The following is a 144,179-nucleotide window of genomic DNA, read 5'->3' as shown; positions in this document are numbered from 1 at the left end:
AAAGTAAGGCCAGGCAGAACAACGTATAATGTTATATCATTGTATTGCTTCTCTTAGGAACCCTGTCTCACAGGCTTTCTACATCATTGGTAATAACCGCTTGGCAGCTTGAAACCATGTTAAGCTCTAGCTGTTGTTTGCTTCTATTGCCATCCTGTAGCAACTTAGTTATGTATAATAATCTAGAACTGAAAAAGCTTCTTGATAGAAATGCAGTTTAAAGGGTATTCATAATGCACCACCAAGAGTTTTCAGCAGAAGAATAAAAGCTTAGCATGTATCACTAATTAGCACCCAGGTGTGTGCAAACAACCAAAATCGCTGCTCCAAATGCAGGCTTTACTAGCCATTATAGGCCTATACTTCATGCAAACAGATGGTTGCTCGCACCCACTCCCAGGGACGTCATTTGGGGGTCGCCAGAGGTCGCAACTGCGACCTCTGGGTCCGTGGCCGCGACCTCTGTGGTCTAGCTTGCGACCGCTGTATTTTCCTTTTTTTCCGTATTTTTATTTCTTTTTTATGGAAGCTCAATCAGTGCAGAGGATGGGGAGCTTCACTGCTGGCTTGAAGTGCGTAACTGCATGCACCGCTACAGTGGCGCCAGCAGACCCAGACCCCTGCTGCCAGATTTCATTGACAGGGTGCAGACAATAATTGGCTGCTTCCGCACCCACCCCCCCCCTGCCCACCACCCGCTACAAAGCGTGGAGAGCGTTTTTGTTTTTACAGCTGTTTATCTCTCTGCTCCCGCCACCCGTACTCTGCTGGTGAGAGAGCTTTGCAGTTTGAGGTGTCAATAAAAGATCTGCTGCCTATTTTTGAAAAGAGAATGCCATTACAAGTAAGGCCCTCTTGATAGTTAAAGGAAAGTCCAAAGTTCGTTTTTAATATAAGACTATTAAGTCAAGTGAGGTAGTAATGATCGTGCTAAGCCCATTTGAAATTCTAATTCTTTACAGCAGAGCAGTGTTAAAATCATCTCTCTCTTTGAAAGCAACAGCAATTGACATTATAAGGATTAATGAAAAACGTCTAATCTATCACTCTTGATAAAGGTACACTCTGGATATTTGAATGATCACGGCAAAGGCAGGCTGCCCTTTCCTCATCATTGAAACGAAAAATGAAGAAAATAAATGCCTGTTCTCCCGCATGGTCGTTTTCCAGTTTCACAAAAGCTGTGCTTATCTACAAGTTGCCACTGAATGAGTAAACATTCCTGCCCTTCCGTGACCCTGCAACAATTAACACTCCTGAGAGGCGAGCTGTGAATCCTGGTGTGTGCACGGCTTATTAAGCTCCTGGAGTATGTAGCAAGTTAGATATTCACAGAAGGGTCATTTAAGCAGGCAGGGGGACGGACTTGCAATGAATATGTGTGCACATAATGTCCAGGCAGAGTGAGGACACACGGCATGCTGCAGCAGGGTCTCCCATGAAAATAGTCAGTGAGCCAACAGGACCTCCACCTATGCAGGACCGCACAACAGTGCACAGCTTCCAGCTTGGAGCACAGTCCCCCCCTTGCCATGCTGCCAAACTGCTCTCCCAGACACCCTCCATAGAAGACCTGCACCACTTACTGCAGGTGCAGTATCAGAGCCGCCAGGTGTGTGCCTTTGCCGCCCTTTCACATCATCTGTTCAGGGTTACCCATAGTCTTTTAACTGCTGCCTGCCCAGTGCCCATCTGGATGACTTTGAGTAAACAGCCACAGCGGCTGAGCGGCCCACCCCTGCCTGGCTGGAGCTATTCTTCCCCATGAAAAGTATTTCAATTTTAGGGCTTGTAAAGGAGGTTAAATTACAAGAACCAGGTGGACCAGAGGCTGCCAGGTGATGAGAGTAACAGTGTGTAATGCCACTCACTGCCATCATTAAAAAATAAAAGAATCCTTGCTTCAACAGCTCAGTGGGTTAAGCACCTGCAGCAGACATCATTGTCTGATCTACGATCACAGGTAAGGTTTTGAAATGAAATGAGTACCCAGTTATCCAGTCTATGTACTTCACAAGAGTAGATGGATGCCAACATCTATTCTCCATGCGGGAGACACTTCTGCAATCCTGTTTTTAGCTTTGCATTCTGGGAGTTGTAGTCTTGGATTGCCCTCATTATAAACCCAGGACTAAGCATCCCAGAATGTAAAGTTAAAAGCAGGACTTGACTAGTGTCCCCAGAATGGATACTTTTGTCTGTAGAACAGGCGACAGTGAGTTTTGTGAAAAAACGTGAGCAAATGTGTTTAGTTGGGTACGCTGCGGGCGTTGAGGGGGTTTTCAATAATATTAGTAAGTAGAAGGAATATGGGTAAATGCAGGGTGTCTTGGAATTAGAATGTCTAAGTGCAGCACATTGGCAATGATGGTTTAGAATTTTGGGGGCAATTGTTCCTTTCATCCAAAACGCGTGGGGTTCTTATTAAACGGTGCCAGAGCAGGTTTGCATGCTCGTAAGTATGCATGCTACAGGCAGTAAAGAATAGGAGTTCTCTTAGGGGAAGGGAGCGCAGAGGCCGGCTTCCCAATTGGATGGCTTTTGTTCTGGGTGGAAGGGTCGATGGGGGGATGGATGCTGGAGCGGAAGTGTAAATAGGGGCAAAGTGCAGGTTCACAGAGGCATGCTGCAAGCTTGTGTTTTCAGGTGTACGCTGTAACTATGTGGTCCTCATGATTAGGTAAGGGGGCCAGAGGCTTGTTGCGGCAATGGGTACCCTTGGAATGTTTGCCCGGTGGAGCGAGGCTGCTCGCTTTCCGTGGCTATGTGCTAATAATGGTTCAGCCCTCGCCAGAGGTTAATTCTGTGTGATCGGCGAATGTGCTTAGTGGAGCAGCTCAGCACTTGTTTGGGGGAGCACCGCCTGCTCTTTTGGGGAGTTGGTGATGAGGCACCCGCATCACCAGAGCTCCAGCAGGGCATAGGCTTCAGTAAGCTGGAAGCAAGGCTAAAAGAGAGAAGTAAATGGAGAAACAACAGATAGGATGGTGCTGTGCGAACAAGTTAATAGGCCTGCTGAGCGAAGTAGACTGTGTCAGAGGGGCAGAGAGTACTACATGTCTGTATGTGCACGGTTCGCGAGGGCAGGGCAGCACTTTGGAAAGTGATTGTTCCCTAATATTCACCAATCGCAGAATTTCTCACTTCTACATTTTCTACGATGGGTAGGTTACATCAAATAAGCGCGAGTTCTACAAATGACTGCCTGTTTGAAGTTGCCGTATTTTCATATGTGTTACATGATGATGGTTTCACTCACTCCAGAGTTAAATGGCTTTTTATGGCGCAACCAGCGGCTAGTTTATTCGTTTTCATTTGTATGTGGTGGCGTGATTTATTTGCATGTTTCAATTATAAAAGGCAAGCATTCGTGTTAGCGTATTCCTTCATTCATCCGTGTGTCCCTGCAATCTAGGGAGTAGTGTGCCCCCCCGTCGGTGCGGTGTTGCCTATCCAAAGGAATTTACCTGTGCTGTGCAATTTATTGTGGGTGTAGGGTAGCTTGCACTGGCCTTGCCCCAGCCGTGCATATACTCTCTCCTTCTGAGGGGACGCTTGCAGTAGGGCGGCCCATGCGGTGCATATATTCATCATGTTTTTAGTAAGGCTACGGGCCATAGGTTACGTATATGTTATTCATGGGAGAGATGTTTTCACTGGCTGTGCATATATTCTAGGCAAAATTGAACTAACCTGCCTGTGCTGAACATACATTTTGCATGTAAGATAACTTTGTACTGTCATTCACCATCCTATTATGCATGCAATCGAAGCTTGCACTAGTGCTGCCCATGCAGTAGGTATATTTTTGAATGGAGCAACCTTGCACTTGCCCTATGTGTGAGGTCTATAAATATTTTGCATATGAGGGGAGCTTGCACCGGCCTTGCCTTGGCTGCACATATATTATGCATGTGGGGGAAGGATCTGCCTCCACTAGCCCTCCCGGGATGTTGGTGCATTCTCTATATCAGGCAAACATGCTTTGGTCTGGTCCATGCTGTGCACACGTGTTCAAATCCTGCACAGCACTTAGCCTGCCCATCTTCTATTCATGTTCTTTATATGAAGGAAGCCTGCACACATACATGCCAACATTACGCAGGAGCTGGAAGGGAGATTCTCTCCGAGGAATCGAGAGAGTTGAATTTCCATATCTGAACGCATTGGGGTTTGAATTATTTCAGGAGGGAGGTAGTAAAAAATAGTAACATCTTTGCTAACAAAATCGGGAGTATGAAATGTCACAATACAGTGATATTGTAACCATATTTTTCTTAGTGTACTGAGGGATAATGCTTTATGATGGCACTTCCTGTGATGTCACGTGGGGGTGTGGTCAAATGACAGCACTTCCTGTGATGTCACTCTTGGGGGCGTGGCATTGTGATGTCACTTCCGCTACCCCTGGCATTTTGGTGAAATGACGTCCCTGCCCACTCCCTGCTCCACTTCATCATGCCCTCCTCCCGCATCACACCCCCCAAATAAATATTAAAATTGCACTTACCTTCTGATTCACACCCTGCCACCACTGCCTCTCTGAAACCCTAACTTCTGCCATCCCGATCGTTGTGCTTCATTATTCTACCCAGAACATCATCTGTCATTTCCATGCCAACCACCGTATTTGTAGTTTTTGCACGTTTGGTGTAAAAAAAAAAAAGCCTCACTCTCTTCACAGATAATTTTTACCCTCAAATTAGTAGCACCCTGGATGGTAAACCTGGGGTGCTAATGGCAATAATGGGTGCGGGCTGAACCAATGGGTATCAGGCCACTGCTTACAGTAATAGCCGTCATGTTGCCCCGGCCATCACGTAGGGCTGGTGGGCCGTTAGCAACCACTATGGCCGAGTGGTAATTATTGGCATATTACAAATGGTGGATCCAGTACTTCTGGGTGGTGAGGTGAGTACATTGGATTGGTCATGTGACCAAAAGCCTCTTTGGGGACTGCATTGTGGTTACATTTTTTTTAATCCTTCTATTGTTAGTATTTTTTTTAAAAATCCAACCTTGACTGTGGCAGTAAAATTTGTGGTAGCAGAATGGTTCCTTTGCAGTTTCTTTTCCACAGTAAAAAGAGTAAATTACTGGTTCACAATTTGACCTGGATAACAAGAATTCCCCTGAAGCGAGCATACATCTGATGGCCCTAAAGGTGCTGAGTATTCCAATGCTGCAATCAACTAACCCTTATCTAGTTCTCTCCATGGCTGAAAAGGTTGACTGATAATCCTTTTAACATGTATGACTCCATCATGTCTCTCAGTGAATTAACCAGCCATGGTGATGAATGCGAGGAGATATCACTGAAACCCAACAACTCTATGAATATACTTTTCCAGGAACATTGCTGGGATGGGCTGTGTAAAAGTCAATATGGATGTCATTTAGGGGTCTATAGGGGTCGAAGCTGTGACCCCTGATTGATCTCTTGTGACCCCTAGCATATCCCTTACAACCCTGAGCTCCATACTAGCCCATAGTCGTGATTTAACATTTTATGGACAGCGCCCGCGTCAGTGAGAGCACTGTCGGCAACTAGATGGATCGAGTCCAGATATACAGGTAATCATGATACTTTTAAGTATGTCGGACTAAATGTACTCTCAGATTATTGACACCAGGTCTTACACTCTAACAGGCGGCATATTCGAATAACTCGTCCATCGGGGGACAGTATATTTGGAACTTGAGAAATATAGAAGCATGTTCATACATTAATGGGTGAGCTATCCTCCTATTTTATTTGGTGATATTTTGATTTCGCAAACAGAGCTTTCAATTACTATGTTTCAGCCCTCGAACAATGAGATGCTTTATTCTATCTGACTTGCAGCAGACATCTTTATCAAGGAATATCTGCCGTGTGGTGTTATTTCCGATTGAACGGCTCCACAGCTCAGCTAGCATTTATTAATCTTCAAGAGAATCGGTGAGAAAGCACATAACCTTAACAGCAATTCACATATTTGACACTTTAATCAGCATGTGGACCGGGTTTTTGTTTATGACATTATTCGCTCTACATTCTATTAATCATTGGCACATGCCATTTGACTTACATCATCTACGTGTCTGCATGACTCACACCAAAGCAATTCATTATTGGTTCTTATTTAACACACAAACAGTTTATTAATTAGTCAGTTGTACCTTGGGATTATAAATTGTCACCTTGTATTTCTGTCCAAGCGCACCCAATGCCTGAAGATACAAGCCAATTGTATTTACCAATGGTGCTTCAAGTAATACTATAAGCATTGTTTATTAAGTTTTCTTTCTTCTGTTCGCTTCTGGCCTGCCCCTGTGTCTACAACACACTCCACCACTACTTGGGTATGTGATTTATAATTGTATTTATAATTTAATGTTTGTTATTCTTGTATATGTGAACACTTTCTTGGTTCCATTGTATTTTACTGTCTATTTTGACCTTTATGTCAGCCTTGAAAACGAGGTTTTGTCGAAACACGTGTCGGCTGACTCTTCTTGATTTCATAAATAAAATTTGGTTGTTGACCAAGCTTAGGACACTTTATATATTCATATTTGACAGCAACAATTATAATTTTTTCAATCAAACTTAGAAAGACTGCATAGTTTGCGTGCCATCTTTTCTTATAGAGTAACTACATTACCAGGCATTAGTGGGTATGCTTGGCTTTGACATCTGCAACGCAGCTCATTCCCATTATTAATGTGAGGTGTGCAGAGCACATGCACAGGCCCTCTACCCACTACAATTGTACAGCATGAGTCTGAGGCACACGCAATTCACCATGGCTAATTATTTATTGAGTCAAGAGGAAGACAGGGCAGCCCTTTTTGCCCCAAGAGGGAGCACCGACTATGTATAAAAAAAACTCCAGGAATTTCAGAAACATTACGACAATAATTTGTTAGATTAGAAAGACTCTCTCGTAAAGAAATCAACAAGTATTGGGAAATAGCTTCCCTTACGAACTATTTAGACAATTCCAAATTTCTGAGAGGATTAAGAATACTGATTTTTCCTAATTTTGTCAATGATGATGACAAAGATTTGGATGACCTATGGAAAGCCAATCTTCACCAGAGCTCTAAGAATATGATTGAACTCTTAATATCACATGCTAAATGAGAACACATTAGTGTGACACAACAGATCGACAAATTAAAAGAAGAGATCAGTAAGATGTCGAATCCTGAGGCCACAAAAAAAACTATGCATGAGATCCTAAGTGAATATCAAGATGACATCAAACTTCGTAAATGTCGTAAATTCTTTAGGGATGATAAGGATTATCGTGAGGACAGGGTGTACATGTTTCAAACTAAGTATGATGATGTTTCAATTAAATCTCCCTACAACAATCCAATTGCCTCACCAATCAGCTCTGATCCAGATTCAGAAGAAGAAGTCAGTGATTCAATAATTAATCCTCCAACAAGTAATACAGGTTTTTTACATCAGATACAAAAAGGGTGCCCAAAAGACTTTCAAAGAAGTCAGATTTCAAACAAATCCACTTTTTACTTCAATACCACTCACCGCATCATGAGCAAGAGGGGAGGAAGGAAGTACAGAAGAGGACACAAGACCAAGGGACATACTAACCCGATCCATCGCACGCAAGCAACAGGGCCGATAAACATTCTGAATTCAGTTCTAAATCTATCTAACAGAGTACTCACGCAAACTGAATTATCAGTCCTTAACAAAGGACTCTCTTATGCACCTACACCAGACACAGACTTCATAGAATTTCAGATTGATTTGTTCAAATTTGTACGGAAATTTAAATTGAAAAATTCTTTGCTACACAGGTCTGTAACTATTTCTCCACACCATCTCAACATCCTTCTAGTTTATATACTATGCAACAAATAGCATATACATGCACTTTACACTCACTCAACTCAGAGAGCCTCATTACAACTTCGGCGGTAGCCATGCCGCTATTAGCGGCATGGCTGCCGCCGGAATCAGGTCCAGGTGCGGGTTCCCGGAATTACGGGGCCATTCCAAGTTCGGAGGGCCCGGTAATTCCTCCCTCCAGGAACCCGGGCCGGACCTTCCCCATTCCCATTCAGCCCCCATAGGGCTGAATGGGAATGGGGGAGGGAGCTAATAATGGGCCAATTACGAGCATCCCATTGTTAGCTCCCTCTTGCCCTCGTGGGACCCGGTAACGACGTCTGGTTTTACCAGGCATCTCTACCGGGTCCCGCTAGGGGACCTCATAATGTGTCGGAACAGGTTTAACGGGTCCGCCTCCTTTAGCCCGTTAACCCGTTCCGCCAGGGTCGTAATGAGGCCCAGAGATTCTTGCCGATGAATCATCTATTTGTAGAGATTTAGGGGTACACGAAAGCATGCTCAAAGTACAGGAGCTCAAACCTAGATCAAGATTCACACCTAATTTAGGTACTGAGAATGTCATTGAGGCTTTTTACCAAGCCGTTACACGAGATATACATAAACACATGGACAAGAAGAAATTCAAGATCAGACATAAATTCTCCAATCTAACACAGGAAGAAATCACATCACTTAATCGACTAGCATCTGACCACTCCATTACTATCAAGGAAGCGGACAAAGTGGGCAAAGTAGTAGTGCTTAACACATCTGACTATTTAGATATGGCCAACAAGAATCTAGCCACTCCGAACTGTTATAGATGTCTAAGAACTAATCCCACTAAAGAAGTTGTAAAAAACATGTTGAGCATGATAAATGAGTGGTGACAGTTAGGTTATCTGACTGATGACGAAAAGAAATTCCTAAACATCACTGAACCAATTATGCCCACCATATATTTTCTGCCAAAGATTCATAAAACATTTGACAAAGTACCAGATGTCAGACCCATCATGAGTGGGATAGGGTGGGCTACTGAAGGTCTTTCTACATATTTAGACAATGCCTTCAAACAGTTTGTAACACAGATACCCTCATATATCAAGGATACAACCCACGTGCTTCAAATGCTTGAACAAATTCAGTGGCAGCCACATTACATATTGGCAACCCTTGATGTGTTCGCTTTGTACACGAGTATAGATAACACCTTAGCGGTTGCAACCTTAGATTTCACTTATCGTAATGTATCAGCCTCCGACCGGACTCTTATCACAATGTTGAAAATGTTTTTAAATTTTACAATCAACAATAATGTCTTCTTATTTAACAATCAATACTATGCCCAGGTTAAAGGCGTGGCCATGGGAGCTAAATATGCCCCTTCTTTGGCGAATCCTTTTATGGCACAAGTGGAAGAAAGTCATATCTTATACCATACGCATTACAAGTCCAATATTGTACTCTGGAAGAGATTTATAGATGATGTATTTATGATTTGGTCGGGGTCTATTTCAGATCTAGAGCAATTCCTTGCATACATTAACAACAATGCATTTGGAATACACTTCACAGAACAATTTAGCAGGGAACAGATAGATTTCCTTGACCTGAGAATTTATATAGAAGATGGCACAATTAACACTAAAACCTACCGTAAGCCATTAGAAGTCAATTCAACCCTTTTCTCCACGAGTTGTCATCGGTCATCCACCATACAGAACATCCCGATGGGCGAATTTTATAGGGCACGCAGAAACTGCAACAAAGATCAAGACTTTAACAAAGAGTGTGAACTCCTATCTAATAGGTTCTCACAAAGAGGATACTCCAAGGAGTGTATTAGGAAAAGTCTAGGCAGATACCACACCATGGACAGGGCTGAACTTTACAGTCCAAACAGCGCAAATCCAGTACACCAGGTACTGTTGACATTATCACCAAATTATCAAGAGACTCCAAATGTTTTTACAAATTAGTTCACAGGCATTGGGACATTCTGTTACTTGACAAGGATATCACACCCTTTCTGGCAAATAAACCAAGATTCATATATACCAGATCAGGAACAATTTGAGACAAAGTCAGTCCATCTTTTATTCAAATCCAAAATGATTCACCGAGTGAGAAGAATACATAGTTGGCTCCAACCAGAGGTTTTCATAAATGTGGCAATTGCTCCATGTGCAAATTTGCAGACACCAACATTATCAAATACACAGATGTCAATGCACACGAAATTCAGATCAGAGACTTTATTAACTACCGTACGACACATGTTGTTTATGCAATTAGACATATTTGTGCCAAAATAAATATTGGATCTACTATTAGACAACTTCGTATCAGGATACAAGAAAATCTGTCAAGCTTGGGCAGTCAAGGCCGTAAATTGCCACTTGCCATTCATTGGCAAACCTCGCACCAAACCGACAATAAAGATGATATTCGTTTTGCAGGATTGATGAAGGCTAAATTGGGGAAGAGAGGTGGTGACATTGTACTTAAACTTTCAGACAATGAGATGCATGTGTTCTTGTAACTATTGATTTCATATGGATCATGAGATATATGTGTCCTTGACAGTATTGTGGATCATATAATCTTTATAGTGTCCATCTATGTATGTCACGTGTACTATTCGTACATGTGACATTCTCCGCTAAGATTTTACTCAGAGTATTATTATTTTAGCGAGTTACTTTTTTCAACTACAATCAAGAACTTTGAATCAAATATATATTGAACTGTCATGAGATGAAGCTCTGCAGAAGGTCTTAAAATATTTCTGTAATAGAATAATATATGGTTTATCAGATGATCACATGTAACAACATTGTCTATGTGGAACATATTCATTGGTACACTAGGCATGGGCGTGCTTGTGCAGTGAACAATGTGAAAACCACTATATAATTATATTTCACAATCTATAGTGGATTGGTAAATTAGCCATTCAATATTTTATATTTACTTTATGACTCTCATTTGTTTCGTAGGGATCCGAACCCTATATACAGTTGACTCCGATATATTAACGTAGTTGTAGTTCCACACTATGCATGTGCAGTGCGGGGATGTCTTTTCTAATGCACATGTGCCGGAGGTCAGGGTCATTCACCGTGCACATACACAATAGCCATTGATCACGGACCAATGGGAAACCGCCTTGCTGTGAGCGGTCATGATTTAACATTTTACGGACAGCGCCGGGTTACCGGGAGCACTGTCGGCAACTAGAGGGATCGAGCCCAGATATACTGGTAATCATGATACTCTTAAGTAGATCGGACTTCTATCTTTAGAAATGTACTCTCAGATTATTGACACCAGGTCTCACACTCTAACAGGCGGCATATTCGAATCACTCGTCCATCGGGGGACAGTATATTTGGAACTTGAGAAATATACAAGCATGTTCATACATTAATGGGTGAGGATTCCTCCTATTTTATTTGGTGATATTTTGATTTCACAATCAGAGCTTTCAATTACTATGTTTCAGCCCTCGAACAATGAGATGCTTTATTCTATCTGACTTGCAGCAGACATCTTTATCAAGGAATATCTGCCGTGTGGTGTTATTTCCGATTGAACGGCTCCACAGCTCAGCTAGCATTTATTAATCTTCAAGAGAATACGTGAGAAAGCACATTACCTTAACAGCAATTCACATATTTGACACTTTAATCAGCATGTGGACCGGGTTTTTGTTAATGACATTATTCGCTCTACATTCTATTAATCATTGGCACATGCCATTTGACTTACATCACCTACGTGTCTGCATGACTCACACCAAAGCAATTCATTATTGGTTCTTATTTAACACCAAACAGTCTATTAATTAGTCAGTTGTACCTTGGGATTATAAGGTGTCACCTTGTATTTCTGTCCAAGCGCACCCAATGCCTGAAGATACAAGCCGATTGTATTTACCAATGGTGCTTCAAGTAATACTATAAGCATTGTTTATTAAGTTTTCTTTCTTCTGTTCGCTTCTGGCCTGCCCCTGTGTCTACAACACACTCCACCACTACTTGGGTATGTGATTTATAATTTTATTTATAATTTGATGTTTGTTGTTCTTGTATATGTGAACACTTTTTTGGTTCCATTGTATTATTCTGTCTATTTTGACCTTTATGTCAGCCTTGAGAACAACGTTTTGTCGAAACACGTGTCGGCTGACTCTTCTTGATATCATAAATAAACTTTTGTTGTTGACCAAGCTTGGGACACTTTATATATTCATATTTGACAGCAACAATTATAATTTTTTCAATCAAACTTAGAAAGAGCGCGTATTTTGTGTCATCTTTTCTTATGGAGTATCTACTTTACAAGGCATTAGTGGGTATACTTGGCTTTGACATCTGCAACGCAGCTCATTCCCATTATTAATGTGAGGTGTGCAGAGCACATGCACAGGCCCTCTACCCACTACAATTGTATTTGTAATAATCTTGCATGTTGGTACAGCGAGTCTACTCATTTCTTAATGTGGCATGACATTTTTACAGGGCATCTAAATTAAAGTAAGCATGATATGTTTTATTAACTGTCTAGACTGGCATTTAGATGCCGCCAGTCTAGTCATTTCTTAATGTGACATGACGTCTTTGCAAGGCATCAATGCTAAAGTAAGCATGATAAGTGTTATTACCTGTCAAGACTAGTATTTTGCTGCTAGACTAGTCATTTCTTACTGTGGCTTGACATTTTGTACTGGCATCTCTGATAAAGCAATCATGATAAGTGCTATCACTTGGTTAGATTGGCATTTTGGTGCTGCCAGTCTAGGTTTGTCATACTGTGGCATGGCATTTTTTGCTGTGCATCATCAAGGCCGCAGCAAACATGATAATTGATCAAATGTTTCTGGCCTACATTATGCAGCCAGTTCTGAGAGGCTTTCTTATGGTGGTATTGCATTTTTATTAGCAAAGCGGTAGGATAGCTCAGTGGGTGGAGCACTCACTGTTACCATCTGTGTGTGATGTGCAGGTCACAGGTTGAAATCCTGGCAAAGCCGAGTCAGCCTTTCATTCTTCTGAGGTTGATAAATGAGTACCAACTATGGTTGGGATGATAATTGTGTGGACATATGTGCTATGTACAGCATTTTGGTGCAAATGCTGTATAAATAACATATCATTAATTATAACATTAATGCTGCTGTGCACTGAAAGTGACTTTGATCTATTGGATTTTTGGATATGGTATTATCACAGTAAGTGGCAATGTAGGGGATCTCCTTTTCATGTAATGACAGTACCTGTCATGCACCTATAATTGGCATAATATGGAAGTAACTGGCCATACAATGCTGAAGTGGCATATCTATGGCAGTGCCTCAGTCTTTTGTCTTTGTGTTTTTATAGTTTATTAAAAAGTTCAACATGTTTTTAATCATAGTCTTCAAACCTCTTACTTCATTACAAATGGCAATACATTACTTCTTGTTCAATAAACATCCATGTTTTCCGATTTTTTACACAATTCCCAAGATATACAAGGATGCTGCTAAACCTCCAGGGAGACCTATTGTAGCTGCCATGAATAGTATTTTACAACCTCTTGGACAATATATAGATTTTTTCTGCAACCACTCATTCAAAAAACCAGCACGTACATAAAGGACACTACCCATTTTTTACAGATATTACACAAGGTGTCTTTCTACAAAGATTATATCATGTTTACTATAGATGTAAAAAGTTTCTATACATCAATTCCCCACACAGGGTCAAAAAGCAGTGGAATGGATACTCATGGATCCTCCTGATATTGGAGCCCACAAACCATTCATCTTGACACTTTTGAAATTTATAGCAGATAATTCCTATTTTGAATTCAAAAACAAATGCTACCATCATGTATCAGGAACAGCCATGGGTGCTTAAATGGCCCTTCTTACGCCAATTGCTTTATGCATAAATATGAAACAGACTATGGGCCTCATTACGAGTTTGGAGATAGCTATGCTGCTATTTGTGGCATGGCTGCCTCCAAACTCGGGTCCAGGTCCGGGTTCCTCAAATGAGAACTTATAGGGCCATTCCAACCATGGAGGACCCAGTAATTCCTCATTCTAGGATCCCGGACCCGGTACATCCCCATTCCCATTCAAGCCACCATAGGGCTCAATAGGAATGGAGAGGGAGCTAACAACGGGCCTGTTAATAACGGGCCCATTGTTGGATCCCTGGTGTCTCCTTGCGGGACCTGCTAACAGCGCCTGGTTTTAACAGGCGCCCATTGCGGGTCCCGCAAGGAGATCTCATAATAGGGCAATAAGAGGTTAACGGCGCCGGCACCATTCCTGGCGCCGTTAACCCCTTACCGCCCACCTCGTAATGAGTCCCTAAGTCTTAACACACATGCAATGGAAACACAAAATAAAATTATGGACAAGGTTTATAGATGACATTTTTGACATATGGGTAGGATCATCGGATGAACTAGCCAACTTCATCGACTATTTAAATGATATTGACCAAGAAATACAGTTCACATATGAGTCTTCCAATACAACAATTCACTTCCTGGTGCTTATTAAGAAGGATGAAGACAAGTTCCAAACAACATTGTACCGGAAACAAACAGATAGGAATAATTTACTTCATCGACATCGAGTTTTCATCAGCCGAGTCTGATCAAGAATCTCCCATTCAGTCAACTTTTATGGACCAAAAGAATTGTGAGCGATCCACTGGAATATCAAGAGCAATATCAAGATATTTGCAATACATTTTTGACTCGAAGATATACTGAACAAGATATAAACATTCAAGAAATGATTGCTTGCCGACGCGTGTGATTATCGAACGGAGGAACAGAGATTGTGACTGGGGATAACACCCTGTTATTACTACAGGCACAACAGTGCTAAGAATTGGTTACTTTCGATTTTGGCCCGGATTTGAAAAAGGCTCAGCGGAGCCGAAACATGTTATCACACAAGGGCTCCATTCTTCATGTATAACTGTGCTTTAAGAACAAATACACATTTATCTTGATGGCACTGAGTCCTGTACTTCTTTTTCTTGAATACTGTTTCAGGGACGGTTAGGCTTTCTTTGCTGTCCAGTTACAGTGACCCGCGACATCCCGGTTCACATCTTTAATGACCAACAAATCAACAGAAATTCCCACTCGATATTTTTCTGTTTCATTAATCCAAGGGATTGAAGGTGTCGCCCTGCAGAGCAACGGACTACAAAGCCACATTGTTTTCAATCAAGATATAAACATAGCGACAGAAAAAGTTGAGCGCCTTGATCGAGCGACATTGTTATCCACAGACAGACAAATCAAAAAAGCTCCATCACTAGTATATGTTTCTAAATATTCTCTTCAAAGTCACCAGGTAAAAATGGTCATTCAAAAAACCTGGTCTATATTAACAAGTGATACCAGAGTACAACATCTTTTTACAGAACCACCTACATTTGGGTACCAGCGCAGCAGAAATTTGCATGATGAACTGCTGTCAACTAGACCACCTTCAAAAGAAACTATCACACAAAGAACAGGAACATTTGCATGTTAACATTGCAGCAACTGTAACTCTGTTATCAAAGGCAACGTTGTGAACCACTCACATACAGGACAACAAATCAGACTCAGAAATTTTGCGACATGCGACAGCTTAAATATCATCTACCTTATAAAATGCCCATGTGGCCTACATCATGTAGGCAAATCAAAACACAAAGCTAAGACAAGATGAAATGAACATCGCTCATGTATTCGCAATGCAAACCTGAACTCAGCAGTGGCTAGGCACTGGATAGAAAAGAAACATAATTTGTCACAAATCAAATTTCAAATTCTTGAAGTTTTCCAAACAACTAACCCACATGAAGATATGGGCCTACAATTGGACAGAAGAGAAACCTTTTGGATTGACAAATTGGATTGCCCAGCAGGAATGAACGGAGATAAATTATGCATGTTATATTTAAGTGAACGTAATTCTCCGAATTATGAACAACCATGAGCACGATTATTTATTTTCTTATTCACTTTTGTACTTCATTTGAGTTTTTTGAAACAGTAAGCAAATTTTAGACTTTAGACTGGTAGTTGATTATTTTATGCAATTTTAATTCTTTATTTACTGTTTATTTTATCCTGTTACACATCTTTACTTAGCTTAAGTTTTTTGTAACTCAGAGCTAATCCTATACTGGTTGTGGATTACTCATTCTATTCATTTTTATTTTTATTTTTTATTTTTTCCCACACTGATTCATATAGGTTTTACATTGACCCGGTCACAGTGGTGAGCACGTGAGCAGTAATGCGCAATGATGTAACATCATATATCGTAAATTTCTCTATTATGTCACATCATCGATTTGGGGCAATTGCCCACTGTCTACAATGAGTAGACATATAGGTAATTAATTGTGATGTAAACGGTTGGATCATTAGCACACTTACAGTATGAGACACAATAGTGCACTTAAATTGCTTCTAATGTACCTAAAGTATCCATATGGTTTACGGCTCCTACATTGATATATTTAGAATTTAGCCAAATGAATTACATTAGCATGTTTTTTGGTGCAATTATCTTCAGCACCCACTGAGCGGTCCATCTATTAGGATCCCGAGCGAGTTTACGTACTCTGTTACACTTCAATTCGGTGAAGCTTCCACTGTGCCCTCCTGCATACCAACTCAGGGTTCCCATTATACTTTTTGTTGGCTCGTTTTGAGCACACTTAATTGACACGCTCTCAACCAATTAGGAAAACAGAAAGCATGCATACCACACTGGTTTATATCCCTATGAAATCCGCAATTTTATTCTTTAACCTTTTTTCATTTCATCATAAACTGTATTTTCACGATTTCCAGAAATTGTTTACACCTATTTATTCTTTCTTACATATTTACTAAGGGTTCCATCTCAATCTCGAGTAACTTTGGTCCTTGTTACAGTAGCATGTTGAATGGCTTCCATAACGTCCCGATCATTGCCTTCGGCATGATCGGTACATAAGGTGTCTGCAGTGAGCTCCGCTGTGCGGGCTCATGGCAGGACACCAATTGGTTGCTATAGCAGCAGCTAAAAGCAACTAACAGCGCAGGCGCCACTCATTCCTTGAGACGGCAGCCGTGCGAGTAACTCGGTAAATAAGAAGTAGCACATTTCACGTCTGCATTTCCCTGCAGAGCGTTTTCAGAAGTACTTTTCGACTGTAATCAGTCATACAGACCCATTAGCATCCCTTTGATTTAACAATGGAATTATTTACCTACCACTCCACAGATCGATTTGCCAACACGACATCACTCCATTGCAGTCTATCACTTCTTGTATAGCAGCACTGATCAGGAAGTAAGTACAGTACGCTTACATAGTTATTTCACAGATATGTTACCATCTTGTGCTATGTGACTAAAAAGACAGCTTTCAGATATATTTACCACTTCTGCAGGACTTCCTACTGTGAACTCTTTCAAGTTTCGCTTGAAATCTGCCTGCCTGAGGGATACAGGTATAATGAACAGCAGTTAGCTTTTTATTGACAACACAGACTGGTTATGATTCAGTAGTGAATGGTCCTCTTATTTTATTTATCTTTTTTCTTTTTTCTTTTTTCTATTTACCTTGCAACATCTACTGCAATGTTTTCCACACCCTCATGGTATGTACATTTTTGTAATATATTTATTTTTTGACATGATACTGCTGACAATATGGATGTTAATCTCAATTGCTATTTGAATTATCAACCATGCCGCTTTCATTGAATTGTTATTTTGATCACCTTTTATGGTAATGAATGTTAAATAGATTAATTCATATCAGAGTCCAGCCCTGATGAAGGGGAACACTATCCCCGAAATGCATTGTCAATGGCAATAAAAAAAACTCTCTACATTTGAATACATACCGAGAGAGACTGTGGTTTCTTCACTATTTTCTGAAGTATTTTTTGGAGTATTTTTTTATATTTAAGGACAACGCAACAACGTGAAATGATCACAATCAATGAATTACGACATGAATAACCCATATAGTTTCATTAACTTTGCAGAAGCTTAGACTACTTCATTATTAACAAACCATCATTCTCAGATGAGATTAAGAGTGAGCAGCAGTTTAGTTGGGTGTGGTTCACCCATCTTGTTTTCTTGACTGCATATCCTTTTGGCCTAGGTGTCTTTGGGCTCTACACAGCCTGCTCCTCAAAAATTTAAGGATTGTATACATACAAGAAATGCTAAAAGACGTTTAGAGTAATTAGAGATTTATTAAGAAATTGGTGGTGCCCACCTCATCCACATAATACATTACTTCAGACACAACATTCAAAAACAACCTTGCAGAAATTAATGTATTCAACGCCATACAATATAATACCATATACTATATTCCCCTCAGGGCCTCCCTTTCTAACCCCCAAGATTACATTTCCCACCTTTCCAACACATTCTTTCCTTTTCTACTTCATTATGTTGGACTAATCGAGAAAAACATTTTCCCCCAACTTTTTGCGTATCACTATTAAAATATTCACTCAAGCAATGGTCATTGAGATAGAGTATCCATACAAGAGCCCAGCTCACATGACGTCACTGTTTTAATCCTCTCTTTATGAACTTTCCCAACCACATTGTCCTCTGCCCTAGTGTTGCACTACAGCTGGTCAGCCAATGTTTTAGCATTTCTGCCACCACCATCTTTTACAGAGCCGACAATTTCTTTCTTGCTAAGGGATCCCTCTTATGGGACCCAACCTTTGTAGGAAGCATAGTAAGTTAAGATGAAAGCGCATATATATAACAATATTTCAGCCCTGCGAATCTCATCACAGAGGACTGTATCTCCTTCTATTTCCTCAGGAGTGTGGTTAGCTCCCTTTGTAGTTTATACAATGACATTCTCTGTATAGCTTTCTCCTTTTTACAATTTTCATTTTGTTGTACATCTTTACCAGGCTTTTCATCAATGTAAGGTTGTTTGAGTCCATTTCAGCACGGATCAGATCACAGGACTCCCCAACATTGCTCAATGCTTTTTCATACTGATTGCTTAAAGATACTTTCTAATCTTCAAATAGCAAACCCGATGGAGGAACCAATATTGCCTCGGCCTATGCTGTACTATTGAGTCTAACCCTGTCATATCATAATCCCATCAATGGCATATGAAGATAGCGCCCTTGTTAAGATGTGGTTGGTATCTAAAATAGTCTTGTCTGCTTCAGTACGTATTTGGTATTTTAAAATGTTTACGTTTATGTACTTTTTTCATGCCTGCAAGCCACTTCTGGTAATGTCACCAGAGTTAAAGAGGAACTGAGGCAATCCAGACAAATGGTCAAGTGACATCACTTCCTGTGATGTCATAAGGTCTGTGATGTCACTTCCGCTATCCCTGGTATATTGGTGAATCGACATCCCTGAAAGGCAACCAAAGCGGCCGTATTTCATTGGATGTTGTATATTAGATATTGAGACATGTTTGCTATTATGAATATTCATTTTAGAGTACAGATGTTCAAATTGTCACTCTAAGAATGAAAAATGCCCAGGTGTTAAGAATGATTAATTGTTATTTGTCCCCCAATCATATAAAAACAAATATTGATTTCAAATCTTAAGACAGGAATATCTGAAGGCCACCCACCTACCTAGGAGTAGTTTGTGTATGATTTTTATATGTGGGGATTTTACCTCCTTTTAGATATTGCCTTTTTCAATTTACTACACTATGTTTGGCATAATATCACCCATAGTTACGGACCTCCAGCATGACAGTGATGGTTTGCAATTGTTAAACTTTTTTAAGAATACGGCTGTGTTTGGTAAATGGGGGTCTTGTGTCCAATTAGCCAGCTAATTAAACATTTCTAGGAGATTGGAGCATTTTACTTGACTGCTTTTTCATTTCCATATCTCAAGTGAACAAAATTTCCAATGTCAATTTTATTTGATGCTCTGACAATACCCACATTAATGTAAAGCATTACTAACATCTAACTGATTGAGGAAGGTTATCCCCCGATCAGCAACTATCTCAAAGTCTCAGGCAGATCCGAGCATTTGTCTGCAAAGATTAAAATGGGGCAAAATGATGTGTTCAAATATATTCCTGATTTACTTAATTCCAATTAAGTTTGACTCCGAACCTGTTTTCCCAGTGATGTATATGCTTCCATTTTGGTTTCCTGAAGCTCTCTCCATACAGGTATCAGAAAAAGTGTCTCACCCTGAGTTGGAAAGTACTAATCGACCAGGCCTGGGATTAATTGTTATCCACAGCTTCCCTTGTAAATAGTAAATGATTGTGGACATTTGCTTCAAAAAGCCCTTTATTTACATGGTCTTTAGTCGACACCAATTATTTCTGAGATGAAAGATGCAGGACACATTTCTTTAAACTATTCACAAGCCTAAAGCCCAGAATGGGGACACTTTGTGGTCCTATTTTTGCTTCTACTGAGAATGCTGCTCATGTTCCTCTATAGTGTCTAGTTTCTGGCCTATCAAAGATAAGTTTAGCATTAAAATGCGATAAAAGTCCTGTACTGGATCGGGTCCCAGCAGACTTGTATAAAAATAATCCAGAAATATGGGCCCCCATATTTGGTAATACTTTTAACACTTTGTGTGCCATTCATCTTCCCACATATAAAAATTGGGAGAGAAATCACCCATATAGCTACTGTCTGATATCCCCTTTACATTGTTCTTTTAAGATTTTTACAAAAGACCTTTTAGCCTTTTAGCTACTAGGTTTTTGTAAAGGTGTAGGAACCTCTCATCAAGGCCTGAATCTATATTTAATCACAGTAAAATCATTGTATTGAAAAGGAAACACTATATGTAGCATTCATGTATTTGTCTACAGAATTCAAGTTGATTGAGCATAATTCATTCTGTTCCTATATATACCAATTAAGTATCCCATTGAGCATTCTGCCAGTTCCAGTTGCTTTGCATCAGGACAATTCCGCCACATTTCATTTGACATGAGAGGGTATGCTGACTCTTTTACGACTAGTTGCATAATGGTACAACTTTTATTTAACTTTTTTATTAATTCTTTGTATACCGTCCTCTGTCAAACTCATGCAAACACCCTTCAATTATGTAATATAAAGATGCATGTTTTAGCTCATGCAGACTGTTTGCTCCTCACACTTACTCCAAATGCACTCCAATTGCTGCTTGCCACATATACTAATAACATGTTGGAGAAAGGTTTATCTGTTAAAACTATTAAGTCTGCTTTTATGATTTTCTCTACCAAAAATGTCCCACATAATCATGTTTTCCACAAACGGGATGTGAGATTACCCCAAGTTAATGTTTTTGATTATCTAGATTTGAGATTTGTCCGGATTCTTTCAAATTTGGATCATCTTACCAAACAATCTTATTGGATAAAGAAAGCAATTAGGGCTACCTTCAACTATGTATGTAGTTTTAAGGCTCAACCTCCAGAATGTATGCCCAATATTTAGGAGGGCCAGGTCTGTTCGGTTGCTCACTGTGGCTCAGAAATCTCGGTTTTTGATGTGGAATTTTACACATAACCCAAATTATTTTATTGAACAATTATTCGCTTTGCCCTCGTCTTCTCCAAATTTTGCATGTCCCAGGGAATTGAGATGGAACACCAAAAAGACTGGGACAATGTAGTCCCCTTTTTAGCTAAACAAAGTTGAGTCCTCAATGCACTTACTTTTTTCCTGCCTTTTGTGTTTGGTTGAGAATAAGAAATTCTTGATTCCCGTACATCAGATATTTGGTTTTAGAAAATGTCAGACATTGTTGTGGTTTGTTTGTTTGTTTGTTTATTGATTTGTTGGGCGCACCAAACCCTCAGGTAACTGGGCGCAGCATGGCGTAAAGAATACTTGAAGCATGTTACATAGGATGAAGTTGCACAGTGATGTAGTTACAATAACATGATGGGTATACAAACTTGAAATTTGTTACATAAAATAGAATTACACGAGGAAGTACTTGTATAGGAATACAGGAAGATTGGGTGAGGTAAGTAGGATGATACATTAGAACAGTCTATACAGGTACATACATTTCAGATGGGACCGAGTAGTTCATGTGTCGTTGGAGCGCAACCAGTTCAGTGTGTTCCTCCTGAAGCTCAGGTATGATTGGTCAACTCTCAGTGCTAGGGCTAGGGCATTCCAGTCTTGGGCAGCTTTCACTGGGAAGCTGTTGCCTCCAGATTTTTTCAACTTGAATCTAGGTATTTCAAGGCAAAAGGTGTTGGTGGATCTGGTGGGGCGAGTGGATGTTCTCCTAACTATTGTTTCTGTTAGGTAGGGTGGTGCTATATTATTAAGGCATTTATAGGTCAAGGAGATAGTTTTGAGTTAAATAATATAATTGATCTTTAGCCAGTGGTGCTCCCTTCTGGTTTTGGAGATATGTTCTCTATTTAGGATGTTCAGAGCTGTTCTAATGGCATTATTTTGTAGGATGTGTACAGGATATACTTGTTGGCCCCTAAGTATAAGGCATTGCAGTAGTCCAATTTTGACATTATTAATGCGTTCACAAGGGTGATACAGCTTGTTTTGGATAAAAAGTACATGCAAGCTGTGATAGGTTTACAGGTGTAGGCTGTAGATGACACCATGGAATTTACCTGTTTTTTTAGGGTAAGGGTGGAGTCTAGGTAAAAACCTAATGCTTTAACTTCCTTGGCTACCTTGAGGATATGTCCATCTATATTGAAGGCGGAGTAGGAGGGAATACATTTTTTGAAGCTAGAGGTTGTGCCGAGGATCAGGATTTCTGTTTAGTCTTCATTCAGGCAGAGGCCATGGGATACCATCCATGCCCGAATGAGGAGGTATATTTTATTTACCAAGGCTGTATCGTTGTCATAATTGCCTGAAAGGGGAATGAGAATCTGGTGTCGTCCACGTAATTGGTGTAGGTGACACCCAGTCTGTCCAATTTGTGAAATAGGGGCTCAGTAAATATGTTATACATGGTTGGTGATACACAGGAGCCCTGTGGAACACTGCATGTAGTTTGGAGGGGGTCAGCAGATGCTGAGGGAGAGAAAACTCGCATTGTTCTGTTATCGAGGAAAGACTGAACCCATGCTATAGCACCCTCGGAGAAGTGAACCGCCGATGTAGGTGGTTATACAGTACTCCATGGTCTAATAGGTCAAAGGCCGCCGACAATTCCAAGAGGAGTAACATGGCAGTTTTCCCTTGGTCTTTGGGTTCATCAATTTGCGTTTTTAAGTCAAGAAGTGCTGTTTCCGTGCAGTGTTTACTTCTAAAGACGTATTGACGTGAGCCAAGAAGGTCGTTGGTTTCTAGGTATTTCTGAATTTGCAAGTATACAACTCTGTCAATGATTTTAAGGACAAAGGGGACCGTAGTAATGGGCCTATAATTGGTAGGAATTGAGAGGTCTAGAGTTTGCTTTTTGTACAAAGGTAGTACCCATGAATGTTTTAAATGACTTGGGACGGTGTAAGTTAGAAAAGAGGCATTGATCAATTTAGTAATGAAAGGTGCTAGCTCTCTTGCTGCATCTTTGATTATTTGGGCGGAGCAATTGTTACCCTGACAATTGAATGGTTTCAAGGAGAGAATTATTTTTTCTGTATCCAGGATAGAGACTTTAGTGAAAATGAACGGTTCAGGACTGCTAGTGGGCTCTATAGGGCTAGTAAGTTGAGTTGTGGTGTTTTTAGAGAGGTTTTTCTGTTGGCAATCTTTGCTTGAAGAGTGGATATTTTATTGTTTAGCGCATTCCGAATGCTTCTTTGTTAATTCCAGTTATCAGCGCTTAGTATCTGGTATTTATTACCTGGAAAGCTTTAGATAAAAGATCTTAACGTTTTCTGTCCCCTAGATTCTTTTTTCATTTTTATTGGTGCTTATGTTTTTCTTTTTTTTCTTCAAATTTGTTTTTAATGTACAGTCTTTTGTATCATTTCACTTGTTTATTTAATAGCCCAATATGGCTTTGGTCATTTGCGTACTCTGTTGTTTCTGTGGTTGATGCTGTCTAACTTTCATGGCTATAATGCCAAAATAGTGTTTCTCAAGAAGAAGAATAAATTGATCCGATGTGGGGAATTCTGCACTTGAGAATCGAAAATTAACACCTAAGGTTTCCCGGACCAAAAGGAGCAAATGATGGTCCTTACCCTTGTCAGTCAGGGAGGATATTGCTTGTCGCTCCATGCTATTTTTCCATTGGTTAGTTGAAGCGAATATCAGCGCAACATTGTCCATCAGCTGTGCTAAATGGAACATCAACTGGCTAAATTGCCTGTCTCTGTTGTACTTTACATTATCTGGGCCAATGTGACTCCAAAATGTTAATGTTTATATTTTTTTAAAGGGGCACTCTGTCCATAGCAAGTTAAATATATGCTCTGGCGGAGAACTTTAAAAGAGCCCTGGATTCTTTTTAAAATCCCAGCTGAAGCAGTGATATATTAAGTGTGCTATCATTTTTTTAAATTATGTTTGCTTTCTGATTTAGCAACGGAATTTAATTGCATTTCTCATGAGTGTTCAAAGTAAGAGTGACAGTTTTCTGTAGTGGTTCAGTGAAGGATTGTCAATGTACCGAACAGAGCCGAGGTGGATGGATATGTTATTTAGTAATGAGGCTTTTTGCTCACTCAAGAGGGTCGTTTGGTTTCTGGTAAGACTTGCCGTTGAACCAATCAAAATGTGGATTGTCACTCATTGCGTGCCAAAGGGCTGATAATGAGTACAGAAATGTGTTCGGCCTGCACAGTGTACATAAAATTAGCTGTGACTCCATCCTCCTGTTACTTAGAGGTGGGGTGACGTGATCCATCACAACTGTTTCCATTGCTTGGTGGATCCAGAAGAGAGTTTCTGCATCGGTTTGTGCCTAATGGCGCTGGAAAGGTGCATATTTTGTTGTCTATTATAGTAAATATATAGGTGGAAAAGCCCACCTTTATAATAACCTCTGACATTTCAGAATATCAACCGCCCTATTCTTCGCGGGAATGCATTCATGCCAATAAAATGGCCACCCAGCGCTGCGTAACTGCTAATACCAGTTCCCTTCTTTGCATGCCTCATGTCGACTATGCGCGACAACTACACAAGCATATACAAGAAAATACCATCAATACCATCAGCCAGCCTCACTGATTTAGTATATTTCTCCTACACTCAATCTATTCACATGAATTCCCAAAATGTTGCATTTAAAGCATAACAGTTTCTTCCTTTTTAATCAATGCCTTGATGACTCTGGCCAGTTTTCTTCCTTTTCATTCACCTTCCCTCGTCCCTGTCCCATATTCCTGCTAGAATAAAATTCAGACCTTTTCACGCTCCTGCATGTCACTGATGTACTCTGTGGGCCCTACTGAGTCAAGTTTTGGGAAAATGTCCTTTTAGTTTGGCCTCAAATAGGGAATAGATTGGGAAGTTTATGTTTCAAAACAATGTTTATTCAGATAATATCCATCAAATGGTACATGTTTATATGCAGTAGTAGTGAGTGTACATGAATACAACATTAAACGCCCTAAACATGATTTCGGAAAGGCTCACTAAAACAGAAACATATATAATAAAACACAATCTGGAAAAGGGTGCACATGAAACCTACAATCTCACAACATTCGATCAGCACATTTCTTGATATGATGCGTCAAGCTCGGGTAGATAAGTGGCCGCGCCAAAAAACACCACTGCATGCTCTGCTGTGCCACAGACAAAAATGCCTCCTGTGTTGATCCTGTACTAAACGATCAGAATAGTAGTCCAGTACATATTTTCCACATACTGATATATGCTGGACATATCAACAAGAAATACATTAGATCTTCTTTGGCTGTCTGTCAAGGTCGAACGCTGTTGTTGGTAAGGTTCTTCGAGCTTGCTTTAGTAAAGGCTAGAGGTTAGCAGGTTTCCAGGTGCATTTTAATATGCAAATATTTAGCAAAATAAAGTTTATGGCTATCTAATTAGCACTCATATCCATGGTACACTTATTCTGGTTTGGCTCTAAAGAGTGTGGACAGCCCTTATTAATACTATTGGAATAGTATATTTGTGATGGTGAAATATCTCAACATAGGAAGGCCTGGTTCACCCTGTATGTCGGTGCTGAGTTAGAAGTCTTACACAAAATAGAACAATTACAAGTTGATACCCAGATATAATTACACACAGGACATATTCATGTTATTCCTTTTTTTGCTATTAGGGCAAAGTCTTGTCCAGCTGTACTTAAAATGCACATTTTCTGGGTTTCATACTGTAACAAGTAGGTATGGACCACCATGAGACCTACACTGTAGTTATCCCAGGTAATTAGATTGCAACTGGTACAGTGGGCTCAGATTAAAGGATCTGCCAAAAATGGAGAGGTTTCAAATAGTGAGCAGGTAATTGCTCTTCATTATCTCCATACAATCTGGATAAAACGTTATTGACATAGACATTCCCTTGAATAAACTCACTATCAGAGGCTCAGTTTAGTTTTTGTTTGACAAGGAGGCCTAAAGCTCACACATGATATCTGCATATACAGGATCAACCCCCTCAAACTATCGGCTGACCGCATCACTCCTTCCAGAAAGCATTGAGGAAGAAAGTTCATGCATATTTGCCCCACCCTTCATTCTTTGAACTGTGGGGTCAGTCACAGAACATCTATCACCTAAGTGCCTTACCCAGCCTTACCCAGCCATTCAGCTCAGATAGGATTTTGGATTTTCACCATTAGGCCTCTAATGGAGATCTGTAAAGCTGCAGCGTGTCACGGATGCTTTGCGTCATTTTTCCTGTCTGTTTTTTTTTTCAATAGCAGCAATACAAAACAAAAAGAACGACCACACCAATTATTCCACACTGGTGTCCTGACGAATCCCTGTCCATTAAGTTCTTTATCGATATTTCCTTAAGACCGGAGCATGCTATTTTCTTCCTACTCCCACATACGAGTCAAGTACAAAGAGATGTTTCTTAATTCTTCATTTTTATTTGCTTATTTTCTTCGTAGTTTTCTTTGCATAGTATCAGTCTTGATTACCTGGGGTTGTGGTAGAGGTAGGACATGTTTGACAGTGCTGGCATTAATCTTTCAACAATTTCAAGCTGCCAGCAGGAACCAAGATATGTTCCTTTGTTCATGAGCTCAAATTGCAGAGCCGCGTGCGATGCTGTGCCACAGGGCTAGAGGAAAGCCACCAGTGCATCATTTGGGAACCTGTGAAGAAAATGGCTGGTGCAGACTCTCAAGACCTGTGCTACCTAGCTAGGCCAATAATAGCATAGAACACAGTGAATGCCCACCTAGAAGGTTGAAAGTATGGTGTTGTTGTTCTGGACCATCACATGGTCAAGTGGAACATGCAGGAAAAGGACATTGAGAATTTGGAATCTGAGCACACAAATGATGACTGACAGTGGCAGATTGTGTCATTGGCAATTCTTTATATCAGACTGTGGATACGGCTTTAGAAGGAAATATGTGTCAGCCATCTCCCATTCCCTTATCGAAACTGTCACAAATACATTGACTCAGAAGAATCCCAACGACATTACAAACCCAGGTAAAGAGTCAGAGTCTAACAAGAGCTTGTTGGGGTTGAGGACTGTGGGGAAAAAAATCCCCTTCCAAAAGGAAGCACCTCTAGCAGAATATATAAACTGCAGCTTTGGTTTTTCTCAGCCTGGTATACCCAGCGCTGCAGCGGTGCTGGGTTCATCAATGACGAAGCTGACGCAGGTGCTCACTTAACCCATGGGCCTTGAGGGAAGACACAAAAAGTCAAGGAGAATCAAGGTCCTGGTCACTGTACAGGATACAGATTCTCCTCCATTAATAGCTTGGGGGGAACTAATGATGGAAGTGATGCCCTCATTCTGGACTATAAACCCTTGATTGATCCACATGAGGGTACTTTTGGGCTGCAATTTGCTTTAGGGAAACCCAAGTTCCACCACGATTTAATAGTCCATCCTAAATCTCAGAGACAAGGTTCTGCACAGCCACCTGTGGACTATGCTGATGCTTTCCTGCATAATAGAATTTACTTTGCAGCTAGAAACAAGGTTAAGTAAGAATTCCCTAAATTCCCTCTCCCTGAGAAAGCTTCTGTCACCTCTTCTACAGGTCTTAAGGGAGCCACCTTTCTTTTTACCATGTATGGATGTGTTGTTACTACCGCTATTCCAAGGGTAATAAGGGACATTCAGAGATACATTTCAAAACACTTCTGGCACTTTGGTAAAAATTGTATATTTGTTGCAGGAGGCCAAGACGATAGGAACCTCCTTCATCCCAGAGGAAAATAGTAATTGGGCTGTTCTGTTTAGGAGATGCCTAGGGAAGTTTTACTTCAGATCAACCTTCACTGTGGGGCTTAGCAGAGTTTCAGGGGGCGTAGAATACTTGGCTTCCCCTCTTTGGTGATGAGTTTATGAAGAAACTTGACAAATACATGAACACCTTCACATCATTCCATAGGGCCCAGACTTCCCTACATATAATATTTAACCCCTGTGTCACTTTAAGGAATGCCGCAGCACAGATTATTTGACTGATCACAATGCACAGGTCTCAGGCCCTTCAGGACAGCTATAACTTGGATAGCAGCCTGCTCTCCTTCCTTCATCCCAGGTGATCATTTTTTCAGCAGATATCCCACAGCATCACTTCCACAGAATTTAGAGGTGCTAGAAGACAAGCAGGATTTAACTTGGGTAGGTGTCACTTACCATGCATCTCTGACTGGGCCTATAGAAGGCAGGTGACCTTTCTAATGAGTAATTGGTTGCTTGTTTCTCCAGACCCTGGTTTTCAGGTTGGAATGTATAACCACATCTATTTAACTAAATCCCAGGAAGACGTTTTTTTCTTCTCCAAAGGGAAACAGCATTTAATATCCCAAAAGGTAAAGACACTGCTCTTCAAAAAGGTGGTGGAGAAGACAGACAACAACACAGACATCTGTTTCTCAGCAACATGTTCTTGGGGAAAAGGACAGGGGTTATTGCCTGGTAATCAGCCTCAGGGACTTTAATGAGTTTGAGGTATAACGGCATTTCATACTTGAGCAATTGCCACTTTGAAAGATGTATTGAGGACAGGAGATTGGTTTGTGAGACTGCATCCCAAGGATGCCTATCTTAGTGTCCCAGTTTACAAATACCACATCTGCTTCCTCCAGTTCATTGGGGAGGGGATATATTACAAAATATCGGCCCTACTCTTGAGACTTTATTCTGCCCCATAGTGTTTCATGAAGGTTCTCAGGCTGGTGGCTGTTTTTTTCAAGTTAAGGCAAATAAGAATACTGATTTATGAAGATGACTTTCAGATAATGAGTGAACCATCCCAAGTCATTTAGGATCATGCTTAGTTTGAAATACCAATTCTGCAGACTCTGTTGTTTGCCCTAAACAGGCAGAAGTGGGATCTGATTCCTTCTCATTTCAGGGGCTTCTGATAAACTGCAGGTTCGCCTCTCTCAGCCTATCCCAAAGAAAATCAAGGCTGTCAAGGAGGAACTGAAAAGGGCTCATTGGCTATCAATGATTTCCCTCATAGAGATAGGACTACTCTCCCCTCAACCCAGGTGAAATGTTAAGGGTCAATAAAGGCCAAAGAATGAGGCTTTCTATCAAATTTCAGATTATTGAAGCTGAGATCCATTCTACTTTCAAAAGGGGTAAGAGAAGAGTTGCTCTGGTGGATAGTTCCAATAGAAGCATGTAATGGAAGAGCTACCTCTACTTCCTCCCTAAATTTCCAATCACAATCATATGTACATTTTCAGGACTGAGAAATCCGGTGTGGAGAAATGTTGACTGGGGGGCAATGTTCTACACAGGAGTTGTGCTGGCACATTAATTGTTTGAAAATGCTTGCCAGATTATTTGTTATCAGGTACTTTACAAACTGGCTATCCCACTGTTTTGTGTATTTGTTGAATGGAAACAGTATAGCAGACTGGCATAAGAGCAAGCTGGGGGACACGTTCTGATTTGTTAGCAGACGTGTCCAAGAACTTTATAAAAATGTTTCTCAGTACCACATTAAAATCTAGATGGAATACAATCCTGATTCTTTGAAATTGCTAGCCAATTGGTGCTCTCTGAAGTTAGCCGATCCAAGAGAGAGCTGGCTCCATCTATCTCTTTTTCTCAGACTTTAGAACCGATGGGGTCCCTTTCATCTTGCTGAACACTCAACTTCTGGCAGTTTTCAGTTGGAGTCTGCATCAATACTCCAGGGTGATAGACACATTTTTATACCTGGGGAACAGAACGAAAATGCATCCCCATCATTACACTATCCTTCGGCTGAATGGCAGGGCACTGCTCTGGTACTTGTAACACCATATTGGCTGGCATAGGCACATTGCTATGGGACTCAGATTCTTCTTTCTGTCTTCTGAGAGCTTTTGCTGTATCTGCTTCTTCAGCCGCATCCTATGGCACATTAAGAGTCCTTGCAGTTGCTGGCATGGATAATATCGAGTACTGTTGATTCCCCAAGATCATTAGGTTCCATGTAATAATGTCCTTGCAAACATGACTCCTCACAAAAATGTCACCGTTTTTTCCAGAGAGATTATTACATTGAATGTGCAGGGTGTGGGATGTATTGACCCACTTTTGCTCTGCTATTCTCCATCACTCTGTTATGATGGGGCCAGAAACAGCAAAATGGCCGCAAAACCTTTGTGCGCGCCAAAACCCCTGAAAATCGCGCTTTTCAACACACAAAAAGATGGCTGTCCAATCTGCCACGCATGGTGTCAGTGGTGTAACAGAGCTCTCACTACTGAAATGTGTCACTGGGCTCCATAACAATTGAAAGTGGAGTGCAGAAGGAAAAAGCAGTGTTTTGCTAAATGAAACTCATTATCTTGCTTTAAATCACTTTTTCTTTGTTGCTGAAACTTCAGAATGCCGGTACAGAACACTTTCAAATATTCAAAATTCTCTCTGGGTGCTACAATTCACTTAGTTCAAGAAATCATTGTGAATTTACAAGGTCCTGAAAAGCTGAGAGATAAAGAGATTTCCACAGCAAAAGCGGCCTGTCTGTGGATCTGTAAAAAAAAAATCCCTGTGCAGCATAGGGCTGCTGTGATTGGGTCTGCCTGATTAAACTTTAACACGTATAAACTGAAAGTCAAATGTTTGAAATCTAAGAGGCCTGTTACTGATAGTAACCCATATTGTAATTGTTTTGATCCCATGGATTTAAAATCTTGAATGAGAATTCGATTTGTTATTTGATACAACAAGTTTGTTTTGTGCTAAGTAGAATTTAACAATTAATTTAAACCTGGCTGAAGCAGCCCAACTGGAATAGCAGGTTTTTCTCGAAGAAGGAAGGTCTGTCCCCCCAGCAGGAAATCACAGAGTGGCGTTAATTACAGGGTAGGAAAGAACCTGGTCTACAGTGGGGAAAGGAACAATGACAAAGCTGCAGCTCAGGAAATTCAAAGTTGAAGACAGTCGTAAATGGCCTTTTCAAGGAACAAACATGAGGGGATGGCTCCTGTGCTTCCAGGGTGAGACCAAGGGGTGGAGCCAAGCAACCATTTGTTGCTTAAGAAGGACAACAAACACATTTTAAAAAGACTGATAACTTATTATCCAAAATTGTCAAAAATATAAAAATAACAGAGCTGTTAATTTAATTTCTGGCTGCATGTTTTAAGAGGCGGCAAAACTGTGTGACATGTTCTGGAAAGCAATGGAAAGAAATGTAATGTTATGCAAAATGTATTTCCACTAGAATTGTGAAACATTATATACTTATTCCCAGGTTAGAAATTTGCTTAACAATTGGACATTGTGTTCATAGTGAAAAGGGCAACATTCTGTGAAAAGTGGAGACAAGATCCCACAGCTACAGGGTTTTGAGCAATAGCTGCTATTTAAAATATGTAATCTGTATATGTGATTTTTATAGAGGTTGCACATGTGTAAATATGCATTGTGCCAAAAGTAGATTTTGTGTTCCAGGGGCTAGGGGTGGATTCTCAGCCTCATAAAATGGCACCATAAAGATGACACTCTGTTTCTCTCCTCCTATCAAGGCAGAGAGTAGACTCTGACCCAATCACCTTTCAAAGGGGCAAGCTTAGGCTAAACTGGCCCACACACCCCCTTTATGATGTCATTTCATAGCATAAATAGAGAAAGCTCACCACTCAGAAGGACAGACAGATTCACTCACTCTCCTGATGCTGGCGGAGCACCCTGCTGCTGAAATCTACATCTTTCTTGCTCCAGACTCCAGAAACTTGGCAAAGCAAAAGGCCTATTGCATAGCTGAACCATTCTCAGCTAGGCCTCAGATTCTAGAATAGAACCCCACAAGCCTAAGGTGAAGCATCATAATACAGCCGGGGTGTCCTGTAACTGCTTGCCTGAATTGAAACATCCTCAGAACCAAGAAGGGCAGATCTGATACAGTCCTGTGCCATGCTGTGACCAGAGCGCTTTGCTGACCCTGTCCAGTCCTGTGCCGTGCTGTGACCAGAGCGCCTTGCAGATCCTGGCCAGTCCAATGTGCCCAGCCATCTTTCCTAAACCAGATCCACTCCCCTGAACAGAATTGACGGTCCCATTTAAAACTTATCCAGTGAGTATAAATAGGAAGAATTGCGTTACTAGCATATGTACTTTGCATAGTCTTATCTCTATCTTAGACCCATCCTGTCATGATCTCTGCTTCCAAAAGGTCAGGGTTTTCCCAACTCCCTTGGAAGCAGATCCATAACCCAGGTTCCGAGTGCCAACCAGTCCCAATTGGGACCTTTTGGACCCAGTCCTGGCGCCAGTGGCACCAGGCTCATAAATATGCCCAGTCCCAGCGCTGGAAGCGCCAGGCTCATAATGCTTGGGTGGACTTACCTGCAGCAGACCATGCTGCTTACTTGCCTGCCAGTTGTGCCTCTGATCCTCTTCTGTTTGGAACTACTTTTCCTGTTGGGTGGGGCAGGAGCCACACCCTAGATTCAGAACACTGGAACTCTTCTGGAAAGCAGGAACTCTTTTCTTACCTAGGCGTGGCTGTGGAAGGAGACACCTAAGCACTACAGGAGGCTATTTAAACCACACCCGATGGATGAATCTTGCTTTGCGTTATTCTGCATCCTCTGCAGCAGAACGCTCATCGTGTCTTCTGCATCTGATCCTGGGCCTAAGGAAAAAGGCTTACCATCCTGAATCCAGTCTTCAGCAACACCTATAAAGACAAGAAAGAACAGGTTAGCATTACGGTCTTCAGTGACAGCTCTTCACTTACCTGGTCCATCGGCTGTCACCAACGCCTCGCGCTGCATTCCGGCATCTGAAAGACAAAAGCTTACCAACTCTTCGCACGCTCCGGAGGCCTTCGGCGCTGCATCCCGCATCTGAAAGACAAAACAAGGTGCGTTTAAAGACATTGGGGAACTTTAATACTCACGTGCCATTACTCCTTTCCACATCTAACCCAGTGGGTATTCCGGCACCCTGCAGCCGCTCCGAACTTGTACCTGCAAAATAAAAAGACAGTTAGAGCGCATCGTGAAGCAGGCAACAAGCGCTTACTTACGTGCTTCCAGGCGCTTCTATTCATCACACGGGCTCCATCTTCAACTCACTTCAGCCCGTCATCCGCCATCGCCGGAACCCTGCAAAACAAGAAACATCATTACTAAAGACTTTAAAGACATTAGAATTACTCGAAACTTACCGTTTGTGCAGTAAACGACGGACAGCAGTCCTCTGAAGTCAAGAGGCCTGCTCCCCTTATCCAGTGAAGAAACTGGTTACAGCACCCTGCCCCGAGGCAGATGGAGAGCACAGCGTTCACTTACCTAAGGTGAGAGCGTTAACCTTTGGGGTTCTACAGGAGAAGAGAAAGGGAAGAAGAGAGAGACATTCAATAACCCAGTTCCTTAATCCCATATTTTCTATCTGCAGACATCTTACCCTTCCAGTCAGACATACAGTGCACAGAGGTCCAGCCCAAAGAGCCAGCCGTGTGTTACACATCACCTTTGAAGATACGGTATACGCCCAGTCAAGACCGGCGCCTCTACGGGAATCAGGTGAGCGTTACAGAACGCAAAGCCTACCACAAAACTCCCGTCCAGGCGCTATGGAAACCTCGGATACCGACCAGCTAGCCCAGTTACTTGGGGAACTAAGGGCAGAAGTGCATGCAACCCGTCAGGAAACGAACGCTCTAAGAAGGGAACTGATTATTTCCAAGGAGCGAACAGATGATCTCGCTAGACAATTGCTACAGTCACAAGCCGGACAGACCCCGTTACCCGCATCTGGGGGAAATCTTCCTTCTACATCCTCTATGAATCCAGTGCAGATCAACCTACCTGGGAATGTACCTCCGGCTCCGCCCGAACGATTTTCTGGTGACCCAAAGAGGTTTGCAGTATTTATCAATCAGTGCCGGTTGCATTTCTTATGCCGGCCAGCAGCCTTTCCAAGTGATCAAGCTAAAGTAGCTTTCGTGCTTTCGTACCTTAGTGGCAATGCGGCAGACTGGTCGATCCCTCTAGTAAATCAAGATGATCCGGTCCTCCATGATTTTCAAGCTTTTCAGCTCAGTATGGAAAAACTGTTCACAAGACATTCACAGGGGCAGGCCTTGGACAATGAGCTTCTTTCGTTGCGACAAGGTAATCAAGACCTTTTGGCTTATATTGCGTCTTTCAACAGACTGATAGTGGAAACTCAATGGCCTGAGGACAAAAGGATTACGCTGTTTTATAGAGGTCTACGTGGAGAGCTCAAAGATGTGTTAGCCCAAGTAGTGAATCCCCCACAAGATTGTTCGGACTATATAGACTTAGTCGTTCAAATAGATCACAGACTGCAGAACAGGAAGGCCGATCGTTCCAAGTTTGATGCTCGAGTATTTTCCAAACCGCCAACTCCTTCCAAAGGAGTAGACTCCGGGGAACCCATGCAAATAGGGGGTCTGAAAGGTCCTCTAACACAAAAGGAGCGGGAAAGGAGAAAACAGTTGCAATTATGCCTCTATTGCGGAAACTCAGGGCATTTTCTTCGAGACTGTCCGGTGAAACCTGCCAAGAAGGCAGTGGGAGCTGCAGTTACCAAAGTTACAAACTCTGAGCAGGGAAACGACCTCGCCCGGCAAGAATAGAGGTCCTCTTGCCGAGCGTGAAAACCAGTTCCGTGACCTCGCATTTCGTGATACCTATGGTCCTCATTAGCCCTGATAATCCGGATCGATTACATGCAATTGAAGCTTACGTCGACAGCGGTGCCATCGGCAATTATGTGGATCATGAAATGGTTTTGAGGATGAATCTAACTCTTTGTCCCAAGGCTGTAAAGGACGTCATTACTACGGTGGATGGTACGGAGATAGCCTCCGGGCCAGTAACGCATACCACTCAAGAGGTGACGCTAGTAAGTCAAGATGGACACCATGAGAAGATTGTGTTCGATGTGATCAAGGCCCCTCAGTTTCAGATTATTCTAGGAATACCTTGGTTAGAGAAACACAATCCTCTGATCGATTGGCGAGCAAGAACGGTCCAGTTTCCAGAATGTGTCTCTACTTGTCACCCTCCACCTGGTGTTGCACTGGCAGCAATTTCTTCAGAGACTCCCCAGTTACCTCCCGAATACCTAGAATACCAAGATGTTTTCCGGAAGGATCAGGCTAACTCTCTACCTCCTCATAGGTCTTATGACTGCCAGATAGACCTGATACCTGGATCTACTCCTCCTTGTAGTAGAATTTATGCCCTCACCGAGCCTGAGAACCTTCACCTTCGACAATACCTGGATCAATACCTGGCAAATGGGTTTATTCGTCCTTCCAAGTCCCCTGCTTCTTCAGCTTTGTTCTTCGTTCCAAAAAAGGAAGGAGACCTTAGAACTTGTATAGATTATCGCTCCCTGAACCAGATCACCGTTAAGAATAGATATCCGTTACCTTTGATCCCTGAACTCCTGGACCAAGTCAGAAAAGCATGCAAATATACAAAGCTGGATCTTAGAGGAGCTTACCACTTGGTACGAGTAAAAGAGGGCGATGAATGGAAGACGGCCTTCCGCACCAAGTATGGGCTATTTGAATATCAGGTCATGCCCTTCGGACTTTGCAATGCCCCGGCCGCCTTTCAGTATTTTATGAACGATGTCCTCAGAGAGCTCATAGATGTGTGTGTTGTTGTTTACATTGACGACATCCTTGTTTATTCTTCATCGGAATCTGAACATCGGAAACACGTGAAAATGGTCCTCGAAAGATTGCGTCAACACAAACTTTTCGCTAAGTTGGAAAAATGTGTTTTCAACGTGACTGAAGTTGAATTCTTGGGATTCATATTATCACCTGGCGGAGTGCGTATGGATTCAAAGAAAGTCGATGCAGTTCTCAAATGGCCATCACCATCCTCCGTAAAAGGGGTGCAAAGCATGTTAGGCTTCGCTAACTTTTACCGCAGGTTTATCCCCGAATTCTCTCGAATAGTCCAGCCCATCACTGCCTTGTTAAAGAAAAACAAACGTTTTGAATGGTCTACCGAGGCGGAACAAGCTTTCCAGGATTTGAAGACTAAATGTATCTCTGCACCAATCTTTAAACACCCTCGCCCCGAACTCCCCTACATCGTGGAAACTGATGCTTCAAGCCTTGCCATGGGGACAGTTCTATCACAAAAGGACCCGGTAACCAATCAGTTGCATCCCGTGGCATTTTGGTCCCGCAAATTCTCGCCTCCTGAAATCAATTATACGATTACTGACAACGAACTTCTGGCTATCAAGTCTGCCTTTAAGGCTTGGCGGCATTATCTGCTGGGGGCCCGACACACCGTTACTGTGATTACGGATCACCGAAACCTGCAATATTTGAAAACCGCAAAAGCCCAATCCTCTAGACAACTCCGTTGGGCATTATTCTTTGCCGAGTTTGACTTCATAATTACCTATCGACCTGGTACAAAGAACGGTAAAGCTGTTGCCCTTTCTCGGATGGGAGTGGAAGAACACTTGATCAACCCTAAACCTGTACCAATCATTCCCGAACAAAGAATTCTGGGTGTAATCGCCACAGAATCCATAGAGGAAGTTAAGGATAAAGCCAGGCAACTTGTAACTCCAGCAGACATACAGAATTGGCATCTGCAGGGAAAGGACTTTGCAGTAAAGGACAACTTATTGTATTTCCAAGAACGATTATACCTACCCAGCACAGATTTACAGAAAAAAGTAATCTCTTGTTATCACGATTCTTTAATGGAAGGACATCCCGGTATGGCCAAGACCTCAGAAAAGATCAAGCGCTACTTCTGGTGGCCGTCTTGGAAAAAAGATATCAGAGACTTTATAATGTCCTGTGGAGTATGCGCCCAAAACAAGAGTCAAAAGGAAAGACCAGCAGGCCTCTTACGCCCTATTGACATCCCACCTCGCCCTTGGCATACGCTTTCTATGGACTTCATCACCGATCTACCTCCATGCTCCGGATACAATACGATTCTAGTAATCGTGGACTTATTCTCCAAGATGGCGCATTTCATTCCGCTCAAAGGCTTGCCAACAGCAGCAACTCTGGCCCGAGAATTTCTCGAAAACATCGTCCGACTGCACGGTTTTCCTTCGGTTCTAATTTCGGATCGAGGTAGTCAATTTATTTCTCATTTTTGGCGAAGTTGCTGTCGGTCGGCTCAAATTGATGTGAGACTATCGACCAGTCACCACCCTCAGACCGACGGACAAACCGAGAGGACCAATCAAACTCTGGAACAGTATTTACGCTGCATGCTGCAACAAACTGAAAAAACTTGGAAAGACATTCTTTGGATAGCCGAATATGCCTACAATAACTCTGTCCATTCGGGAACTGGGAAAACCCTGTTTTTTCTTTTGTACGGCAGTCACCCTCGAACCTCGGAGTTGGATCCCCTCCAAGATCTTGAAACACCAGCAGTAGACTACCTGCATTCTACAATCACCCAAGCCTTTAAGGAAGCTGTTTCTCACCTTCAAAGGGCTAAAGAACAATACAAGAAAGGAGCAGATCAACATCGGAAGGAAGCCCCTCAATATCAAGTAGGGGATCAAGTCTGGTTATCCACCAAATATCTACCTCTAAAAGGGCCACGCACATTCAACCCAAGATACCTTGGTCCCTATTCCATCACTACCATAGTAAACCCAGTAGCGGTCAAGTTGGACTTGCCCCCGCACATGAAGATACATCCGGTCTTCCACGTCTCTCTATTAAAACCCGTGCAACCTCAAACCCGACTAACTAAATCTCCAAAACCTATCCTAGTTGATGGAGAACTCGAGTTTGAAGTCAAAAGCATTCTGGACTCCAAGATCTCCAAATCTAAACTATTTTACCTAATTGACTGGAAAGGCTACGGCCCCCAAGAGAGATCCTGGGAACCTGCTGAATATGTCCACGCTCCTCGCCTAATCAAAAGATTTCACCGAACATTTCCTGACAAGCCAAAACCCCCAGAGAAGCCCGGTTTGGGAGGGGCCTTGAGGGGGGGTACTGTCATGATCTCTGCTTCCAAAAGGTCAGGGTTTTCCCAACTCCCTTGGAAGCAGATCCATAACCCAGGTTCCGAGTGCCAACCAGTCCCAATTGGGACCTTTTGGACCCAGTCCTGGCGCCAGTGGCACCAGGCTCATAAATATGCCCAGTCCCAGCGCTGGAAGCGCCGGGCTCATAATGCTTGGGTGGACTTACCTGCAGCAGACCATGCTGCTTACTTGCCTGCCAGTTGTGCCTCTGATCCTCTTCTGTTTGGAACTACTTTTCCTGTTGGGTGGGGCAGGAGCCACTCCCTAGATTCAGAACACTGGAACTCTTCTGGAAAGCAGGAACTCTTTTCTTACCTAGGCGTGGCTGTGGAAGGAGACACCTAAGCACTACAGGAGGCTATTTAAACCACACCCGATGGATGAATCTTGCTTTGCGTTATTCTGCATCCTCTGCAGCAGAACGCTTATCGTGTCTTCTGCATCTGATCCTGGGCCTAAGGAAAAAGGCTTACCATCCTGAATCCAGTCTTCAGCAACACCTATAAAGACAAGAAAGAACAGGTTAGCATTACGGTCTTCAGTGACAGCTCTTCACTTACCTGGTCCATCGGCTGTCACCAACGCCTCGCGCTGCATTCCGGCATCTGAAAGACAAAAGCTTACCAACTCTTCGCACGCTCCGGAGGCCTTCGGCGCTGCATCCCGCATCTGAAAGACAAAACAAGGTGCGTTTAAAGACATTGGGGAACTTTAATACTCACGTGCCATTACTCCTTTCCACATCTAACCCAGTGGGTATTCCGGCACCCTGCAGCCGCTCCGAACTTGTACCTGCAAAATAAAAAGACAGTTAGAGCGCATCGTGAAGCAGGCAACAAGCGCTTACTTACGTGCTTCCAGGCGCTTCTATTCATCACACGGGCTCCATCTTCAACTCACTTCAGCCCGTCATCCGCCATCGCCGGAACCCTGCAAAACAAGAAACATCATTACTAAAGACTTTAAAGACATTAGAATTACTCGAAACTTACCGTTTGTGCAGTAAACGACGGACAGCAGTCCTCTGAAGTCAAGAGGCCTGCTCCCCTTATCCAGTGAAGAAACTGGTTACAGCACCCTGCCCCGAGGCAGATGGAGAGCACGGCGTTCACTTACCTAAGGTGAGAGCGTTAACCTTTGGGGTTTTACAGGAGAAGAGAAAGGGAAGAAGAGAGTGACATTCAATAACCCAGTTCCTTAATCCCATATTTTCTATCTGCAGACATCTTACCCTTCCAGTCAGACATACAGTGCACAGAGGTCCAGCCCAAAGAGCCAGCCGTGTGTTGCACATCACCTTTGAAGATACGGTATACGCCCAGTCAAGACCGGCGCCTCTACGGGAATCAGGTGAGCGTTACACATCCTATCTTGCATTTAGAACCTGTAGTGTTAGGAGTATCTTTGCCTTGTCTGAAATTTCTCTCCAAACCATCCTATTTTTCCTCCAGAACTAGTATTGTTAAAACTATCTCTGCGCTGATCCTTTTCTCATCTGAAGAAGGCGAGTTTCCTTAACAGGCAGTCACCCTTGTGTAGTGAAAAGTTTGCCACGAATTTTCATTTGGGGAAATTGTTACACGTGTAAAACAGCTTTTAATTGCTTCTGATTTGAATTTTAAGATTTCAAATGTTTTCTTGGGATTAAATCATTGCTTGTGTTTGTGTGCAACTATCCAAAGCGGCTCCCATAAGAATTTATAACAATATCAGCAATTTTGACCATATTTGGTGTATTTGCCCAGTCCATTCTAAAGATAACTTTAAAAGCCATTCTGACAGCTTGACAGTCAATTCCGTTTTTCTCTTGTGTTTGCTGGGGGAAAGTGGGATTGATATTCTGTTTGAATTATGCCATTCCTGAATACCTGATCTCTCCTCCTATCTCTTTACATTACCTAGTGGGGGTTGAGGGGTCTGCAGGGGGAACCACTAACCACAGTGCTATCAGATCTGAACCAACACAAAAGTATTAATTCTGTGCTGAATTGTTTTGCTCACTACTTACTCCTTGTGTAGTAAATATATTATTAAGTTTACATCACCCCATTGGTGATTGTTGTGTACCTATTAAAACATATTGTGATTACATTTTAAATACATAAATGTATATTTACCTTTGCAAACTAGCCTGATTCCTGGTTCAGTGTGACCAGCGGGGTTGCAGGAGAAGGGCTTGATATGAGTGGTATATCGTCCAGAATAAAGAACTTTTAGACAAAAATAAATAAGGATTTCAGTTGTGCACTTCATGCTAGGCATTGACTTGGGTGTGTGCCGGATTGAAATCACTTACAGCTTGGGGACTCGTCCGGGATCCTGAATTAGACACCACTTGTAACAGTCTAACACAGCGTGCTAACTGACGGGGTACATACACCTTGTTGCGCTACCATACTGTGCTACTCTGTAAAAACACCCTTCAATAGCAATACTCAAAGGAGTTGGGCCTGTTTGCAAAAGTAAAAGTAACCCTGAGATAAGCCAGAAGGAAATTAATATTTCTAGAATGGCGACCCCAGTGGAAATCAATATTGCAAGGGAACACCCACTGCACAAATTGTTTGTCAGGGGTGAATGGACAGAGCAGGATGAGAAAGTCTGGCTGCAGGAAATCAAACGACAAGTCACTGCCACAGAATTAGATACAAGGCAGGATCAGGGTCCCTTACATCAGGCACTTAGTGAACTGTATATAGCCCCACAAGTAAAAGAAGACCAATGCAAAATTGCCAAAATAGCGGCTTACCTGTACCTCCACATTGGAGTAATACAGGAAAAATATGCCGAAAACCTAGATCTGGCATAGAGGCAAGTACAATTTCTAGAGAAAATCCAGACTAATCTGGACTCTGCAGAGCAAAGGCTCCAGAGTAGCCAAGAAGCTGAAACAGAGGCTAGGCAGTATGCCGCCAAACTGCAAGAAGAACTGACGCTCTTACTGCAAAAGAATGCAGAGCAAGATGCCCAAATACAGACACTGCAAAAAGAGTGTCAAGAAAGGTTGGATTCTTTAAAACAGAGCAAACAAAAGCTGGAGCAGCAATTGAACTATAATAGAGTCTGTGCAGAGCAGATAGTCACCCTGCAAAGCCGCCTAGAATCCTTAAAAGAGAAAAATAATAAATTGATTATCAAAGACCTAGAATCACAAACAGAGTTTGATGAAGAGCGCCAGAAAGCTGGTGAATTCAAAAACAGAGGGACGACCTGGCTGCACAAAGGAGCACTCTAAATCAGGAACGGGATGCCTTAGGCTAGGAAGTCAGCCACTTAAAAACCAAGTTAGAAGGGAATCACCATGCCCTTCAGGGACTGGGTGAACTCAAAATGGACTATGAAAAGCTGTTAGAGCATACCAGGAGGGTGGAGGATGCTCTGGCAAAGAATAATCAGGCCAGTAAGGATCAGATTCAGGAGGTGAGTCTCCTGCAGAAAAAATTGGCCCAATACTCCCAATTCAGACAGGAAGCACAGAGAGACAATGAGGCTCTCAGTGAAAAGAATGACAGGCTCCATAGACAGATAGCCATGCAGGAACAACTCATAGAGACCAGTAAGGCCTTAATAGAGGAACAAAACGGTCAGATTTTGGCAGGTTACCAGGCAGTAGAGGCTGAAAGAGATGAGGTCAGAAGGGAGAGGGATACCCCTGAGCATAACCCAGGAACCCTGGCATCAGGGACTTTAATCCCTTCAATTCCAGGGACTCTGCCACCCCATGTCCACTGGCTCATATGAATCAAGGGCCACGGGGATGGTAGACTTCAACACAATGGGAGATATAGGCCTAATAGGTCAGCGCCTCCCAGAAATGGATGGGCGGGCATCTATGTAACAGGTTCCCAAGTGCTAGGGTCATCTTCTCTGATCAGGGAGACTCCAGTGAGGGGAGAATCAGAGAACTGGATCCTCAGAAATATCACATACATAGGGATCAGTCAGTGAAATTTGGTGGGAAATTCCATGAGACTAGGCCCAGTAAGAGCATACTAAAAACCTCTTCCCTGCCAGGACAGTGGGGGGGTACTCAACTAATCCTGGGAGCAAGGAAGAGTCAGAAGATTCTTCTGAGCGCCACAGGTCCCTAGAGACTATGACCCCACATTCTGCCAGCCATTCCCAAGCTCGCAGAATCCAAGAGAGTCTAGAAGATCAGACAGCCACATCTGGTAGCAGTGCCTCTGACTCAGAGAATGAGTGGACCAGGGTGGCCAGAACTAAAAAGGCTAACAAAGTTAAGAGAGTTTTACTCAAGGATCCCCTGAAGCAAATCAAAGCGATTAGGAGCGTCATCACGCCCTACCACAAAAATGCCAAATATTCTGAAGTGGGAGAATGGGATAACACCCTCACCTGATCTCATCCAGACCATGGCCTAGGGGATCACGGCACAGACACGCCCCCGAGGGGAGTTCGATTATTTACCAGATGACAAAGTACCCTGCTTCAAAAACATGCATATACGAAGAATATTCCCACTAGCACGCCCAGGTCAAGCCGACGCCTGCGACATGGATCAGCTCGACTAGAACAACAGCCGCAAGCATTCACATCGTTAGAGATGCCATGACGACATAGCCAACAGACAAGAACACACGTGCCACCATGCACACTGGTCACTCACACACCAACCAACACGAAGAATATACTCGGTGCTATGACATAGCGGACTGACATACCCACGGACATGCATCGTTGTTATTTTTCACATAGGCCTTCTACAGCACCGCAGAAACGCAAGACGCCTGAAGAGCTCGTGTATATGATGCTGATGCTTTCTCGCTGTCTATCACTATGAAGATGCCACCATGTATATCTAATGCTGCGTATGGCACTCTGTCACCCCACAACCTCCATAGTATGGATTATGTACCGCCACCCACGAACTAGGCCCAAGTAGGCCACAAGCAAGAGTCCCCAGGCAGGAGCCTCGCAGACAAAAATCCTCTCAAAACGAAATACAAGTGCTGACCATGCAGAACGAGCCCCAACGAGAGCCCACAGCCAAGGCCATGATGTTGCAACCTGCATGCCGCGCGCCCAGCGCCAAGGTTATACCTACAGGTGCCAAGCCCTCAGAGACAAAATACAAACTCTAATGTTCATAATTCTACTCTAGCTGTGGTCTCCCCACATGTGACCAAGCCAAACTGACAAGATGCCAAGCATACGAGACAGAGAACCACCAGGTTCCCACGTCTGGGACACAATCTACAACAACGAAGCGACAAGTTGGACACCTACAGCGATGGGAAAGACCTGCTCACCAGCTCATAAGCATACCTCTCCATTGTCCGCACAAACACATAGTTGCACATTGTTGCTAATGTCAGGTGCACCACGAGCTGGGAACGATGATGGTCCCAAGCTTGGGGGCTCACAGGAGAACCAATCAGAATACAGGGGGGCTTATCACTGACGCTATTACTCTTCGCCAATCACCAAAGGCCCCCTTGTAACAATTCCAATATAACAACTGTTAGGGACAGCTCAAGTGTACCACCTGACCCGTCCTCATCCACTAACATTTCTTCCCATAGGGTATCTATACTAACCCTACCACTCGGGGAACCAACCCGAAGTGGCGATAGGTTTCGTGATGATTTTCCCAGGTGAAGCAAGTAGCGTGTCATACTGCTGTAAAAAGGGCCTGCTAGCCCTGCTAACGTCGAGAGCCGCTCTGGATGCATACGGACTGAGCGTATCCCTGCCGGCCGTTACTCTAATAAACAGCAGTAGTTACCTTGCTCCTTGTGTGTGTGTCTCATACTCCTTTTGGGACGCGGGAGGAGTTGGGGCCTCCCCAGCCCCTGAGGTCCGCAGACAGCTCTGCCGGCCCCCGGGAGATCACCCCGACAATTTGGAGGCACTGCTCAGATCTGTTTGAGGTCTATTACCCTGAGGGCACCATTCCAAGGCCTCTCGCGACGGGGAGACCCAACAGCGCGGCCCCCTCTGCCGTTGCCCCCTTTTGAGGACTACAGGACCATCGCGGAACTGCGAGAAGACCGGACAGCGCAACCGGATATTGGCCCTCGGGAGCCGACTTGAGAAGTATCCCGCCCGTGGTTGGCGAGTGTCCAGACGAGGTCCAGATGAAGGGAGGTGACGAGCCACTTTGGAGGGGTGCACGCAATCGGGGGGCCCCGCCTCGGGAGGACTTGGTGAGTATGGCACACCCAACAAGCAATGTAACGTTGTGCGGGAAGGGGGAAGAATTGTAATAAGGGTGGCAGGAGGTGTTTACAGTGTGCCGCAAAAGATTTGATAAATAAGCGACGATAGACGAGTGAGCGGTGGCTGGATAGGCATGAGGGCCGTCTCCTACCACGTCACGGAGCGAATTGGGTGGAGCCAAAAGGTACCACGTGTGGTTGTTAGAAGGCACTGATTTGTCCAGATCGCGGGCACCTGTAGGGAAGGGGTGTGGCTTTCCTATGAATTTGCGTTATAGACCAATGAGTAGATGAGGATCCCTACTAATTGAGTGTTGAAGCTTGTTAGGTAGATGAAGTTTCCTTGTAGGAGGTAGCTAGATTGTTTCTGAGGGCGTAAGATAATTGGCTGGTTAAGCTCCCCTGGTGAGGAGCGTATCACACGCGAGGCGATGCAGCGTGCGCAGTCCGATTATAAGAGTTTATTGTGGATTACCTTGCTCCGGTTGTAGCGGGAAGACAGCTGTGGGGCTTACGGGGACAAAAGGGTTGTAACATATTGCGCGCTCTTTTGAAGTTATAAAAGGTTTCTTACCGGTAATAGTTGCAGAAGGTGGTGACGTTACCCGCAGGGCTTGTATAGGACACCGTGACCATCTCGGGTTGATCAAGGAGTGGCCGGGGGATAGGAAGAGGGAAAGAGTGGGATAGAAGAGGTGAGAGGGCTGTGCACGGAGAACGCTGGCAACTCTCGATAAGGGAGGGGCGAAAAGGGGAGAGGTGGCCGCGCACAGAGAACGCTGGTCACGCTCAGCAGGAGGGTTGGAAAAGGAGAGGGAAAGGTTTGAAGAAGAAGGAAAGGTGGGGCGGCTGTAAAAGCACGCCACACAGGACACGCAGCCGCAGGGGGCTTCGTGCGCCACGGCCGTAGGGGGCCATATTGGTGACATCAAGGAGGACAAATAATAAAGGAAAATAACTGTATATTTTGCAATTGTATTACCTTTCAGCGGATGGTCGGAAGTCCCCAGTTTGCAGGGCCAGGTAAAGAAGGTTGATATTGAGAAAACAAAAACTGTAACATGGCCACATATTACGGGTCAGGGTCTGGGGTGAGGGGAAACGCTTTAACTACACCCCTCCAACACATTTGCACGTCACTATCACCATACAAGGAGAAAATTATCAAGTACAGTATTGACTGGACACAAGGAACAGACAACAAAATATTGACACCATGGCCGCCCAACGGCAGCTTTCACTCATACACCCAACACTCGCTATTGACATACATACACAACACGTACAAGGGAAAGAAATGAGCTCACCATATAGAGATGTTTAATTTAGCAGGGGCAATGGGGATGTTTACTATGGAAGGGGCAGCAGAGGAGAAAGGGAGCAAAGAAACGAAGGGAGGCAAAGAGGAGAAGGAGAACGGTGGGGGCATGGGCACGGCGAGCAGCAACGCACTATGCGCAGAACAGAGCAAGAAGGAGAAAGAAGGATCGGATACAGTATCACAAGAGAAGGTGAAAAGGAAGGGACAGAAGATATGCCTCTGGTGAAGGTAGTGACGAAGGAAGAAGGGGGGTTGTACCAAGTAAAGGAATTAGGAGGAGCCGCCAGACAACAACTGACAGCCGCTGAGGGGTACTACAACCCCGCATACAGCCCTCCACAATATGCCCCTACAGATAGCTACCAGAGGGGGGAGTAGGTGACGAGCATTATGCACTTAAACCCCACACAGGCAGGCACGAAGGGAGGGAAGGAAAGTGGGGAACACATTGCAACCATAGGACCAGACAAATGGGTAGCAGCACAAGTGCTCCTAAAGCTCCGAGGGACATTAACAGGGGAAGAAGAGGACGTAGTGGGAAGGATGGCAAAGGATGAAATGGGTATGAAACAGACAGGGACTGAGGTGAGTAAGGCAAGATAAGGCCAACTGTCACAGGTAGAGGAAGAAATGTTGGAGGAAAGGTTGGCTGAATTAAGAGACGCACGAAGTGCACTGATCAGACAGTTCGAACAAGAAACACGAGGAAGGAAGAAGGAGAGAAAAGAGAATAGGGACGAGCAGGAGAGGATGAAGGGACGAATGGAAGAAAGGAAGAAGGAAGCAGAGCGGATGAAGGCAATAGCAGAGAGGGTGTCACGAGCAGAGCAACGGGAAATGAAACGGATGGAGGAAGAGAAAGAAAGGGAAATGGAACTGTGGGAAAAGAAAAAACTATCTGAAAGCGCCCGGAAATATGAGGAAGGTAAAGTAATAGAGAGCATATTAATAAAGGAAAGGGCAAAATGGGAAAGGAAGGAAGAGGGAGAGAGGATATTAGCAAAGGTAAGTACAGAGGTAATGGAAGAACTACACAGAAAGAGAGCAGAAATAGGTGGTGAAATAATGGGAAAAAAAGAAGAAGAGAGAGGAGATAGGAGAGTGGAGCACGGAGTAAAAACATACACATTCCAGGAATTGGAGGTGGCTACAACGTCATCACATTGGGCAACTGTTAAAGGAGGTGAGTACAAGGAAGCAGACTTAATAGATTTAAGGACGGTAACAGTGGGGAGAAAAAGAACAGAGTGGGGTTTGTCTTTTCCTGATGGATTTTGCAGCAAGGAGGAAGAATGTTTGGAAAGAAATTGAAGAGATGGCAATAGGGAGAGTTTAGATAAACTGTACATTACACACACTAATTGCGAGTCACCATGGGCATGCGGAAAAAGGGAAGAAGGAAATATAGGTGAAGCACAGGTAAGAGAGATAGCAGGGAGAACGCCACCACCATTAACACCGACACCAGCACTATCACCACGCCCAATGACACCCAACCCCGTGCATACCCCTTATGTCGGCAGACTTAGGGACCTCCCAGGACGCAGACAGGAAGAACGGGCAAGCACGCCCACAATGAGACAAGAGGGTAACAGGAGAGGGAGGAAGAATGAAGGGGAAGATAGAGCAATTCACTGTAATATTGATATGATTGGAGAATTACCCGACACAGAGGAAGAGGATGAACACACTGACATAACCGCACGGGCACTGGGGGAAATGAGGGGATACAATTTAATGCCACTTCTGGAAAGGGGAGGGGCCAGTCCACAATATGTCCCCTGGAAGCATGCCGATAAAGAGAACATAAAATGCAGACTTCCATCACTAAGTGGAGGAGCAGGGAAGTGGATATATGAAATGGAAAAACACACTGCGGGGCAAAAATTAGCGTTGGGGGACGTGAAGGGAATCCTAATATCAATATTGGGGGATGCTGCAGATGACATTTGGAAAAGGGCGGGCTTCCCAGAGATCACTATAACTGACACATCACATGATGGAGCGCCATTTGCCAACTGCAGACATGCGCTGTGGCAGACTCTAAGGGTCCAGTACCCAGACAAGTCAGACATAGGAGCTATAACGTCACGCAAGATGTGTGAGAATGAAGATCCTGTTGATTACATCCAGGAGATTCAGGAGAAGTGGCGCCTGGAAACTCGGGAGCCGTGGGATAAAACACTAGCAATTTTCTACCATATATTAGTACAAGGGCTCCCAGAGCAAGTACAAAGAAGGCTGAAGAAAATAGTGGGGATGGAAGCTAAGGCCTGGCCGGAAATACAACTAACTATAGTACACCACTGCAGGATGTGGCAGGAAAGATGAAACAAAAGGAGGAAGATAGAAAGGCAGAGGAGGCAAAATTGGTGCAGGAAAAGCTATCTAAATATGCAATGGAAGGAGCACTAATACCAACGCCCGTGGTAGTAACACCAACCCCCACACAGGTAACGGTTGCAGAAGGCACAACACAACAACAGGTAGCACAATTACAGCAGCCAGCCCAAATTATAACACATCAGATGCCCCCGCCCCCACCATACACGGCAAACGCAGGAGGAGGATATATGCCAATAGGAAATGGATACTATAACAAATACAGGGGGAGGGGTGGCATGTTAAGAGGGAGGGGCTATGGCCAACCTGCACAACAGCAAGGGGGAGGGTTCCGGGGCTACTACCCAAACGGACAGCAAGGGTACCAGGACAACATGGGGAGTTTCCCTTGGCAAGCTAGGGAACCACAAATATGTTGGGTTTGCGGGATGGTGGGACACATGTCTCGCACTTGCAGGATGAGGCCCACACCAACAGCCTGGGGGGAACAAGGGCAGCAAGGGCTTATGGGGGAACACCTTGAATTATTTGAGCAGATGATGGAGACTTTCCACATGAAGGACAGCCAAAGCTGTATTCAGTATGTAAAGTGGACATTTTCACCTGAGTACTCCAGCTTCTTTTCGGGGCTAGAGGATCAGAATCATTCCAGATGGTCCACCTATAGGGCAGCCATCCTGAAACATTTTTCTATTCATAAAAACCCCAAGAGGCCCGCAAGGCAGCCTACAACCCACAATGTGGAGAAGACCAGGCCTCACAAGAATTTGTCCAGTAATTGTCCAGCAAATCTTCCAGATTTGTCCAGCAAATCTTTGCGAAGACCACCAGAAGGGTGCGCATGGACAGTAGGGAATTTGTGAACACGTTCTTTCATGCTCTCTCTAAATACATTATGACCCAGCTAGTGAGAGACTTTTCATGAGAAAATATCACTAGACTGGGTAATTGAACAAGCAACTCGCATCTATGAGGTGCAGAAGCCACTAGAAAGTAAAAATATTAGCAAAAGCCCAAAACCAACCAGCACCCCTGCTGCTGCTAAGGCGGCGGAGGTGAAGGTTGCCCCCATTTTAGATCTGGATATGGGGGGGCCTAAAAACCTTCCCTGCAGAATCTGACCAACCCCAGACCCAGAAGGCCCTCGGGCCAATCCCAAACAGGGAGTCAGGGAGGTAACCCCACAAATGGGACCCCTAACTCCCGTGGCTACATCAGCCCACGCTACAAGGGCAACAGACCAATCCTGGGTTATGTGTGGACTCCCCCAGCCCAAAGGGGGGGGATCCAACCAGACAGCTGGAAACCCAGGAAACTTCCCTCCTCACTTTCCCCAGGAGGGCAGAAATCCCCCAAATGCCAGACCAAATTTCTTTCCCCAATACCTGCCAAACCTCAACCTCCGAAACAACCCTTCTTTCTTTCCCCACTTTCCTGAGCCCAGACAGCCCAATCCGGGAGAAGGGAGGCCAAGGGTGGAGGGGTACCCAAACTATCCTAACCAGGGGTATTATGCAAGAAGGGATAGTTACCCTTCCCGGGATCAACCCAGGGTAGACCAGAGGACCCCGTACCAGCCAGAGCGGGTGTCCCAACTGGAGCGCCAGGTCCAGAACATGGCACAGGATCTTGGTTGCATGCTGATGACTCAACAGAACCTTCAGATGAGCATGGCGGCTCAGAACTCCTCAAATCCAGGGTCTGGTGCTCCAGAACAATGACGGGGAAGAACCCTGACAACCCGCCAGTTCCCAGGGAGGAGGCACAAGGGGAAGGGGGGTGTAAAGCCTTAGAGGAAGCTCCCTTCTCCACTTGTGAAAAGCCCCTAGAAACCCAGGAACCGGAACCAAAATCTCCTGCCCCCAAAAGTCTGCAACCCAGGGAACAGAGGGTGGGTAGGAGAAATAAAGAGCCTAAAAAGGCCTATTTCATGGAGGAGGTGCAAATCTTCCAGTTTGAAGGAGAGGGGTCCTCAGAGGATCCTGGGAAGATCTTCTCCTTCAGGGATCGGGGATCTCCTCCCAAAGAAAAATGGGGCCCAACGGATCCCAATCCAGACTGGGTAGATGTGGGGACCAAGTTAAAACCACCCACCATCAAATCCCAGAATGACCAGCACGAATATCCCCTTGTTCAAACCCATTCTGGTGACTGCCTCCAAAAAGGGGGGGGCAGCCCAGAATCAGAACCAGAGGAGCCCAAAACTTCCCCCCTATCTAGCTGTCTCCTTTTTCTTACAGGTTCCCAAGATCCCAAACAGAATCCTGCCCAAATCACCTCTCTGTCAGTATCCAAAACAAAGAAATTAAGCCACATATTGGCCAAAAATGTGCATTATCTTTGCCCCCTTGAGGAAAAGGAGGGAAGATGTTATGACCCGGTCCAAATACAGGGGAAATGTACAATTTTGGCACTGGTGGACACTGAATCCCAAGCCACCCTTCTGTCAAAAAGGGCCTTTGATCAGCTGAATTCGGGAAGTGGGGAGAAATACCAAATACCTCTCACCCCTCTTCCTGGACAACTTCAGAACTTCAATGGGAAGGAAATTCCTGTCGAGGGGACTGCGGATTTAGACATTAACATTCAGCGACACAAGGTGAATCACCCGGTCACAGTTGTGACTCCAGAGGGCACGCCATGTTTACTAGGGAATGACATCCTGCGTAGATTGTCTCCCCTCATAGATTGTGTAAACAAGGTCCTCTGGACACAGACTAACTGACCAATAAAACTGAAACAGAGTGTCAACCATGTCATTTTAAATGGCACATACAACATGGTTGAACAAAAACCTGACCAAATTGAATTCAACTTCCAGAATAACCAAATCCCAGATGTGACAGTAATTGCTGTAGGACAACAAACTGGTGAAGGGAGTTCTCTCTATTTGTGAAAATCAACCTTCCTTCCAGTTTAAAGTGCCATTCCACACTGCAAGGAAATACTATGAAATTGTATACAAATTCACAATCAAAAAATCCCACTCCTGTAGTCCAAAATGATGAGAAATCAGCTCAAAGCTTGGCTGATAGTCAGAAAATTGGAGAACAGTTGTTCAGCCCTATTCAGTTAAATGAGGGGAAGGACGATGTTCTCGCTCGAGTGTGTGTGAACAACGGTAAGAGCTTCATCAGCAAAGCCATGTTCTGTAAACTCCCAAAAGATCCAGCCATTCCCACATTTAAACTGTTAGACAAATGAGAAAGCAGGTGTATGCTCAAAATTTCCATAGGCAACATGAGCATAGTCCATAATTGTTGGGTCGTGCAAGATGTTCCTGCTGCATTTTATTTAGGCAGTGACTTTCTCAATCGCTTTGCCGTTAGTTTGGACCTAATAAACTTCAAAGCCTGGTCCCGATTAGCGGGTAATCCCATGGACTTTGGTGACCCAGAGAAAGCATTGCGGTCAGCTCAACTGCTGCCGTATGCAGATGAAATTCAGATTGGAGAGGAAGTCACCATCCCAGAACAGACCCGACAATTCTCACTGGAGGTAAAAATTAAAAGAGGACAGAAACTTAAAAATCCTGACGCCTACGTCCATCTCAATGCTCATTTCCAACAGCAAGGGTTGGGGGTAAACCCAACACCACTAGTCAACATAGAACACAACACCATTCCAATAGAGGTGGATAACAGCGACCTAAAGAGTATCACTCTGGGCGCAGGCACCATTATTGGAATGGCAGTTGATGACCGACATTTTTCCATAGACTTAGGTAACAAACTGTTAGGATCAATCTCCAAGGACTGTTTTGACAGTGATAGCGATGATGACACAACACCAAACAGGATCTTCACCCGGCATGGGGGGAATTTCCCGGTGTACTCTTCCCGCCCTTATTGTAAGGATGATGTGACCTGTGACTTCAGGAGGGATGAAGTGATCTTTCAAGTCCACAAGGACTGCCTTCCCCACCTGAAGCCATTAGTCCAAATCAGCACTTTGACCAGGGACTTCTCCACCCAGCAGGAGGAGGCCGCTGAGATAGCCAAACCAGAAGTCTTTCCAGGTTTCAGTCAGATGGTTGAAGAGAGAGTCAACCAACCTGATGCCTGTGAGACTCTGGTGCAAAAGCAAAAATTGAAACAAGTTTTCTTAGATTTTCAAGATCTCTTTGCAGTGGACTCATATGACTATGGTCGCACCGACATCCACACAACAACAGTTCCCACGGACCCTGGCATGACGCCAGCATTTGTGAAGCAATATCGCTTGCCTCTCACATCAATGGAGCCCCTTACTGAAATAATTAAGAACCTTGAGTCCCGTGGGATAATTTGGCCAGTCCACAGCACCTTCAATAATCCGGTGCTGGGGATTTTGAAAAAAAAACGGCCAGTGGAGACTCTGTGCTGACCTAAGGGAGCTCAACAAACGGGTCCATACTTCCCGATGGCCTCTTCCCTACAGTGACTAAGGGCTGGCCCAGATCCAAGGGTCACAGGTATTCACTGCAATTGACCTGAACAATGGGTACTGGACTATACCTGTCAGTAGGGAGGACCAGTACAAGCTGGCCTTTACCTTCAGGGGGCAGCAGTACACTTGGACCCGGACTCCCTTCGGATACATCAACTCCAGCAATGAATTTAACATCTTTCTGCATAAGGCCATGCCCGACTTGGATGAAAGGGGTAACCTGGCCTATGTAGACGATGTTCTAGTCAAAAGCTCAACTGTGGAGGAACACATAGCGGAGATCCATCATTTTCTGACACAGGTGAGGGCTGCCGGAGCAAAACTTTCTTTTCAAAAGGCACAGTGTTGCAGAACCCGTGTCAATTTCTTGCGGCATGAGATAACTCCCCAGGGTCTCTGTCCCCAGGAATATAAAGTAGAACCACTCCAGAAAATAAAGGACCCCACAACTCTACTAATTAATTACAGCAGAAAGTTCATTGAGGATTACGCAGAGATCACAAGACCCCTGATCCATCTGTTGAAGGGGGGGGTCAATTGGGAGTGGGGTCCAGAACAAGCTGAGGCAGTAAGACAACTCAAAACAAGCCTCTCACAAGCGCCTTGCCTAGCTTACCCTGTCAAAAACAAGGAGTTCTTCTTGGAGACAGGGTTCTCAAATACATGCTTGACTGCAGTATTATATCAAAAGCATGACAAGGTCAATAAAGTAATCTCCTATGCGAGTAAGACTTTATCCTCTGTGGAGGAAAAATTCAACGATTGTGAAAAGGCACTCCTGGCAACGGTGTGGGCATTGAAGAATTACCGCCCGTTTATCCAGGGGGAACACATCATAGTGGAGACTCCACATCGACCTTTGAAATATCTTCAAAGTGACAGAATCAGGGCTGGAAATGTGAGTAATTCCCAAATTGCTTCCTGGATTCTGTCAATGCAAGGCTTTCCTGTGGAGGTCAGATATGGCCAAAACAAGAAGAGTCCCCTTGCGCAAGGTCTGGCTGACTTACATGATTGTGCCAGAGAAAACTGTCTCGAGGACGAAAGTCTTAAAATCCAGGACAACATGGAGGCCTACCTTAATTCCCCACACAAAGTCTATGAAGAAGACAAGTGTGAGGGAATGCCCACTGTCTATGTGGATGGGTACTCCTACCAGGTTGACAACAACGGGGAAAAAGAACTTGTGGCCGGCGTAGTGAATGCATGGGTGAATGATGCCCCAGAACCCTCTGCTGGGTACAGAATTGGTCCTCGAAGAAGTCAAGTGGCAGAGCTGATGGCTGTGCCTCAAGCTATCCTGACTGCTGTTCAACACCAACTCCACGAACTGGTCATAATCACTGATTCAGATTATGTACGGAACTGGTTCGTGGAGCACCTGGTTAACTGGAAAACCAGAGGCATGCTACGTACTAATAATAAACCATTGAAACATGGAAAATTAATACAGAATATTGATGATATGGTCATCTCGAATGGGATGACCATCTACTGGAAAAAAGATCAAGGGTCATTCTAAAGTAGAGGGACCAGACAAAACTGGAAATGACCTAGCTGATCAGCTGGCCGAAACCAGAGCCATCCAAGGGGATCTACCTGAGATCGAGTCCCTGTTGGGGGAAATCCAGGTCACTGCTATCACTAGGTCCCAGACAAAAGCTCACAATGAACTCTCAACTGCACAATGGAGTAAGGAGACCCCAGATGCTGATTTGATTACGGCTCAAAAAGGTGATCCAATAATTGGTAAGATTTATCAACACATTGAGGACCCTGAGAACTTTCCCCTGACGGATACCAATTACATTGGGAAAGAGGACCTGAGAGTGTTGATGAAATGTCCAAAAATGTTCCGAATCCAAGACGGTTTGTTGATGAGGAGATCCATAGCTGGCCATGACCAGGGGGTGGTCCCTACCTCATTCCGAAGCCTGATGCTAAGTCAGGCCCATGATGCGGCCACAGCCTGTCATTGGGGGTTTCATACGACATTAGGAATCTTGCGAGAGGTTGCATACGGGCCACACATGGGGCAGGACCTCGACCAATACTTGAAGGGCTGTCTTGTGTGTGCACAATTTCAGCCAACATCACTCACACACCATGCTCCCCTCCAAAAGAGGTTGATGACACTGCCTTGGTCAGATTTGCAAGTCGATTTTATCTGGCCCGTGATTCGGGGAACAAGTACATGTTGACCGTGACATGCTTGTCCACTAAATGGGTGGAATGTCTCCCGGCCCCAAATTGCAAGGCAGAAACAGCAGCTGCCCTGATGATCAATCACATCTTCTCGCATTTTGGACTACCCCAAACCATTGAGTCAGACCAAGGTAGTCACTTCACTAGCGAGGTGATGACAAAGATGTGGAAGATACTTGGGGTCAAAAGGAAACTATACATTGCCTACCGGCCATCCTCTAGTGGTGGAGTTGAGAGATACAACAAAACTATTGTGAGCATATTAAAAAAGTTAATGGCAGATTCTGGGCCAAGTTGGGACATTCGATTACCCCTTGTCCTGATGGCGATCAGATCTACCCCTTCTTCTGCAACAAAAATGTCTCCTTTTGAGCTGATGACTGGACGAAGGATGGTGCTACCCCAGCATCTGCTCTACAGAAACCAAGAGCAGACCTTGATAAATGCCACCACAACTCACTAATTAAACTTTAACATGTATAAACTGAAAGTCAAATGTTTGAAATCTAAGAGGCCTGTTACTGATAGTAACCCATATTGTAATTGTTTTGATCCCATGGGTTTAAAATCTTAAATGAGAATTCTATTTGTTATTTGATACAACAAGTTTGTTTTGGGCTAAGAAGAATTTAACAATTAATTTAAACCTGGCTGAAGCTGCCCAACTGGAATAGCAGGCTTTTCTCACAGAAGGAAGGTCTGTCCCCCAGCATGAAATCACGGAGAGGCGTTAATTACAGGGTAGGAAAGAACCTAGTCTACATTGGGGAAAGGAACAATGACAAAGCTGCAGCTCAGGAAATTCAAATTGTGAAGACAGTCGTAAATGGCCTTTGCAAGGAACAAACATGGGGGGGTGGCTCTTGTGCTTCCAGGGGGAGACCAAGGGGTGGAGCGAAGTGACCATTTGTTGCTTAAGAAGGACAAAGAACACATTTTAAAAAGATTGATAACTTATTATCCAAAATTGTGAAAAATATAAAAATAACAGAGTTGTTAATTTAATTTCAGGTTGCACGTTTTTAGAGGCGGCAGTCTGTCTGACATGTTCTGGAAAGCAATGGCAAGAATGTATTGCCGCTAGAATTGTGAAACTTTATACACTTATTCCCAAGTTAAAAACGCACACTTGCAGAAATGTGCTTAAAAATTGGACATTGTGTTCATAGAGAAAAGGGCAAAATGCTGTTAAAAGCGGAGACAAGATCCCACAGCTACGGGGTTTTGAGGAATAGCTGCTATGTAAAATATGTAATCTGTATATGTGATTTTTATAGAGGTTGCACATGTGTAAATATGTATTGTGCCACAAGTAGATTTTGTGTTCCCTGGGCTAGGGGTGGATTCTCAGCCTAATAAAATTGCACCATAAAGATGACAATCTGTTTCTCTCCTTCTATCAAGGCAGAGAGTAGACTCTGACCCAATCACCTTTCAAAGGGCAAGCTTAGGGTAAACTGGCCCACACACACCCTTTATGATGTCATTTCATAGCATAAATAGAGACAACTCACCACTCAGGAGGACAGACAGATTCACTCACTCTCCTGATGCTGACAGAGCACCCTGCTGCTGACATCTACATCTTTCTTGCTCCAGACTCCAGAAACTTGGCAAAGCAAAAGGCCTATTGCATTGCTGAACCATTCTCAGCTAGGCCTCAAATTCTATAACAGAACTCCACAAGCCTAAGGAGAAGCATCTTAATACAGCCGGGCTGTGCTGTTACTGCTTGCCTGAATTGAAACATTCTCAGAACCACGAAGGGCAGATCTGATCCAGACCTGTGCCGTGCAGTGACCAGAGTACCTTGCTGACCCTGTCCAGTCCTGTGCCGTGCTGTGACCAGAGCACCTTGCAGATCCTGCCCAGTCCGATGTGCCCAGCCGTCTTTCCTAAACCAGATCCACTCCACTGAACAGAATTGACGGTCCAATTTAAAACTTATCCAGTGAGTATAAATAGGAAGAATTGTGTCACTAGCATATGTACTTTGCATAGTCTTATCCCTATTTTAGACCCATCCTATCTTTCATTTAGGACCTGTAGTGTTAGGAGTATCTTTGCCTTGTCTGAAATCTCTCACCAAACCATCCTATTTTTCCTCCAGAACTAGTATTGTTAAAACTATCTCTGCGCTGATCCTTTCCTCATCTGAAGAAGGCGAGTTTCCTGAGCAGGCAGTCACCCTGATCAAGTGACTGTGTTCCTGTGTGGTATTCGTTTTTGTTCATAGTCATCCTCTAGTGTAAGATACCCATTTGTCATTTTTAAAAGCGCATTCCTGTTTTCCATTCTTGCGCATATCTCAAAAAATGACCTTTACTAAAACGTCTGTAACTCCCTCCATTTTTGTGATAGAAACAAAATGTCCTACTCATGCTTGTAGCTAACATCCACAGCTTTCCATCGCACCCAAAACCGCACTCCCGTTATCGTGAATATCGCGTAGTGAAAAGTTTGCCACAAATTTTCATTTTGGGAAATTGTTACACGTGTAAAACAGCTTTTAATTGCTTCTGACTTGAATTTTAAGATTTCAAATGTTTTCTTTGGATTAAACCATTGCTTGTGTTTGTGTGCAACTATCCAAAGCGGCTTCCATAAGAATTTGTAACAATTTCAGCAATTTTGACCATATTTGGTGTTTTTGCCCAGTCCATTCTAAAGATAACTTTAAAAGCCATTCTGACAGCTTGACAGTCAATTCTGTTTTTCTCTTGTGTTTGCTGGGGGAAAGTGGGATTGATATTCTGTTTGAATTCTGCCATTCCTGAATACCTGCTCTCTCCTATCTCTTTACGTTACCTTGTGGGGGTTGAGGGGTCTGCAGGGGCCACCTCTAACCACAGTGCTATCAGATCTGAACCAACACAAAAGTATTATTTCTGTGCTGAGTTGTTTTGCACACTACTTACTCCTTGTGTAGTAAAGATATTATTAAGGTTACATCACCCCATTGATGATTATTGTGTACCTATTAAAACATATTGTGATTACATTTTAAATACATAAATAAATATTTTCCTTTGCAAACTAGCCTGATTGCTTTTTCAGTGTGACCGGGGGGTGGGGGAGGTGCCAGGAGAAGGGCGTGATATGAGTGCTATATCGTTCAGAATAAAGACTTTTAGACAAAAATAAATAAGGATTTCAGTTGTGCACTACATGCTAGGCGTTGACTTGGGTGTGTGCCGGATTGAAATCACTTACAAGGGGACACCACCGAAATCCCCTAATTTTTGTTTTATTGACAAGGTGAGCATGGGACATCCCTGCAACCCTACCCCATACATATCGCCACCATATATAATGTTGCCAATGGCTTTTCCCAGCGACATTATGTATAGGGACATTATGTATGGGGGCATTATGTATGGGGATATTATTACCTGATACCTGTCATTTCAGTGGAGGCTTTTTCGTTCATCTAGCAGTATTTGTCAACCAGTCGAGTGACGGCCTTTGAGGCAGCTTGATGGTGTGGGTTCACTTCTGCGTACAATGGTACATGCATGAGGTTGGACCAGGTACCATTGTACGCACAAGTACAATGGTATCTGGTCCACCCTTGCAGGATTCACACAGGTGGTACATGTTGTGGCTTTTATTGCTTCAGGTTTATCTTACCATATAGTCAATACTTAAGGATCTGACTATTTCTTCTAGGCATGCTTTGACATATAGCTTCCCACTTGAATAGTCATTTTTGATCTATGGATTACACAAGGCGCGTCATAGTTTCTCACCTCACCCCACCCCCACATAAGAACTCTGTCTATGGAACATCAACTGTGCGCTGACCATGCTCAGGGTGTGGCTCGATGAAACATATTAGCTTTTCTCAGCTTTTTTCTGCCGAAGTGGTCATCTAAATGTGCTCGGTATCAATTAGGTAGATGGCCTCAGTCAGGGCTCTTGATCGGTCTGATCGCCAAAAGGTGTCAGGTTTCATGTTCTTCATAGATTTAAAACAGATTCTATGGTTTTTGATCTCGCTTGTTTTGCTGATGTTTCTTAGGTTTGTCTTGTGAATTGCCTGTGGGTGTATGAATCTTATTGTACGAACGTCTGCTGATCATCTCCTTCAGAAAACCATTTCACTCTGTCTTTTCCTCTACTCTTAGTTAGGTGGTTTGGTTGGGTTATATCTCAGGCACACATTGAAATATTTTTCTTTAGTGGCCATTCAGCAAGGGGGCCATGGCATCCAAGGCATTTTGGTCTGCGGTCAAGCTATAAGAGTTTATTAGGTCAGCCAACGGGTCTAACGGTAGGGATTTTCACACATTTCATTGTAAACATGTTGTACACACTTGGAGGTCAGTAATGAAGCATCTTTGAACATGCATTATAGCAAGTCTCGGCACCATGAAATTAGTTGATTATTCCTAGCGCTTTGAGACAGAAGTCGGGATTCTCTCAAGTGGCGAGTATTATAGCACACTTTGGTTTCCCATCTCTGACTATGTTTCTCTTGCAGCGGCAGAGGCATTTGGCTTTAAATACACATTCTTCTGAGATTAGAGGAGAAGAACCAAGAGTATCATTTGCAGACAAAAAGAGAATGATTGTCTCTTTAGCAAACATAGATAAAAGATTTAACTGACTGAACTTGGTGGGACACCATGGATAAGGGGATGGGATTATGGGAGTAGTAGATGTTTAGCGTTCTTACTGCTGCTGAAGTCTGGCAGAAGAAATAGCACATAATGCTCGCCTCTGTGCCGTTAGTAGAATCCTGACTGTACATCATACATTTCTTCGAAGAATCGATATTGCAGAAGGCCTATGAATGAGTCAATGAAATAAATATTTGCCAAATAAATGTGGCTGACCCATTTTAGACACAATGCATATCCATCTCTTTATTTTCTCTTTGTCCCCATGCTCCAGGTTTCTGTGTCAGTATCTGGTAGTGATTTTACTGCTCAGAGCATTTTCTACACCTTTAAATTTCTCCATCACAAGCACCCGCCAAGCTCATCCGGTGCTCACTGAAAGGTCTTACTACTTTCTGCTCATTCTCAAGGGATATCTGTCATAGAGACATGTGATGCTGGAAATGCCTTATGGGTGAACAGGGCCTCCTGTCCTTGTCCTACCACTTCTCTGTGTGTGTTTTCTCTGTTTTCTGCCACTGAGGTCCCACCTGGACCTCTGGCAGTGCAGCTCTTCATTTGTATCTTTTGGTACACATCATCAATGGCATACTCTTATGGCACCCTTGGGTGGGGTTACACCAGTGTACCCCTTATGTGTGTTTTTGGGCACCTGTGCGTTACCCACAGAGCCGGGTATGGGCTGGTGGCAGCTACATGCTGACATGACAGTAGCTCTGAGTATCCTCCATGTTTGGATACCCAGGTCCTGCTATAGGAATCAATGGATTCCTGACAGAAGGCAAGATGGCTCCTGTGGCCTCTTGGTTTCTATAGCCTTTTACCTTGTTTTGAAAGTCCTGGGAAGCCCTTACTCTGTCCCTTCCTCCTGAATGGCTGTTGGGTGGAAACACCATATTTGTCTATGTTGTTCCCTTTCCCCTGACTGGATGTTGGGTGGAAATACCCGACATGGCTCTGGAGCTGCCTCTTGTCCGACTGACTGGAGCCATCCCAGGTGTTGTGTGTTCTGGGTACACCCTAGCGGTGGGACCTGTGTGAATGCACTCTGAAGTGAACTCACGTTATCTGTTGTGGGAGTCCACATTCTTTTGTTATGGTTGTCTGTGTGGAGTAAATGGCTTGAATGCCTGTGAGACTGATTGGCTGCCTGCCTGCATGCATGCCCCACTGTGTGAGTGGCTGACTGAGCCTGGCTGAGGCAGAGTGAATGAGATACAGATGTTTATATTTGGGGACCTCTCACTTACCAATTTGTGCAGTGGCTGAAGTCGAAGCTTAGCAAGAAGAAGCTGCTCCTAGAAGCCCAGCTGGAAGAGAAGTCTGCTGCTGCATTTCTTCACCCATCGAAAAGCTGTCTTGCCTTCCAAGGACTGATCCAGTGAGGACCTGCAAACGAGACCTCTCCCCGATCTACACTTCATTGACGTATCTTAGAAGCCAGTCCTGTGTGCCTGCTGTCTGAAGAAGGGGTCTTCAAAGTTCAGAGGAGGAGTGCCAGACATTTCTAGCCAGAGAAGTCCATTGGTGTCTCCCAGGGTCCAGCGGTGCATTTTGTGACCGCTGTAAGCCGTTGCTGTCTACTGTCCAGAAGAGTGGGTACACTGGCATAGTGCTGCTGGACACCCCAGAGCTGTGAAAGTTCAAAACTTCCTAAGAACATTTAAAAGGACATCCTTACAGTTACCACTGATAACTTATTCCCGCGGGAGAGAGCCCAAAGATGTTGGTTGCTGTGGAAGGTCCGCCGGTGGGTTTTCCGCCACGAGAAGCTATCGAAGTTGTTCAGAGTGGTCAGACTTGGTGAGGGTCTGAGGTCCTCTCCAGTGGTCGAGTCCAGGTCACGAGTTGGCATCCAGAGTTCCGTGTTGTGGCTGCAGCACCGAAGAACCAAAAGTCGGAAAACCGTGATATTCCGAAACCTGACACCAAAAGTGACCAACCATCCATCGCTGCCAAAAGTCATGGAAGGGCCCCAGGAGTCTTAATTTCATCCACCAAGCCTTTAAGGAGACCACAATTTTCTTCTTCACAGGACTTCTACAGTCAGAGAAATCGTCGACCAAAGGAGAGCACCGCAAAGAGCCGAACTGCTGCCATTTCGAAACACTTTGGTTCCTTTTTATTCTTGGACTCAGCATCCCAGTGGCTCCGTCTTCCAAAGGGGGTCAATCCTCAGAGGGAATCGTCGAGCAGAGCCGAGAAACTCTGCCACTTCACCTGCCAAGACACCAAAGGTACTGTGATGAGGAAGAGCATTTTCCAGCCTCAGGAGTCATCCAGGGGTCCCAGATTCGTCTTTGATCCTGTTCTCCCGTGGCCTCTCAGGTACTTTGGGGTGGTATAACCTTTTAAAAGAAAGCACAACAACATTGAACAATATTGGACTGGGCTGTAAAAGGCAACATACGTTACTGCTAACTTTTCTATTACAGGTTGCCCAGGTGGGGGATCCTCACTCAGAATTGCTTGTCTAGTCTAAAGAAAGCATTCTGCCACTGTTCATAACTAACCTGCCTTTCTCTACAATTCTATGCTGATTACACCTTATTTAAGAATTCACCTGCCATTTAAAACTGGCTGCAGTTAGTGCAGTTCTTACTGAATTTAAGTAGTGTGTGTTACCAGATATAGTGTGTATATTTACCATTCTTTGAATAAGTATTCCATGTACAAAGTGTTATTATTTATATTTATATGTTTGGTAGCGCAGTAGCAAACTTTATTTTAGATGAAGAAGCTTTGTTATCACCTAGCATATTGTGTGGACATTCCTTTGTGGGGGCTTTGGGGAAACACTGTACTTAAGCACCTGTCTGCATCACCTCCTGAAAGCTAAAGCCTGGCTGTTTGCCATGTTTACCAAATTGAGAGCCTTGTTGGGGTTGTTTTGTGCCTTTAACCTACCATATAGGGGGCAACTGTACAGATACCCCCTCCAGTTTTTAAAACATCCATCTTCAGAAGAAAAACTAAACCTGGGAAGCATTTTGTAATGATTTGCTAGCCACTGATATATCTTCCGACTCTGGTGCCCTTGTCTCCCATTTGGCAAAATTTCAGTTAACGACTCTTGAAGCAAAGGTTAAGTGGATTTTACCTATTTAGATATCCCTCGTGACCAGCTGCTGCTTTCAAGGACTAACATCCAAGTTGGCTTTTACCTTTGGACTCAGCCCAGATGTCTTAGACCAGCCACACCACTAGTCTATCCTGCTATACAGGGACCCTGGTTGTTGTCTTGAATTAAGGTTTTCTCCTCTGTGTATCATGAAACACAGAGAACTCCTAAAGGCACGGGCATTTCCTTCTCTATACAGCATACATTTCTTATCATAGCCCACTACACGGGTGTTTATCTGCTCTCTTTATTAACCCTCCTCTGTAGCCCCGTGACCCAAGGGAAACCCTCCCTATGATCACTGTCCCCCAAAACAAAGGACAAAAGGCACAGAGAAAAATGTCTGAACATTTGCTAGTCTCCTTGAAACATTAATGGACGCTATAACAACCATGTATTGCATGGCCGCATTGAAGAGCAATGTGATTTTTATTATGCATTGCTCATATTTTCACACCAACTCTTCAGTGTCAATTACTGAAGTTGTTTTACACTTCACTTTGTATGAATATCATATTTTGATCGATTACTGTATTGTAACATGCCTGATGTTTTTGCATACACAAGCACCTGTGATAGTGTTAACACTTTAACAAAGAAACGAAAATGACGGCCAGCAGATTCTTTGTTTTCAAAATAGAAAAGAAAGAGGGGGAGCTAGCACGCACGAGATAGATAGAGAGAGAGAGAGAGAGAGAGAGAGAGAGAGAGAGAGAGAGAGACTAACCCCCGAACCCAATAACTTTCTAGCTCACCAAGCTTTAAATTATCACAAATCATGTCTGTCTTTCACCAGGATCACTCCATGACGTGGAGTCAATGAGCAATCGAGGTTTATTATAGAACACACTATGAGTTGCATTTCTTTAAATTGTGTGGGCTATAGCGTCATGAACCGTGTAAAATCAAGGATGCTGGGGTCTACAGACCTGCATAGGAGTGCAAGCTACCTTACATTTCCTATCTCTCTTTAGGTTTGAGGGGTGTGTAATGGCCAAACCCACATTTTTCTGCTCTCTCATAAATGTCGCATGCACCCATGCCTACTACCTAGACAGGAATGAAGACACTCGTACATTAGTTAGGGACTGCGTCTGGCTGTGACACATGCTTACAATATGTTCGTCATTCCCTTTGACTACTTTATAAAAATGCGGTGTTTCTTCTAGACCTAGACTCTCAACCTCACCTGACTCAAAAGTAGATACAAGAGAAGATAACCAGGTGAATTATAAATGATGGGTTGAGAAGGTTCGAGGTTCTCCTACTGTGCTCCTCTCTCGCGAGCATAATGCATAAACAAGTCATAAACAAGACATTTGGCAACACATACCAAAGCTCTCCCAATGAAACCTAATTGACACCAGATTTAGTAAAGCCCAGAACAGTCATCAACCTCTTGATTCCCAAATCTTAGTTGGCAAAAAGAGCAGTATTAATTGAATTTCTGAATCAAAAAGTGTAGTCCTTCTTTGTGGACCCCTTAATGCAGCATACAGCTGACCTTTTATTTATTCAGCTTTATCATTCGTAGCTAATACAATTCCTTTAATATTCAAAGTCCATGATCATGCCAATCTAGTATTAGATTGCCCTAGGGCATAAGACTGCCCTAGGGACTTCTAATTGTATATTGGGCGAAAGTCCGATTCCCCTCCCTGCTGCAAATCGGCTAAACAAAGGCCACCCTGGGAATGCCAGGTCTGTAATTGCCGATGTCACTGAAATATATGATTTTATTGAGGAGCATGAAATTGACATTATTTTTGTAACAGAGACATGGTTTTCTCACACTTCTCAAGCAACTTTCCACAATATGATTCCAGTGGGTTTTTACTACAATCTCTCAACCGTGAGGGTATAAGAGGTGGGGGTATTGCAGTGATTTATAGATCTTCACTTCGAATTTCCCATTTAGACTCACGAGACTGGGATGTCACAAGTGGGTCAGTTAGTCATTTGGACCACTCCCACCTCTTTGCTAAAAGTTGTGCTTGGGTACAGACCCCAAGGACCGGCCAAGGCCTTTTGAGTACAGCTGGATCTGTTCCTCTCCTCATCTGGGAGCAAACGCAGAAATATTCTTTTCTTAGGTGATGTTAACGTATGGCTAGATGACTATTCTACCTTGGACGCCAAGGAACTTTGGGAGATTATTGATAGCCATGGGTTATCTTCACTGACTACTTCTCCCCCCCATATTTAAGGTCACTGTTTACATATTCTATTGTTAAGGGGGAACAGTGTGACTCTGACACATACGCTACCAGTTCAATGGTCAGACCATTGGGCTTAAATGTTTTCATTAAGGCAAGTTGTTGAGAAACATTCCCTGTCTAATGGCAGATCTATGGTGATAGCTCATAGACCATAGGACCTAGCAAATATATCCGGAACAGAGGTTAAGAGAGCAATAGCAACTATCACGCCTGCATTACAATAATGTAACGACTTTTTCTCCTGTGGAGCTATTATTCTGGATAATATTTGCTCTCAAATAGCACCACTTAAACCTATAAAAATAAAAACCCTGGTTTACCCAGAATCGAATTCCTTTGCAGAAAGAGTGTAGAGCTGCAGAGCGGAAGTGGAGAGAGGTCAGAACTGCAGATAGGGACATTAGGGCTAACAATTCTCTGAAGAAATATGAGCAGGTGAATCATAGAGCTAAATCTGCATACACCCATGAGAAAATTGATGCTGCAAGGAACCACCCGAAAGAGCTTTTTTGCAGTTTTATCTAATCTGTGTCACCCAAAGTGTACTTCTTCCACTATGGCGTCTTCTTTAAAATAGGCCAGTCGATTCAAAACATTTTTCAAGGACAAAATGGAAATCTTTCAGGGAAATATTATGTTGAGTCTTCAATTCCCCTCTAATACAGTTCTAAAACAGACAGGACATCTTCCCCCAGTGCAATTGGTGGGCTCCCAATTCACAGCTCCTTTTAATTTAAGCCCCGTATAAGAGGATGTAGTTCACTCACTAATTGCTCTGCTCAAACAAGCTAATGATCCCCTATTTCCTTTGCCAGCATGTACTTCGAAGCATATGGCATTGGAGGTCTCCCTATTCATGACAGAATTTATAAATAAATCTCTTGAGGAGGGCATAGTTACCATGGACCTTAAGAAAGCCATTGTCATGTGCCCGCTGAAAAAACCTAATCTAGATGTATCTATGCTGCAGAATTATTGACCCATTGCAGGGTTCCCGTGGCCAGGAAAACTGCTTGAGAAAGTGGTTATGAGCCAACTGCAGGGGTATGTAGAGAAGAAGACACTGCTTGACCCTTTTCAATCTGGTTTCAGACCCAAGTTTGGGAATGAGACAGCTTTGCTGGCAGTGCAGGATAATTTGATAGAGGCCGCAGATAGAGGAGATCTCTCATTACTGGCAATGTTGGATCTCTCTGCGGCCTTTGATACGGCTGACCATCCGATCGTGCTTGGATCCCTGAGAGAAATCTGCAAGGTATCCAAACATGCAATGAAATGGCTTGGCTTGTTTCTATCAGGCCGGTTTCAACAGGCTAGAATGGAGGGTTTTCTCTCAGATCCCATTCATCTGGGCTATGGAGAACCACAGGGATCTTCCCTGTCACCCTTGCTCTTTAAACATTATCTGCAGCCATTGGTGAACATCCATAGGAGTCATCTGATTCATTGTCATTCTTATGCCAATGACACACAGGCGTTCATCAAAATAGGGAACGTTGATGAAATATTCCTTAGGGTCATATAGTGTCTTGACGAAGTCATCCTCTGGATGTCAGAAAATCAGCTGCAACTTAATCCAGCCAAGACCGATGCTCCCCTGTTTAGACCGAAATATCTTCTTGCTGCAGGGAAGCATCCCCATCACCCATGTAATTTGGGGGCTGAACTAAAATGTGTCTCTAAAATTAAAAATCTTGGGGGTATTTGGCAGGATAACCTTGGCAGTGAAAGCCAGGTCAGTGCCAAGGTTCAGGCAGTGTTCTATTCTCTGCATCTGTTAGGTCAACTTCTGTCATTTATTCTAGGAAATAATCATGCTGTTGCAGTGGGTTCCTTAGTAAATTCACATCTGGTCTACTCCAACAGCCTTCTTACTGGAATTCTGGTTAAGCAGCACCACAAACTGCCAAGGGCACAAAACAATGCCAAAAGATTGGTCTGTCAATTGAGCAGGTTTGCCCGTGTCTTGGCTGCCTGCTGCACCCTCCACTAGCTGGCAGTGGAAGATAGAATTAATTTGAAGGTGGTCTGTCTGATCTTCAAGAGTTTGAAAGGTTCTGTGCATTCACATTTGAGGGATAAACTTGTTGGTATCTACCGACTAGGACTTTATGCTCCGGGGCTAATAGTTGTTGAATATTCCTCAATCCTGCTGTATTACAAGGGGAGACAGAAGGTTTGCCGTCTATGGTTCAAGACTGTGGAACAGCATCTCGAGAGAAATTAAAGTCTTGGAATCCATTTCTCAGTTTCAAAAAGCCCTTAAAACCTTTCTTTTTAAATAATGACCCGTAAAAGGCTCCTTTTGTGGTTTTACAATATGTTACCATCTGAATAAATGGCCCCTAGACTGTCTGTTGGATCTGCTATGCATCTCTACACATCATCTGCGTCTCTATATGATTAAGTTTGTCCTTGTGCGCTATTATAACTGCCTCCAATTGAAATTCAGAAGCAATAGTAAGATAATTGCGCTCTGATTCAGTTGTAGCTGTGTTAAAGCATATTTGTGAACATCCAAATAAATCACTTTACAGTAGTTGATTATGTCAATCTAGCACCAGAAGCAATTAATAGACCATATCATTCTGATTTAATTATAACTGGGATAAAACATAGTTGTTCAAACCAAAATAAATCTATTAATAATTGTTGATTCTTGACACAAATATGACATTTCCGAAATTAATCCGATATATAATAATAATAATAATAATACTTTAATGTGATATAGATTGAAAGATTCAAACTTTACACATATTACTTATACATAATCAAAAAAGGAAAATTTAAAATATGCAATTTATACAATTGTGTAAGTATAAAAAAGGAAAAGGAAAAATCAAGTATATCTAAATACATATAACTTTTACAATATCCAAAAGCTTCCTAAAAAATTTCATAATAAAACATCATTTCAATCATTTAAATCCGGATGCCCATCGCTTTTTCAATCTGGAGCCATACATTATATAATGCAATATAAAGATGCATGTTTACTGTATTAGTACAGTATAACCAAAATTGATTTTCCGGTATAGATTCCAGATTATGGGCAAATTCTCCTAGATATTTAACAATTGTGGGTCTCATTGTGATGCATTCAGTTAATAGATGCTTGGCTGTCTCCAGACTTTCAGGTAGGTTACATATACGACATATTCGTTCTACAGTTGCAATCTTTTCCCTAGGTCCCACATTACACAAGGTCGGTAGTTGCTCCAGACGGAAAAGAATAATAAACCGTCTTAGCCTTGTGGAAGGGCATAGGTACAGATATGCCTGAGGTTTCATAAAGTTGTAAAGTCGATACTTTCCAAAGGCACATGACTTTAAACACCCTAGATGGGAAAAGTTCTCTAACCAATCCCAGAGATCTACCTTTTTCCCCAGTGCTGTCATGACCTCCTGGGAAATGGTTGTCCCTCTGTCAGTCCAGCCAATATCTCTCAGAAATTGGGTCATACTTTTCTGGAGAGGAGAGGTAGTATCTTTTTTACTTGCTTCTATATGCATGGTAACCAGCATAGGGTTAAAAGAACTATTCTTCATCTTGAGATAAATGCCCACCCTCTTTTTCAGTACCATTGCTTTAAGTGAGGGTAGACCCAACTCCAGCCTTATAAGGGCCATAGGAACACTAGGGGGTAACCCCAGTATGCGTCGCCAAAATTTTCCCTCAACCACTTGCAGCCAGGCTAGATCAGAAGAGGTTAGTGCTTCCAGGCCATACGTAATCATAGGCGCAAACACCTGTATGTACAGGTGTCTCGTCCCCCATAGTGTAAAACCAGCCTGCCTCCTGGTAAATGACGCAATTAAAGCTGTAACTTGCTGCGCCCTAGTTCTCGTATTTTGTCTACATAGAGAGTAATCACCCCAAGGTTCAATTTCAACTCCTAAGTACCGATAGGAAGGGGAATAAAGTATATTATCATTCTGCACCCATAGCTCAACACGAGAGACTTTTTTCTTCGTGAATCTAATCACTTTGGTCTTATCAAGGTTAACAGCTAACCCATTGATCTTTGCGTATTCCCATAATGCTACCGCTGAGCGCCTAATACCAGCAATAGTGTTGTCGAAAATGACCAAATCGTCCGCATATGCCAGTACTGCACAAGTTGTATCCCCTACTTTAGGTGGGCAGTTATTCACTTCGGCCAACACTATTGGGATATTGTATACGTACAGATTGTACACCAGTGGAGCAGTTACACATCCCTGTTTTACCCCCCTATCTTGTCTCACTTGTCTAGTCAAGGATCCCTCTTGATTTAATCTGAGGCACACCATGGTGTTATAGTGCAGCTGTCTTAAGTAGTAAAGTAGACTAGGCGAATGCGGCCTTAAAGTCAATGTAAAGGGCATATAGCGGGGGCTGTCCCTTGCTAAGTGCCCGAGTTCGTAGTGTGTCCATCACCCACAAATTGTGCGTGGTAGAGAAACCACGCCGGAATCCACATTGGAACCTACTAAGAATGTTAGTCTGTTCAGCCCAATTCTGTAATTCCATGAGCAATAAGGCCACAAAGAGTTTTCCCGTGGTATCCAGCATGGAAAGAAGCCTATAATTATTTGGATCCATACGGCATCCCTTCTTGAACACCGGCACCAATATCGCCGTTTGCCATGAACAGGGAATTGTCCCCTGAGCTAATACCTTTTTAAAGAGTATTGACAGAAGAGAAGCCCAAAAAGCCGGGTGGTTCTTAATAACTATATTCGGGCCAGGAGCTCTAGAAGCTTTCAAGGTTGCTATTTTATTTAGTATGGCCTCTTCCGAGGCCTCAAAGGGCGGGGGGAAGGGATTCTTCACTCTAGATATTATGGGTACATCTAGCTCTCCAGAGTTACGGTCCAGAAGAAATCTTACCCAGGTTTCCTCTCCTATAGGATTGTCCAGCTGACCCTTGGCCTTCTCTCTGTTCTCTTTCAGTAGCTGCCATATGTTACGCTCTCTGTTCTCTTTCAGTAGCTGCCATATGTTACGCGAATTTCCAGCGCAGATAGTGTTTACCAGCCTCTGATTTCTAATATTACTCTCTGTATTTATGATGGTTCTGATACTAGCGCTATATTTGTTTTTAGCTTTTCTGACTTTGTCATAGTAGAAGGAACCCGCTATATTCAGTCTCCTAAACCCCCGCAATTCTGCTCTTAGCCTTCTCTTAGCATCACGAATATCCTTATTATAAGGCTGAGTGGTACCTCCGGGATTTATCATAACGTTTTTCCTTGAGGTCGCATGTAGTCCTGAGAATTCCAGGATCCATTCTTCTATTTCATTTACGGTCAGCTGTTCAAAATGGGGAAGGGGAGCCTGGGCTTGAGATAAGAGTGCTTCCGTAGCCTTTTTAATGTTTCTCTCCGACCAGATAATTCTAGTGCCTGTGCAATTGGTTTGTATATTGCCTATATTACACTTAATGGCGGGAGAGAGAGAAAGTTGAAGGGAGCACTCGAGAGCCGCATGGTCACTCCATTCATTGGGTATGATTCTCATATCATTTACTATAGGCAACATTTCAGGACACTTGAATATGTAGTCTAGGGTGCTGTATGAAATACCATTAGACCATGTCTGTTTCCCCGGCCTATCACCCATTGTTCTACCGTTAATCATGGATAAATCCCATGTCTCAAAGAATTGTAGCCACCCCAACCCTTCACTCTCTCTTTTATCATGGATCATTAGACATTTTTCATTCAGGGCAGGGTATTTGGCGACCAGCTGATCATCCTTCATATGACAATTAAAATCACCCATCACCACTACCGCTAAATTGCCGGGTCTTTGAGTCCAAAAAGTCAATAACTCATGAATGGCTTCTTGTAGAGATTCCCTTATCAATGCTCCCGGGGGATTATAGAGGTTAATCAGTAAGAATCTACTGTGCCCATAATCCTTGGGATAGTCAACCTCAACCGCCAGATGGTAATCAGTGGCATTGACCAGGATCTTCCGCGAGTTGATCGTATTAACCACCCCTATAATAAGTCCCCCATAAGGGCGACCCTTATCCCCTCTTTTGGCAAATGTCTGATGTACCACAAAACCGTCCAATAATAGAGAGTTCAATGCCCATGTTTCCTGGAGACATATACAGCTATGCTTCAGCAATAAATCCATAGACCCTTCTGATCTCAGAAGATGGGCAAAACCCCGACAGTTCCAAGAAACGAAGGAAAAGCTTCAGAGGTTCTGTATCATTCGCGGAAGAGCTTCCAATAATGTTTTGAGGGCTTGTTGTATTTCAGACATCGCCGTGTTTTCTGGTGCCTCTTGATTGTAGCATATATAAATTAAATCAGATGAAGTTTGTGCCCTATTGTTTTTAGATGAAGGAAAGCTGCACTCCCTGACACATAGATATGTTAATTTAGCAGCCAGTGCAACCCCCACATTATTCACCTCGGTATATGGCAATGATGCGAACCTACATGTTTTTGCCAAAATCGTGATTCCCATTTATCTGAATGAAGATCTCACAGCATAAGCTCTCTTCTATATTAATCTGCTTTGTAACATTCTGCATGCGCAAGCATAGGTTCATCATTCCCACACCCATAACCACAACCATTGGGGGGGTCAATACTTCTGTTTTACACGTGGTGGTCTATATAGGCAGAACAGACTCTATACTTTCAATGTGCTAACCGATAGCCAGTAGAAATTGTCTGGTCAAGTACAACCTTTCAAAAGCGGAGTAAAATAAATGAGATGGAATGTAGCATTGGTTTTGCTTTTATTAAAATAACATCAGCACAGACATATACCTTGGACACTTCATCCCTTTAAAAGGTGGTAATGTAGTTATGTACAGTAAAAGATAAGGTAATTTGCAGGAGGTTGTAAGCCTTAGGGTGGACTCATTGATTACCTCCTACTCGTTAGGATTTTGATCATTCACATGGTCACCATCTAGTAATTGTGTCAACGGGGTTCCGTAAAGACCTTATGCAATGCCTGCGTGTCCAAAGGGCCAGGATAGCAGGCCTATTCTCTGTCAAGTTGCGATGCAGTAGTGTCATAAAATACTAAGACTAATGGTACTGTTGCTGCACTGTCATTGCGATCGGGGACTTTGTGATTGAATCTACACAGCTCCCATTGGAATACTGTCAAATGCTTGGCATCTAATTGTTGGGAATCTTTTGGGGGCCTCTGGAAATCTGCTCCAACACCAGATTCTCTGGATGATTTGGCATCATGTGGCTGCAGCTATCGTACGCTCAACTCAGCTTTTGGACAACTGCAGAGGAGCAGGGGGCTATGGATGAGCATAGTCAAAGGCAGACATTCCAGCTCAGTGAAGTGAAGTATTTGCTCGGATGGTTTAGAGGTGCAGAAGGACTCCAGACATAATGACACAGGTAAGGAGGAACAGCGGTTATGTTATTTGGTCCATTCTACTTCTGGTAGGTCTTTTAGCTGCTAGAGCATCTCTGAGCTGGTGATATTGCCTTTTTGTGTTCAGCGTCAGCATGGTGGTTGAATCAAACTAGGCTACCTCAGAGCACAAGGCTTGATGTTCACTTTCAAAATTGGGGATTGACTTCAGAATGGTGTCCACTCCCCTTGTCCTTTGGGAATCAGCATTGGTGCCATACTGAGTTTCACTATCAGAAGGGCCTTGGAAATGATCATATTCCAACCAGGTTACCTTGCATCTTGTTATTAGGTCTGCGTCTGCTTGCTACTATGCCATGTTTTCAACAAGAAAACTTAAGTAGATCCTCCACTTTATTTGGTAATTGAGGTGAAGGTAAGGGAACTGTGCCCTAACGGGATGCTTACATTCAAACATTTTAGTTGCCAACTGATCAGTGCAGAGTTCCACATATAATCTTTGTGGGCTTCTTTCTAGGCAAAGCTTCCAAATACGGCTACAACCTTAAACCATGACATCTTTACAAACTATTATTTTCTGCTTTTCTCCTCCGCACCCATTTAACTCCAGGTCCAGAAGAGTCATGGATATTCATACCCATATCATTATGGCATTTTCTGTAAAATAGGAACATGACCATACTGCAGGACCATCTATTTGAGTATCAGGAATAACCAATATGGCGAGGATACAGCAAGGCTGAACTACTTAAATCGATAAATGGCGCCAACTAACTTGTGTATCCCTAACAGCCAGTTATGTGAGAATGGTCGAATGGGGAAAGCTCAATACCCCTGACCTTGAGGAGCTTAGTGTCTCTAAGAAGACAAATCCGTATTTGCATTTCTGCTGAACTCTGCAATTAGAAAAGCTGTTAAACCAGGAAGAAAAAAAGAGGATTACAGTTCTGGGAAAAAACCTCAGTGCTACAGTTTAGGACTTTTCTTTTATCAAGAAGGATCTGGATGTTGTCCACGTACAGGTAGAAATCATTGGTACTGAAATAAAGCAAGTCAGCAAATTAAAGCAACATGCATGCACAAGTTAAAGCATAAAGGAGACAATGCTGAACCCTGAACATTCCACGTGGAAAGGATTTCATTTTTAATTTATTTGGGGCAGAGGGGGTCACATGGTTTGTACTCAGCCTGATACATGGGTTTTAATCCATTGCCAGGAATTATCACAGACAGCTGCACATGCAAGGTATGCAAGGTATTCAAGTAAGATGACACGGTCAATAGTGTCAAAGTCGCCCTACAGATCAAATCAAATCAGACCCACAACACTGCCAATATAAATCTGATGATTTAGGTTGGCCACCACTATCATCAACTCCACGACTGTACTGGCACCAGAGAAAACCACTCCTGATAAATGACCAGTTGATCTGTTGCTTCAAATAATAGCTGACATTGGGACAGAGCTGACAGCTCTTGAGATTCTGCAGGAAAAGGCCAGTGGAAAATAGCATAAACATGTGTGTGTGTCCTGCACAATCTGGACCTGGATTTACTGTTGTCTTGCCACTTTTCAGAGAGGCAGGGAATGTTTGGTGGACACAGGATTATGAAATTTAAGGAAGGGAAATACGCTGGAATGGAGTTAGAGTAGTTTAGTAGGAACAAGGGTTGGGAGAGGTAGTGAGTGGCTGAGGACTCAGAGAGAAAAGATGATATTACATACACATTCAGTGATTTTAAACAGTACACACCTGTGGGGTGCATTTAAAGGCCCCAAACAGAAGTCCCTTTCACATGAATAGCAAGATTTTAAACAGTGAAATAAGAATGGCCTGGCATTTGTTTTTGTTTTTCAAGTCAAATTAAAGAGCCATGTGGGAAGGGGCCTACCTGTCATTACCAATGGATAAGCAGCATTTTAATTTACAAAAGAAGGAGGCATCAACAATCCCTGTCACATGGGAAAAAGGATTGTTAAACATTGAAAACAAAAACGGCAATCACAGGTGTGCTTAACTAAAAAAAGTTCTCAAAAGTAGAAGTGAAATAAAATATCACTGCTCACAGAAAATGACATTTGAAGAGCCACTTTGTCTTCATGGAAAATGTCAGCCCAAGCCAGATGCTTTTGCTAGCTGTGGGCGAAACTTCACAAGGATATCTCCCACTTCCAGCCTGTATGTCGGATCTCCCATCTAATGACCAATCACAATAAAATGTCCTGCGAAAGGTGTCAAAATTCAGTGTTATCCAGATCTGCTGGCTCTGAAAACATTGACTTCAAGAAAAAGTCATCCTTGGATGGAGCATGACCAATATGTGTGAAAATGGGGGCATCCACTTGAAAGAGCAAGCTTCCAGCAGAAAGGAGACTGATAAAAAAAATAAAAAGCTCTGGGCATAGGCTGACCCAGGGAAAACAAATGGTCGGAAAGACAGGAGTCATGAAGATTCACAATTAATTTAAATGGACTATTTTCATTCAAGCCTTTTTCTCAGCAACCATAAGGCAGATTGATTTCATTTTATTTACCATTTTTTTATGTAATTTCCAGGCGATTTTGGGGACATAAAATCCATCTACATGTGACTCTGGTAACAGTAATGGCCAGTTAAACTAGGTTTCTGGCTGATCTGAACATGTTCCAAATGTGAGAGTTGGTGAGCTGGCGGGAAATGAAATTAGGGATATGCTTAATAACCTAGATATTCATAACTGTTGTCCTTTTTAAGGAAACGGCAGAAAGGTGCCACATGGCCATGCTATATGGTACAGATTTGGTGGTCAGCTTATCTAATTCTCCATGATTAGCTGAATCAGAAAATGTATAGTATGGCAGTTGCTAGTAAAATTATGAAGTTGTGATACATAACTAGTTTTTGCCAAAAAGTTAAAAGGAGAACAAAGGGTGATTACAAATGGTAATTGCCATATGTTGCTGCAGACCCCAATCCTGACTTGGAGGCTGGGTTTGGGAGGAGAGAGAAGGTAACTGTCCGATACTAGTGGCAGGGATTATTGCAGGGTACTTCCTCAAGATTATAACATTGGTGGTGTCATTGCTGCAGTATAAGTGGGACTGCACAAGGACAGGGTGACAAAAAAAGGAGGGAAAAAGACAGGACAGAGAGAAGAGACAGACCATCAGGAAGGCTGCTCAAACTTTCCCTCTGACAGCTGTAAGGAGACACCAGAGGAGATTGCTGAGAGTGCATCTTGGTGGAGCTGCCTATCTGTAGGAAGACCTCAAAGGTGACTGGATTCTATGGTGGAGAGCGGGAGGCCATCTTTGAGAGTGGAGTGACCAGATCCCTGCACTATCTTTCCAGAGTGTCCTGAGAGGTAGCTCCTGAACGTCAAACAGAGGCTTGCTATGTACATAGAACTGAGCCATGGGAAACCAAAAGGTTGGGGAGTCTGCTGGCCTTGAATCCCTTTATATAAGGTGGTGGGAGGCGGGACTGTGTAGATGCTTTGCCTATTTAACCAAAAATATGAATTTAATTAATTGTCACGCTCAACCGGTCTCCACGGGGCGTAGCACGTAACCGCACGAATGATGTCTGCACTGGCGTTGCACAGCTTGAGTGATGATGCTTACCCGCGTCTTCTCCCTCGATATCACCCCAGCAGGCGTTTGCCTGCAAAGTCGAAACAAGATATTAGCTAACTGAGTGGAGCCGGATTGGTTCCACCTCCTTTAATCTTCTGATGCCCCTTATCCTCTTCTGTCTCACCATGGAGTTCTTAATGGTAGGCTCTCCGTCCTGCAATCTCTACCAGGGGCGCGGTATGCACAATCTTTCCCAGGACCAAGTTACTTCACTGATCCTGCAGGGCTGTTGCAGAGTTTTTGAATAGCTGGATTAAGCAGGTAAGTCTCTATGCCAATGGATGCTTGGTCTAGGTGCTTAATGTCCTTATTGCCCAAGTTTTAACCTGTGTTTCTCTTTTCTTTCAGGCGCGGTCTTGAGCGGTTTTTGGATGAGGATTAGACTCTTCCTAAGATGCTGTGCAGATTTCCTGCAGGTGAGTATTAGCGCTGGTGAGTGGGCTGAATGTCTGTATAGCGGTTTCTTTTCTGTGCACGAATAACCTGCTGTTTCTTTTCCTTTTCCGCAGGCGCAGCGCAGCTCCAGGACATTGATGGGAAGAACTGCTTCAACGAAACTCCTGAAGAATGCAGACCCCGGGTGAGTATTGGGTGTCCGTGCAGATACCTTCTTCTCCGCAGATGCGGCGGCCTAGAGAGCAGCTGAAGGCGCAGTCGATTGGATGGAATACTGCAGGTAAGGCCTTTGTTGCTGTACTAACTCCTGTTCTCTTCCTTTCCTTCTCCAGGTGCTGCTGGATCAGGATCTCAGGACGGGCGTGGCTGTAGAAGTTCGAGTACTGAGCAGACACAGTGAGCGTTACGCTGCAGGAGTGCAGAATAACGCGAAGCATTGTCTGCCTGTAGGGTGTGGCTTAAATAGCCTTGTAAGTAGTTCCAGGTAAAATAGTCCCTCAGCCACACCCTGCAATCTCAGGTAAAGTAGTCCCTCAGCCACGCCCAGGGTATACAGACAGGCTCAGCCCTATTGGGCTGTGAATGTAGTCCCATGCAATTAGCACATGTTATGAGCCTGGCGCCAACAGCGCCAGGACTGAGTCCAGGAAATCCTAGGACACACTTTTCGGGCTTGATAAGCCCCTAAGGGTGCCAATGACTGGGGTAGGCCCATAAGCTCCCGAGGTTTGGGAGTTTGTACCATGACATTAATTCCCCATTTGGCAGAACACTAAGGGGTGAATCGTGTTAAAATTTGAAATAAACAAAGCGCACTTCCTAATGTGCGCTGAAAACTATAACCTATACATTAATTGGGGAATCCTTGTTGTCTATCTGATCGCAACTTCTTTAAGGAAGAGGGGTGTCTTTGCTCTTAAATCCGTCCAACCTTTTTATCCAACTTCCCCAACACAGGCCTTTCAGTAAGGGGAACTGAAATCCAAAATTCCCCAAAGCATTCACATTTTTTTTGTCTGACTTCCCTACATAGACCAAAGCAAGGACATTACATAAGCGCCTTTGCCATAGATCAGTGTAGTTATTTTGTGAAGTGGAATTTGTAGAAAGTGAAGAATTGTGATTGTGTTCTTTTTAAATCACTTTTGTGATTTATTTATGCTGAGAGAAGTTGATTGTGTAGTACCACGGATAACGTGTTTTTTTACATTTCCGGGCTAATTTCTATTACTTTTAATTTAAATAAATACCAATATAGTTCCCGTACACAGGCCTGGTTCTTGGCTCATTGTTAGCTCAGGGGAGAGGGATCCAAGGGACATGATATCTGTGTAAGATAGGGCTAAAAAATAATCAGTTAAACAGTGTTGCATAACCACATGAGTGGGGAGGAAAGGAACTCCCCGTGTTGAGGGTGACTTCTCAAGAAACGGTTACACAACAAATGTGTGTCTGACAGGAGTTTAGGGAGAGGAATACCCTCAGAGGGAGAACATCTTAGATGACTGTGAGGGAAACAGGCACAGGAGTCTTGATTTTCTCTAACCCCTCTGGAAATCTGGAGAACACAGCAATGATTATTGTTGGCAAGAGAACACACACATTCTTTGTCTAAGTTATTTCAATTGATACAAGCGTCACAAGACAAAATGAACGTGCGTCCAGATTGTGCTTCATACTAGGAATGGGCAGGAGGAGAAGGGAATCACTAAAGGCATATTTTCTAACACTCACGTGATTTTTGGGTGAGGAAGTAACAGAGATTCAGGGAGGCAGGTGATACACCAGAGTCAGTACATAACTCTTAAATTGTATGAGACATGTTCAATTGGGTAAAGCCTTGGAAGAGGAACAAAAAACTGTGCAAAGAAAGGAATTCTCCATTAAGTGCCACAAGGGCCTGTTCATCACAAGATGGCCGTCGCCTAAATCTTGGGCTGACCATTCACTTTTTCTGTATTAATGAAAGCGGATTGGTTGATTCCACCTATTTCAATCAATCGCGCTATGCCGGCAGGCAAAAGCCAGCCCACGAAGAAAGGCACAGGAAGCAAGGCTAACCCCTGTCCCGAGCCTGTCGGGGCCGGGAGGGTCTGAGGGCCATCTAGTGTTTCCATTTCATACTCCGGCTCATCATCTAAGGACTCCCTACACTGCTGGACGTGCACCCACCCATCAGGAAATCTGTCAAGAAACCACACGTGCGGTAAGACTGTGTCTACCAGCGCTAAAAATCTCTGTCCTCATTCACAAACTCTAACTCTAAATGTACTGCCACTGTCCAGATATATCCGTATCTATTTGCAAGCACACATGCCTGGCTTGTTGCTCAGCTCCCGCTTTTTTGCCTGTTCGCGCATTTGCCATTCTTACCCCTAACTTGCTAAGACTAAAGTAGTGCCACATGTATGGTACGATCCACCGTAATCTGCATCATTGTTATTTGTTTCACACCGTGCATAACTTTAATATTGTGAGGTTTACAACTGCATTGTATGTGCTATCTGCTTTGTATTGACTTACCTCATTCCATATCAAGTACTTCACCTGCCATTACCGCTGTTATCCACTATTGGGTCTGCCGGATATGTTGCACTAACATGCGCTGACTACACCTTTATCCACTTTGCTAGTCACTGTTAGATCGATCTGTCATGACGTCTTCAGAACAGTTCATGCAATGTATGCTTTTAACCTGTTGCCTCGGCACGCACTGGAGCCTGCTGTACGATACACGGTACTGCTAATCCCTCCACACAGTTACTCATACGTGCTCCATCCTGCTGTAATGTCCTGACTCTTTGATGACCTATGTTACTACTGTGATATGCTTACAGATCAATATATGTCACAATAGGTTTACCTTTGCAGCATCTCCTCAGAGATACCATGCCATGCCCTAGTATTCCACGTGTTACGCCTGTCCCACTCTCATGCAATTCAACATGCTCTTATTGTGGGCTGCACAGTTCTCCACTTCCTATGCTACAACTATTGGAATGCTCTTTATCATATTTCTTTTGATGCCATGTTCTTAGTTTGCTAAGCCACATAGTTCTCCACTTGCTATGCTAGATCTACTGCAATGCTCTTTATCATATCTGCTCTATGTTTCCATGTACCTAGCCTGTTACTATCTTGCATGGCACTGACCATGACTGATGTTTAGAGCAACCTATATGCATTAGAGTAACCTATCTGTATGAGGCCGAAGTTCAATGGAACAACACAGAGGGTGTTCTGTGTTGTTCCTTTGAACTTCGGCAATCAGTGGCCATCATAGCCATCAAGGCACCATTCCTAGTTCTAACTACCACTGCTAGCGGCCTGGCCTATCTGAGCCGGTTGCTCACAGTGCTCACCCTACCCAGCTTAGACACCTCACCCATGAAATCCCCTACCAACCTCAATGTGCCTGCCATTAACTTATCTAGGTCATCCAATCTAGCACTGTCCACCCTCATACCTCAATCATGATTCTTACCATCCTGTCTGGATAACGTATCTGCACAACCGCAAAAGATAACTCTATTAGGCTCTTACATAAAGCCGATAGCTCGGTACTTGTCTGAAACCTCGACTTTCAACAGCACAATACCTACAGACACCATCCCTGACCCCTCACGTACTACTAACTTCACTGACCCCCCAGGTCCCACCAATGGCCCATTTCATCAAGCTTGCACACTTACTGTATTTCCCACCCAGCCGTGCACCACATCCCACAGAAATCACAGACTCAGCTCGAGAGCTACAAGACAATTTTCTACCCCTAACATACAGAATGCCATCATAACTACTACCACAGCCAAGCCTTCAGCCTTACATGCTCCTGGACCTAGTCTCAAATTACTTAACGGTAAAGAAAACCACAGCTTATCACCTATAAAAGAAACCCTTATCAATGCTAGACAACTTCAGATACATGCCTTAGATATTGCAGATCTTATTACTTCACATGACCTTGACTTCATCGCCATCACTGAGACCTGGCTGCACACATCATCTGGTCTCTCACTTGCCCTCACTATACCAGACAATTACTCTATTATCCGCGAAGACAGAGATGCCAACATTTCCAAAGGAGGAGTTATTGCATTTATTTACAAGACAACATTAGGCAGGAGAACGATTACCAGTCCTCTATTGCCCTCAGCAGAACTTTTATCTGTCAAACTACCGACATCACCTACCTCGACTATCACCATCCATCTTGTCTATCAACCACACGGTCCCACCACCTCCTTTGACAATGACATATCACATTTGCTATCTACCAACACCAATAATAAGTCCCAAGTCATCATCCTAGGTGACTTCAACTTAGGCTTACATGACCCCAAAGATCAGAAAGCAGCAGACCTTAAGGATACCATGACCAAACTAAGATTCACTCAGCCTATTGTTGAACCTAGACACAATAAAGGTAGAATCCTTGACTGTATATCAGACCTGAACTGCAATATCGACACCCTTTTCAACACAGCTTGCACTTGGACTGACCATCACCTCATTCTGTTCAATATTAAAGAAACTGCCTCACCTACCCTCCACATACAAGCACCAACTATGATGACTAGGAACAAATGTAACTTAACGTTAGACAAACTCATCCCTTTGCTTCAGACAATTACCAATCCTACCATGACCACTTCAGACCCTACAGTTCTTGTCGATATATATAATCACACCATTCTTAAGGCAATTAACACACAAGCACCCATGAAATTACTTAAATCCAAACCACGTACCCACCTAAACACTTGGTACACTCCACACCTTAAGTCTCTTAGAAAAATCAAAAGATCAGCCGAGTCTTAATGGAAAAACACCCCATCCTCATCAAATAAGATCAACTTTGCTGCAGCCTCATTCAACTACAAAATAGCCATAATACAAGCCAAAAAAAGACTAGTATAAGACAGTATTTCCAAAACCGAGCCCAATACTAAGGAACTCTTCAACATCTTGAAAGAGCTAGACTCTCCCATCCCACCCCCTGACACTTGCATTAAAGACACCCAATGGTGCACTAATATACAGAATGCACTCCAGGACAAAATCATTATGCTCCAAAACAAAATAGAAGCGAAGAAATCCCTAATTTCTGATGTTGACCCTATACTGAAATCAAATGTTAATATCTAGAACTCTCAACCTGAATTACATTTTTCACCGCTATCCATCAAAGAGGTCAAAACCATTATACTAAAATTTAAACCATATAATTGGAAGGGAGATGCTTCCCTGCTCCTCTTGTCAACGAAACTGTCAAGGAACTAGCCCCCTTCATCACCTCAGATATTAACGCCTCATTCAAATCCAGCACAGTACCCAACAACCTTAAGGATGCATGGGTACACCTGCTCCTAAAAAACCTCCCTGGACCCCAACAACCCAGCCAATTATAGACCTATCACAACACTTCCTTTGCTGTTAAAAATACTTGACCATGCTGCATATCTGCAAATACAACATTACCTAGAATCCAATAACTTACTAGGACTAAGGCAATCACGATTCAGACCCAGACATGGAACCGAAACCGCCCTTATCGACCTCAAGACTCAAATTCAGTCGCTGAAAGATGAAGGCAATTGGGCTCTGCTTCTCTTACTCGACTTATCAGCGGCCTTCGACTTGGTGAACCATAACATTTTATGTAAAAACCTTTCAACAGCTGCCCAGTTCTCAGGCCAAGCCAACGCTTGGATTGAATCCTTCCTCAATAACAGATCTATGAGGGTCATTGCACCTTCAGCCTCTGCTGCACCTACTCCCGTCACCTGCAGGGTTCCCCAAGGCTCTTGTGTGTCTCCTACTCTTTACAATGTATTTACCAAACCACTTTCTGATGAGCTTGACTATCTGGGTGTCACCTACACTAATTACGCTGAGGACACCGAGATACTCATCCCTATCACTGGTGACTACATTGTGGATAGTGGGACACTCAACAAGATCTACCTCATCATACAAGCTTGGATGGCGAAGCATGGGCTCTGTCTTAACGGTGACAAGACAGAACTGCTCCTCCTGGGCTCTCCTGCCAAGTTGAACAAAGTAGATGCACTATTCTCTTCCTTCAACATTGACGGCAATATAATCAAAGTAGCCAATGTGGTGAAAACATTAGGAATCTACTTAGATTCAGCACTAACACTAACTAGACACACTAATGCCATGGCTTCCTCTTCAGCCTATACTTGTAAGCTTATCACAGCGTCCCGACCGTACCTATCCCCAGCCAATCTTATTACATTATATAGAGCCTTAGTCTTCTCTAAGCTTGATTATTGTAATGCACTGTACTTTATCACCTCTCAACAAAACATTAATAAAATGTAAGTTCTGCAAAATAATGCCATTCGAGCAGCCCTAAATATCTCAAGGAACCTAGACATCTCTGAAACCAGACAATCGTTAAAATGGCTCAACATCAAGCAAAGAATAACCTACTAACCTTCGCTCATAAGTGGCTTTCTAACCAAGCCCCCACCTACCTGTCCGACACCTTCTCCCGCCACACATCTGCATGGCCCATCAGATCGACCCGGAGGCAGTGTGTTAATATTCCTTGCTTCAGGCAACAACAAGCAGGTCGGGCAAGCTTCCTTGTCCTTGCGGCCAAAACATGGAATGCCCTCCCATTGCTTCTAAGAGATGAATCATCCTTAACCTATTCTGTAAAAAGAACAAAGCATGGCTCCATGAGCAAGAATCCAGACTTAGTGTCTAACCAGGTTCTGATAGTCACTTCCCTGCATACACTCTATACACGGCAAATTTATGTAAATTTCTATGCATAGACTTCTAATCCTGCACCATAGGCTGATTTCACTATGTATATCTGGAAATCGTGTAAATTACCTATTTCTGGAAATTGTGTAAATCATGTAAATCTTGTTATTTTGTTGTATATATGCATATTTTGTAAAAAATCAAATTCATTTTATGCTCTATTGATGTTCGTCTTCTACTAATTGTACTGTATTTTGGTAACATGTATGATTAGCGCCCAGCTGCCTAAGGGCTCGGAGTGCTCTCTGAATAAACTAAACTAAACTAAACTAAACTAAACTAAACTAAACTAAACTAAACTAAACTAAACTAAACTAAAAGAAGCACAGACTCCATGAGCACAGTTTGTGTGAGACTCATGTTTGCATGGTATTGGTGTGAGGAAGCAGCATAGATTTGGAGAGGTGGGTGGTACACCATATCCAGTGTCTGTCTCTCTAAGTACGTTGATGAGACACATGCCATCATGGTACCTTTGCATGGAAGACCATGGGGCAGAGAATCCCTAAGGACAACTTCTGTAAAAGTCATGCTTGCATGATTTTCAACAGAGGTAGCAGCAGAGATTCAGGAATTGGGGTGATACATGACAGAGAGTCTGCCTCTCTTGAAGTGAGTGTATTGGAAAGTGCCATCGGTCACTCATAGGTGGAGGACATGAGGAATGGGGAATTCCTGAGGGCCTCATATGGGAGAGTCAAACATCTGTGATCTTTGTGGGATCTTTGTGGGATAAAGTAGCATAGATTGGGGGAGGGGGCAAGTAATTTACTATTCTGTGTCCGTCTCTTAAAGTGAGTGGACAAGACACATGCTATTGGGTGACACCTGTGAAGAGGAGCAGCACATTCCTGGGGAAAGCTTGAGAGTTATGCTTGCAGTATTTTTGAGGAAGGAGGTTGCAGAGATTCAGGGAGGCAAACAATCAGTGTTGGTCTTTTAAAGAGAGTTCACAAGACACTTGCAATTGGGAAAAGCAGGAGGAGCCATGAATCCTTGGGGACAGCTAATGTCAGACTCCTGCTCACATGATTGTGGGAGGAAGCAGCAGAGATTTTGGTAGGTGGGAGATACATCAGTCAGTGAATGAAAGGTACATTGGACAACACGTCAGCACCCAAATGAGCCAGATGTATAGGGTGTTGTGATGCCTCTAGCCTTTTCACTTCTGCAGCAGTATTTGTTGTGTGCCAGGGGATGCCAGAAATGCTTTTGGCCAATTGAGGGCATCTTCCAACCCATATTCCACACCCCTGTCATAGGTTACACTTGATTTCATGCACCAGTGCAAGTAAGTAAGCAGGTATTGCACCATGATGAGAAACACCAACTGAGAAACATAGGAGTTTTAATGTTCAGTTCTTTCAAATATCTCAGGGGCAAAAGGGGTAGGTGTGTCATCTATTGATATCTTTCAAAGATGAGAATTGTCTTGTTTGTGTTATTGTATGGTGATAAGGTTTTCAATTGAGTATTTCATGAGAAAGATATTTATGTATACTTATAAAAATAGCAGTGTTTGATGAAGGATTTTATGCATGAGTAACACATAAGCAGGCATGTAAAGTTTAACCCACAATAGTACCCTGCGGTGGGGGTGGCAGTCTCTCAGCCAATGGGGAGGCTCGGAACGGGGGAATTACCAGATGGTAATCCTCTCGCTATGAGCCGACTCAGGGCTGAAGGCCGCCATCTTGACCCTGCCCGCACCACAAATGCCCCCCCCTTCCCTCACTTACCTGTATTTTTGCTCCTCTTTGGGAGCGGGCGCACTGGAAACACTTCTGTCTCCAGCACATCCGCCCTTGATCAGCCCCACGCTGCCATGCAAAGGAAGAAAGGACTACGCGTAGTCCCTTTCTCCTTTCCATGGGGTCATTTTGATTGTTTACTTTTTTATATATTTTTCCAATGGCTGCCATGGAGTTATTGGTGATCATTTAGTTTTACATAGTTGATAAACGCACGACGACGAAATATGCTTTCGGTGCCCCTGTCGTACTATTATCATTGTTCTCCTCACCGGTGGTGGCAAAACTGAGTCAGGTAATGCCCCAAGGCCTTTGTGTAACTATGGGCCCTGGGGCATTACTTGACTTGGTAATGTCTCCCCTAATTAGGAATTATTGTTTAATTGTTGTATTGATGGACAAAGTCTCCGTTCTACTTTTTCTCTGTCTGGAAAATGTCTGTGAATCGTAGTGATGAGCATCTGGTGCAGTAATGAGGATCCTGCAATATAAGAAGAAGAAGGAGAGAGATTACCCATGGATATTCTCCATAGTATTTGTCCTAATGCTTTAACAAGAAATCTCTAAACAATGCACTATGTCACCCATGTCATTAGAAGAAGTCCTTAGGATGCCAGATTTTTCATAGTGTTTTATTCTACAAATCAATGAATCCAAAGTTGGTCTGGTAGATGTTCTCTCTTAAAACACAGATGGAGAAAAATGTCCAATAGTTTAGATTAGCAAAAGTTGCTTCCTTGACAAAACAAATATTCACTAGTTGATTTAGAGTGATTGAACTTCAAGTGGGACATCTTATTTTCTGGGACATGAATTTAATCTCATTGTCCAGACAGAAAGACAGTATTATCAGAATCCTGACTTTGCTGACATTCAAATATACTTAAAAATATCAGTGTGGATCCAAACAAAAACAAATATATTGCTTTTCTGTCCGTCTTTTCAACTCCATTTAGTCATACTGTGCAGATGCTTAGAATAAAGGGGAAGGTATTTAGTGGATCACCATCTCCACCATGACAATTAACACTTAAATACTCTGTGTGTACTTCCTGCACAAGGTGACAAATGCATAGCCACAGTAGTCACAACACAAGAAAACGTATACGCTTCCCTGAAAATCAGTGGAGATTCCTGACAGGAATTGCAGAAATCCTACAGGCATGACACTTGCAAAAGGTCATGCTCTTGAATTGAGAGAGTGTGAAGCTGGGGGTGTATATGCTGCCTCAGATTGGGGGAAGAAAAGACCAAGATGGTGGACAGGGTTTTTATCCCTTCTTGCCTTTGTTTACACTGGTGATATTACACTCAGAAACCTTCATACAGGTGTAAATTCACTGGGTTCTATTGAGAGTCAAGAAACTAGGCCGATTAGGAATATCCCAAAGGGCAAAGAGGAGGAAAAAGAGGAAGGCATGAATACTGACTTTCTAAAGCCTGATAAAGTATTAACCAGTCAGGCTGTGCTTGGTGAACAATTGGATTGGACCCAGGAGCTGCTGAGTATTCCTGGGAGCCTCAAGAGGAGATATAGAATGGAAAGGAAATCACAGAGTCTCAACCACAACAGCAGGTGTGTGGAAAGCCTGAAAAGGCCCACTGTGATTCCTGGAATCTCACATCTACCTTATACACTAGTAGAGATGAGAAGGTCATTGAGAATGCTGGAGACTAACATACAGGCTACAGCCAATGAAAGTTGATTTAACCACAAGAAACTGGTAAATCCTGTGCTTCCAGAAGGAGATAAAAGGCAGACATAAGCCTGAGACACTGGTGAATTATTCACCTGCATTAAGGAGAGAAGAGGCAGACATAAGCCTAACTGACATGTGAGACATAATTCCTAGAAGGGGAGGAGTGGCTGAGATAGCCCTGTGAGATCAGTACAACTCATTAAGACTTGCATTTATAAGGTCTAATGAAAGTTTTGAGACTGTTTAGTCTTGCTAACACACTAAAAGATGGAAAACATTATGGGTAATCTGTCAATTTCTAATAAACAGTTGGAACTGAAATTTAACTCTTATCTGTTCATTCACTGATCCACAATAGGTTACTGTGCAACACTAAAGAGTGATGTATGTAAAAGCTGAGAATTCATCTCAAGCACTGGATATTGATCTGGGTTTCCCTCCAAACTATCGGCTTGCTGTGCCATTACAAAAAGGGAAAAACGTATGCTAATCAGGGTTGTCCCACTCTAAAAGAAGCAGCCCACCCTGAGCTCCTAGGTGACATCCCATCTGCATCCACAGATATGTATGTTTTGGCTTCATTGTGTGACAAGAGTGAGGTATAGCTTGGTCATAAATAATGGCTTCTCATAGTGGTTAACTGACCTGTCCACAGACCTTGACACTCTCAATCACAACATGCTCTTCAAAATACTTCATGCCCACACGGGTTTGTCAGCTTAGTTCTTTTATGTAGGTATGTATTGGTCGCTTGTTAGACTCTTATACAATTAGCAAAACTATTTCATAGCTCCCACTGGGCAACAGGGTGGGGACAGGAAGGTAGACAATGAATTACAACAAAGATAAATAATTGAATTAATAGTACTCACAAATCATGATGATAACAGGGAGAGGAGACAAACCTGCCATGCCTTGTGAGTGTTCGGAAAGTGCAAGTGCTGGTGGGAGGGGTTAAGGGATAGGTGCTGTTGTGCTCATGGAGAGGTGCTCGGGTGAAGTGCTAGGAAGAGAGAAAATGTAAGTGCAACCTCCCCTTGGGAGGGTGAGCCTAAGTAAGTGCACTATATAGACAGCGGCCGGGATGAGTGATGTGGGGGGTCAGGGCCCTGAGGATACATAAGGGCCCTGCACATCAGTCATGCTACTGTATAATTATCAGGGAAGAGAGGAGGAGAAGGAAGAGGTAAAGAGAAAGGTCTTGAGGCTTTTTCAGAACTTGAGGAGGTCCTCCTCAAGATGCAGGGGGAGGGGGAGGCTATACCATAGATGGGAGCCTGCCGAGGAAAGTGATCGACCACCAGCTCTCTGTTTAGAAAACTGCTTTACATGCAGGGAGTTGGTGCCAGAGGAATGAAGGAGTTTAAAAGAAGAGTATTTGGCAAGAATTCATTGATGATAGAGAGATGCCCGGCCCAAGATAGCCTTGTGGGTGATACAGAGGGATTTGAATTTAATCCGTGCTGAGACCGGGAGCCAGTGAAGGCTTTGCAGGGCAGGAGAGATGCTGTCCCTGGGCTTGAGGCCAAGGATACGTCTTGCTGCCCTATTCTGGGTTAGCTGAAGGGGTTGCAGGTTGGACGAAGGAAGATTAAGGAGGAGGCTATTGCAATAGTCTAGCCTGGAGAGAACGACGGCATGGGTGACATTGAGTCTCTGGGGGAAAGTGCGGAAGGGTAGAGTTTCTTTGGGAAGGAAGAGCTGAAAGTGGGTCTCCTTGACAGTGTCCTGAATATGAGAGATGAAGGAAAGGGAGGAGTTGAAGATGACTCAGAGATTCCTGGCTTCAACAGAGGGGGCAGTGGAAGAACCTATGGAGGAAGACGATAGTGAAGGGAAGAAGTAGGGCGCAGGGGATGCAGTGGGGGGAATCTCTGTTTTGCTGGCATTGAGGAAGAGGTCATTAGCAGTGCACCAGGCCTGGATGGCAGAGAGGCAGTCAGGGATGAAGGAAGGTGCAAGGGCATCAGTAGGAAATTTGAATAAGGGTTGTGTGTCATCAGTGTAGCACTGGAAGTTGGGGGAGAAGGAGGAAATGAGGCGTGCCTGCAGAAAAAGGTATATGTTAAAGAGCTAGGGCAAAAGAATGGAGCCCTGGGGAATGCCACAGGTGGAGGAGGAAGTTGGAGAGAAGAAAGGGCCCAGAATAATTTTGGAGGAATGGTCAGTTAGGAAGGAGGTAAACCAGTCTAGTGCCCGCTCTGAGATACCAAGGGTATCATGGAGCCTTTTTATGAGTATGGGATGGTTCACTGTGTCAAATGCCAAAGAGAGATCAAGGAGGATGAGTACAGCAGGGGAGTTGGAATCAAGGGATGCAAGCTGTTCTTTATAGGTTTTCAGAAGTGCAGTTTCCGTGCCTCTGGATGCTCGGTATCCAGACTGGTGGTGGTGTAGACCACCAATAAGCTCGGTAAGCGAGATGAGTTGGGGGAGGGCCAACTTCTTGAGCAGTTTCCCTAGGAAAGGGGTGATGGAAATGGGGCGGTAGTTAGCTGGGCAGGAAGGGTCTGCAGAGGATTTTTTAAGGAGGGGCACACAAGGGATACTTGAAGAAGAATGGAAAGGAACCAGTAGCAAAGGAGTGGTTGCAGAGATCAGCAAGAGCAGCAGCGAGAGAGGAAATGTTGTCCTTGATGGTTCTGGAAGAGCATTGGGCAACCTGTTTGGAAGAAACCTTCATGGAGTTTAGAACTCTGGTGACTTCTTCAGGGGAGACAGGAGCGAAGGAGGAGAAGGATGAAGGAGGGGGTGAGGGGTGGGGGGAATAAGGGGAGGGGTGGGTTGGAAGAGTGCGTGACAAGGCTGTTCAATATGTCCTTGGTTTTGGAATTGAAGTGAGAGGCGAGTGCATTGCAAAGGGCCTGGGAAGGAGAAGAGGCAGAAGATACTGTGGATGGGTTGTCAAGTTCCTGCAGATTTTGAAGAGTTCAGTGGTGTTATTGGATGCAATGGATACTCATGCCTGAATGTGTGCTCTTTTTTTGGCACGGATGGAGAGTCTGTAGTGTGTCTGGATCAGACAGCAGGCCAGTTTGTCAGAGGAGGAGCCTGAAGTGTGCCACTTCCGTTTAGCAGCCCTGCACTTATGTTTTTGTTTTGCAAGTTCTGAGTCGTACCAGGTGTTACGCTTGGAGACAGGTTTCAGGTGGATCTTCATGACTGGAGCAAGGATGTTAAGGGTGTTGGTAGTGGATAGATAGAGGTTGCTCTGGGCAGAATCAGTGGTAGATGAACCTAAATAGAAACAAACACCACCCTGTAATATTTGAAGTGCAAACAAGTATCCATCCTATATCTGGTCACCTTCAATTTTTACATGGAACTCCTCCTTAGCCTTATCATCAAAATGTATCAATATGCAGATGAGACCCAGATGTACCTAACACAACATCCATCCACTGAAGATCTTTCAAGTGTGGATGCCAATAATTCTATATGAAAATAAACCCCACAAACCTCGGAGGTTCTACAAAACAAGCTAATATTCAGAACTGGCTGATTGAAATTACCTTGATGAAAAGAAATTACTTGCTAGCTGGTCTCCTCTGCTAATATCCAGTCACCTTCATGACTGGTAACAGTCATTCCTTCATGGGTAAAATAGCAAAGAAACAAGCCCAGATAGGAAGGGACCACATCAATCTATGTTGTCAAATAAAGCCTGTCATCGCCGCTATCGACCTTAAAGCCAACGGTTTGCACCCTGGTTTGTTCCCACTTTAACTGAGTCAATACCCTCCGCACCAGATTCCTGACCTTCTTCGTGGCCCAACTGCAAGCTGTCTAGCATGCCACAGCCTCAGGACTGAAGGCATGTGACCATATCACCCAACCCACCAGAGAGCTACACTGATAACCCCTCAAACAGTAGATTACTTGCTAAATGACCTGCATCAGTTACAATGAAGTGACAGACCAAGTTCCATCCTACCTAGCTGAAAAACGCACCATCTAAAGAGGCCTCCACATCAGCACCAGTGTCTAAAGAGATGCTAAAATAAAATAGCAAGAAAACAGTCCTCCTTCTGCTACACACACAGACTCTAAAATAATATAATCTCTATCAGATTGGCACCATCTCTCCTAAACTTCATGTAGGAGTAGAAGACCTTGCGCTTCAAGGAACCGAGAACCTCCGATAGAACCTAATCTCCCAATCACCCATTCTCACCCATGGTTCTCCCTCTCCATCTCTCTCTGAAGCCCCTGACCCATCCCTTTAGTGCTGTTCTCTGTTGTACTGATAACTATAACTGGTATATTGTAGTGGTTTTCCCTTTTACATTGTAGCCTTAAATCCCCTTCAACAAATATTTTCTTTTGTTGAATTTCAAATGTGTTTAAACAAAGAAAGTTAATTAACCATAACTGGTCTAAACAATGCTGTTTTGGTATGTTACAGGGCCTGATTACATTTCTCAACCCACAGAAAGAGCACTTTTTGGGCGGCTTATAGCTTTGCCAGCCCCTGGACGAATCCTCACCAAACTTTGCAAAGAATATGGCCCCCTCGGAATGATTCTGGGAAATTGGCGCAGTTTTGTATAGGGTGGGGGGGGCAAAGGCATAGGGGGTCCCAAATTTGTGGAAATCCTCATAGGCGCAAAGGAAAAGAAAATTTGCTCACCCCTACAGCCCAAACCGCTGTACAGATTTTCACCAAATTTGCACCAGGAGCTTGGTCCCAAAGGCATGCTTTTGTAAATTTGGTGTAAATCCATCCAGTCTTTTTTTTAAAACAGCCAAAAAGTAGATAAAACAAATTAGTGATATCTGGTTCCGGTCCACTGGCTCCTCTCCCTATCCAGTACACGGACACCCCTCTGGACCAATCAGGGCCCAGCGTGATGTCTGCGGACATCAGACGCGCCCTCTGATTGGATGGTGAAAAATGCGAGCTGCATCAGATATTTTGGAACAGTCGCCATGTTGGATTCGTGGACAGTAGCCATTGTCCGCAGACATTGCAGTAAAAACATATTAAAAACAAAACATTGCACTTGTCAAACTAATGAAACAATCTATGGGGATGTGAGGGGTGATGAGGATGGGCTGGGATACGGCCATAAAAAGCCAACAAAACGTGTGTTTGGGGACGGTCCTAGAAACACTTGTGTACAAGCGCATTATAAATGCCACATCATATCTTATCATATCATGCCTATTTCTGATTACAGGGATGGTGAAAAGCAGTTTTTGGATCACGTATAACTTTGTCTCCCAATGTGCCACTCATTGAAACTGAATGATATATTGCAATATCATTCTAGACTAGACCCTTAATGGTACTGAATTGTACTGGTGCTGTTTTGCCAAGAGAGAGCACAATTAGAGGGGGTACCAAAATATTTGAAAGGCCTATACATTTGGTGGTATTTGACGAATCTGCACACATGTTTGCAAAACGATTGCAGATCCATATATAAATGTTTCTGCAAAGTTTGGTGGGATTTTGTCAAGTGGAGGCAAAATCAGAGGGGAGGTCTCAGCATTTTTAGATGGCTTATAACTTTATTGCCATTTGACGGATGTGCACAAATGTTTTCAGAATGATTTTAGACCCAACCTTGAATATTTGTGCAAAGTCTGAATGGATTTTTTCAAGTGGGGGCTAAGTTATATGACTATTTTATGTACATACATTTTGACATTTTTCAAAACATAAAACATGGACGGATTTGTAGCACACTCATGCAAGGAGCTTTGACAAGGACTTGAAAGCATGGTTCTGCAAATGTGTCTGTGTTTTATTTTTTGAAAAGTGTCATAATGTAGGTAGAAAAAATAGTGATATACCTTTGGTGACTGGGTTGTAGCCTGTGGCCATGGGCAGTGGCCAAATTCTGGCTACTGCCCATTCCCACGAGGTACCAGCAATGGGGTTAAAGTGGTCATGGCCACCAGGTACCGGCTATGTGGTAATGTTTTTTGAAATCGGGATAGGATTGCATGGGAAAATAAATTCTGCTTGGGGCTGCAGCCCGAAGTGCTGGACAGGATTGCAGCAAACATTTGCTAACACCATCAGCAAGGACCTCAAACCATGGTTTTGCAAATCTGGCCTGTGTCTTATTTTTTATAAAGTGTCAAAATGTAATTACAAAAATTTGTGATATAATTTTGGTGCCTGGGCAATGGGCCTGGCCCTGAGCAAGGACAAATGCCTACACTGATTTCATTATTGGGGCATGCGGCATGGCCGAAGTCCTAGGTTTAAATGGGAAAACAAATTCTGCTTGCGGCTGCAGCCCAGGTGTTGGACGGGATTGCAGCAAACATTTGTGAGAAGCATCAGTAACGACATGAAAGCATGCTTTTGCAAATATGTCCTGTGTTTGATTTTTTTGAAAGTGTCAAAAAGTAAATACAAAAAATAGTGATATAAATTTGCTGCCTGGGCAGTGGGCCTGGCCCTCAGCAAAGACAAATGTCTACTCTTATTTTATTTTCCGATTGGGGAATGCAGCATGGCCGAAGCCCATGCCCCATGGATTGTGGAAACTGGGCATGGCTGCTAGCCACAAGCACTGGCCATTGTTCACATTATGAGGGTATAGTGGACACTGAACTAGGATGCAGGTTAGGTGCAGTGGGTAAAAGGGTGGTAGGTGGGGCTGGGGTCATGATCAAGTCTCATGCCCTAGGCAATTCAACCATGACTTGCATTCCCCGGATGCGCTGCTGATAACGACACACATCAGCGTGCATTGCAAAACATATGTTTGTTAAAGTAGGTTTACAGTTCTTTCATATATGTTAAAAGAGGAATTATTAATGACATATACAGTGATGTAACATCATGAAACATTTTCACTCATAAAAACCTATGAAATTCACAGAAAAAACTTTGTTAAGGAGATGATATGGTTGAGTTGCACTAATAAAAAACCTATGAAATTCAGTGAAAAAACTTTGTTAAAGGGACGTTATGGTTACAAGTAAAAGTCCCAGAAATTCACCAGTTATTAGCTAATGAATGGTAAGCTAAGCAACCATAGCTCGCCCCACCACCATGCACTGCTAAGACTAACACCCAGGGTATCAAAGATGACATCTCACAAGTCCCTATAAGGGGTTGTGATTATAATGTTGGTAACAAGATGTCAGGGGTGATCATGAGACCTATCATGAACTACTTAAAGTATTAAAGAATGTACTCATTGAAACAAAACATTCAGCTTCAATCCGACTATGCCGGTATACTGGCAGTAGAGCCGCCAGGATACCGGCATCTGGTACTTACTTTTACCGGTACTAGGCCTGGTGGCATTGCCACCGGATTACGGGTGCCAGCGGTATGGTGTAAATCTCAATTCATGGAATCCCATAGCATGAAAATGGCGGTAACAAGGGCTTTTTTGGCCCGTAGGGCACCTGGAGGTAACCCAGGTGCCCCAACAGCAATCATGTAGTCGGGCCGTCTGGTAAAGTGCTGGTATCCACTGATACCAGAATTTTTTTACCAGACTCCTCGACTCGGAATGAGGCCCATTATATTGTAGGGTTGTTGTTCATACAGGTACCTAATTATACCTACACATAGGCAATAGCTGCAGCATGCACCATAGAAGTACAATATTTGTAATTTGGTAATTTTGGATAGTAAAATAATGAATACTTGAGTTAGTACAACCAATACCTATGAAGAACCACAACGCATACAAATTGGAGGCGCATACAGGGAAACTAAAGCAAGGAAGGAAGAAACAACATCACCAGAAAATGTTAATAACATTAAAGTTCATCATCATGAATACAAATGAATTGTGTGTTTCAGGCCTGCTAATTGCCCCATATGTGTACACCATGAGCAGAGATCAAACCCTAAGGAAAGTACTTAAAGAACATACAAGAAGATATATACAGATATATAGATATATAGCGCCTTTTCAATTTTCAAATTCTGACTGTCAGTGAACAAAACCGCCTGGTTTAGATATGTTGGTGAACAAAAACAAGTGGCCCAGATATGTGATGTCATCAGTGATATCATCAGTGACATTTGTGATGTCATCCTTGATGTCCTGGGTGTTAGTCTTAGCAGTGCACAGTGGTGGGCGCGAGCTATGGTTGCTTAGCTTACCAAAACTGCTGAATTTCTGGGATTTTTCAGTTTTACTTGTAACCATAATGTCCCTTTTACAACGTTTTTTCACTGAATTTCATAGCTTTTTATTAGTGCAACTTTACCATAACGTCCCTTTTACGAGATTTTCACTGAATTTCATAGGTTTGTATTAGTGCAACTTACCCATAACATCCCTTTAACAAAGCTTTTTCTGTGAATATTAAATAAACACAAGTTTGGAGCCCCTTGATATGTATAATTGTCCGTGGTTGAAAATTAATCTTAACAACTGAACTAGCATCTTCTGTCAATCGGAGCAAATAAGCCCTTTGATTTTCTGACCAGGATAAATGCAACCCATTGATAAATATAGACTCTGGACCTGATTAATAAAAACACTTTTGAATGGGAAACCCCCACTTGAAAAAGCCTTTGTAAATCAGGCCCGGTCTCTTTGACCCATTTAGCTTCAGCATGCTTTTCCATGGTTCAACACAGGTGTTTGTTTCTCAAGCTTCAACTTGGATGAATCCAAAACGTTAGGCTTAACGAAATATTTACTTTAAAAAAAAGTTATTTATTCAGAACTTTCCAGCAAGACATATTTAGTCTGTGAAAAATAACTGGAAGAATTTGGCGAGTCAAAGTCTTAAACAAAACTATTCAAATGGCTGTTATGTGTGACCCTCCCAAGTGTATTGCTCTTTTAAGATTGGCCATGACGTAATAAAAAGAGCTCCTTCCAGCACATACCTCAGAATGGCTGCAGACTCCAACAATGGAACTGCTGACTCTGGCTCTTATTTCAGGCCTGCAGGCCATACCATGTGATCATAGTCCGGCAGGCCCACACGGTGTGATCACGGTCCTGCAGGTCTCTGCTGGTCTGGGCCCCCCAGATCAGCCTGGTGCCCTGGGTCCGCCCATGCCACACTCCATCTCGGATGCTCCTGACATCCATGGTGCCCCCGGCAGCTAGGCCCATGTTCCCATGGGCCATCAAGGTCTCGCCCTGAAACAACTGTAAGTCTGGGTGATCCCGGCAATCCCCAAAAGTGCTGCCCCCCCCAGCACTGGTGAGGCCAGCTGTGTGACCACTGCCTCCCCCATCCCAACTATGGTGACTAGGAGAAGGACCCTGTGATGCCCCCGTCCCCTGCTAACCCTCTGTTTCAAAAGAAAGAAGAAAGTATAGGAAAGTTGGGGCTCGGCCATCGCTGCAGTGTTCCCAAATTTAACACGTAGCCTGACTCCCACCCCGCAGGTTGAGCCTGCACGTTGCCACCCGCCGCAGCCCTCACATTACCACGTGAAAGGCGAGAACAAAAGGGCTCACAATGGTGCAATAATGGGGCGTCATCTGTCGCCCTGAAAGACAGGCCCTGCTGTTGTGCCCAGACCAGCGGGGGGAAGAAAGGAAGTAGCACGGCTGTCCGTGCACCGTCAATTGAGACCGGGCTGCTGGCGGTGTAGTTTGTACAAAGAAGCGCTCTATGCCGGCGCAGGAAGGCAAGCCATCATGCTCCTGCCTAGGGGAGGGGGAGTGGTATGGCCTTGTCTACTGCCTGGCTTCCAGCCTAGTACGTTGCCCATGCTGGAATAATGACCAGCACTCTGTCTGTGGCATACCCAGGCCGCCCAGCGATGAAACACCAGAGAGTTTTTCCCAAACAGAAATGGAAAGTTAATTGCATATGGCCCCCTACACGTATCCCGGCCAAACGGCAGTGAGATGCATGATAATAAAGCTGGGGAGAAACGTGGAAAAGGAAGCAAGGTAGATGCCTGCACTTGGGAGCACAAGAGCTAGATAACTCCTGCAACAATTCTGTTTTTGAAATCTGATGAAAAAAACAATAACCATTGAGTCTAGCAGTGCTGGTCTTGGTAATGATGGAAAGCTCTTTTCCCATGCCACCATGTCCTCATAATTTGTATTTTTATTTGTATTTATTTTATTCATATAGCGTTTTAATCCAAAGCGCTTTACAGTATAAAAACAGAATACATTGAACATGAAAACAGGAGAAGCAAATAACAATATGTATGAATGAAACCTTTAAAACAGAAAGTAGGACAATTTACATACTAGGATGAAGAAGAGGACGGAGTGGGGAAGGAAGGAAGAGGTAGAAAGAGAAGGCGAAATGTGAGACAGTAGGATGAGAGAAAAACTTTGGAGTGAAGGGAGCAGGTGAAGAGAACTAAGACGGAGGTAAAGAGGGTGAGAGGGAAAAGTTATCAGGGAGGGGAATGAAGAAGGAGTGATTTCAAGGAGGTGCGGAAGGAGGAATAGGTGGGGATGGAGCAGATAGAGAGAGGTACGGAGTTCCAGTGTAAGGGGTCTAGAAGTTGAAAGGAGCAGAAGGTGAGAAGAGGCACAAGGAGGAGGGGGAACAGAAAGTAAGAAGAGATCAGCAGAACGAAGAGAGCAGGAAGGGGTATAGAATGAAAGAAGAGAGGAGAGATATGGAAGAGATTTAAAGACAAGGCAAAGAAATAGAAATTTAAGTTGAAGGGAAGCCAGCCTAGGTAAGAGAGTGAGTTGGAGATGGAGTCCTGAGGAGTGAGAAGACAGAGGGTGCGGATGGCAGAGTGGTAAAGGGACTTGAGGGGGGTGAGATGGGAAGCAGGGAGACCAAAGAAGAGTGACGAACAATAGAAAAGGCGTGAAAAGATGAGGGAGGAGATTAAAGGTTTGATGGCATGGAAGTTGAGGGAAGAGCAAACTTTACAGATATTGAAGAGGTGGTAGCGACAAGCACGGGAGGTAAGGGAAATATGATGGGTAAATAAGAGGTAAGAGTCAAAGTGAATGCCTAGCTTACAAGCATGGGTGGAGATGGGAAGATTAGAACGGAACATGAATAGAAGGAGGGGGAGAGGGAGGAGGAAGTGTGTTAGAAGGAAAGAATAAGACTTCTGTCTTGCCAGTATTGAGAGAGAGGTAGTGAGATGACATCCAGTTTTTAATAAGACAGGAAGAAAGATTTAGGTGTAAGTCGGGGGAGAAGGAAGAAAAGGAGAGAAACAGTTGGGTGTCATCAGCATAGAAATTATGATAAATCCCAAAGGAAGAGATAATAGGGGCGAGGAGTGAAGTGCAAAGAGAGAATGGGAAGGGCCCAAGGACAGAGCCTTGGGGAACACCATAATCCAGAGGGAGAGTAGGGAAGGTACGACCGCCCCAAGAGACAGCAAAAGAGCGGTGGGGAAGTAGGAGGAAAGCCAGTTGAGGGCAGATCCTTTGAAACCAAAGGAGGAAAGAGTATTGAGAAGTAAGGGGTGATCGAGAGTATCGAAAGCAGCCGAGAGGTCAAGGAGGATAAGTATAGAGGATTGTTTAGCGTAGCGTGAGGTAAGGAGGGAGTTGAGAACATAAGTGAGGGCAGACTCAGAGGAGTGTTTAGGGCGAAAACCAGATTGGGAGGGGGGAAGGAGAGAGAGATTAGTGACAAAGGTCGAGAGCTGAGAATAGACTAATCGTTCAAGAATTTTATAGAGAAAAGGCAAACGTGAGATAGGATGAAAATTGGAAGCAGGCTGACCATTCCTGGGTACACCTGTGAAGCAGGCACTGCTCCATAATATTGGTTTGGAGCGAATGTAAGAGCTGAACTGCCACATGCCACATGCACAGACACAGGAGGGTTGCAGCTCAGTGGGAGTGCTTGTGCACCCTCCAATGCTAGCAGGTCATGCCAACAGCTCCTGCGCGAAACCAACAAAAGAACGGCCTTTATCTGCACCTCACTCAAGATGCTTAGTACTGGTTTTAGCAATGCATACAAGACAGCGTCCCGAGGCTCGCACCAACGTGAAGGACTCCACCAGCAGCCCAACTGGGCCCCCATGACCCTAACAGCAGGTAGCAGTTTGTATAAAAGCATTCCATGCCCTTGGTCTCAGACTGATGGAACACATCTGATTTGAAGGATAGTGTAACAACTACTAGGAAGGCTGGCACCGAGCACCCTGACGCCATTTGATAGTGTGGATGGGAAGGATGTCATCAGGTAGGAACACTATCGAGGGACAATGGTGTCCGTGACACCTGGCCATCAAAACGAGACCAGCACCCAGATAAGGCAAAGGAGGTGTTTTTTAACAAGTACCAGTCCATGAAGTTGAACACCATGGCAGCCGAACAATGCCACAGGCACACAGGCAATGACTTTGGCATAAGGACTACCTAAACCAGAACAGCAGGCTACGTCTGCAGACACATCTCATGGCAAGGAAGCCCGTCGGACGATGCCCAGTGCTACAGATATGTAATTGCCAGAGTGCATCCTAGACACTCTGCCAACCAAGTCCCACTGCCCCCCTACCTGTTACCAAGAGGAAGGTGACTCCTGCCTGGGGGAGGGAGAGACTGAGGGCAGCCTCCTGCTGCCGTGGGAAGGCATATGACTCCTGCCTGAGGGAGCGTGGTCACACACACCATGCCACCAGCCTCTTGCTGAGACACCCACCCCAACATGGCAATGGATGCGACTCTCGTTTGCTGCGTGGTGCAGCCTCTCTGAAGCTCGCTCATCATCATGCCGGGAGCATGAACGTGGCCTTACTGCCTGCACCAACATCAAAGAACTAAGCTGATGTGGCCCCGTGATCCCTGGGTGCGGCTTTGCCAGCCGCTGAACTGAGCTATCGACTGTCCTGAACTGATACTAGTACTTGTTTGAACCGGCTGCTTGTTTGAACCGGCTGCTTGCAGTCCCGCAAATGCTTAAAGAGGACTTAGTAAAACTCTATTTTGATGCTGTGACCCTGCAGGTTATTTTCATGCTTCAAGTGGTCTCAGTAAGGATATTCATGTGAAGCTGTGCTCCTGCAGATTGTTGGTATTCTCTAGGTAGTGTCAGTAGCAGACAATGGTGCCATTCAGTGGTTGAAGTTCCTCACGCCCCAGGTTAATAAAGGATCTCATAAAATGTGGGAGAACTGCCAACATACCACGAGCAGTTCACCAACCCTGATTGTCTCCCGCTGGAAATGTATCAAGTATTCGATAATTGTTATATGTCTGCAACTACCTGAGGCCCTATATATGTATTATTGGTTTATCCTATGATTCGTCTATCCTACAATTCCCAGGTGATCTAAGTATTGTCATTCTATAACGGGGGAATCCGTTTATATTTCAGTAACATTTGTCTTTGTTCGTTAAGAAAAAGGAGGAGTGTTATGTGTGACCCTCCCAAGTTTATTGCCCTTTTAAGAAGGGCTATGACTGCATCATGGCCCAACCTACTAAAAGGAGCTCCTGCCAGCACTTGCCTCAGAACGGCTGCAGAGTCCAACAATGGAACTGCTGACTCCGTTTCTCATTTTGGGCCTGCAGGCGCATACCTTGGATCACGGTCCTGCAGGTACCTGCTGCTCTGGGCCCCCCAGATCAGCCTGGGGCCCTGGGTCGCCCAGGCCACCCTCCATCTCGGATGCTCCATGGCATCCATGGTGCTTCTGGCACCCAGGCCCATGTCCCCATGGGCCATCAGTGTGTCTCCCTGCAACAACTGTATGTCCGGGTGAACCCGGCAGACCACAAAAGTGCTGCCCCCCCACCCTCCAGCATTGACCACCGCTGGCACCCCAACAATGGCCACTTCAATACTTTTGAATGTGCGTACTGTCTGATCGTTAGTGTATACAAATGCACACAGACACACACACAGATATACAAGAACCCGTCCTAATATTTTCTCAGACTAAGGTCAATTTTGTGGACAAATCTTAAAAATATATTCTTTACAAAGAAAAGTTCTTTAAGACAATATTTGGCATGAGGCCTGCTGGAATGTTGGCAAACACCACTCTTGGACCAAAAGAATGCCGAATCCAGCTCTGCCCCGGAGTTAGCGCTTATTTATCAATGGTTCTTCCTGTTCTATAAAGCAAAGGTTTTTTTTTTTCTCCAACGGTATAGGATGCTATTACCGCGGGTCCAAAAGCATTCTTTTACTGCTTCCACGACTAAAACGTACCAAGGGAGCTCGCGCTTGTTATGATTGAATGCGGACATCTTTGCTCGCAGTGAAGCACAGCATTTTCTTCTTACAAACACTCTAGTGGTCCAGCGTTCCAGCAATACCAAGACCTGCAAAGGGCGGGGGGAGTCCACGTCCTCGCCTCCATCCGATTACAGCAGCAATTGCACTTCTCCTGGCCTTATCAGATTGGATTTGATAATAATTACCGGAGAAGTGTTTGATCTCGACGATGAATACCTGATTAGATTTTCATGAAACCAGTCAACCAAACCGTCCAGCGTTGCTCACCCGAGACCTCCTCGGTTCAGCTCTTCGAACAAATGCAGTCTCCCTTCCGCCGCTGATATAGGATGCGGGTCTTTGGGGAGAAAGAGGTGGGGAAAAGGCCAAGCTTATGAGTAATGATATTTCGGCGGCAGATATTTAAGGTTTGCTAATTCTCCTCTCAATTATGTGCTCCCCTTTTTCTCATTGCACGGCCTGCCGTCCCCAGAATCAATCTGACTTACGGAATACATTTCTCTTCTTACACAGAAAGAAGATGCCCAAACACCTTTGTCGTCTCCAGAAGACCTTGGAGGGTTTCGCCCTGATGAATAATGTTCCATATGTAGAATGTTTATCTGATTTTCACGCAGTGGTAACCCCGCCGCTGCCTAACTCTGATGCATGGAGATTGCGGCCTTTCCGCGGCAAAGTGCTTTTACACACCACCTCCCGCAAATTGACTTAAGAGCCAGAAATGGAAAATTCGAAGCAACGGGGCCTCTGAACGGAAAAACTGCCTACAATACGAAGTTATATTTATTTTTGCCACCAAGTACTTATTTATGGAGGGGGTGGGGGGTTTTCTTTTAGGCATCTATCTGCCAATAGTGTACGAAAAAAGCTCTTAAAATCGCCCTTAGCGGCTCCGGCTTGGTAAAATGTAATATCGCCATTATTCTCAGCGATAACAGCTCACACAAGAAAGTTCCTCGCCAGAATGGTGCTTTATTCCTACCCTTTAAGTGTTTAACACTGCCAGATGCGCACTTTCCATATTGATTTGTTTCATAACATTAGTTGTTGGAAAGGGCCATCTTGTGCATTTTGGTAACAAAAGGGCCATTCAGATTTTCAATGAAAAAAGTCAGGAACATACTTTTTCATTCTTCATGAGACCAGTCCCTATCCTTCCGCGGACACACACCCTCACGCGCACGCGACGCACACACACGCAACTACAAAGCCATGGAATTACCCCCACGTGCATTTCATGCACACTAATTCGAGAAAGTAGACAGTGATCTGTTATGCCCCACCAATTAGTTTGGTGTTGCTTGTCTGGGTGACATATGCCATTGGCAGTGACTTTGAGGGCCCAACCATCCTGGGGGTGCCTTGAAGCCAGGGTCGTGAAGGTTCTGACTCACCAAAGAACAGCCAAAGCGGCAAGGTATACTTTAAAATCTACACTCAATTTGCAACCTACAAATTAAAAGAAACAGCTCGGATCACAGCACAGAGCATTGGCATTCCATCTAAGAAATGTATTATCAAGGGAACAAGGCAATGAAAGCCTTGGCAAAGTCTCCGGTGAGCTTACCGGCCCAGTACAGCAACCAAAGTCGCCTTCCAGGAATGGCGCCAAGATTGGTATGTCAGGCGGTCACAGAAGAACAGGGCAACAGAGACACCCCTTTACTCCCCAGAACCTGAACACTAGATCAAATGGCCTTCCTTCTGTAGGATTAGATGTACCCCAGAACACACAAACAAGGAACCAGTCCCTGGGAACAGACCAAGACAGCTAGCCAAGGCGAGCTACTGGAACTGGGGCAGAGCTGCAGGCCAGCATAGGGGTCACTCCTGTCAGTCTTGTCTGGGCATGCTTGCCCTCAAAGGGGGCCCCAGAATCAGGATAAACGACAGTCCGCCCCTTTGTCTAGATTAACTGAACATGGCCAGCCAACATGAAAGCTTTGCAAGAAAGATTCTCCACCCTTTAGTCTGAGGCAGGGCAGACTGTTCACTGCTCTGTCACTTTGTTCCTGACATACTTATGGTCTTTACAATCCATGGGATGGCTTTCATGACAAAAAGTTGCCCAACACGCAGGACAGAAGGAATAGACTGCAAACACCAAGGTCAGGGATGTCCGATGTAGGGCAGAAAGCCGGAGGCCCGGCTGGCTATCCTTACATCCAGAAACATACGTCCAAAGGTGCTGTGGGGGATCACAATGAGAAATGAAGAGGTTTGCTGGGCCGTTCCAGCCATTACAGCAGGCCATTTTCTGATTGTATATTTGACAAGTGGATATCACTAATGTATGAGCGTAGCATCTCCTAGATTGACTTCAGTTTCCTAATAATGTAGGAGGCAGCGCCCATATACAAAGCATGCACAGACCCACCTCAGAGATGTTTGTAACCCCATAGGAATGATGGTAACAAAAATAAGGCACACATTGGTAAACCTTTGTCCTTACAGTTTTATGGAAGAGGATATCTAATTCCCATCTTCTGCCTGGGGTATATCAGATTAGGAAATGCCACCCAATGCAGTATTCTCACTCCCTGTGTATTATATGAGCCACATCACACGAGATTCAGACATTAAATATTATCTATGAGCATCACAAAGTGTATGTAGACTGCAGTGAAGAACATTGAGAAAGGACTGGAGTGCTTGTTTATTTTTAATTTTTTTAAAGTTTTGCTTCCCATTTGCAGAAGAGGGATTGCCTAACTTGGATCTTTGTTTTCTTCTGCCACATTTATTTGCATACCACCTGCCTAATAGTCGAAACCCGCACCTATATCACATGCCCACCAGTCATCATATGTCTTTAAATTATGTTTGTTAAGTGCCTGTCTGATGTAGGGATACCCATGTAGCTTTGTTGACTTGTTACATTTCTACAAAAGCTAGGTTTTCTTGCAGAGTAGGATATGGTTAGGGGAGGTTGGCAGTGGTATATGAGTTGCGAGTTCTAATGTATGATGTGCCCTGGTTTCATAGAGTGGACCACAGTGCAACGTTGTGTCTGATGTTATCCTACTCTTCAGTTCTTGCAATAGCTATTTGACGGCTATCTAGCACCACTCGTGCAGACTGCCTCAGCTCGTCACTTGGTTCATAAATATGTATAATGCATAGTGAAATACCTACATTATATGCTGAGATGCTATATATCACATATTGAGATGCGTGCATTTCATACCGAAAACTATATGTTTGTTGATACCGGCAACTCATCAACAAATAATACAATAGGGAAACAGGAAGCAAAGGCAGAGACCATGTTTATTTCCATACAGCTGGGTAGAAATGGGTTGGGAAACCAGCACAGTATCCCTAACCCAAAATATGTCCCCTGAGCACAGACTTCTCTGGGTTTTTATACAGTTATACAAAATGAGCTTCATATAGAAAAGTCAATATAATACGTTTGCAGGGTAATTCATGGAATAAATGTGTGCCAAAAAGGGGAGCGCAAGCATGAAAATCGCAGCACATGCGTGCTAAAGCCGCGCACACAGCCGTTCGTCGATGGAATGCGCTGCGCGTGTAAACCCTGGGATGTGCGCCAAATCCGTGGGTGGCACACACGAGCGCACATGTCACTAAACGCCGTGCGCGACGCGCACAGCGAAAGCGCACAACGTGTATCTCACACAAGAAAAGGGGGCGGAACACGGGGCGTAACACGCGGAATGGGGAACAACGCGTGAAAATGTGGGCGTTACGGGGGAAGTACCGCAGGCAAATGCTCGCAACGCCCACACACTCGCTAACAACATGTATTCATGGAATTGAACAGGCGAAACCTGTGCGCCAAAAAAGACGCGCTAATCCGGGAACATGTTCGCCAGCAGGAAGCAGGCATAAGCGGCCCTGCGCAGCATAAAAGTGCGCACAAACAAAAAACAAGCTCATAATCTACAATGAATATACCGTTCCTCGCAGCAGTGGTCGTGGGACACCACAGGAGGAGGAGGATAGCCAGGCCCTGCATTTTTTTACCCAGGACCAGCCTTTTTGGGATGCCTGATGACCAGGTCTATGGGAGGTACAGGTTTCCACCCCATATCATCCTAGAACTGGTTGCTGAATGGGAGGATGAACTCACATCACCCACCCTGTGCTCCCAATCACTGAGCCCCTTGGAAAAGGTGCTCAATGTACTGCATTTCTTGGCTACTGGGTCATTTCAGCAGACAAGTGCCATAGTTGGGGATGTCTCACAGGCCACGCAGTCACGCTGCCTACACACCAGGTGTTGGCGATCATGACTGCACGCCCCTCAGTCCACAGGCACATATACATACCCAAAACACCTGCAGAAAGGCAGGCTGTCATCCAGGACTTTTACGGGGTGGCACAGTTCTCCAAAGTGCTAGGAGACATTGATTGCACCCATGTGGCTCTACGTCCTCCCAGGTTCACTGAGCACATCTATCGAAACCGCAAGCACTGGCATTCCATCAACGTGCAGGTTGTATGTGATGCCAAGGGAATCAGCACCTCAGTATATGCCAACTATCCGGGGTCCAGCCATGATAGTTTCATATTCCGAATGTATGTCACCCCTAAACCGGGACCTGGAAGCTGGGAGGCATAGCGACACATGGCTAATTGGTGAGTACAAATGCCTCTGCATATGCATTGCATGCATGTCAGATACTGAGAAATGGGAAAACCCAACTAATGACAACCATTATCACCTCCCCAGGGGACAGTGCCTACCCTCTGAGCACCTACACGATGACGCCAATACGGAAACCCACCACACCACCCAAGGTAAAATACAACACAGTCCATATTGCAACCCGGGGCATAGTGGAGCGAACATTCAGAGTGCTGAAGTCACGCTTTCGTGCCCTTGACCGCTCTGGTGTGCAGCTGCTATATGCGCCCCCAGTAGTGTGCAGGATCATAGTGGCAGCATATGTCCTGCACAACGTTGCAACCTGGCGGGGCGTGCTGGTGGACATGGTGGTGCCCCCACATCCCCAACCACACGCACAGCCGCTGCTCTTGGGAGGTGAAAGGGCACGTGGTGAGGCAGCCTGTACCCAGCTTGTGGCAAATTTCTTCACCTAAAATTACACCCCTGCAGAGTGCACACAGGCCTGGCACATACCAGCTGACAATTTATGATGATGACAAAAGGGACAGTCAACTGTCACAACCATAACACCCTGAGATTGTTTACCTGGAAGTGCTACATTGTGTGCATCCCTAGCTACTTAAACTCACCCAATGCTGTGTCAGTAAAAGGCACACATTCATGCAGCATGAATCACTACCCCCATGCTAAATACTACAACCAAATAGTGGCATGTCACCCAAACCCTCCCTAACCCCATCTCAGCTCCCCAACACAGCATGGCATGGCATGCTAAGTGAAAGCAACCAAATGAATGTACAACACATGACACAAGTGTCCCAAAGTGCACTGTCTCAAATGGAAACAGGCCAGGCACAATTTCCTCTCACTAATGAAAAAGAAACAGCACACATTAACAAATACTTACCAGCAAGACAAAACATTAGTACAGGATCCAACAGTGGTAACGTATGACAGTAAAAAATGAAAGTACTGCAAGTGTCACAACCTGACAAAGGCAGCACATCTACCCCTTCCAACTGCAGTGTGTTGCTGGTAGGCAAATGTGGCAGTGTACTGCATACAACATGAACTACATCTGCAATGGAGATGAGCTCGTTCAGACATGAAGAAGCTACATGTATATATGCAAAAAGTCCTGTATGTAATACAATATACAAATCAACCATGCAGTGGAAAAATCAACACCAATCCCCACTAGGGATGTATACACAGTTTGGACTACAGACTGCCACACAACCTATGGGAGTCCAATGCCTCTGTGTAAGTTACTGTCACTTAGTCACACCCTTTGCAAGCCCATAGAAAGGGGAAGCAGGAGGGGAGTGTGTGTCAGGAGACCAAGAGGGTAATTCATAGAATTTCGCAGAAAAGTGTCGCAAGCGGCTGGCGCAGAGTGTCCGCGTGCGATTGTCTGCGCCAGGCACGTGCGCTAAAACCGATTTCCGCGCACAGTGTATTCATGGATTTTAGGCTCCCAAACCAGCCGTGGCGCAGAGTATCGCAGCGACCCTGCAGCAGCGCCAGTAACGCCCCCAAGAACGTCCTCGCGCAAGGAAAAGCCATCAAAATCGCTAAATCATCGCAAAGGGCTGCGCCAACCCTGGACCAGTTTACAGGGCTGCCAACCAAGGAACGCAAAGCGGGTAACGTGCATATCAGGGGTACGCATGAAGTTATACACGCGATTAGCCAGGCTGCCAGGGTACGTGTATTTCAGGGGTGCGCGGGAAGTTCAACACGCGATAGTCCAGGGAACGTGTATTACAGGGGTACGCGGGAAGTTCAACACGCGATTGTCCAGGGAACGTGTATTACAGGGGAACGCGGGAAGTTCAACACGCGATTGTCCAGGGAACGTGTATTACAGGGGTACGCGGGAAGTCTTACATGCGATTAGCCAGGGCACGTGTAATACAGGGGTACGCGTGAAGTTATACACGCGATTAGCCAGGGTACGTGTATTACAGGGGTACGTGGGAATTATAACACACGCAATTTGGCTGGGTACGTGTATTACAGGGGTACACGGGAAGTTCTACACGCGAATCGGCTGGGTACGTGTATTACAGGGGTGCGCGGGAATGATCACACGCGATTTGGCCTGGTACGTGTATTACAGGGGTGCGTGGTAATGATCAGACGCGATTTGGCTTGGTACGTGTATTACAGGGGTGCGTGGGAAGTTCTACACGCGATTGGCCAGGGTACGTGTATTACAGGGGTACGTGGGAATTATCACACGCGATTTTGCTGGGTACGTGTATTACAGGGGTACACGGGAAGTTCTACACGCGATTCGGCTGGGTACGTGTATTACAGGGGTGCGCGGGAATTCTCACATGCGATTTGGCCAGGTGCGTGTATTACAGGGGTGTGCGGGAATTATCACACGCAATTAGGCTGGGTGGGTCCTCACAGGTGTTCCCTGTACACCCTCCACGGCCCCAGCAGGCAGCCCACAAAACAGGGGACTACCCTGCACACCTGCTCATGTCCACCTGCACCCCCAGCCCCCAGCAGTGCAGGGTCACCCTCCACCAGGCCCCCACTCATGTCTCCCACCACCCCCACCCCCTGCCACCATGGGCAGCCCCCACCAGGCCCCCACTCATGTCTCCCACCACCCCCACCCCCCAGCAGTGCAGGGTCACCCTCCACCAGGCCCCCACTCATGTCTCCCACCACCCCCACCCCCCAGCAGTGCAGGGTCACCCTCCACCAGGCCCCCACTCATGTCTCCCACCACCCCCACCCCCCAGCAGTGCAGGGTCAACCTCCACCAGGCCCCCACTCATGTCCCCCTGCACCCCCACCCCCCAGCAGTGCAGGGTCACCCTCCACCAGGCCCCCACTCATGTCCCCCTGCACCCCCACCCTCCTGCCACCATGGGCAGCCCCCACCAGGCCCCCCCTCATGTCTCCCACCACCCCCACCCCCCAGCAGTGCAGGGTCACCCTCCACCAGGCCCCCACTCATGTCTCCCACCACCCCCACCCCCCAGCAGTGCAGGGTCAACCTCCACCAGGCCACCACTCATGTCCCCCTGCACCCACACCCCCCAGCAGTGCAGGGTCACCCTCCACCAGGCCCCCACTCATGTCTCCCACCACCCCCACCCCCCAGCAGTGCAGGGTCACCCTCCACCAGGCCCCCACTCATGTCTCCCACCACCCCCACCCCCCTGCCACCATGGGCAGCCCCCACCAGGCCCCCACTCATGTCCCCCTGCACCCCCACCCCCCAGCAGTGCAGGGTCACCCTCCACCAGGCCCCCACTCATGTCCCCCTGCACCCCCACCCCCCTGCCACCATGGGCAGCCCCCACCAGGCCCCCACTCATGTCTCCCACCACCCCCACCCCCCAGTAGTGCAGGGTCACCCTCCACCAGGCCCCCACTCATGTCCCCCTGCACCCCCACCCCCCAGCAGTGCAGGGTCACCCTCCACCAGGCCCCCACTCATGTCCCCCTGCACCCCCACCCCCCTGCCACCATGGGCAGCCCCCACCAGGCCCCCCTCATGTCTCCCACCACCCCCACCCCCCAGCAGTGCAGGGTCACCCTCCACCAGGCCCCCACTCATGTCTCCCACCACCCCCACCCCCCAGCAGTGCAGGGTCAACCTCCACCAGGCCCCCACTCATGTCTCCCACCACTCCCACCCCCCTGCCACCATGGGCAGCCCCCACCAGGCCCCCACTCATGTCTCCCACCACCCCCACCCCCCTGCCACCATGGGCAGCCCCCACCAGGCCCCCACTCATGTCTCCCACCACCCCCACCCCCCAGCAGTGCAGGGTCACCCTCCACCAGGCCCCCACTCATGTCTCCCACCACCCCCACCCCCCAGCAGTGCAGGGTCAACCTCCACCAGGCCCCCACTCATGTCCCCCTGCACCCCCACCCCCCAGCAGTGCAGGGTCACCCTCCACCAGGCCCCCACTCATGTCTCCCACCACCCCCACCCCCCAGCAGTGCAGGGTCACCCTCCACCAGGCCCCCACTCATGTCTCCCACCACCCCCACCCCCCAGCAGTGCAGGGTCAACCTCCACCAGGCCCCCACTCATGTCCCCCTGCACCCCCACCCCCCAGCAGTGCAGGGTCACCCTCCACCAGGCCCCCACTCATGTCCCCCTGCACCCCCACCCCCCTGCCACCATGGGCAGCCCCCACCAGGCCCCCACTCATGTCTCCCACCACCCCCACCCCCCAGCAGTACAGGGTCACCCTCCACCAGGCCCCCACTCATGTCTCCCACCACCCCCACCCCCCAGCAGTGCAGGGTCAACCTCCACCAGGCCCCCACTCATGTCCCCCTGCACCCCCACCCCCCAGCAGTGCAGGGTCACCCTCCACCAGGCCCCCACTCATGTCCCCCTGCACCCCCACCCCCCTGCCACCATGGGCAGCCCCCACCAGGCCCCCACTCATGTCTCCCACCCCCCCACCCCCCAGCAGTGCAGGGTCACCCTCCACCAGGCCCCCACTCATGTCTCCCACCACCCCCACCCCCCAGCAGTGCAGGGTCAACCTCCACCAGGCCCCCACTCATGTCCCCCTGCACCCACACCCCCCGGCAGTGCAGGGTCACCCTCCACCAGGCCCCCACTCATGTCTCCCACCACCCCCACCCCCCAGCAGTGCAGGGGCACCCTCCACCAGGCCCCCACTCATGTCTCCCACCACCCCCACCCCCCTGCCACCATGGGCAGCCCCCACCAGGCCCCCACTCATGTCTCCCACCACCCCCACCCCCCAGCAGTGCAGGGGCACCCTCCACCAGGCCCCCACTCATGTCTCCCACCACCCCCACCCCCCTGCCACCATGGGCAGCCCCCACCAGGCCCCCACTCATGTCTCCCACCACCCCCACCCCCCTGCCACCATGGGCAGCCCCCACCAGGCCCCCACTCATGTCTCCCACCACCCCCACCCCCCAGCAGTGCAGGGTCACCCTCCACCATGCCCCCACTCATGTCCCCCTGCACCCCCACCCCCCAGCAGTGCAGGGTCACCCTCCACCAGGCCCCCACTCATGTCCCCCTGCACCCCCACCCCCCTGCCACCATGGGCAGCCTCCACCAGGCCCCCACTCATGTCTCCCACCACCCCCACCCCCCAGCAGTGCAGGGTCAACCTCCACCAGGCCCCCACTCATGTCCCCCTGCACCCCCACCCCCCAGCAGTGCAGGGTCACCCTCCACCAGGCCCCCACTCATGTCCCCCTGAACCCCCACCCCCCTGCCACCATGGGCAGCCCCCACCAGGCCCCCACTCATGTCTACCACCACCCCCACCCCTCTGCCACCATGTGCAGCCCCCACCAGGTCCTCACAATCCCCAATCATGTGCGTAATGGTCAGCCTCCACAGCCAAAAAGCCCTACCAAGTAACCCATTCACCCAAATGGAAATGAAAACACATGTTACACCCCCAATGTTCATGAAGCAAATGAACCCATGTCCGTCACACACAGATTTTCAAATTGAATGGGAAAACACACAACATGACATGCATGAAACCAATGAGATGAAACCACACAGTGAACAATGGAAAAAAAAATGTATTGGACAAAAATACAAATGGTAATGAAAGAAAAATAACTACAATGTAAATGTGAAAAAATAAGCTGCATGTCCGCATAAAAACACAAAAGTAGAAAATCAAATCCATAAAATATTGTCCGAAGTGAAATGTAAAAACTCTCCATGCAACAAAGAACTATGTACAAAAATAACAAGGGTCCATCATCACAACTGAACTAAGGAAACCTCCTAAAAAACCTACCTAAATATCAACTATATACAAAAAGTGGAGCAGTGTCCGTCGACTCCAAATCATAAGAAAAAACAAAGGAAACCTAAAACTAAAGAACTATATACAAAGGCGGCGGGCAAGTCCAGCGGCTCACTCCGTGGTGTTCCGGGCCAGGGCATCATCGAACTCCTGTTCGATGTCCCGGAGGCGGTCCAGTTCCATGGCCCCGAGGGTCCGCAGGGACGACGCCGTGTCCTCCTCCAACCCCCTGCGGATTGCCTCGAGGCACTCGGCCCGCCTCAGGGCCCTCCGCATGGAGTTCTCCGCCCTGACCATTGTGAGCCGCGCCTCTTCCGCCCGCCGCCGCTCCGCACCTATGGCGTGGCCCAACCGCTGCCACACGGAAGACACTCTCTGTCCTGGGTCCTCCTGCCCTCCGGCCGATGCCTGCCCCTCCGATGTCGAAGGCCCCGAGCCTTCATGGCTCCCACCATGTTGCTGCTGCTGCTCTGCCTCTGCCCGTGCACTGCCTCCTGCTGCCTGCACATCCTCCGCCGGCTGGGGTGCAGTTGTTGATGTGGCCACCCCTGCTGGACGTCCGACTCCCGACTGTGGCAGGGATGCCTCCTCCACCAGCCTGGCCGCACTGTCAGAGGCAGCTCCACAGGGCACCCAGGTGACTGATGGGTGGGAAGATGGCACAGAGGACGACTGGCGCGTAGGGGTTCCAGTTGAGGAGGGGGTCGGAACAAGCCCCATCAGACGGAGGAATCCGGTCTGGGTGACCTGTCCCAGCAGGCTGACGTGGTCAACGAGCCATTCGAGATGACGTGCAGTCTCTCCATGAAAAGACTGCAGGTCACCTCGCATGGCCCGTTGACGCAACGCCACACCAGCCAGGACAGGCTCAACACGGACCTGGATAGCCACGTCCGCAGGCAGAGGAAGGCCAGTTGACGTCAGCTTATCCCCTGCCTGGAAACGGGTCTGGACGTAGGCATCCCTGCTGGTGCAAGATGATGCAGGGACAGGATCGGGGACAGGATTGCACACAGGCACCTCCGCGGCGGCCTGTGCTGCCTCCTGTCCCTGGTCCTGGACTGCACCACTAGCACCAGTGGGATCCCCACCTCCAGACCCCGTCTCTGGTGCTTGCACGGCCTCCTCCTCCACCAGACCCCCCACCAACCTGGATGACTCCGTGCCATCTTCCCCTGTTGGGCCCTGTGGGGTCCCAGCTGCCCCTTCTGCTGCCGAGGAGTCCAACTCCAACCCCCGCCTCTTGGACCTCCCCCCGGCAGCTGCGGCCTGGGACGCGGCACCGGACTCCTCACTCCCCGACGAGATGACAACACGGGAGGGGAGCCGGGCCTTGCGTCTCCGGCTGGCGGTCGGATCCCCGCCGCTGTGCTCCACAGCACCTTCTCCGCCCTCTTCATCAGTTGACGCTGCAGACAGGGAGAAACAAAACACAGGCATCAGGGCACTGTACAATGGACACATACACACATGACAGTTGCACATGAGTGGCATTGGCAAACCTCAGACATGTCATCACAATCCCCAACACACATGTCATTGCAACTCGCACACATGAGCCATACCACAGCCATATCGCAACTGCCACCACCATCCATACACATACAACAGCATGAGCAGCCAAAGGTGACCCAGACATCACATGCAACACAGGAAGTGCACCACACATGTACACACACCACCACACTTGCATGCATGTGTACACCTCGGCCAAGTGTCGCACTGTTCAGACGGGCATCCATGTCACATCTGCCAATCAGGCTTACACATACCGCAGTCACATGCATCCATGTTGCATCACTGTTGCACCCTTGTCAAATACACACACATGCACATGTACACAGTGCTCATACATGCAGCCCAATACAACATACATGCGTGACATCACGGACATGTCTACTTACATACACATACATACAAACATGTGTGCACGCACAACTGCATTTGCCATGCAAGCCTACACACACAAGCACCATCCATGTTACAGCCCTCGCATGTGTCAGCCCCACGGCCATGTACACCCCCACCCATACTCGACCCCATACAAACAGATGTGCAACCTGCACAATACCGAATAATCACCACACGCACTGCTCACAATCAGGATGCATGTACACTCACCGCTCGACTCCAGACGGGTCTGCTTCTCCAGGACCTGGACGTGGAGCGCTGGGGATATGCGTTCCAGGACCCCCATCTGTTCTTCCGACAAGTGGCCCCGGCGCCCCTTGGCATCCGCTGCCTTCAAGAGGCGCCGGGCCTTGTTCAGGGTCCTGGACCTGAAGTCCTCCCAGCGCTTCCTGACATGTTGTAAGTCCCGGACTGCCACCCCCTCCGCGTTGATGGCAGTCACGATGTCAGTCCAGATCCGAGTCCGTCCTTCCTTGTCGGCGCGGGAACTTCCGAAGAGGGCATCATACTGCCCCAGGACTTGCTCCACCAGGACACCAACTTCGGTGGCACTGAAGCTGGTGCCCCTCTGCCTCTCTGGCCGGGGGTTGTCAGTGGTCACAGGTGGTGTTTGCCCCGACATGACAACCCCAGAGGCAGGAGTGGGTGGGCAACTGGGTCCTGGGGCTGGGCTGTGGAGCGATGGAATTCCAGTCGGGAGTCTTCGGTACCAGCAGGGGTGGTCACAGCAACAGCACCCCTGGCTGATGTGCAGGCAGCAAATGGCAGTGCACGTGGGCAGCAGGCAGTCAGGCAGCAGCAGATGGTAGGTGGGAGCGTGCTCGGGGCTCTGGGGGGCAGTAGTTCGGCCTTCTGGGCAGGAGCGTGGTCTTCCGTGTGCTTACGCGTGGCCAGCTTGGTACGGAGTGATTTGGCACGTGAAAATCCTGCACGTCAGCGTGAAAATCGAGGAAAGGCCCTTAGCGCGTAAGCGCGTCAGCACGCATACGCGATTCTATTGGACCAAAGGCCCTCAGCGCGTAAGCGCGTCTGTGACGTGACCCGCACGGGTGTTTCCCACACAGCACGTGATGACAGAGCACACGTGGAAAGACTGCACGTCAGAGTCTCATAGCGTGTGATTGGTGGAAATGGCCCTACACGCAGAAGTGACAAAGCATGTAATTGGAGGAAATGTCCCTACACGCAGAAGTGACAAAGCGTGTAATTGGAGGAAATGTCCCTACACGCAGAAGTGACAAAGCGTGTAATTGGAGGAAATGTCCCTACACGCAGAAGTGACAAAGCGTGTAATTGGTGGAAATGGCCCTAGCGCGTACACGCCGCGTAAGTGACGCTGGACGTGTGGGCCTGTATAAAAGGTACGCGTAGAACACCACTTCCTTGTACGTGCTTTTCGTGGAGAGCGAGTGGGTGAATTCTGTACTTCTTGTCGTTTCACACGCGATTTACTTCACGGCGTTTCAAGTTCGTATTCCCTGTTACCTCTCTGACAGCTTTTTCTCTTCTTTCACTTTTACTGGTTTACCTGGGCCTGTTCCCTCAAACAGTGTTCCCTTCTACTGTTGTCCTGTCTCCTCAGACAGCGTACAAATCTTCTTTTGGCGGGGGTGTTGCCAACCAAACGTGCTCCTTTTACACGCCCGTTTACCAGGCAGACGGTGAGTCACGCACGTATCTAACATCTGTGCTTGCCCCGTGTGTAGCCTACCCCTTCAGAGGTCATTCTAGGCTGCGTGTGACACGCATACGTTCATTCTTGTGTTTCTGGGTGCCACAGCGTAGTGCAGGTTTTTCTTTCTGCACACGTGGTCTAGGAGGGGTTGCGTGCACGTCATCTCCCTTTTTTGGGCCTCCTGTGCGTTACGTGACCCGTCATCTTTCCCCAGGGGTTACATTCAGCCTTGCTAGAGCACTAGGGTACAATTACCATCTGGTACCCAACCCCTTTGACCCCCAATTGCCCAGGACAATAGTCTACATCCACTCCCATACGCACATTAACATCAGTGCCATGGCTGGGAGGCGAGGATTCCGTAAAAGTGGCAAAGGTGGAAGAGCCACAAGTGGTGGCCGTGGTGGATCCGGTAGGGGACGTGGTCGTAACTTGCAGGGTGAGCCTGTCCCCCCATGTGTGGAGGACCAGTCACGGGCACCCATAATCCCCCCCCCTCCCCCCCTCCCATTGAGGCTGATGTGGCTGACACCATCCATGCTCAGCCCTTGTTGGACCAGCCCATTGTGGCACCAGACCTGGCTGACTCCATGGCTGACTTCCAGGTCAGCAGGGCTACGACACATGCGCTGGTGCACGTTGATGCCATCATGCCACGTGGATCTGGGGCAGCAAGGTCATCTGCTGCACCAAGGAGGCAGGGCGGAGAGGCTGCAGGGGCAGCTGCGGCTCCATCCACCCCAGCCCTCACACACCCAGCCAGGACAGTGTCGGTCCTAGTCCATGCTGCTGACATTCCCCCTGACACCATCACACTAGAGCCAATGCCTGCACCAACTCCCATGCTGAGTGTGCAATCCCACACTCCTGATACAGAGTCCACCAGGGCTCCTGCCCCTAGTGTCCAGAGCGGCGCAGGACACTCAGGATCACCACCACCTTCCAAGCGGAAGAGGAAGAGTGCTCGTCCGGCACAGGCTGATGCCCCAGACACGGCTACACAGTCCGGCCCGTCCAGGAAGCCCAGCTTCACGGATGACGAACTGAATGCACTTGTCGAGTATGTGTCCGGACATGACAACGAGATGGTCATTGTTGCAGGATCCAAGACCACACCTGCACAACGCCAGGCACACTGGCAGACCGTTGCGGACATCGTAAGTGCCCTTGGAATTGTGAGGCGCACAGCCAATGATTGCTATAAGCGCTGGAATGACCTAAAGCGCAGGGCAAAGAGTAAGCTGGCCTCAAGGAATGCCGCAACTCTAGTGACTGGAGGTGGGTCTCCAGTAGTAGACATGGAACTCACTCCACATGAGTCAGTCGCTGGGACCTACGTCACGGAGGAACAGATCCAAGGCGTGGGAGATCTGGCTGATTACGAGGCATTGTCCGGTGAGTGCACATGCATGTGTGTGTCATCCATGTGCATGGTGTGTGTGTGAGGGCTTCTGTTTGTGTGCCAGGTGAGAGTGTGTGCGCCTGAGTCGTATGGGTCAGCCATGTGCTTCATGCAATCCTTCCTGCGCAGCTACATTTGGCCATAGCAGTATCCCTTCTGCCAACAGTAGACATCTAGCCCAACTGCACGCCAGTTGCCCTTGAAGTGTCACCTTGCCACAACATATTTGCTTATTTTTCACTGTTCATTCAGTCAGTTTGTTTGCATTCCACCACTTTCACTAGGCATGTCGCTGTCCACTAGTCACATGTCTGACATGGGTATGGTAAAGTGGAGTGACTTTGTTACCTGGATATCATTTGTACACACATGTCCCTGTGCAATTGGACCATTTCTGACTGGCAGCTCCAGGTGAAAAATCTGACCTGTTAGAATTAGAAAAGCAATTACATGCGGGAACTGGACTGAATGAATAGGTGCTGCCCTCCTCTCCATCTTCACTCAATAGCAATGGTACATGCCATCTGTGTGATGGCATGTGTGTTTTACCTGGCAATCACAGGCCAATGTGTGATGCCACTGCCAGGCAGCATGCAGAAAATGTGTTCATCTTCCATCTTGGTGTCATCAGTGTGTGCCATTTGCCTGCACTTCATACGCAGTGAGGGTGCATGCATGGGAGGGTTTTAGTCATGTGGGACATGTGTCAATCAAGTACTGGTTCTCTTGCTTCTCAGCCCTCATTGTGTGCCATGGTGCTAATGCCTGTTTCCATTTCTTTGTTTTCATGTCTTTGCAGGGGAAGACGCACCTGATACTGCTGGGGTTGTGGAGATGGTGCAGACCCAGGAGGGGTCCGAGGGCCGACCAACCACCAGTGAGGGACGTGGTGTGGTGGTGGGGGAGAACCCACAAGTGCTGCAGGTCGTGCTCTCAAGGGGTGTCTCTGGCTGCACCTCCCCCGAGCTGTACTCAGGTGTTGGTTCGGATGAGACCTACGTGCCGTCGCAGGTGAGTGTTCCAGGGAGGGATTCTGTTCTGTCTCACCCACCTGCACCAGGGTCAGGACCCTCCATGGGGATGTCAGTGTTGGCAGCTACGCCTTCGGTGGTTACGGGTGCAGGGTCACACTCCGCGACATCTGATCCTGTTCCTGGGCCAGCAGATCAGAGGGGGAATGCAGTCCTGCAGCCTCAGGCAGTGCCGGCACAGCAAGGCGCAGTTCGCCTTGCCCCAGACAGGTGTGGTGCCCGCCGACGTGGTGGCCGTACGCCACCCGGCAATACCGCATGGGAGCAATCCATTTACGGTATGGCAACCCAACAGGCTGCATCATCCGAGATGATGGCTCAGGCCATGGATAGGGTGGCCACTTCCATTGTCCCCCCAGAAAGGCTGATGGAGCGACTAGAGCAGGCAACCGACTCCATCTGCCAGTCACACAGGGAGGACATGTTGGGGTCCAACAGGGACAGGCGGGCGGCACTGGCGACTCTGCAGGAGGCCATCTCCATTGAGTCCCAGGGCCACAGGGAAGCCCTGAGGCAGGAGCTCCTTCACCTCAGGACGACTCTTGTTGAGCTTGAGGCTTCAACACACCAAAGGACAGAACAGCAGCTGGAGCGTCTCACCCGTACGCTCTCAGCTGAGATGCAGGCAACGAGGGCGGAGGTCCGGGCATCCCGTGAGTTGTTGCATGGGGACCTCCGCACACTCATCCTCCAGAACCAGACCTACCACACCCGCATGCTTGCAGCCATGGAGGAGCAGACTAGGGCCTTGCGTGGGCTGCCTCCCATAGTGCAACCACCTCCGGATGCAGCTGCACAGGGTGATAATAGCGACAGCAGTGATACTCCCACAATAGGGTAGCCGTGTGGGCCATGAGCCCATGGAGGTGTTTTATCTTCCCAGGATCCACGCAGGTGGGTTCTGGTGTGCATCCTGTCCTCGGACCTCCTGGGTGGCCTCCCCAACCCCCCCGGGCCCATCAATGGCCATTTTTGATTGTTTCTTATTTTTATTTTTATTTTGATTTCTTTTATTCCCAATTTTTTTGGGACGATCTGTTGGCTTCCGTGGTTCCTGTGGGCATACGCTGCATTGTGGCTGGGCACATGCAGGCTTGTAATGTATTTGGTTCAGATGCTTGGGTTTGAGTCACACACACCCCTCCTGCTTCCCGTTTCCATGGGCTTGCAAAGGGTGTGCCCAAGTGACAGTGAATTACACAGTGACGTTGGACTCCCATGAGCTGTGTGGCCAGTCTGTAGTCAATACTGTGTATACATTCCTAGTGCATATTGCTGTTGTGTTGTACACTGCATGTTGCATTGATGTGTAACTCTTCTTCTGTGTCTACCTCCCAATTTGCAGGTCCCTTCCTCATGTCCACACAAGGACCTCTAGTCTGGAGATGGGGTCCATGTTGGCAGCAGTGCACCTACAACTCTACATGGCGACAACACTGCACAGTTGGTAGTGGTGGGAGTGCAGGCATTTCCAGGTGGTGAGACTACTAATATGTAACATTTGTGATGTCATGTTAATGGTACTACGTGCTCAAGTATGTTGTTGGTCCGGCATTGCTGTGAGCATTTCAGGTGTTGCAGGTTTCTAATAGTGCCACTGTACATAGTGAGACTGATGTCATGTTGTGGGGATTACTTTGTTTACCTGCAATTAGCATGACATGGCACGGTGTGTCGTGTGGCGGTGCTGGGGTTGGGTTGGCTGACATGGCACTGTCCTCTTGTTGCATTTTGCAAGTGGGTATTCATTTTAGCTGCTTCAATGTGTAACTTCACAAAACTGCATTGGTGGTGTCTGTGTGGGTAGGGATGCACACATTGTGACACTTCCAGGTGAACAATCTCAGGCTGACATGGTATTCCCGGTTCATTCTCCAGACATTCAGGATCAGTGTCAGGTTGAGTCATCATTGATTGTCAGATGGAATGTGCCAGGGCAGTGTGCACTCCACAGGGGTGTGATTTCTATGTGAAGTAATTAGCCACTAGCTGTGTACGGGCTGCCTCCCCCAGTGCCCTTTCCCCTCCCATGCGCAGCGGCTGTGCATGTGGTTGGGGATGTGGGGCCACCACCATGTCCACGGCCAGGCCCCGGCGTGTTGCAACGTTGTGCAGGACACATGCTGCCACTATGATCCTGCACACTACTGGGGGAGCGTATAACAGCTGCCCGCCAGAACGGTCAAGGGAGCGAAAGCGTGACTTTAGCACTCCGAATGTGCGCTCCACTATGCCCCTGGTTGTAATGTGGGCTGTGTTATATCTTACCTGGGGTGGCGTGGTGGGGTTCCGAATTGGCGTCATCATGTGGGGGCTGAGAGGGTAGGCACTGTCCCCTGTGGAGGTGGTGATTGGTATCATTGGTGGGGTTGTGACCTTGCTCAGTATCCAACATGCATGCATGTGCAGTGGCATACATACTCACCAAGCAGCCATGTATCGCCATGCCGCCCAGCTTCTAGGTCCCGGCTTAGGGTGGACATTCGGTAAATGAAGCTGTCGTGGGTGGACCCGGGATAGTTGGCATATACTGAGGTGATGATTCCCTTGGCATTACATGCTACCTGCACGTTGATGGAATGCCAGTGCTTGCGGTTCCTATAGATGTGCTCAGATGCCCTGGGGGGACGTAGAGCCACATGGGTGCAGTCGATGGCACCTAGCACTTTGGGGAATCGTGCCACAGCGTAAAAATCCAGGGCGGCAGCATGCCTTTCTGCAGGTGTTCTGGGCAGGTATATGTGCCTGCGGACTGATGGGCGTGCAGTGATGATGTTCAAGACCTGGTGTAGGCAGCGTGACTGGGTGGCCTGTGACACCCCACCCACTATGGCACTTGTCCGCTGAAATGATCCAGTGGCTAAGAAGTGCAGTACATTGAGGACCTTCTCCAGGGGGCTGAGTGCTTGGGAGCACAGGGTGGGTGATGTGAGGTCATCCTCCCACTCACTCACCAGGTCCAGTATGATGTGTGGTGGAAACCTGTACCTCCCATACACCTGGTCATCAGGCATCCCGAAAAGGCTGGTTCTGGGTGTGAATATTCTGGCCCTGACTATCCTCCTCCTCCTCCTTTGGTAGCCCACTGCCACTGCTGCTAGGAACGGTATGTTCATCCTGCCGTCTGAGCTTGTTATTGTTAAAGTCCGCAAATTTATGCTTTGCGCGTGTTCTAGGCGAGCGTGTGACCCGGGCACCCCTGGAATCCAGTTCCCAGTCCAATAGCGTGTGGAAATTCACACGCACCACAGGATACAGCGTGTGACCTGCGCACCCCTGGAATCCAGTTCCCAGTCCAATAGCGTGTGGAAATTCACACGCACCACGGGATACAGCGTGTGACCCGCGCACCCCTGGAATCCAGTTCCCAGTCCAATAGCGTGTGGAAATTCACACGCACCACGGGATACAGCGTGTGACCCGCGCACCCCTGGAATCCAGTTCCCAGTCCAATAGCGTGTGGAAATTCACACGCACCACGGGATACAGCGTGTGACCCGCGCACCCCTGGAATCCAGTTCCAAGTCCAATAGCTTGTGGAAATTCACACGCACCACGGGATACAGCGTGTGACCCGCGCACCCCTGGAATCCAGTTCCCAGTCCAATAGCGTGTGGAAATTCACACGCACCACGGGATACAGGTTCGCTGACGTACTTGCGTGTGTAAGTGCCCGCGCACCCATTAAATACACGTACATAGGCCAATCGCGTGTACGCGCACTTTTGTCCAATTACACGCGATGATGACACTCTGACGTGCAGTATCTCCACGTGTGCCCCGTCATCACGTGCTGAGTGGGGAACACCCGTGCGGGTCACGTCACAGACGCGCTTACGCGCTGAGGGACTCTGGTCCAATAGAATCGCGTATGCGTGCTGACGCGCTTACGCGCTAAGGGCCTTTCCTCGGATTTCACGCTGACGTGCAGGATTTTCACGTGCCAAATAACTCTGTATCAAGCTGGCCACGCGAAAACACACGGAAGACCACGCTCCTGCCCAGAAGGCCGAGTTACTGCCCCCCAGTGCCCCGAGCAGCCTCCCACGTGCCATCTGCTGCTGCCTGCCTGCCTGCCTGCCTGCTGCCACCGTACCCTGCCATTTGGTGCCTGCACATCAGCCATCTGCAGGGGTCCAGTTGCTGTGTCCACCCCTGCTGGAACTGAAGACTCCCGACTGGGATTACATCGCTCCACAGCCCAGCCCCAGGACCCAGTTGCCCACCCACACCTGCCTCTGGGGTTGCCATGTCGGGCACTTCCACATCTGGCACCAGTGGCAACCCCAGGCCAGAGGGGCAGAGGGGCACTAGCTTCACTGTCACCGAAGTTGGTGTCCTGGTGGAGCATGTCCTGGGGCAGTATGATGCCCTCTTTGGATCGTCCCGCACCAGCAAGGAAGGACGGCAGAGGATCTGGGCCGACTGTGTGGTTGCCATCAACGCGGAGGGGGTGGCAACCCACGACGTCCTGAAGATCAAGAAGCGCTGGGAGGACTTGAGGTCCAGGACCCTTGTGAAGGCCCGGCGCCTCGTGGAGGGGGGCCGGGGCCGCATGAGTTCCATCCAGATGAGGGTCCTGGAACGCGTACGCCCAGTGCTCCACGCCCAGATCCTTGAGAGGGAGGCCCGTCTGGAGTTGAGCGGTAAGTGTCCATGCATTACTGTGTGAGACAGGGCATGTTGCGGTGTGCTGGTTCTATGATACTTGCCTGTATGTGTGCCATAGGCCATGTATGCATGTATGTGTGCAGGGACATCATGGTAATGCATGTGCGACCAGTGATGTGTGATGCACATGGTTGTTGCATGTGTTGAAATGCCGCATGGGGAGCCCTATGCAGATTTTGAACATGAGAGCATGCCAGTCTCTGTACCTGGACATGGGTGGGGGTGAGGGATGGGTGCTGATGCCAGGTACATATATGGTAGCCATGTCTGTGTGCCTGACCTGCGTGTCTGTGACTTGTGCATGCCATGGATGCATGACACATGTGTGTGACAATGCACAGATTCAGTAAAGCAGCCAAATTACCCTTGTATCCGCTGTGTTTGGTGTGTTTGGGGCCAGATGGATGTGACTGAGGTGAAGTGTGTGCATGTGATGGGCATGAGCCATGATGCATGTGAGTTTCATATCATTGAATGTTTCAAGAGTCCATTGGACATGCATGGAAATGTCCATGGCATGCACCATGCCTGTTACTGTGTGTGTTTTGCCTGGACTGACCCATGTGTTGTGGAGGGACATGATGGAAGTGTACTTTGACAGTGGTGCTCATCTGCTATTGCTTCCTGTCTAGGGGACCATTGTACAGTGCCCTGATGCTTGTGTTCTTTGTCTCCCTCTACGCAGCGGCTAGTGAAGAAGAGGGCGGAGACGGCGCTGTGGAGCAAGGCGGCGGGGATGCCCCCACGGCTGCAGCGGAAGGGGTGGGTGAGCCCCCACAGGGGCCTGCTACGGTGGGAGACGGTGAGGAGCCATCCAGGTTGGTGGTTTGCACAGAGGAGGAGGAGGCCGCCACTGGGGCACACATGGGGCCTGGTGGGGGCATCCCTGCTGGTGCAAGTGGTGCAGTCCAGGGCCAGGGGCAGGAGGCAGCACAGGTCACCGTGGAGGGGCCTGTGCATGTCGCTGTCCCTGACCCTGTGAGTGCACCACCATGCACCAGCAGGGATGCCCCGTCCCAGGCCTGTCCGCAGGTAGAGGGGATGTCCATGTCACCTGACTCCCCTCCACCTGCGGACGTGGGAACCCCTGGCCGTGCGGAGAAGGTCCTGATTGGGGTCGCGATGCGCACGGCTGTGATTCGTGATGCCGTGCGTGCTTCCCGTGAGGAGCACGCACGTCATCACGAAGTGCACCGTGCCGACGTGGCCCAATTGGGATCGGCCATGTTCGGGGGTTTCCTGCATGTGTTGGCCAATGTGGCGGCCCTCTCCTCCTCTGTGCAGGCTATCCACCAGTCGTTCTCCTTGCCGTCTTCCAGCCCAGATGCCACCAGGGCCCCCTGTGGACCTGCCCCGACCAATGCAGCCAGCTCGGTGGGGATCCCATCCCTGCCACAGTCGGGAGTCAGAGATCCAGCAGGGGTGGACACCAGAGCAACTGGACCCCAGCAGATGGAGGATGTGACGGCATCATCGGGCAGGGCACGTGCACGACGGCGTCGGTGGTTTCCATCAGCCTGGATGCCGTCGTGCTGGCACAGGCAGTTGCGTCGGAGGCAGCAGCAGGCTCAACGTGGGAGGCATCATGGCTCGGGGCCATCAACATCAGGGGTGCAGGCATCGGCCGGAGGGCAGGAGAACCCTGGAATGGGAGTGGCTTCCGTGTGGGAGCGGTTGTGCCAGCGGATAGGTGCGGAGCGGCAGCGGGCAGAGGAGGAACGGCTCACGATGGTCAGGGCGGAGGACTCCATGCGGAGGGCGCTGAGGCGGGCTGAGTGCCTCGAGGGTCTTCGCAGGGAGTTTGAGCTTGACACTGCGTTATCCCTGCAGGACCTCGGGGCCAGGGAACATGCCCGCCTCCAAGCCATTGACCAGGAGTTCGATGATGCCCTGGCCCATGACAACAACCAGTGAGCCGTCCAAATAGCCCGCTGCCTTTGTATATAGTTGTATAGTTAGGGTTAGGTTTCCTTTGTTTTTTTGATTTTTTTTTGGTTGCGATTGCAATGCACCACTTTTTTGTATATAGTTCAGTTTTTAGTTAGTAGTCATAGTTAGGTTTAATTTGGTTGGGCTCATGGACCCAGGATGATCTTCTTCATGGTTCTTCATTGGCTTATTTTAATTTTTCAGATTATTTTCTTGGACATTCATCTTGTTTTGTTTGATTTGCTTTGTGTTTTTTCTTATTTCATTTCCATTCTACTTGCTGTTCAATACATATTATTTTTTTAATCTTCAATGTGTCGTATCATCTCATTGCCTTCAGGCATGTCATGTTGGGTGTTTTGTCATTCACTTGCAGCCATTGTGTGTGACAGACATGTGTTCAATTGCATTATTTAAATTGGGGGTGTAACATGTAATTGCCTTTGATATGTGGGTGGGTGTGATAGTTGGTTGGGCCTTTTGGCAGGGGAGGATGGCCATTACGGACATGATTGGGGAATGTTGGGACCCAGGTGCAGGGGGGCATGGATTGGACATGGGTGGGGGCCTGCTGGCAGGTGCCCCACAGTGCTGGGGGGGGGGGGTGGTGGGAGACATGAGTGGGGGCCTGGTGGAGGGTGCCCCTGGTGGCTGGGGGGTGGGGGTGGTGGGTGACATGAGTGGGGGCCTGGTGGAGAGTGACCCTGCACTGCTGGGGTGTGGGGGTGGTGGGTGACATGAGTGGGGGCCTGGTGGAGGGTGCCCCTGGTGGCTGGGGGGTGGGGGTGGTGGGAGACATGAGTGGGGGCCTGGTGGAGGGTGCCCCTGGTGGCTGGGGGGTGGGGGTGGTGGGTGACATGAGTGGGGGCCTGGTGGAGGGTGACCCTGCACTGCTGGGGTTTGGGGGTGGTGGGAGACATGAGTGGGGGCCTGGTGGAGGGTGCCCCTGGTGGCTGGGGGGTGGGGGTGGTGGGAGACATGAGTGGGGGCCTGGTGGAGGGTGCCCCTGGTGGCTGGGGGGTGGGGGTGGTGGGTGACATGAGTGTGGGCCTGGTGGAGGGTGACCCTGCACTGCTGGGGTGTGGGGGTGGTGGGAGACATGAGTGGGGGCCTGGTGGAGGGTGCCCCTGCACTGCTGGGGTGTGGGGGTGGTGGGTGACATGAGTGGGGGCCTGGTGGAGGGTGACCCTGCACTGCTGGGGTGTGGGGGTGGTGGGAGAAATGAGTGGGGGCCTGGTGGAGGGTGCCCCTGGTGGCTGGGGGGTGGGGGTGGTGGGTGACATGAGTGGGGGCCTGGTGGAGGGTGACCCTGCACTGCTGGGGTGTGGGGGTGGTGGGTGACATGAGTGGGGGCCTGGTGGAGGGTGCCCCTGCACTGCTGGGGTGTGGGGGTGGTGGGTGACATGAGTGGGGGCCTGGTGGAGGGTGACCCTGCACTGCTGGGGTGTGGGGGTGGTGGGAGACATGAGTGGGGGCCTGGTGGAGGGTGCCCCTGGTGGCTGGGGGGTGGGGGTGGTGGGTGACATGAGTGGGGGCCTGGTGGAGGGTGACCCTGCACTGCTGGGGTTTGGGGGTGGTGGGAGACATGAGTGGGGGCCTGGTGGAGGGTGCCCCTGGTGGCTGGGGGGTGGGGGTGGTGGGAGACATGAGTGGGGGCCTGGTGAAGGGTGACCCTGCACTGCTGGGGTGTGGGGGTGGTGGGTGACATGAGTGGGGGCCTGGTGGAGGGTGCCCCTGGTGGCTGGGGGGTGGGGGTGGTGGGAGACATGAGTGGGGGCCTGGTGGAGGGTGCCCCTGGTGGCTGGGGGGTGGGGGTGGTGGGTGACATGAGTGGGGGCCTGGTGGAGGGTGACCCTGCACTGCTGGGGTTTGGGGGTGGTGGGAGACATGAGTGGGGGCCTGGTGGAGGGTGCCCCTGGTGGCTGGGGGGTGGGGGTGGTGGGAGACATGAGTGGGGGCCTGGTGGAGGGTGCCCCTGGTGGCTGGGGGGTGGGGGTGGTGGGTGACATGAGTTTGGGCCTGGTGGAGGGTGACCCTGCACTGCTGGGGTGTGGGGGTGGTGGGAGACATGAGTGGGGGCCTGGTGGAGGGTGCCCCTGCACTGCTGGGGTGTGGGGGTGGTGGGTGACATGAGTGGGGGCCTGGTGGAGGGTGACCCTGCACTGCTGGGGTGTGGGGGTGGTGGGAGACATGAGTGGGGGCCTGGTGGAGGGTGCCCCTGGTGGCTGGGGGGTGGGGGTGGTGGGTGACATGAGTGGGGGCCTGGTGGAGGGTGACCCTGCACTGCTGGGGTGTGGGGGTGGTGGGTGACATGAGTGGGGGCCTGGTGGAGGGTGCCCCTGCACTGCTGGGGTGTGGGGGTGGTGGGAGACATGAGTGGGGGCCTGGTGGAGGGTGCCCCTGGTGGCTGGGGGGTGGGGGTGGTGGGTGACATGAGTGGGGGCCTGGTGGAGGGTGACCCTGCACTGCTGGGGTGTGGGGGCGGTGGGTGACATGGGTGGGGGCCTGCTGGCAGGTGCCCCACAGTGCTGGGGGGGTGGGGGTGGTGGGAGACATGAGTGGGGGCCTGGTGGAGGGTGCCCCTGGTGGCTGGGGGGTGGGGGGGTGGGTGACATGAGTGGGGGCCTGGTGGAGGGTGACCCTGCACTGCTGGGGTTTGGGGGTGGTGGGAGACATGAGTGGGGGCCTGGTGGAGGGTGCCCCTGGTGGCTGGGGGGTGGGGGTGGTGGGAGACATGAGTGGGGGCCTGGTGGAGGGTGCCCCTGGTGGCTGGGGGGTGGGGGTGGTGGGTGACATGAGTGTGGGCCTGGTGGAGGGTGACCCTGCACTGCTGGGGTTTGGGGGTGGTGGGAGACATGAGTGGGGGCCTGGTGGAGGGTGCCCCTGGTGGCTGGGGGGTGGGGGTGGTGGGAGACATGAGTGGGGGCCTGTTGTAAGGTGACCCTGCACTGCTGGGGTGTGGGGGTGGTGGGTGACTAGAGTGGGGGCCTGGTGGAGGGTGCCCCTGGTGGCTGGGGGGTGGGGGTGGTGGGAGACATGAGTGGGGGCCTGGTGGAGGGTGCCCCTGGTGGCTGGGGGGTGGGGGTGGTGGGTGACATGAGTGGGGGCCTGGTGGAGGGTGACCCTGCACTGCTGGGGTTTGGGGGTGGTGGGAGACATGAGTGGGGGCCTGGTGGAGGGTGCCCCTGGTGGCTGGGGGGTGGGGGTGGTGGGAGACATGAGTGGGGGCCTGGTGGAGGGTGCCCCTGGTGGCTGGGGGGTGGGGGTGGTGGGTGACATGAGTGTGGGCCTGGTGGAGGGTGACCCTGCACTGCTGGGGTGTGGGGGTGGTGGGAGACATGAGTGGGGGCCTGGTGGAGGGTGCCCCTGCACTGCTGGGGTGTGGGGGTGGTGGGTGACATGAGTGGGGGCCTGGTGGAGGGTGACCCTGCACTGCTGGGGTGTGGGGGTTGTGGGTGACATGAGTGGGGGCCTGGTGGAGGGTGACCCTGCACTGCTGGGGTGTGGGGGTGGTGGGAGACATGAGTGGGGGCCTGGTGGAGGGTGCCCCTGGTGGCTGGGGGGTGGGGGTGGTGGGTGACATGAGTGGGGGCCTGGTGGAGGTTGACCCTGCACTGCTGGGGGGTGGGGGTGGTGGGAGACATGAGTGGGGGCTGGTGGAGGGTGACGCTGGGGGGTGGGGGTGGTGGGAGACATGAGTGGGGGCCTGGTGGAGGGTGACCCTGCACTGCTGGGGTGTGGGGGTGGTGGGAGACATGAGTGGGGGCCTGGTGGAGGGTGCCCCTGGTGGCTGGGGGGTGGGGGTGGTGGAAGACATGAGTGGGGGCCTGCTGGAGGGTGACCCTGCACTGCTGGGGTGTGGGGGTGGTGGGTGACATGAGTGGGGGCCTGGTGGAGGGTGCCCCTGGTGGCTGGGGGGTGGGGGTGGTGGGAGACATGAGTGGGGGCCTGGTGGAGGGTGACCCTGCACTGCTGGGGTGTGGGGGTGATGGGAGACATGAGTGGGGGCCTGGTGGAGGGTGCCCCTGGTGGCTGGGGGGTGGGGGTGGTGGGAGACATGAGTGGGGGCCTGGTGGAGGGTGACGCTGGTGGCTGGGGGGTGGGGGTGGTGGGAGACATGAGTTGGACATGGGTGGGGGCCTGCTGGCAGGTGCCCCACAGTGCTGGGGGGTGGGGGTGGTGGGGGACATGAGTTGGACATGGGTGGGGGCCTGCTGGCAGGTGCCCCACAGTGCTGGGGGGTGGGGGTGCAAGGGGACATGAGTTGGTGTTCATTAGTTCAAGGAGACATGTGCCTTTGCTGGGGGGCATGCCCATGGTGGGTGGGCTGCCTGCGGGACATGACCAGGGATGCAGGGTAGTCCCCTTTGGTGTGGGCTGCCTGCAGGGGCCGTGGAGGGTGTACAGGGTACACCTGGGAGGACCCACACTGTCAAATCACATGTGGAACTTCCCGCGCACCCCTGATATACACGCGCCCAGGCTATTCGCGTGTGGAACTTCCCGCGCACCCCTGAAATACACGCGCCCCCAGGCTATTCGCGTGTGGAACTTCCTGCGCACCCCTGAAATACACGCGCCCAGGCTATTCGCGTGTGGAACTTCCCGCGCACCCCTGAAATACACGCGCCCCCAGGCTATTCGCGTGTGGAACTTCCCGCGCACCCCTGAAATACACGCGCCCAGGCTATTCGCGTGTGGAACTTCCCGCGCACCCCTGAAATACACGCGCCCAGGCTATTCGCGTGTGGAACTTCCCGCGCACCCCTGAAATACACGCGCCCAGGCTATTCGCGTGTGGAACTTCCTGCGCACCCCTGAAATACACGCGCCCAGGCTATTCGCGTGTGGAACTTCCCGCGCACCCCTGAAATACACGTGCCCAGGCTATTCGCGTGTGGAACTTCCCGCGCACCCCTGAAATACACGCGCCCAGGCTATTCGCGTGTGGAACTTCCCGCGCACCCCTGAAATACACGCGCCCAGGCTATTCGCGTGTGGAACTTCCCGCGCACCCCTGAAATACACGCGCCCAGGCTATTCGCTTGTGGAACTTCACGTGCACCCCTGGAATACATGCGCCCCCAGGCTATTCGCGTGTGGAACTTCCCGCGCACCCCTGAAATACACGCGGCCAGGGTATTCGCGTGTGGAACTTCCCGCGCACCCCTGAAATACACGCGCCCAGGCTATTCGCGTGTGGAACTTCACGCTCACCCCTGGAATACACGCGCCCCTAGGCTATTCGCGTGTGGAACTTCCCGCGCACCCCTGGAATACACGTAGCCCGCTCCCCCAGGCCCGATCGCGTGAGGAACTTCACGCGAACCCCTGTAATACACGTAGCCCGCTACCCCAGGCCCGATCGCGTGAGGAACTTCACGCGAATCCCTGTAATACACGTAGCCCGCTCCCCCAGGCCGGATCGCGTGAGGAACTTCACGCGAACCCCTGTAATACACGTAGCCCGCTCCCCCAGGCCCGATCGCGTGTGAAACTTCACGCGAACCCCTGATATACACGTAGCACGCTCCCCCAGGCCCGATCGCGTGAGGAACTTCACGCGAACCCCTGTAATACACGTAGCCCGCTCCCCCAGACCCGATCGCGTGTGAAACTTCACGCGAACCCCTGAAATACACGTAGCCCGCTCCCCCAGGCCCGATCGCGTGAATAACTTCACGCGAACCCCTTTGATGCACGTACCCTGCTGAAATCGCGTGTTAGACTTCCCGCGCACCCCGGTATACACGCACACGTATTTTTTGTCAGCGGGTGTCCGTGTTTGTGGGTACCCCTTGCACGTCATTTTTCCTGGAGGGCCACAGTATGGGACATTCATCATGGCAGTATATAGGTGCTATTTGTTGGCGCACCTTTTGGCGCACATTTCTTACAGCCGCAGAGACGCTACCGCCTGCTTTCTTGTGGCGGTCGTGTTTGTGCCTGTGCGCTGGTTTGAGCGTGCGCTTTTTTGCCCTATTCTATTCCATGAATACGTGTTGTAGGCGAGCGTGTGGGCGTTCCGCGCACTTGTGCCCTGTACTTCCCCCGTGACGCCCACGTTTTGGCAAGTTGTTCCCCATTCCGAGTGTTACTCCCGTGTTCCGCCTACTTTTGTTGCGTGCGCCGCGCTATGTGCGAATTTCGCTGTGGCCTGTGCGATTTTCGCTGTGACCTGGCGCACGCTGTTAGATGGCCTGTGCGCCAACGTGCGCCGCGCACTTTTTTATCGCACATCCGCTGGTTTTCTCGCGCACGGCCTTCCATGAATCGACGTGCGCTGCTTTTCGTGCGATTTTCGCAATTGCACTGCGATTTTCGCTATTCCACTGCGATTCGCACGTTTTTGCCCACTTGCGCCGCGCTAATTATTCCATGAATCGGCCTGCAAGTTTCTAACCCAAACACAGGACAAGCCTGCATGTGCCCACCTGGAATACACAGTGGATGCCTATAGGAGCCACACAAAGCAACACACTTTAACATGAATTTACAATCTGAAAGAAAATGGTTATCAACAAAAAAAGTAAATGGAAATTAAATAAGGAAAAAGAAAAAAAAACAAAAAGCAAATGAAAAGTGAACAAAATAAATAAAATAATCAAGTAAAAGTCAAAATACAAATTAAATAAAAAAATAAAAAATGAAAAGAAAAATTAAAAAAAAGAAATTAAATATGAAATGAAAATGAAAATAATAAATAGAAAAAAGAAGAAAAAAAGATAATCAAAAAATTAAAATCTAATTCTAATTTGCAATTCGGAATGAAATATGAAAAAACAAAAAGAAAAAGAAAAATGTAAAAAAATGTAAAACAAAAAAATGAAAAAGAAAAATCCAAAATGGCCATGTGTCGACTGGGGGGGGGGGCAGGAGGGAGGAGGTACAGGGTGCACCCCAACACCCACTTGTGTGGATGTTGACAAAAACAAAAAAAAACCTCCTTGGGCTCATGGCCTGCATGGCTACCCTATAGTGGTAGAACTGCCGTCGCTGTCATCACCCTCTGGTGGTATATTAGAAGGTGCGTGTGATATGGGAGGCAGACCACACAAAGCCCTGGCATGCTCCTCCATGGCAGCAAGCATGAGGGTCTGAAAGGGTTGGTTCCGCAGATGATGGTACGGAGATTCCCATGCAGCACCTCACGGGTAGCATGGATTTCTGCCTGCAAGGCTTCGCGTGATGCCCAGATCTCCTCACGGGTTGCCTGGAGCTCAGCTGAGAGTGTGCGTGTTAGCTGCTCGAGCTGCTGTTCTGACCTTGTACTCTGGGACACCTCAAGTGCACCCAGAGTATCTCTGAGGGACCTGTGCTCTAACCTCAGGGCCTCCCTGTGGGCCTGCGACTCTGCAGATATGGCTGTGCGCAGTCTCCAGTCCACCACGTCGGTCCCTGTTGGATGCGAACATGTCCTCGCTGTGTGAGCGGCACATGGACTCTGTTGCCTGCTGCTGGAGCTCCATCTTCCTTTCAGGGGGGAGAATGGAAGTGGCCACCCACGGCCTGAGCCATCATCTCACACGATGCCACCTGTTGTTTTGCAATAGTATACATGGAGTTCTCCCACACAGTATTGTCTGGTGGTGCACGGCCACTGCGTTGGCGGGCACCACACCTGTTTGGGGCAAGGTGATGTGCACCTTGCTGTGCTGGCACTGCCTGAGGCTGCAGGACTGCATTCCTCCTTTGATCTGCTGGCCCAGGAACAGGAGCAAATATAGTGGAGTGTGACCCTGTATCCATAACCGCCACAGTCGGACTTTCCAAGACTGAATGCCGCATAGAGGGGTCTACCCCCAGTGCAGGTGTGTTGGACAGAAAAGCATCCCTGCCAGAAACACTCACCTGCGATGGCATATTTGTCTCAATGTCAGATTCGGCACCTGAGGCATAGAGGTCTTCGGAGGTGTACCCAGATACACCCATGGACAGGATGGTCTGTAGGAGTAATGGATTTACACCCACCACCACCCCACGTCCTCCACTGGTGCCTGGTTGGGGCTGTGAGTACTCCTGCCCCTGCACCATCTCCTCCTCCTCAACCGCATCTAGTGCCTCATTACCTGCAAAAACATAAAAGAAAAGTAATGAAGACAGGCATGAGCAGCATAGCCCGCACACATAGGCCTCACGATGTACACATCGATTACATAAATGACACATGTCACACATGACACTAACTCTGGCATGCATGCACTGGCAATGAAATGGAAGGGGAGCCAAAAAGCAGACACTGAGGACTCCAAGATGGAAAAGCAACACATTTGCTGCATGATGCAACAAAGCCAGTGTTTACTAATACAGTGTTGGCAGGCACATGGATACATCAATGGTTGGTCACTCGGACATGAGAGAAGTCAATTGTCATGTTCAACATTCAAACAGGGCCCCGAAGTGTTCATGTGCAGGGCATGTGTAGGTGCACAATAGTCAATCAGCCTGATTGATGAAATCATTCCCATAATAAGTAAACAAATTTGGACCATTGTGGGGTGAAATCTATGTCTGAAGTATGGTGAATTTGCGGAAGAACGTCACACAAATGTGTGTTTATCATGCAAATGATTCCATCAATCAGGCAGAATGAACAGGAAAACAGTATCAACAATGGTGTGGCATGATGGCAATTGAAGGGCAAGTGCAGTAATCAGGTACAAATTGTAAACTGCAGTCAGAAGGGATACTGTAAAACCCAAACCCAAGGCCGGGGGATGGTTTGGAGTCACCACATGGGTGACCCATAGCAGTCATGACTACACAGCCTCACCTAGCACTCAAGCAGAACACATCACCCAAGCAACATACACATGGTTTGCACACACATGCATGGACACTCACTGGACATTGCCTCAAGATCTGGTAGGTCTCCCACGCCTTGGATCTGATCCTCTGTGAGGAAGCCTCCAGCGATTGACTCATGTTCTGTGAGTACTTCCTACTCTGGTCGAGACCCACTGCCTGTCACCAGAGAAGAGGCATGATTGGAAGCCAGCTTGTTTTTTGCTCTGCGTTTGAGGTCATTCCACCGCTTAGAGCAATCATCAGCTGTGCGCCTCGCAAATCCAAGGGAACTAATCTGGTCCACGATGCACTGCCAGTGGACTCTACGTTGCGCAGTCGTAGTCTTGCACCCTGCAGTCACCAGCATTTCGTGGCCATGGGCCGACACGTAGCCCACAAGTGCGTCCAGTTCCACATCATTGAAACTCCGCTTTCTTGACGTGCCGGAGGGGGGAGCCGTGTTTGGGGTCCCAGCCTGTACCGCAAGGGCACCCTTCTTCCTCTTGAGAGGTGGTGCGGACCCTGAGTTGCTGATGCTGCTCTGGTTGGTAGGGGCTGAAGCGCAGGTGGACTGGGTACTTGAAGGAGCCAAAGTCACGATGACCAAAGGTCTCACTGCAGGCATTGGCTGCTGGGTGATGTTGGCAGGACCAACGTTAGTGTGATGATCTTGGACCAACACTGTCCCTTGGTAGCCCATGTTTGTGGAATAAAGGACCTGCACTATGCTGTGGCACCCAGAAACACAAAAATAAGCGTACGCGTGGTACACACAGGCTACAATGACCTCTGAATGGGTACGTGACACACAAGGGCAACCACAGTTGAAAAATACGTGCGCGACTTACCGTCTGCCTGGAAAAAGAAAGTGAAAAAGATGCAAATGTGCGCGTTGGCAACACCCCCGCCAAAAGAAGAATTGAACGCTGTCTGAGTATACAAGGAGTACGAACTGGAACCGTTGTGAAGTAATCGCGTGTGAACCGACAAGAAGTACAAGAATCACCTGCTCGGTCTCCACAAAAAGCACATACAAGAAAATGGTGTCCTACGCATACCTTTGAACCCTGCCCACACGTGCCACATCATTTCCGCGCTTACGCGCTAAGGGCCTTTCCTCCAATTACACGCAGTAACATCCGGATGTGCAATTTTTGAACGTGTACAATCACTCTGCACCCGTGTGGAGGGAAACACTTGTATGCGTTACGTCACAGACACGCTTACACGCTAAGGGCCTTTCCTCGAATTACACGCTGACGTGCAGTTTTTTCACGTGCCAAATCACTCCGTATCAAGCTCGCCACGTGACAACACACGGAAGACCATGCTCTTGCCCAGAAGGCCATTTTCCTGCCCCCCCCAGAGCCCCGAGCCTGCTCCCACCTGCCATCTGCTGCTGCATGCCTGCCTGCTGACTACGTGCCTTGCTATTTGGTGACTGCACATCAGCCATCTGCAGGGGTCCAGTTGCTGTGGCCACCCCTGCTGGAACAGTAGACTCCCGACTGAAGTTCCATCACTCCACAGCCCAGCACCAGGACCCAGTTGCCCACCCACACCTGCCTCGGGGGTTGCCATGTCGTGGGAAACACCATCACAGATCACTTCAACCCCCAGCCAGAGAGGCAGTGGGCTACCAGCTTCAGTGCCGCAGAAGTTGGTATCCTGGTGGAGCAAGTCCTAGTGCATTATGATGCCATCTTCGGAAGACCATGCGCTGGCAATGAACGTCGGAAGAGGATCTGGAAGGACATTGTGGCAGCCATCAATGTGGAGGGGGTGGCAGCCCGCGACTTACAACACGTCCGGAAGCGCTGGGAGGACATCAGGTCCAGGACCCTGAGCAAGGCCCGGTGCCTCTTGGAGGAAGCGCATGCAGAGGGGTGCTGGGTCCACCTTACCAACAACCAGATGAGGGTCCTGGAACGTATACGCCCAGCACTCCACCTCGAGGTCCTTCAGAGGCAGACCCGTCTGGAGTCGAGCGGTAAGTGTCCATGTGTACTGATTGGACACAGTGCATATTGAAGTGTGCCAGGAGTGTGCAGCATGGACATATGTCTTGAAAGGCCCATGTATGGATGTCTATGTACAGGGACATGAGTGTGCCGCATGTGGGTCCAGTCATGTGTGAAGCACATCAAGGGTGTATGTGTTGAAATGCATAATGCCCAAATGCATTTGGGTATGCACACATGTTTACAAATCTGTGTATGACTATGTCATGGTTGGGTGTGACACATGGATGCTGGTTCCACCTTCATGTACATGCATGGCATACATGTGTGTCTGTGTGTGTGTTTGACATGTGTGCGAATGTGATACGCCATGGATGCATGTGACACAGACATGTAGGAGGCTGATTGGCAGATGTGACATAGTTACAGATGATTTCACTGTGACAGGTGTGGAGATGTACAGATGCATGTATGTCTAGTGGCGTGTGTGCATGTGTTTGGCACTCCCCATGTTGCATGTGACGCCAGGCTAACCTTCAGATGCTCATGCTGTTGTATGTGTATGGATCTTGCTGCCTGATGCAACATTCCTGTTAATTTGCACATGTGTGTGGGTTCAAATGATATGTGTGTTGGGGAGTGTGATGCCATCTGTGAAGTTTGACACTGCCACTCATGTGCAACTGTCATGTGTGTATCAGACCATTGTACAGTGCCCTGATGCCTGTGTTCTGTCTCTCCCTGTCTGCAGAGTCAACTAATGAAGAGGGCGGAGACAGTGCTGTGGAGCACAGCGACAGGGATCCCACCGGCAGCCGGAGACGCAAGGCCCAGCTACCCTCCCGGGTCGTCATCTCTTTGGGGAGTGTGGAGTCTGGTGCCACGTCCACAGCCGCAGCTGCCGAGGGTAGGTCTAAGAGGCGGAGGTCGGAGGTGGACTCCTCCGCAGCAGAAGGGGCAGCTGAGCCCCCTTAAGGGCCTATGGAGGAAGATGGCACGGATTCATCCAGGTTGGTGGGGGGTTTGGTTGAGGCGGAGGTTGTAGAAGGCCCACAAACGGCGCCTGGAGGGGGGCATTCCACTGGTGCTAGTGGTGCAGTACAGGGTCAGGGACAGGAGGCAGCACAGGCCGCCGCGGAGGTGCCTGTGTGTAATCCTGTCCCCGATCCTGTGACTGCATCATCCCGCACCAGCAGGGATGCCTTCGTCCAGACCCGTTTTCAGGGAGGGGATGCACAAACAACAACTGGCCTTCCTCTCCCTGCGGATGTGGCTATCTGGGACAGGGTTGAGCCTGCCCTGGCTGGGATGGCGTTGCGTCAACGTGGCTTTCAGGGTGACATGCAGGGTTCTCGTGTGGACAATGCACATCATTTTGAATGCATCATCGACTGCTTCGACCTACTAGGACGGGTCAGCAGTGCTGGGTTCCTCCGTGTGCTGGAACGTCTATCGACCCCCTCCTCAACTGAACCCCCTATGCGCCAGTCGTCCTCCGTGCCATCTTCCTGCCCATGTATCACCTGGGCACCCTGTGGAGCTGCCCCTGACCCAGCGGCCAGGCTGGTGGAGGACACATCCCTGCCACAGTCGGGAGTCGGAGGTCCAGCAGGGGTGGCCACCCCAACAACTGGACCCCAGCAGGAGGAGGACATGCAGGCATCGATAGGTAGGGCACATGCATGGCAGCAGCAGGCTCAAGGTGGGAGCAATGATGGCTCGGGGCCATCAACATCACAGGGACAGGCATCGGCCGGAGGGCAGAGGACCCTGGATTTGGTGTGTCTTCCGTGTGCCAGCGGTTTGGCCAGCAAATACATGCGGAGCGGCAGCGGGTGGCAGAGGATGGCTCACTATGGTCAGGGCGTTGAGGTGGACTGAGTGCCATGAGGCAACTCGCAGGGAGTGGAGTCGGCCAAGGCTGCATCCCTGTGAGACCTCAGGGCCAGGGAAGAGGCCCGCCTCCAAGACGTTGAAGAGGAGTTTGATGATGCCCTGGCCTGAGACATCAACAAGTGAGCCTTTGGACTTGCCCACCGCCTTTGTACATAGTTCTTTAGGGTTAGGGTTTCCTTTGTTTTTTCTTTATTTTGGAGTTCATGGACTTTGCTCCACTTTATGTACATAGTTATGTTTATAGGATGTTTGTCAGGTTTCCTTTTGTTTGGGCATCATGGACCCTTCGGACTTGCAGTGTATATAGTTCCAGACTTGTACATACTTTTGTTATAGTTACATCCCATGGATCAATGTTTTATTTTAATTTTTTCATGTACTTTTTTTGGACATTGGATATGGACCACTTCACTTTTTTGCTCTTGTGGATTTTTGTTTTACATTGGAATTTTTTAAAATTTATATTTCATCATTTCTTACTTTACAAGTTTGATATTTCTTTATGTTTTTTCATTACGTATTTTAATACAAATCATATAAATGTATTATTGGTGTTCTGTACTGTCATTGGTATTTGTGCATGTCTCATTGAGCATTGACTCAGTCATGTGTTGCCACTGTGTGGCTCTGTTGTACATTTCTCCATGGCCATGGTGGTTCTTTTGAGGCTCTCATGGCATGGGTAATTTGGGAGTGGGTGCAGTGGATGGCTATGTGCTTGTACTGGGGGCCAGGGGGGATTTATGTTGGCATTAGGCCCATGGGTCTGTTTTGTTAGAACATGGTGTTTGGCGGGCCACATATCGGGGCCTGCTGGCAGCTGCCCCTCAATGGTGGGTGGGTGGTTATAGGGGTGTCCGGGGGACATGAGTCGGGCCCTGCTGGCAGGTGCCCCTCATTGGTGGGTTGACATGAGTCGGGGCCTGCTGGCAGGTGCCCCTCACTGGGGGACATGAGTCACGGCCTGCTTGCAGGTGTCCCTCAATGGTGGGTGGGGGACATGAGTCGGGGCTCACAAGTGCATGGTGCTACGTGGGTTACCTGCAGGGCATGGTCGGGGATGTAGGGTACTTCCCTGTGGTGTGGGCTGCCTGCAGGGCATGGAGAGGGGGGAAGGGCACATCTGGGAGGGCCCACAATGCAAAATTGTGTGTGAAACTCTCTGCGCACCCCCGAAAAATACATAGCCTGCTCGCGCCAGGCCTATCGCGTGTGAAACTCCCTGCACACCCCCGAAATACACATAGCCCACTCCCGCCAGGCCTATCGCGTGTCAAACACCCCGCGTACCCCTGGAATACATGTAGCCCGCTCGCGCCAGGCCTATCACGTGTCAAACTCCCCGCGTACCCCTGGAATACACGTAGCCAGCTCGCGCCAGGCCTATAGCGTGTGAAACTCCCCGCGCACCCCCGAAATACACGTAGCCCACTCGCGCCAAGCCTATCGCGTTTGAAACTCCCCACGCACCCCTGAAATACACGTAGCCCGCTCGCGCCAGGCCTATCGTGTGTGAAACTCACTGCGCACCCCCGAAATACATGTAGCCCGCTCGCTCCAGGCCTATCGTGTGTGAAACTCCCTGCGCACCCCCGATATACACGTAGCCTGCTCACGCCAGGCCTATCGCGTGTCAAACTCCCCCCGTACCCCTGGAATACACGTAGCCCGCTTGCGCCAGGCCTACCGTGTGTCAAACTTCCCGCGTACCCCTGGAATACACATAGCCTGCTTTCACCAGGCCTATTGCGTGTCAAACTCCCTGTGTACCCCTGAAATACAGATAGCCTGCTCGGGCCAGGCCTATTGCTTGTGAAACTCCCTGCGTACCCCCGGAATATGCACAGGCACCCCATCCACCCTGGCCATGCCCCGCAGGCAGCCCATCCACCCTGGGCATGCCCCACAGGCAGCCTACACCACAGGGGGAACTTTTTCTACGCAATTTACCTGGTGCGAGCGGGGTACGCAGATTCCGAGGGGTGCATTTTCACGCGTTTTGGCTGCCGTGAGCGGTGTACGCATAGTATTTTCACGCGATTTCCAGTGTAGCCGCTCTGTAAACTGGTCCAAGGTTAGCGCGGCCCTTCGCACCGCATTGGGGATTTCAATGGCTTTTCCTTGCGCAATGGGCGTTCTTGGGGGCGTAACTGGTGCTGCGGGATGTTCGCTGCACCAGCGCTCAAAATTGCTTGGAAAATCCATGAATACGCGGTGTGCCAGAATGCTGTTTAGCGCACATGGCTGGTGCACGCTAGCGCACGCTCCCTCTCTGCGCTGCTCTTGCGTGTGCTGCCTCTGCGCTGAAATCTATGAACTACCCACTTTGTCTGTTACATTAATGATGATTTTACTAATTTTACCTCTGGGGTTATGGCTTTGCAGGACCATCCGAGCCCGGTGTAAGTCTGCTTTGTCTATCCATGTGACATAAACCACCTCCTTTGGAGGAGCCTTCCTTTACACCTATCAGTACTTAACCGTAGACTCAGCATTCACGTGCCTGGCATTACAATTCTCAGGCAGCTTAACCTTCCTTTATGACATGACGCGGGTTGTGTAGGTGGACTGACCTGTACCTCGGATGTTGGCTTAAATCTACCCCACAAGGCTTCGTGGGCACGTGCACGGTTGCCAACCAATCACTGTGTTTTCTGTGCTACCTCCCTTAGCATGACTGCTGCTCCTATGTCATTGCCGCAAAGATGGCTGCCATGCAGCTGAGTCTCATGTTCGTCCAATGACACCAGCTTCCACAGTCACTCCTTTTGTACTTTGAAGCACAGCTGCAATTTTTTCTGCTTTGCTCTATTTCCACTCCATTTTTGCTTTCATCATTTGTCTTTATTCCAGCCTTTGTGTCCCCCTTATTGACTCCTCTTGAATCTCATTTGTACCCCTACTGATATCTATCCAACTGTCAAGGTGTTTGGTGAACGCTTGATCGAAAGAAACATGTACACGTCAGAACACAAGTATATGGAAACATTGCTATACAGTCTTTATAACGAACATTTTATGTAGAATGAATATATAACGAAAATGATATAATGAAAAACATAAGAAAAATGTATGTGGGGGTGGGGAAACGGGTTAAACCTTGTGGGGAAATGGTTGGGGTGGGTTTTTAGTGGTGGGAAACGGGAGTTTGCTCCCCCCGAAAAAAGGGAAAAAAAGAAAAAAATCGTTTTTTTGTTGTTATAAATTTTCGTTATATGTGCATTTGTTAAAAAATGTGTAGTAATAAAGACATGTAACCGAAAACATTATGCATAATCAATCACATCTTTCCCTGCAAGAGTTCTACAAGGAACCAACATGTTTCAACTGCATACTACTAGGATGCAGTATCCGTTTATTGCTTATACATATTGTCCTTGCTCCTCCGCTCCCAAGGCAGCCTTAAAAACAAAATGAGAAAAGAATAACTGCAATAACAATGGCTATAATCGTCATTATCAATTCGCAGAGGCCTACTGACTTAACCCACTCAATGACACAAGAAATGATATCCAAGGTGGTGCATAATGTCAGAGTTCGCCAAGCCAGTTAGGAAACCTGTTTTTATTGAATATATTTTGCTTCTACAACACATAGTTGTTTCTTCACATTAACTAATGGAAGGATCTCTGGCAACAACACAATCCTCACTAAACTTATACTTAATTGGGATCTTTTATCTTACTGCTGGATGCCAATTTATAGTGTGACTTTCAGTTACTGTGGAAATCGAGAATCTTACATCATAGGCAAGAGCATTGTTCTGGTGCATGCAACTGTCATTCAGATGGAACATAAAGGTAACATTCAGCAACAAATCTCTTAAGGGCCCTTCCCAGCATGCTCTTCCGGCAACAGACATTATGTGAACAGCCTTTACAATCTCCATACATTGGACCTATGGGGGTTCTCTCAGTCAAAGGGTGCAGTCCACACCCAGACAAATGCAAAGTGCTCGCCTTGGAAGCAAGACGACACACAGCAACACACAGCAACACAGGTCCGTACTTAGAATCCTCTGGTATTAAGCGCATTATAAATAACCTATCATATCATATCAAATCCATAGGTCTTTTTTTAGTCCAGGCATGCTCATTGCATAATGATGTTCTCCTTCTGGAAATTGCACTTCTCAAACATCTCAATAGACATTCCAGTTCCAGAAACAACCTGCTCAGATTTCAGTAGTCATCTTGTAGGTTGGGGCCTGATACCTCGAAAAGGGCCCTGCACACTTAATGAGCACACTCCTTCCTCAATATTGCATTGCCAACTGGTGTACCTCCATGCACATCTGCATGGCCACAGCTGGGTAGGAACGTCTGTATCTTCACTCAGCATCGGATGACACCATCTCAAATGAACCTTAATTGATTCTTCAGGTAGTCTTGCTCGCTTCAGATGTGATGTCATCTTCTTGACTGCCTCTGTCATGATTAAACCAAGCTGTGGTAATATATTCTTAGTGATACTTGTCAGATCCTCTATTATCTTCAGTTCGCCTTCACTTGAATATGTTTCTGTGGCTATGAGACAGTCACTAAACTTAATATTTTTCCTAACTCACCCCGCTTTTCCAGGTTTTCATTTCCCAGATTATATACCATGACAGGGCAATAAAGACCATCCCAAAATCCGCCTTCTAGTCTTCTCTGTTTAGGCCATCCACTTGACAACATGTCCTTCGGATGAGAAAATCTAATTGCTGTACCTGTTGAGCATTCAGGAAAGTGAGATGCCACAATGCAAGATGCACGTGCCAAATGTTGCATTCAAAATTGTTCTTTTAGCTAGATCTGCTCTTTTGTGCATATTTTGACACCATGGTTGTGGATGTACTAGAACAACTTCCATATAGTCTTTTGAAAGAAAGGGATACACAAAACAGCACTTTCCGAAAAACTGTACAGCTCAAAGTTTTATTTAAGGGCATTCTATACCACCAGTATATTCGGCTTTTTTTCTTGGATGCAATGGGCCTGGTTTACAAAGTGTTTTTGAATGGAAAAGTCCCATTCAAAAACAATTTGTAAATCAAGCCCAATGTCTCTTGTGGCAATGTCTATTTAGGTTCGGGAGGATAGCTCAGGGGCAACGTGCTCGTCTTAGAAGCAAAATGTCACGGAACAACACAGGTTTGATCCCCGGGTCCATGCTTAGAAACCTCTGGGTATTAAGCGTGTTATAAATAACCTATCATATCATAACTGTGTATGATTCACTTATAGCACTGACTTCCTGACATAAACTTTATTTAGTAAAGTCAAATCATACAGCTCATCTCTAAAAACACTAATTGAACTCTATGGGACCCTTATAAGTCATTATCAGTTCATCAGTCCGCCATTGTACGATCTTGCTGTGCACTTGTCTTCGCATATCCTTAAAATACAAATATTTAGGACAATATACTCTTAGATTTTTTTTCTGGGTTGATCTGACATTTCTATTCAGCCTGTTCTCATCACTGAATGAGTTGGCTTTTAGCCACTGAACTCTTTTTTGGGTGGGTTTGCTCTTAGGCCATTATGATTCTGCTGCTGTTCTAGCAGGCATGTTGTTCTGCCAGCCTTCAGGCAGCCACTCTGACATTACAGTGCCTGCACAGGTCACTTTCCCAAATGTTCATTATTTTGCACTTGATATAAATCCAGGATAGTCATCTTTACTGAACTCTCATGCATTGGATGGATCCATTTCACCTCGGCCAAGGTAACCTGTTGCTGTGCATCTCTTTTGCCCATCGTTATGGCCAGGTTCCCTGACATAAATGTTTGAAATATTTTTCCTCCCTGGAAACCCAGATAAATAAAAGCAGTTTCATGACACTAAATTAGAGACACAAAAGGTTTATATCACCATCTGCTTCAATGTCCCATGGCACTGAGGGACATCAGTGTTCCGCAAGTATTTTCCGGTTGGTACATCTCTACTGTGAATGGCTGCCTTCATGGTCAGCTGCAGTTAATGACAACCAATACAATGCTGGTCCACAAAGTTCTTCATGGTAATAGGCATCGCCTCACAATGGTAGGTGCAGTCCCGATTGCTCAGAAACAAGGAGACCCACTGCGATGCTGCACTGGAAAAGTGAGCGACTTCCCCCAAGTTGGTGACCATAATAGAATGCTCCACCAGGTGGAAGGCCACCGACAAGTCCACCAGCATTAGAATAGATGCCTTTCCAGTATCCATGCGTTCCAGCAATCTGGCTTTGAATTCGAGCACTGCAGTTTCTGTGCCCAAATCCGGTCTAAACCCTGATTGATGGTTATTAAGAATTGGGTACTTGTTAAGACCTTAAGCAGGAACGGGTGTTCGTAATTGGTCTATAGTTGAGCGGCTGATCCTCAGGTAAACCTGTTTTTTTAAGTATGTGTGTTATCCCTGCCTTTTTTAGCTCTTCAGGTACAACATTTTCTCGAAAAGAGGCATTGGCAAATGTACAAATGGCATCCAGTAAAATGGGTGAGCAGGTTTTTATAATGACAGCAGAACAAGGATAGGCTTAGTCCTGCTATTCTTTTAAAAATGTCCATGCATGCTTATTAGAGCTAACAGCAGTTCATCTGGCCCCTTCAAACTAGTTCACGCACATATCCTAGGAAATTTTCCTTAAGAGTCCAATTCTGGCATTCAACCATACCTGCTAATTGAGGGTGATTGGGGAAGTGGAACTTCTGTTGTATATTTGGAACTTTGCCTTTCTCCTGTATCAGCTTTCCCGTGAAGTGGATCCCTCTATCACTGTTGATACTCACTGGCACCCCAAACCTAGGGATAAAGGGATGTATAATTGCTTTCAAATTTGCTTCTATGTCCACTCTTTGGGTGAGGTACGCTTTGACTCATTTGAAAAAGATGCCAGCTATAACAAGTGCATAATCCAGGTGTGTTAACTTCATTATTTATATAAAATCACCTGGACCTGTGCAAATTGATTGTATTTCCTATATTTGTTTTGCTGATACAGTAAGCTCTTACTGATTAATCATTCTACGATTTGTGGAAAAATCTGGTGCATACCATTCCCTCTTCATTCTCATTACTATTCTCTCTTTCAAAATCAAAAACTACCTCCTATTTAAAAAAGCCATAAAAACCTATCTTTTTAACATGGAGTAATCCTTATGACACTTTCTGATCCTGCTTGCTCTCTCTTGTTGTCCTGTCTATGCCTCTGTATTTTGTGCGCCCTGAGGCCTACGGGCATGCAGCGCGTTATAAGAATTCAAATAAATAAATAAATAGATAACATGTGAGCTATGCCATGAGCACTCTTGCAAAGTATGCTTGTAATGCTTTTGGGAAAACCAAACATCCCTGATATGATATGATATATGATAAGGTATTTATAACGTGCCTAAACACAAGTGTTTCGAGGCGCGGAAGCACCCCAAAGCTTATCACTGGGCAAAGAACATCCTGCCTTTCCCCAACCATTTTGATCTGTATCTGGTACCTGCTTTTTCAACTCTGACTACTGATAAAGTGTTTCATATCGCAGTTATTCTCACTACACTTGCCACTAAAACATTACTTTCTTTGCCAAAGTCTCAAAGCAAAGGGCATCTCGATCGGATCAACAAGTGCATTCCCTTTCTGACATCATCTAATGGGTCTTTATGACTGCTATCTCTTTTGGGCGACCTATTGATTCAAGAAGTGCACTCCCATTCTGCATTCGTATTCAATGCTTCAGATAAATTATCCTGCTCCTTTAAACTACCATAATTGTTTACTATACCAGAGCCATAGTGAGAGACAGTGTAAACATGAACTCACTTGCTCACACTGTGGTTCATGCACAAGTAAGTGCAACCAATCTGGCTATTTGTGCTCAATTTACTCCCCTTATCTGTTTGCTTTCTATTAGCTCATGCACAGTAAAAACTGCATATACATATTTCAGTTCCCCATTTTCATTTCTCACA

The sequence above is a fragment of the Ambystoma mexicanum genome, chromosome 7q (assembly GCF_040938575.1).
Source record: "Ambystoma mexicanum isolate Mex_15411 chromosome 7q, UKY_AmexF1_1, whole genome shotgun sequence".
Lineage (NCBI taxonomy): Eukaryota > Metazoa > Chordata > Amphibia > Caudata > Ambystomatidae > Ambystoma > Ambystoma mexicanum.
Note: the sequence above shows the minus strand (reverse complement) of the source record.